Below are 143,233 nucleotides of genomic sequence, written 5' to 3'. Positions count from 1 at the left end.
TTTCAGGTTCAAATAGAAGGATTACTTGTTGCACATGAAGAAAATTCAACACACACAAAAAATTGGCTACTGGGTTCTTTTAATACTTTTACTTATTTGAATCTCAAATCAATGTCATTAAATTAAAATTACTGATTTTCATCAGTTTTTCCTGGTTTTAATTCCTCAAATAAAGGGCATTTGATTTCATTGCTGAGTTACTATGGCACTTGTTATGAGCTTACTTTTGATAGCACATCATTAACTCTCATGAGAAGCAGACATGCAAGTTCAACATCACAGGCAAATCAAGGCACAAGGTATTTCAGCAAAGGTCATTGCTGACTGGTCAAGGGTCCAACATACACATCAGTCAATTACTACGATGGGAGAATTGCCAAACTTACCACGAAGCCCATGACCTTGAAACCAACTCAGATGATAGGGAATGATCTTCATTACATTGGACTTAGTAACCTTGATGATACTATTTAACAACACATGATAACCAATATCGTCTAGAAGGGTGCAATTTAATGCAATCCCACTGTGTGAAAATATTAGCCCATTTTACAAAAGAAGTGTGCCAAACGCACATGTGTTAATTTGAAGATTTTTAAGAATCACATGACCGTGATTCTAGAACACGATGTGTAGGGGGAACAAGATATACAATTGTTCTTCTGCTGATTTTCTCACCAAATATTTAAGCCATAAGTGATAGCATGGTAAACATTACACCAAGAAGACTGTAAAATACCCATCATAATGCTGCCATCATTTAACAAGTATCCACAAGCCCAACTGTAGATCTAGAGGTAAAATTACTGTGAGAAAAGTTGCTACAAGCCACACCAAGGATAACATATTTTGAAGTTACAGGTGCCAGTGGCAGAAGATCCCAAAGTTTATGAACCAGTTTAGATGAAGTGTTCTTGGCAGGCAGAATGGTACAGAGACACAAGGTGGATTGGTGGTGTCCTGGGCATGAGGGAAGGACTGGGGAATGGGGACACACTGAAGACAGGAATGAGGATTGAGACAGTGATGGGAATACTGCAGGTTGACCAGAAAGTGCTTGTCAACAATACCAAAAGCTTTCCAAAAGAGAATACTTCAGGACCCAACAATATCCTCCAATAATTCTAACCAGTAAAATACGCAAATAAGCACATTATCACCCAGCAAGCTGGGTGACACTTGAAATGTCCAATATTGGGTGAAGAGATGTGGGTTATGCATTTAGAATGACATGAAGTGATCATGTATACAATAGCATGAAGTGCATCAGGCATAGGGAAATATATCCATAATGTAGTAATTAGGGTGGATGTTTAATTAGAGATGGGATAGGTAGATTGTGGCCACAGAGCACCTTCCCAGGTCTAGGTATAATAAGTTCAAGCATGTGACAACAAGTGCAGACACTGGCTGACCCTCCTTGGCCACAAACAGGGAGGACAGACATTTGCCAAATATAGATTGCAAGGCAGAATGCCAAGTATGGTTTCCAGATTTATGTCCTTCTTGCCTGAACAAAGCAGTCCTCAATTCTTCCCCTTTTTTTCTAGAGTACCACTGACTCAAGGTTCCTTTTTCCATCAGGATCCGGTGCCCTTAAGGCTTCTGTTGAGAAAGACTCAAATATTGATCTCTGTGTGTGGCAGGTTGCGTTGAGGGTGGTGGATCTCAGACATAAAAGTCTAATCTCTCATCACACTCTTTAGTGGCGATTCCCCAGACTGAATAACTACATCTAACACCAATCTCATGCCAGATCACCATGGTATGTGTCCTGCCTTTTGCTGGAGAGGTTGAGAGTAGAGATCTGTGTGCCTCACTCATTTCAGAAATTTCAAGTGTTAATGACTCAAAACAAGGGGTTCAATATGAAACATTTTCTCTCTCCTCTGTTACACTCTCTCTTGCTCTTTCTCACCAATCAATCTATCTCTTTGAAGGTATGGTCAGGGCAAGCAGAAAAGCAGGAGGATCAGATCATTATAGGCAAAAGAAGGGAGAGTACACCAGCTTTCATTGTTATGCATTTTTGTAGCATCAGTATACGTTGTTTGGAACTCTAAAAAGCAACCAACCATACATAGACACAAGCACGCTCACACGCTCACACACACACACACACACTCCGACATACGCACAGTTCACACACCACTCAACGTTCAGCTTACCTGTCTGCTTCCACTTTATACTCTGGCTGCATTAGGAAAGACAGATGGGTCCTGGCTGCTTCTGGTTTCATGTAGTAAAGTGGGAAAAATGCACCCAGTATCAGGTCACCATCAGTGTCGATACTGGGGTCCATTACCTTATAGCAGCTCTGATGAGGGATGTCTTGTGAACTGTACAAAGGCTTCAGGAGCAAGCAAAGACACATGGCAGGCAACAGCATGTTATGGCAATGCAAAGGGGGGTGCAAGCCACAAGCGCCGGCTGATCCTAGGAGAATTTGCAGCTTTCTCGTACGGTGTGTTGGCTCAGTTTTCTTCAAGTAGTCTAAACCTCCGTGTAGGTCACCACACTTCAGTTATTGCTATATGTCTTCAAGTGATAGATAGTGAATGCAGGTTGGCTGAGCCACACAGGGACAGAAATCCAGAGCGAGACACTTCAGAGGGTCTCCCTTCAGCCTCTTGTCCCTGCTGTCACACTATTCTGGCTTCTATATCTTGGCATTACTTCCCCACGGTCTATTCCAGGAACTCAGGGGATTAACCTACCCTGAGGCTGTGCACCTGCCACTGTCCAGGTGAGGAAAAACATCTCTGAAAAAAACACCTGCTTTGGACCCCTCTTCCTCCCCTCGTGAGCGCTGGGATGGCAACCCTGTAAACTTTTGTACACAAGGACCAGAGGATGTTACGTTCATTTTGAGAAGCTTGGAAATTTTAGAGAATTAGTGTTGCAATTAAACATGCACAGTCAGTTCTATTATTTCACATGGTGTTTATCAAGGTCATGGATTGAAACTATAGGAGCACCCCTCCAATCAATGCAGAGTGATGTAATTTCCACGGTGACTGGATGTAAAATTGTCGCAAGGCCCACTGTCAAAGGGTACTTGAACATGCTTTTCCATAAAAGCCTGGTTGCCACTTTATGAAGGACAATCCTAGCACTTCAGCCGCTTCAGTCCTACAGGCCTGGCTCCACAAGTGCATAGCCACAGGGGTAGTTTTCAACAGTGGAATGAAAATTCAGTTTTATTGGGTCAACAATGCTAGTCTATGCAATAAATTGTTGGAAATTCACCTGTACTGATGAAAGATATCTTACAATATCTGGTAAGGCCAATCTGATAAATAGGTATATATGGAATCCACACAGCTCTACATCTACATGTTATTATTAGCTTAAGGGAAAATTTAAAAAATACATAACATGTGTCTGTTTGCTGTATCTACGCTTGAACTCTTCGATGAGAATGAAATTTGGGGGCTGTGTGTGGTAGCCTAGTGGCTTAAGTCCTTGCTTGCACATGCTGGGATATCAAATGGGCACTGGTTCATGTCCCGGCAGCCCCACTTCTCATCCAGTTCCCTGCTTGTGGCCCAGGAAAGCAGTTGAGTATGACCTAACGTGTTAGCAACCTGCACCTACGTGGGAGACCCAGAAGAAGCTCCTGGCTCTTGGCTTCAGCTCAGCTCAGCTCCAGCTGTTGCAGCCACTTAGGGAGTGAGACAGCAGATGGAAGATCTGCCTCTCTGTCTCTCTTCTTCTCTGTGTATCTGTCTTTCCAATAAAAATAAGTAAATCTTCTTTGAAAAGCCTCTAGTTTTGATACTAAAAGTGTCAGTGTTTAGTCAAACTTCAATTTCTGGTTATAAAGTTATATATGGAGTTGCTACACCTTGTTTTCTGGGCCACATGTGCATTATACAGGACATGCTTGATATTTCATTGCTTAAAGAACTGTTATTTAAGTCTTAAGGAATTTGAAAATTTAACATTTCCAAAATTCATAATTATGTTTTTGGAACCCAAGCCAATTTCAATTTTTTCCTAAGGATTCAGTATTAAGAACATAACATCTATCAAGTATAATTTTGTAAAGAAAATAAATATTAGAGCATGAAGCAAACAGCCTGACTTCCTTCTTCCACATACCCGTTTGCCATTGTCTAGACTTCATATGATTTCTTCAACTAATTTAACTAATATCTACTGTTGTCCTTGATTCCATGAAGAAGCTAAATAAGTGCTTGTGCTAAGACTTAAAACGTGAAGGAGAGGGTTGGTTGTAGGATCTGTGGTCATGAGGGTTGGAAAGTGTATGGAGTTTGTTTACAGGGTGTGGAAATGTGTTCAGTCCACATAGAAGAGATTGTTGTCCAAGCATGTGAGAAAACCGTACCAAATCAGAATGTGTTCCATGGATGTGGCTGCACTGACCTGCCGCTCACTGGGCCAGCTGAAAACAACTCATTGGAAATGTGAGATTTTCACATCAATCTAAACAGCATCCTGTCTCCTTGTGCAACCCTTAAAGCAAAGGTAAAACCAAAACCTTCTATATTAACAGATGATCATACAGTTATGGAACCAGTGTCCCATAGACATGGACAATCCATTCACTGTGATATAAAAAAATGTTCTAGAAGGGCTTGACAGGGAACATTGAATAAGATGCTTTAGGCCAACGTATTGCCCCACAGAGCAACATTTATATGAGGAGGAAGCTGGCTGTGTTGGGAAGACCAATGAGGAGGAAGGAGCTGAGGAAGTAGAGGAGAAATGAGATGAGCAGGATGTAGCTGAGATTTCTGTGGATGGGTGTGTCTCAGTGCTTCGCAAAGACCCACAACACTGTTGCTATAATAAGAGTGAGGGACAATGCTTTACCGGCCAGGGCCATCCCCAGGGCATCGTCAAAGGCCAGGAAGGTCACCAGCTTGTGGAGGCAGCAAGTTCTCTCCCTGTTTGGGTACTTGTTCTCTGCACACTGGATGTACTTCTCTGAGTCTGAGGAAAGTGAGACTCTGGGTTTCCGCTGCAGTAACTCCGAATCTTCCCCTGTTGGGAAAATGTTCACCTCTGCGATGTCCCTTGGTGGACAGACTGTTAGGGTGCTCAATGAGAACACACAAGAGCAAGTTTCAGCATTGCTGACCATGGTAAATTCTCATCTGGTGTTGCAACAGATCCATTCAAGAAACTTATCAAGCCTGTTGCTGTCTGTTGCTCAGTGATATTACTGTTGATGTAGATTTCTCTAACCGTTTTTTCTACCTCCCCAGTGTTTTCCTCTGGAGAAGCCTGCATTGACACGTGGTAACCAAAGCGTCTGTGGTCACTGGGTTTAAATGTTTTTATGTAGAGGAAGAAGAAAAAAAAATGACCGTTCACTTGTCTGACATGTAAACTCCAATCAAGACTCTACATTCGAGCATGGACTCACATTCTCAATGTCCCTACTTGCAGGCTGAGATGATGTCGTTGAGAAGAACTCTAGTTGGATGTTTAACATGTGCTTGTAGTGGTTAGTAATATTTCCATCATCGTAACTGTATTTTGAAAATGTTAATGCTTACCACTCATTTTTTTTTTTACCTGGTACATGGGTTGCTCAACTTTTTGGTTCATGCAACCCATACAAATGGGAAGGTCTCTTCAATAAATGTTGTTGGGACAACTGGTTGATAGCCTGCAGAAACAAGATAGACCCACATCTTTCATCATACACTAAGATCAAATCTAAATGGATAAAAGACCTAAACCTACATCCAGAAACCTTCAAACTATTGGAAGAAAATGTTGGAAATACTCTGCAAGAGCTAGGGGTAGGCCCTGACTTTCTAAATAGAACACGAAAAGCAATAGCAATCAAGACCAAAATAAACAAATGGGACTATATCTAATTAAGAAGCTTCTGCACAGCGAAGGAAACAATCAACAAAGTAAAAAAGCAACCCACAGAATGGGAGAAGTTCGTTGCACATTACATAGGTGATAGGGGCAAATCTTCAGAATATACAGATCTCCAGAGAAACCAAAACACCAAAACAAACAAACCACTCAAAAAATGGGCACGGGAAATGGGCAGACATTTCACCAAGGAACAAACCCAAATGACAAACAAACATATGAATAAATGCTCAAATTTTCTGGCAATAAGCGAAATCCAAATTAAACCATCAATGAGGTGCCACTTAATGCCAGTAAGTGGCAAAATCCACCAACAACACTTGTTGGCGAGGATGTGGAGAAAAGGGAACCCTTCTTCATTGCTGGTGGGGCTGCAAGTTGGTACAGCCTCTATGGAAAACAGTATGGAGAACACTCAAACAACTGAAAATCAACATACCATATGATCCAGCAATAGCGCTCCTAGGAATATATCCAAAACACCTGCTACACAAGAAACCTACATGCACCCCAATGTTCATAGCAGCACAATCAATAATTGCAAAAGCTTGGAAACAACCGAAATGCCCATCAACAGAAGACTGGATAAGAAAGCTATGGCTCATTTACTCCATGGAATACTACTCAGCTATTAAAAAAAAAAAACAAAATGCAGTTCTTTGTGGCCAAATGGGCCCAACTTGAAACCATCATGCCAAGGGAAATGAGTCAATCCCAAAAGGTCAGATACCACATATTTGCCTTAATTTAACATGAAATGCTATCAATCTGAAAAATGGTACCTGTAAAATGTAGGATTATTTCAACCTCTAACAACCTGTAACACATGCAAACAACATATTATGATATAATCAATGAACCATCAATCAATGTGTGGCAGACTGCTCAGGATCTACATCAAAGAACTGTAAAACCTAATATATTTTAAGACCCTCTCGGTAATGGGGAGGGAGAGCAGAGAGATCTTCCATCTCCCTAGAATGTGTGAGGATTTCTCTGCACACCCCTCCCAACAGTGTTCTATGCCTCAATGGGTGTTACATGCTTTGCTAAAGGTATAAACCAGTTAAGACTACCCTAAAATCTGCCAATTTCAGTAAAAATTATGCTTCAACACAATAAACTGCCAAACAGTAAAATGAAAATAGACATGAGATAGCTGAATGGTATCCTATAGCCAATTGAAGATGGATAGAAACCAGTTGTACACAGACTATAATTGAAATGTTAATGAAATAGTCTCAGTATGTGGTTAAGAATTCACATTGTCTAACATATCAGTCACTCAGTACAAGGTTAATTAACCCCATAATGTTGGAAACTGTTGTTGATGTTATGTTGTGGCATTTAATGGGTCGGAATGATATTCTGCCAGCTATGTCTTCAGACCAGAGTTGGTCTCCCCAAGAAACTGTTGAACTGAGCTGGACAATAAGACACTGGACTCTATGCAAGGCACATGCTTGCATTGAAAGAAACAAGACTAGATTTGAAGTGCAATACTGCAGTAAGGTGGAGCAATCCACCATGGGGGGAGGGCACAGGGAGGGGATGGGGGAACATCGGGGCCTAAGAAACGCTGTTATAAAAGGAAAGGCAATAAAAAATATATGTTAAAAGAAGAAAGATATAGATATAGATATAGATATAGATATAGATATAGATATAGATATAGATATAGATATAGATATAGATATAGATATATAGTTTTTTTTTCTTGCTGGGCCTACCAGATCTTATGTTATTACTAGGATGCATGAAATTTCAACAATGTATTGCATGCATTTACAAATTTTTGACCCAATAAAAATGGACTTTCATTACATTTTTCAAATAATGAAATGTATCCCTGTGACTATGCACTTGTGAGACCCACAGAAAAATCAAACTGGCAGGTGCATGCCCGCTGCACTGAAGTGGCTGAAGTGCTAGGATTGCCCTCCATCAGGTGGCAACCAGGCTTGTGTAGAAAAGCTTGCCATGACTCCAGCATTAAAGGCCCTTTTGTAGATAGTTGCTACTCAGTCAATGAGGAGTTTACATCATTCCCCATTGATTGAGAAGATGACCCTACCATTTTCAATATGTGATCTTCTTGATAAAGTGTCACTTGAGTCAATGAACCTGATTGTGTGTGTGAGTGTGCATGAGTATTCCAGCACTAACTCTCTAAAACTTCCAAGCTTCAAAAATGAACATAACACTTTTCTCCCCTGGGAAAAAAACTTCAGAGTTACATTCCAATGAACACTAGAGTAGTTACAAGAGTCCCAAGCAGGTGTTTGTTCAGAGGTGTTTTTGCTCATTGTGGACACTGGCAGGTGCACAGCCTCAGGGCACAGTGATCCCCTGAGTTCTGATCACAAGGACAAGAGGCCATGGCCTCACTGATGCGATAACTTCTGAAGCATCTCCCTTTGGATTTGTGTCCCTGTGTGGCTCCAGTATCTACAAGTAGAAGGCATACAGCAGTACTGGAATGGAAATGGGGTGCCTGCATACTGCTTTAGCCTCCACAGAAACAGCCAAGAATGCACACAAACTCCTGCTCCAATTCTCCTACTATCTGCAGGTGCTTGGGGCTTGAACCTTGTAATGGGTTATTGCAACATGCTATTGCCTGTGATGTTTCTGTGCCTGCTCCTGAATGCTTGGGACAGTTCCCAGGGCAGCCCTCCCCAGTACTGCTATAAGCCACTGGGCCCCAGTATCGATGCTGATGGAGACCTGCTGCTGGGTGCATTTTTCCCTCTTTACTACATGAAACCAGAAGCAGCCAGGATCCGTTTATCATTCCTAAGCCAGCCAAATGATGAAGTAGCAGCAGACAGGTAAGCCCAAGTGTGAGCTGTGTGTGAACTGTGCTTGTGTCTGCTTGTGAGTGTCTGCTTGTGTCTCCCCGTGTTTACTCCTTGTTCAGAGTTTTAAACAATGTATACAGAAGCTGCAGTAAGAAACACCAATGAAGGCTGGTGTGTCCCCCCTCCCTTCCTTTCCATTAAATTCTCTCCCATTCTCACTTTTATTTTGTTTCCTCCTTCACAGCTTCATACACAGATTGATGAGAAAAAGCTAGAATAAGAAAAGAAGGGATTGAGTCCTCATTATCTCCTAAAATTTGTGAAATGAATGAGGCAGACAGAAGTCTAGTCTCAACCTCTCCATCCCAGAGCAAACCACCTGCAGTGGTGATTTGGCATGAGGTCAGTGTAGGTCTAGGCTCTCACTCTGCGGAGTCACGATTTAAAAGTATTGCTGAGAGCTTAGCCTATGGTGTCTCAGATTCACCACCCTCAAAGCAACCTTCCACACACAGAGATCAGTCATTGACTCTCAGTAGAAGCCTTGGGAGCACCTGATTGTGATTCAAACAGGATCCTCAAGTCACTGATACTCTGGGAAGAGGGAGGAGGGAGGACCAATTTTTTCAGAAAATTGCTAGACTTCTGGAAGGCATACTTGGTGTTCTGCCTTCTGTTCCCCAGTTGGCAAACGTCAGTCTGCCCTTTGTGTGGGCCTCGGAGGGTCAGCCAGTGTCTGCATTGGTCGTCACATCCTTGAACTTTCTATGCCTAGACCTGGCAAAGTGCTCTGTGCCACAAACTCCCTACTCCAGCTCTAATTACACTTCCATATGAGGTACTGCATTAGAGCTGCATTTTCCTATACCTGATGCACTTCATGTTATTGTATCGTTGAATACCAAGTGCAATTCTGTATGTCTTACGCCCACATCTTCACCCAACATTGGACACTTCAAGTGTCACTCCAATTGCACAACTCTGTGGAATAGGTTAATGAGTATTTTTATTAGGAGGTTTTCCTGCTTGGAATTTTGAGCACATTGTTGGATACTGACGTGTGCTCTTTCCAACAGCTTTTAGTCCTTGATGACAAAGACTTGCTGTCAGCCTGCAGCTTGCCCATCACAGTCACAATCCCCATTCCTGTTTTCAGGGTGTCCACATTTCTCAGTCCTTCCATCCTGCCGAGGATGCCAAAATCCCTCTTGTGTGTCTTGGATCCTCCTCTGATAAACATTTCATATGGACTGACTCATACAATTTGGGATCTTTTGTGACTGGCACCCATCACTGCACAATAATCTGTTTGTCCATGGTGTGGCTTATAGCATTTGTTTCTCACAATAATTTCACACCTAGATCTATGTTTGGCATCAAAATAATTGTGGACTCTCATCACAGTTGGCAGTGTGATGAAAAGTGTAATGTTTTTCAGCATTCTGGGTATAACGTTAGCCATGTCATCATCTATAACGTTTGCAAGAGAATAAGGGTGGAGCTGTTTATCTCTTGTTCCGCAGAGGCATTGTATTCTAGAATCACTCTTACTTCATTCTATGGTTTTTAAAATCTGAAATTGACACACATGCATTTTGCCACACTTTTATGTGAAATGGGACAATATTTCCACAGAAGACTACTGCATTAAATTGCATGCGAAATTTCATACAAGTAACAGCATAGGTACCTATTGTAAGATAACAAATTTCTCACTCCAACTCGTAACAGTTGAGAGCTATGACTGAACCCCATGCTTCCACTCTAGAAAGACAGAAAAATAATGAAGAGAAATGTTCTGCAAGAGAAAGCAATACTGAAAAGGTAGAATTCAGCAGAACAGAATCAACAGAAGTGAAGCAAATACTGTGAATGTTCTCACAGTGAGAAGTCTTGAGCCAAATGTTAATTTGCCAGGCAAATATGAATTAACCAGCTACTTCCATAGGAGTTGAGATTTCACAGTGGAACATTCAGAAAGGGCTCAAGAAGATGGCTTTCTAGATCTATTCCAGAGGACAAAACTCTCAAATATTGGAATAACCAACAAGCCAGAAGGTATTGAATATATTCCAGAATAACAGAAATGCTTTTTAATTTCTGTGTGTCTAGGTTGGGGCACATTCAGGTTTTCGTAAAGGCTCATGAAGGTGCGTTCTGGATACCTCAGCTGTGGTCCACTCAGCTGCAGAGAGATGCTAAGCAGAGTTCTACAGGAATTTAGAATAGCTCTTGGACACCTCTGCTCATGCACATCCTGGACACACAGAATTAGAAAGCATTGCTGTCAATTGCTGTTCAATGGCATTGCTGTGTGGATGCACTGAACTCCATGGTCTGATCCACTTCTGTGTTTCTGCCCCTCTGCTTAGGTGGCTGTGGAAGAACTACCAATATGTGCTGGCCTTTTACTTTGCCATCCAGGAGATCAACAGGGACCACCACCTGCTCCCAAACAGGTCCTTGGGTTTCCAGTTGTACAGTGCCTTGGCCAGTAACAGCCTCACACTGTTGAATGCCCTGTACTGGCTCACAGGGGACCACAGCTTGACTCCCAACTACAGCTGCCAGACACGGAGTAAGTCAGTTGTTGTCCTTGCTGGAACAAGCCCAGTGTTCTCTGCTGAAATGGGGACCATTTTGGAGCTCTACAAAATCCCACAGGTGAGTGGAATGTGAATCCTGTTGAGTTAAGTTTTCATCTCCTCCCAAATCACTCTGACATGTTTCATGAAATGATAGTGTAGAAGCATCTAGCTTCTATTTGGAATGCTCCTAGGACCCTGACAATCTCCAAGGACCCCAAAGCTCCCGGTAGATCAGATGTTTCTCATGCCCTCTGCCTAACTCTGGTGACCTCATATCCACCCAAACTGATTTAATCACAGATTCAGTTAATTTTACATATTTGATTCAAAATCAGCCATGTGTTTGTGCATGTGTGTGTGTGTGTGTGTATGCCAGTGTGGTTGTGTATACCTTTGAAAGCTGAGAAACGAAAATAAACATTGCAAGTGGTGCAGTCCCTTTCATTGGTTGAGTCATGGAAATTTGCAACACTCCTAGTGTTGTCTGGCTGTAGTGAATGCCGGTCATTCAAAACATTCCAAATATTGGAGAGGAACTCAACTGGATGGGGCATTGGTGCTGCCTCTCATACTCTAAACTTTTCAGAGATTCTAGAAGGTGTCCGATGTAGACCCATGGAGATCTGGATTCCATAACGCACAGAGACAATAGCTAATGATGCCTCTGGGCTAAAAAGCAGTTTGACCTACACTCAGAGTGCTCGGATCGTTGTATCAGTCAAGCAAAGTCAGGGGAAACTGTGGGAGCAGGTCAAATTGGAAGGTTTGACAGATTGACACACTGGGGCTGCTGCTGTAGCAAGGTACAGTGAGCTTATGCATGTGTGGATGGTGTCACACCTGGAAACTGGATCATGTCCGGGGACTCCACTACTGAGCCAGCACCATGCCTGTCACCTGACAATGCAGAAGAGGATGCCTCAATACCTGGACCTCTGAGAACATGAAGGCAATTCTGAAGAGACTCATGGCTTCTGCCTTCATATGGCCTCAGCTCTGGATCTTGTATCCAGACCTCATGCACCATCTGTTCTTACCCTGGACATGATGTACTCACACATTTCCTCTAATGACACAAGTGAGGTTTCCCATGTGAAACATGCCCTTCTCTGTGCCCACAGGATACACCTTGGCCTTCTCAACTGCAGATTTTCCTTTCCCAATAATATTATGTTCTGCTTGCAAGACATGTTTTTCATGTTTCTCCTGACAGGTAATGCTGGTTTTCTTTCAGCTCACTTATGGCCCATTTGATCCCATGCTAAATGATAAGAAGCAGTTCCCCTCCCTCTATCAGATGGCCACCAGCGACAGCTCTCTGGCCCACGCCATGATCTCCCTGCTGCTGCATTTTGGCTGGACATGGGTGGGACTCTTGGTGTCTGATGACATGAAAGGCGAGCAGTTCAATCAGGCCATCCGAGCTGAGATGGTAAAGAGAGGCATCTGCTTGGCCTTTACCTTCAAGCTCCATGAGACAAGGACAATGTATGAAAAAACTGAGACCTATTTCCTTTATTCGGTCAGCATTTCCTCTGCAAATGTGCATATCCTGTACAGTAACATCAGGAGCCTCTTTACCTTGGAACACCTAGGGGTGTACTATCTAACCCTGGGGAAGGTGTGGCTCATGACAGCCAAGTGGGACATTGTTGTGGATGAGACACAGCACATGTTGCACTCTTTCCATGGGGGCTTTTCCTTCTCACCCCACAAGGGCAAAATCCCAGGACTCAACACTTTTCTCAAGACAGTGAACCCCTCCCACTACCCAGAAGACTTCCACTTCAGTGAATTGTGGTTTCATTTTTTTCGTTGCCTACCTGCTGGATCAGGTTGTGGAAACATAGGAGTCTGCCCTCCCAATGTTTCCCTTGAATTCTCCCCAGGACACATTGACATGCTGACCGTGTCTGACTCCAGCTATTTAGTGTACAATGCTGTGTATGCAGTGGCCCACGCCCTGCATCGGGTGTTTCTGGAGAAAGTAGAAATGGGATTCCCGGAAGACGCAGCTCAGCCTCTGATTCTTCCCTGGCAGGTAAGCCCCCTCCACAACAGGACATGCTCTCAGCATCTGACAATAGTAGTGTGTCATCAGGATATTTTCATGTTGACATCAGCATGATAAGTCATGAAAGAAATTGGACTCTTCCTCAGTGTGTGATAATTGCTGTTTATTTGTGGAGAGAATGAGTGCATGCCACACTCAATGTTTATAGGTGGTTTGTTGACATACACTATACATAGCAGAAAATGCGCAACGAGATTATTTTCCTGTTACACTAATAACTAATTCTGAAATTAAAGAAAAGCATCACTAGTACCACTACATTCCTTGCTTTGCCCCATTCAATTTCTTTTGTTTTTTTTTCACATGTGAACGAAGAGAATGTAATGATGATCTTGGTCAGATTCAGGAAAGGAGTGTTTATGACTGCTTTGTACATCGTATGACATCCACGCAGTTTTATTCTCTATCACAAATAAGACAAAATGTGTTTTCTTTTTTGAGGCTGGCTTATTTCACCAAGTATCATCAGCTGCAGTGCATTACATTTTGCCGGAGATGTGAACATTCTGTTCTGTCTGGTGGCTGAGTATTGCTCTGTCATGGCAATTGTTAGTTGTGCCCACCAGCTGAGAAAGAAAATATGACCCTAGTACCAAAAGGCCTCTATTGTACAAAGAGAAGTCTGCTCCTGGTTCTTCCCCTGCTCAGAGATCGAATGAGCAGGAGAGGAAACTGCTGGGAGCAGGAATGGACGAGTTTGATAGTGAGAACCAAGGTTTTATACCCCTTCTTATACCCCTTCTGACATGGGTGCTAATATTAGCCCTGCTTGGATGCTGATAGGGCAAAGAATGTTGGCCTATCCACCATTGGTCTGTACATGGCTTTGGCTGCCTTTGGGGCATGCCAGATCTCTGTCTGAGGGCACGCTGGTGTCCACTTACTTGCTATGACAGTGGTAACCATCATTCTCACTTCTTGGTAATAGGAAAAGGGGCAACAAAGCCAATCTGTCTATTTCCTGCTGGAGAGGGGTGTTGTCCCGAAGTCAGGTCTGGAGGTGTCTCCATGGGTACTGGTGTGTAGGCATGCAGTAACATCTGGTTGGAAGTAACCTGTGAGGCTTTGTGACTTCTTTTTCCTGGATGAACTTCAGGAAGCAAGCAGCAATGATTAGTAAGAGATCTGTAATTATCACTGGAGAGAGTATCAGAATGAGCCATGACATGGGTGGGGAATCACAAAAAGCGAGACCAGAGTTGATTATTGTGTCTGTTACTGTTGATGGTGAGGTGTTTCCACTATGCCCAATTTAATGATGTAGTAGCAACATTTTTGTTAGAGCAATACACAGGTTTCCCCTTTACTTGGGGTTTAGGAGGTCCAGTGCTCGATGGCTTTGTGAGGCTATTCCTGCCAGTGATGTGATCTGTCATATGTAAGGGTCTGTTTAGTTATCAGGAGGTGGAGCAGGATTATTAGTAGAATCAGAGGCAGGGGAGGCATCTTGGCGTTTAAAGGTTAGGGTAGTAGGCGTTATCTCTTGAACCTTCCACTGAGATGAAGTAGTGCCTGGAAAAGGCTTGAGACAGGAGTGATGGTATTAAGAGCAGTAGCCTAGAAGTTTAGCTGAAGTGGGTGTGGTGAGGTCCGGTCCACCACAGCTGAAGTGAGACTGGGTGAAGAGTCTTGAGCAGATCCAAGTCTCCCAGTTGGAAAGGAAGGGCATCTGGATCTATTGATGAGTTTGGGTCTGAATGTTTAAGGCATCAGTTTGCATGCTCTCAGAGAAGCTGTATTATTAGTTCATTGTCTGTCTGGATAACAGTCGAGAGGCCGAACTCTGAAAAAGTGTCAACCAGGGTGAATAAGTGTCTGAGATTTTGTGTGACAAGTGACAGTGCTGCTGAAGTGACATCAGCCAAGGCTATGTTCTGAACAGGGAGACAGAGTCCCCCAGTGTGGATAAGACGTGGCATTCCACCAACGGAGTGGGACATGAGGGGATGACCAGGAAGGAATGGTTGAAGGGCGTTTCCTCAAGGGAGGATGGTAAATGACCCATCTGTAAGTGTTTAGAAGGAGCTCCGTCAATAGCCATAACCAAGATCCGGGAAGGATAGGTGCAGCCAGTGTGGGCAAACAACACAAAATAGGCAGGCCCCGTGTCCACGAGGAGTTTGATGGACTTACTTGTTGTCTGAATGGAGACCCTGGGTTCATCCAGGGTGATGGGGTGTCCATCCTGGGCCCCACTAATCCTCATCCAGTCCCAAGAGTTCAGATGTTGGCAGGACCTGTAGGATGACTTCAGAGGAGTGTGTAGTGATGTGGATGTTCAGCATAGATTTGAGATGAGAGCACAGGCTGATGAGTAACTAACATTGTACATTGGAGAAAACAGTGAGAATAACATGAATAACTTGATTGTTATAGGTAAAGAGATCTTAAACAGCATTCAGACAGGTACGCCTGGAACCATAACATGTATAACTAGCAAGAAACATTTGTTCTTCTTAGGAAGCACATACAGAATTGTACAAAAAGATGTAACTTTAGATCCTTTTTCTTAAAGGAATACGCAGGTTCCTCCCCTGTAACGATGGTACCCTTCAGTAATATACAACATATGGTGTATCTACTCAGGATTTGAGTCCACATTTTAATATTGAGACTTTACTGCTATAGATATGGGAGTACAGCTAACTCGTTCATATGCTGATTTTACTTCTTTTGAATGGGATCATTCCCAGACGTATGAGAGCTATTTTTGCTATAGAACTTGTTCTGGTTTAATGAGGAATTTTTATACTGGCTTCCATAATGTTTGCATCAATTTATAGGACGTCTTTCTCCTACATCCTGACCAGGGTCTGAAGTGCTTCTGGTCATTTCTGTTTCATCCTTGAAAAATACCTATTCATATCCTTAGCCCATTTATAATGGGATAATATGCTTGTTATTATTCAGTCTCTGGAGCTTGTTCTATATTCAGGATATAATTTCATGCTGAACGTATATATTACAAGTATATCTATTCCTTCATTCCATTGTCTCTACTCTTTGTTGAGTGTTGTCTGGTAATTAGCTTGATTTAATTCATGTGCCTGGTTAACCTTTGTCGCCTCTGTGTCTCTGAATTCTTAGCTGAGGCCTGTCTTGCAGTATTTCCCATGTATTTTCTCTAGTAATTTGACGACTTCGGGGTTTATATTTAGTTTTTTCATAATTTTTGACATGATATCTAAATATGGCCCAAGGTAGAGGATGAATTCCACTTTTCTGAGTCAATCTGAAAAATGAAATGTCGCACAGAGCAGATACATATTTTATATAACACATATAATATATATGACTATATGTCTATATATATGTCAATAATATGTGTCTCTATAGATATATAGACATCACAAAATTTATTTCACTATGTAATTTCTGTGTTTACTTTAAATAATAATAAACTTAGAACTGGTAGGAGGTTGCTTCACATTAAAGGAGTAAGTGGATTGACTCACAAGATGACCATAGACAAACCATGAAATATTTATGAAGTTCTTAGCTCAAGTTAATGGTGATGATGTAACCTCACACTTGAACCCATGACAAGGTGACAGCTCAGACCATTAAGCCTGCAGTGAATAGGCACCCTGAGGATAAAGTGGAGGAAAAGGAAGTATTTCCTAAGACACATGTACTTCCCATCTCTTATTCAACTTCTCTACTCTTTCTAATTATGGCTCCCCTGCAGCTTCACCCACTTCTGAGGACAACCCAGTTCACCAACAATGCAGGAATTGATGTTTCTTTCCACAAAGGAAGAACCCACATGGAAGACTATGATATCCAGAACATTGTCAGTTTTCCTGCAGGCCTCCGATTGCTGGTGACCATTGGAAAGTTCTCCTTCAGGAATGGAAGTGACCAAGCCCTGGCCATCAGGGAAGACATGATAGAGTGGCCTGTTGGACTCAAGGAGGTATGGTTCTGGGGAAAATTCTGGACATGCTCGTGAGAAATCAACTGGATTTGGAATCTTTTTGAAACTCATGATTTCAGACATGGGAGCATTAATATATTAAAAACCACATAAAGCAATAGTTCAGCAGTCCAAGGCAAAACATGCATGGCCAGCTGTCCTAACATCCATTCTACCTGGGTCTCCAGTCTTGGGAATATTAAGGCTAAAGGCACTTCTATTCCAATCAGTGAGACATAGGATACACCACACATTACAAACATGCAAGGCAGCACTTCCAAAGAGCTTTCTAATCTCCGAAATTTATATAAATAGGTGAACAGTGAATAGTTAGTCTCAAGGTGTGCTTACCCATCATCAGGGTTTTTTTTTTTTTCTGCCATGTAGCTTCCTCTCCTCAAACAAGCATTGAGCTTCCTCTCAAAATATCGTCTCAAAGTGTGTAGTGATGTGTCAACCCCTGACCAATGCTTCTTTATGCTCCCTCAGACTCCAACATCTGTGTGTAGCCAGAGCTGTGGGCCAGGACTCAGGAAAATGCCAGAGGAAGGAAGGGCTGTCTGCTGCTACACGTGTGTTTCCTGTGCAGAGGGGGAAATTTCCAATCAGACAGGTACACAACATGTATGTTACCTAAAGGAACTCCATTGTCTTTGGAATATTTGCTTGGTTGTTTTCCAAGCACACATTCACAGTCTCTCAACAGGGCTGTTTTATGCTCACTATCACACCTTTGTTATAAATAAGCCGTTGCCTAACAGGGCCCAGCTGTGACATTGGTTCTGTCAGGGAACCAACATCACCACCCCGTGCTGCATGACACAGTCTCAACCCAACATCTTTGACTGAGTCACACTGTGTAAATAAGACGCCTTTGATGCATGTGAGTCAAAGCTGCCTGTAGATTCTTAGAAGGCATGAAATCAAAACTTTTTATTATAGCAATGACAAACATGGGACTGCTCAGATACATTGCTATGGAACTATTTTATAACTTCTTGGTTGCATCCTTGACATTATGCAAAGTTTTAAGGATTCATAACCTATACCACAACCTTGTTCCATAAAGGTAGAGAATAGAATAAGAGAATTTAAAATACAGTGAAATATGAACATGCAGCATTCCCAAACAGATGTGTTTTGGTAGCCTAAGATTTACACAAGCTCAGAGTTTAAAAATTTAGTTATCCAAACCAAATGTATTGAGAAACAAAATAATGTATTGGACCCAGTGAAAAAAACTCCATTGTTTAAACTATAATAGATACATGTATAATGTTCAGAATTTATCCAAAATCAAGTCCCAATGCCAGTCATCCTGGCAGTAAATATTTCCATTTCAATCATTTCAAACAGGGAAAAAAGCAACACTATACAGCTTTCCTTTTCATCTCACAAGCAGCCAAAGTAAAATATAAAATGCCAGTCATTGTGATCTTTGGTATGATACATACTTGCTTATCTGCGCACAGTTTATTGGTAAAGCTGATGTCAGGAGCACCTGCAAAGTCCATCCAAAGGGATGGTCGCTTTAAGAAAAGACAAGTGAGACAGCATTCTGCTGAAACATCGCAAAAAAGTTATATCATCTTTTTAAAAAGACATATATTAAATATATATATTTATATTATAAATATATATTATAAATATATTTTATTTTATAAATATATATTAAAATATATGTTATAAATATATATTTATATTATTTTGTAATAATATATTTAATAATAAATATATTATAAATATATTATATCTAATATATTATAGAATATATAATATATCTATATAATATATTATACATAAACACAGATTATAAATATATATATTTATATACAAACATATAAAAAGATATATATTTATATATATGCTGCAAAAAAGTATGTCATCTTTTAAAAAAGATATATTAAACATATATTTTATATATCTATTTATATTATATTATAAATACATGTTATAAATATATTTTATTTTATAAATAAATATATATCACAAATATATTGTGAATATATATTTATATTATTTTTAATAATATATTTAAGAATAAATATATATTAAAATATATGTCATATATGATATATTATATAATATATATTAGGTAATATATAATATGCATGTTATAAATATATATATTTGTATATAAATATATATATTAAAAAGATATATATATATATATATTTGAAAGGTAGTGTTATAGAGAAAGGTGGAGAGAGAGAGGGTGACAGAGAAAGATCTTCCATCTTCTGCTACAATCTCCAGATGGACAACAAGGCCCATGCTGGAGCTTGCCGAAGCCTTGAAACAAGAACAGCACTGAAACCTTCCAGGTGGCGTAAGGAGCCTGAACACTTGGCACATCTTCTGTTGCTTTTCAAAGGCTCTGAGCAGAGAGCAGGATCAGGAGTGGAACAGCCAGGATTCAAACTGCTTGGATGCTGTCATTGCAGGCAATTCATTATGGACCCAATGCTGGTACCGGAATGCATCATGTCTTCTTGCATGAGTGCCATGTACAAAACTGAATTAGATCTTAGTTGTAAAAGTAGCCCAAGTAATACCACTTTCAATATTTAATTGATACTTCCTTGAAGCAAACACACACTCACCTACTGACCTATCCTTGATGGTGTCTTTCATGCTATAGAAGCCTGAGTGGCGTGTTTCAAGACAGAAAGGTTCCTGATATTTGACATGAACCAGAAAGGTGAACAAACCATGCACCAGATGAAAATGAATGCAAAGCTTTAAAGAAGTATAAATGCACGAATGTTGATGAAAATACCACTAAGCTATATAGTTCAATGTTCCAAATGCAGCTACATTTTGTTTCAATTGTATCATATCAGCATCTAAAAGCAAACATTGACAGGATGAGTCCATGGTAGAATTTAGAGTTCTGATTAGAGTCTGGATATCATAGAGGTGTAAGGTCATTTAATTCTCCCTCTGAGTAAAAAGCTTTGTACCTATGATTGCAGCAGCTTGGGCTACCCATATCAATACAGATCTCTCCAGAAAAGGCATTGTGGACAGTAGGCACAAGCATGAAATCTATGACCATTAAAATATCACCGATTGGGCTCGGCACAATAGTGTGGCAACTAGGGTCTTTGCCTTGCATGCTCTAGGGTCGCATGTCAGTACCAGTTGTTGTCCTGGCCCCCTGCTTCCCATCCAGCTCCCTGCTTGTGTCCTAGGAGGGCAATAGAGGACGGCCCAAAGCCTTGAGAACCTGCACCCATGTGGGAGACCCAGAGGAGGCTACTGGCTCCTGGTTCCTGGCTCCTGGCTTTGGATCAGTGCAGCTCTGGCAGTGATGACCACCTGGGGAGTGAAGCAGCACACAGAAGATTTTCCTCTCTGCCTTACCTCCTCTCTTTATATCTGACAGTCTGATGAAAACAAATCCTTAAAAAATAAAATAAAATAAAATAAAATAAATATCAGTGATTAAAGCCTATGTGTGTATAACACAACTTGCTGAACAGAATGTTTGAATGATTCTCTTCCAACTGCAGGTAAGAAATCTCCCACAGTCAGAAATCAAAAAAGTCGCTTTGTATGATATAATATAATTCCCGACCAATCTGTAAATCAAGAGAAAATACAGAGATGATTGTTCACCCAACAGGGAAAGATTCTGAATTACTGCAAGGGAAATCATGAGTCTCCTTCTCTCCTACAGATGCAGAGCAGTGCATCCAGTGCCCAGAGCAGGAGTACCCAAACACGGAGAGAACTCACTGCCTCCACAAGCTGGTGACTTTCCTGGACTTTCATGATTCCCTGGGGATAGCTCTGGCCTGCATGGCTCTGTCTCTTTCTGTGGTCACAGCTGCAGTCTTGGGGATCTTTGTGAAGCACCAAGACACACCCATCGTCAAGGCCAATAACCACACCCTCAGCTACATGCTGCTCATCTCACTCCTCCTCTGCTTCCTCTGCTCCTTCCTCTTCATTGGCCGTCCCAACACAGCCACCTGCCTCCTAAGACAAATCACATTTGCCCTGGTGTTCACACTGGCTGTTTCTGCCGTGCTGGCCAAAACCATCACTGTGGTTCTGGCCTTCAAGGCCATGAAACCTGGAAGGACCATGAGGCGATTGCTGGTGTCAGGAGCCCCAAACGCTGTCATTCCCATCTGCTTCCTCATCCAACTGACTCTCTGTGGCATCTGGCTGGCAACATCTCCTCCCTTTGTGGACACAGATGCACACTCTGAGCATGGACACATCATCCTCTTGTGCAATGAGGGCTCCATCACTGCCTTCTACTGTGTGCTGGGCTTCCTGGGCTCGTTGGCTCTGGGCACCTTCACTGTGGCTTTCCTTGCCAGGAAGCTGCCTGACACGTTCAATGAAGCCAAGTTCCTGACGTTCAGCATGCTGGTGTTCTGCAGTGTGTGGGTGACCTTCCTGCCTGTGTACCACAGCACCAAGGGGAAGGTCATGGTGGCCGTGGAGGTCTCCTCCATCTTGGCCTCTGGTGCTGGGCTCCTGGGCTGCATCTTTGCCCCCAAATGCTACATTATTCTTATTAAACCTGAGAGGAATTTGTTGAAAAGCTTAAGGAAATCAACATTTTCCAAGGGAGTCTGACAGTTTTCCTAGGAGTTTGGGACCAAAAATGCGACTGAATTGCATTCAGATGTAAAAAATAACAGGAGTGACCTTTGCTTTGAAAACTACTTGTGCAAAGTACAATTAGCCTAGCTAGTACATAGAATGAATGTCTACCTGTACTCTGATCACTGTTTGGGTTTCCTGGTTCCAGCCACATGAAGTAGTTTGACTCCTATTGTTGGTTCTAGTCACAAACCTGAAATAAATACAGAGATGGAGAGATGTGTGATATAGAGTGGGAAGGGTCTCATTTTGTCACGATTCTCTGTGCCTATTCCTCTCAAAATTAGTAATAGGGTTTAGAAACATTTCTAGATTGAGTAAAAACATTCATGGTGTAAATCAAATCTGAAATCATATACCAGATACAATAGCATGTCGCTTTATGTTACATGGCTTTTTCTGCAATGCCAGAGATTGAATTAATTTTGATGATTTACTAATTTGGGGGAAATATTTTATATTTGGTAAGTCATCTGATACTCACTGGCTTTATGGTCTGCACCCCTGGCTTGCTGAGTGTCATTTCTTGACCGACACTGCATTTTAAGGGAGATTTCTTTCCAGGATACAGAATTCGCTTAGTCAGGCAGTGCCACTCTGTAGGAACTCTGGATTGGCCCAAAGCATCTTGATCAATGCTGCCTAGAATACTGTTCTAGACTGGCCCAGCGGTTGCAACCACCAGCTGATCGGGGTGGTGGATTGTGGCGGGCACTGTGCTTACTAGTACATGTAGGAACCTGGTCTGGGAACACCTCAAAGTTTCTTTGGGAACTCCATTAATCATAATCGAGGAATCAGAACATTAACCAAGAAAAGAAGGAAAATGGAACAGATCATTCAACCACCTCAGTTATATGTTGGCAGCGAAATACTGGACAAGGGGAGACGCTATGATGGTCTATATCAGTCAGTGGACTCTGCACCAGCCTCATCATACCTGGATTGTTGCTGATGATATGTTGGAGCTTCTAGTTGATCGGGATGACACTCTGCTGGCTCTGCCTTCGGACCTGAGAGGGCCTCCCTAAGAGGTCATTGAATTTGTACAATGGGATGCTGGACTCTATGTATGGTATACGCTTGCAATGAGGGAATCCCAGCGGAACTTGAGCTGTGGCAATGCAACAGGATGGAGGAATCCACCGGAGGGGGAGGGTTGGTGGTGAAAGGGGGAGAATCCCAGTACCTATGAAATTGTGTCACGTAATACGTTGTAATTAATGGGAAAAAATAATAAAATTTTTTTAAAAAAAGAATACTGTTCTAGAACAATCTGTTTATCATGGTGAATGGATTGTTCATGTCTACAAAGTACTGAATCCATTATTGTATGTTCTTCATTCTGTACAGCTTTTTGGTATTACCTTTCCTTCAATTTTTCCCTTCAATTGCATATGGGCACACCATGTTGTTTTGATTGATATTAAGATCTCACATCCACAATGCACAGTTTTAAGTTGGACCACTGAGTGGCAGGCAAGTACTGCCACTCTCCTGGCACCTGATTTGGTGCAGTTTGCTCACATGTTTGGATAAGAATCTGCCCTGTGCGGACTGAACACAGTTGCATTATTGTGTAAATAAATAACATACACTCTCCAATGCCCTTGACCTCAGCTTATGCAACCAACCCTCTCCTTCACTTTCTAATTCATCGCACTGCCCATTATTTGGTTTCTTCAAGGAACTAAGGACAAGAGTCAGTATCAATTAGATTAATCAAAGTAATCAAATGAAGTCTAGACAACAGGAAGTAGGTATAGGTTTCATTGTTACTATCTATTTTTTTACCCACAAAATAATATTTGGTAGGTCTTACATTCCTAAGTATAGTCAACCATTAGAAAAACAATTGCAGTAGGCAAAGATTTGCAACAATGTAACTATGAATTTTAGAAACGCCACGTCTTCAAGCTTCTGAAGGCTTACAGAAGAGTTGTCTAAACAATGAAATATCACTTACGTCCTGTAGAATGCACATGTGACCCAGAAGACACGGTCTTCATCACATTCTATTGATTACCTGTAATCAGAAAATTGAAGCTTTGCATTTGCTCACACTGATCCTTACAAGGGCAATTGAAAATTACATTGTCATGTAAGTGTCCAGGAAGAAGAGAGCCAACCTACGTGATTTTCTTTTGAAATTTCCTTGAGTTATTAATAGCATGTAGATGTAGAACTGTGTGATTCCATATGTACATGTCTATCAGGATGGGCTTAGCACATACTATAAGGTATCTTTAGTCAAGACAGGTGAATTTTGAGCAGTTTATTGCATGGATTTATAAATCTTGTCCCAATAAAACTGAACTTTCATTTCACTTTAAAAACTCTGAAGACTACCCCTTTGAATAGGCACTTGTGCGACCCACAGAAAAATCCAAGTGGCAAATCCATGCCTGTTGGGCTGAATCGCTAGGATTCTTTTCCATCAAGTGGCAACCAGGCTTGTGTGGAAAAGCTTGCTCAGAGCTCCTGCCACACTAACCTCTGCAGCTGCAGCACACCCGGTTGGTGAGGGAGTATACATCACTCCCCCCCATGGGTTGGATGGGTGCCCTATCATGACTGATACTTGAAGTTCTTGACAAAGCATCACATGAAATATTGAAACTGAGTGTGTGTGTGTGTGTGTGTGTGTGTGTGTGTGTGTGTGTGTTAAATTTCTAAAACTAACTCTTTCTAAAACTTCCAAGCCTTTCAAACGTACATATTATCATCTGGACCCAGTATGCAAATGTTGACAGAGCTACTGTCCCACCTTGTTTGCAGAGCCCAAACAAAGCAGGTGTTTTTAGAGGCGTTTTTGCTCATCATGATCAGTGGCAGGTTCAGGGCCTCAGGTCATGGCGATCCCCTGAGTTGCTGAAGGAAACAGAAAGCAATGTACAGTTATAGAAGCTACAGCTGATCTGATGACAAGGACATCAGGGCAAGGCCTCGGTGCTAGGGGGTCCACTGAATGGATCTACCTCTGGATTTGTGTCCCTGTGTGCCTCAGTAAAATTGCATACACTATCAATTGAAGTCATTCAATAATACTACAAACAGTGATGACCTACATGGAGGTCTAGCCTGCCAGGTGGGAGCTGAGAGGACACATGGAAGGCAACTTGCATTCTCTTAATATCCACAGGGGCTTGTGGCTTGACCCCTGCATTAGGTTGCCATAGCATACTGTTGCCTGCAATGTTGTTCTATCTGCTCCTGAACCCTTTGCGCAGTTCACAGGGCAGCCCTCACCAGAGCTGCTATAAGGCAATGGGCCCCAGTATCGACACCGAGGGTGACCTGGTTCTAGGTGGGTTTTCTCCCTTTACTACATGCAGCCAGAAGCAGCCAGGATAGGTTTATCTTTCCTAACCCAGCCAGAGTTTGAAGTGAAAGCAGGTAAGCCCAAGGTTGAATGGTCTGTGAAGTGTGCTTATGTCTGCATTTATGTATGTGTGTGTGTGTGTGTGTGTGTGTGTGCAAGTGTACGCACTTGTGTCTGCATGTATAATTGCTCTTGAGAATTCTAAACAATATCCAGAGAAGGTGCACAAAGGCACTACAATGAAGGCTGGTGTACACTCCCTTCCTTTGCCTTTAATACTCTTTCCTTCCCACGCTTTTGTTTGCTCCCTCGTGCCTTCAAAGAGAGAGATTGGAGAGCCTAAGTGCAAAAGCCAAAACCTGAGGTTGGGTGAGGAGATAAGAGGTGATATTTTATACCCACTCCCTTGATCTGACTCCTCATCAACTCCTGAATATTCTGAAGTGAGTGGGGCAGTTAGAACTCTAGTCTCAACCTCTGCTGACGAGCACAAGAGAGCATATTACCATCTCCCAGAATGGAAAATGGGCTTGAGGTCAGTATTAGTTCTAGTCATGCAGTCTGAGTGTTCACTGTGACAAGTTGTGAACATACTATACCTAGACCTGGGAAAGAGCTCTGCGGTCACAATCTTCCTACCCCAGCTCTGATTAAACTTCCATCCTTAGTACTACATTATTGATGTATATCCCCGTACCTGGTCCACATCCTGTTATTGTGTCCATTATAATAACACTCAGTGTCATTCTAAATCTATATCCTACACCTCACCCAATATTGGACACTTCAAATGTCATTCAGTTTGCGCAACTCTGTGGAATAAGCTAAGGAGTATTGTTATTTGCATGCTGCTTTATTAGTTGGAATTATCGGGCACATTGTTGGATCCTGAGGTGTGCTTTTCTCAACAGCTTTTAGTACTTGATTTCAAAGACTTGCTGGTCAGCCTGCAGCTAGCCCACCACAGTCACAATCCTCATTCCTGTTTTCAGTGTGTCCTCATTCCTCAGTCTTTCCTTTGTGCCCAGTATACCACCAATCCGCCTGCATGCCTCTGCCTTTTATGAACATTACTCTTGGGTGTTTCCTAACCAGCAGGCCCCGAGACCACCGAGGGGTGAGACGACAGTTTTCTTTTGCAAAGATACAATCAATCAGGTGAGGGATGTTCACTTATCAGAGAGAATTACAGACTTATAAGGAGTGAAAAATAGAAGACATAAGGGTGTTCTGAAGGTGCTCTCACCCAACAACCACATTGTAACTGATAAATAGGCATGCCTATCTCTGTGGGCTCTCCAATCCCAGGTCACATTGCCCATGCAGGCCTGGAAGCTGTGCTTACGGCAACCGGCAGGTAGGTCGGGATTCATGGGTCCGCAAAGCTAGCACCTGAGCTGAAAGCTCTGCTTTGGGGCATATTCAATACACTCTTAGGAGTAACAGCAAAGGTACCTAGTTTGAGAGAACAAAACTTCCACTCAGACATGTAACACTCGAGCATTATTATTAAAGCCCATTCTTTGGCCCAAGCAAGAGGGAAAAATGCAGAGAAATTTCAGAAAAAGAATACAAAATGGAAAAAATAGAATGCATGCAGGGAGAACACAATGAATGAAAACAAATTGGATGCCGTGAATATTCTCACAATGAAAAATACTAATTTGTCAGTCAGTCAAATATAATGTAACTGGTTGCTGACATGGAAGTTGACATTTCTCAGTGAAACCTGTAGACAGGGCTCAGGAACATGATTTTGGTGGATCTATTTGAGAGGACAATACTCTCAAATATTGGAAATGATCGACAAGCCAGAGGTATTGAAAGTATTCCAGAAATCACTGAATACCGAGTTGCTTTCTCCTGTCTGTGTCCCCAGGATCCAGGTTTGCTGGTGTAGGGACATGAGCACTGATTCTGCTGAGTTTGACGATGTTCAAGGTCCACTCTAAAACCCTCCACAGCTCTGGGAATCTTTTCTCAGCAGCTTCATGTGCCACAGACAAGACACCCGGAATGGCACCTGAGCCTGCCTGTTCTGCTTCATGGTATGGCTGTGCTGATGCGCTGAATTCCACGGTCTGATCCTCCTCTGTGTTACTGCCACTCTGCTTAGGTGGCTGTGGAGGAACTACCAATATGTGCTGGCCTTTTATTTTGCCAACCATGAGGTCCAAAAACACCACCACATGCTCCCATATGTGTCCTTGGGTTTCTGGTTGTATAATGCCTTGGCCAGTGACGAATTCACACTTTTGTGCCCTTTACTGGCTGACATGGGGCCATAAGTTGATCCCCAAGTACAGCTGCTAGACACAAAGTCAGCTGTTGTCAATGTTGGAATGAACTCACTGGTTTCTGCTGATGTTGGAAAGGATTTGGGGCTCAACAAAATCCCACAGGTGAGTGGAATGTGAATTCTGGTGAGCAATGTCCCACCTCCTCCCTTGTCACTCTGACGTTTTTTATCCAAACATGTTTCAGAAGCACAGTGCCTTGCCCCACCATGGTTTCAAATAGATCCCAGGTGTTCCCTAGACTGTAAGGAAGGGAATGGGTGGGGTTGTGCTAAGAGCTCCTGCCCAGGTTCCTGCCTAAGGACAGCCTATCCACCACACCTATAGGGAATGTTGAATGCTGGCTATTAACATCTTTTCATTTTCAAGAAGCACCCTGTGATGATGAAACTAAAATTAAAACCACAGCAATCAACTCTTTAGTTCAACAAAGAATACTAAATTAATCACCCTGGCCTTGCTCTGTAAAAATCTCTGAGGTTTCAATTTCTCTGTGTAAAACGAGAAGATAAATTCATGAAATCCTTGGTAAACATATCTTCGTGAGTTCACGTTAATGGAACATCATGGTTATGGAATGAAATTAACACAACATAAATATGATGCAATCTTATTCCTATCATTACAAAATTAACTGAGCTATATATATCAAAGGATGAATGGACAAAGTGAATATGATCACCACATACACAGTAGTTTGCTCTTCAGCCTAAAGAGAGACTGAAAAATCTCATTTCAGTCCCAAAGGAAAGAATAGGTTGTCATTCGTCACACAGTGAAAGAACAGGGAGGACCTTCTGCTACGAAGACAGACAGAGACAATTACTCCATGATGTCATACACATCTGAACACAAACTTAGACTCACAGGAGAAGAGAATGTTACAGTGACCACCTTAGACTAAGGTGGATTGTATATAATGGGGAGATGTTGAGCAAGGCCTATAAAGTTTTAGTTGGACGGGAGGACGAAAGTCCAGCAATTGCTAATGTAACAACATATAACATTACTAATAGAACAGCAATTCCATGTTTTAAAGTGGAAGTGTTGTGTTACAAGGTTGCCTAGATTACACAGAGCTTTCGATAATAGGACAATGTTCTAGAGTGAGGCAGAGTTCTAGAGTGAAGATGGTTCAGAATGTTGGACCCCAAGAAAGTACCTGCCCCTTAGAACTAAAGAAACAGAGCTCAGACGTGGAAGCAAATTTCCCTCCCCCACAGCCAATGTCTGAAAGGGGAATTAGGGCTAACCTGGAGAAGACACACCTGATCTCTATTCAGAACTGCTCCCAGAACCCCCTTGTGCAGAAAATGGATCATCCCTCTTTAAATGAGAGGCACAAGTCACTCATGACTTGATTCAAGAGCAAATCTCAGCCAGGTGGACTCTGGGAAGAAAATGCTCCAAGGTTCACAAGGAACCCAAGATCACAGGAGGATTCGCCCCACCCAGGGTATCCTACTGAGCCTTCTGCTTTCTTCTTTCATCTGACATATGTGCTCTCCAGGGGTGCTTGTGTCTCAGTTTCCTTGGGAGTGGATGAAGGTGGCAGGAATATGTGCAAATGAGAAGATCCAAATGGCAAGCACAGGGTTGAGTGCACTAAGCAAGCTACTGTAGCTTTCCATCAGTGATTGTCATGTGCTCAAGTGGGAGGCATTCTGATCCTCTCCATGGAAACAATGAGGGACTGTTGGATCCAACTAGGAATATTCTATGATACAGCATATAAGATGTCCTGAAGGGCCAGGTGTGGTAGCCTAGTGGCTAAAGTTCTCATCTTGTACCCACTGGGATCCCATATGAATGCTGGTTTTAATCCCAACAGCCCCAGTTGCCATCCAGCTCCCTGCCTGTGGCCTGGGAAAGTAGTCAAGGACAGTCCAACACCTAGGGACCCTGCACCCATGCGTGAGAACCTAAAGAAGCTCCTGGCTCCTGGCTTCAGCTCAGTTCCAGCCATTACACTCACTTGCAGAGTGAATCAGCAGACAGAAAATCGTCCTGCCTATTTCTTCTCTCTGTATGTCTGCCTTTCCAATTTAAAAATATATTTAAAAATTTTTTTAAAAGAAGATGTCCCTGAAGCATGAGCTGTAATGCTGAAATCTATTGTAGGGAGTTTACCAGGGGATAAAATTTGGTTTAGTCCATAGATAGAAGTGTTTCTCTAGATAACTTGCAAGCTGAGAGCCAATTTACACCCATTTGAAATATGCACTATGAGCGAGCCTGTACCAACCCAGCTTGAAATGGTTCATTATGGCTGGAATATTCGACATCCATCAAGACTCAATTGTGTCCCCAAGCAAGTGGGAAGAAGAAAATTTAAAGCCAAATTAGAACATAAAGAAATGCATTGGCTAACGGACATACAAGTGTAGAATAAGTGTCATGTATGATTGAAGTTCCCCTTTACATGAATGAAGACATTCCAACATAGATTGATAGTGAGTATTTATTAAGATGCTTTTAGCCAATCCAGTGTCCCCACAGAGTAACACCACATGACAAAGAGACTCGTGTCACTGGCAAAGAAATCACACACAAATTGCAGAGCAACAAGCCAGGGGTACAAAATATAAAATCTGTGTGACTTGGAAGTCATAAAATATGAACACTTACATTGATTGCACGTGACAACTGAACAAAATGCAATTCAGTCTTCATATTTCATGTTCATTCAGGGCTATAAATGACATGACAATTGTACTCTTTGTGGGCAAATGCAATGTCACTTACAACATGACTTATTTTTACTGAATATAAATGCTTTTTCAAATCATCATCACTTACTCTGAAATGGAGGCAACAGAAAACTATTGACAGAGACAGAGATGTCTCCCATTCTACACCTCATATCTATGCATCCCAATGCCTCATCAGGGCTGTGGCCACAACCAACAAAGAGAAAAACTTGGTATCTTCACCTGGGTGACAAGAACCGGGGCACATGAGGCTTCACCACTTCCTTCCAGGAACCTCAAAGGTCAGAAGTACAGACCAGGAGCCAGACCAAAGATGATGTTATTAACTCAGGATACTCAGCTAAATGCTGTATATACAATCTCTTAAGTAAATGAGTTTACTTATTGATATTTATGGCATGCATGTAAATTCAATAATGATTGTAGGGTCCTATCTCTCACAATATGACAGCAGAACAAGAAAAATATATATATTAGAATCTCCTAGAGCGTGTTTTTTTCTTGAAACCTTCCAAACAATTCCTCTCAGGTCTAAGGAGAATAATGTAGCATTTGGGGACAAAGATGCAGCCCAGGAGACCCACACCAGAGGCCAAGATGGAGAAGACCTCCACGGCCACCATGACCTTCCCCTTGGTGCTCTGGTACACAGGCAGGAAGGTCACCCACACACTGCAGAACACCAGCATGCTGAACGTCAGGAACTTGGCTTCATTGAACGTGTCAGGCAGCTTCCTGGCTAGGAAAGCCACAGTGAAGGTGCCCAGGGCCAATGAGCCCAGGAAGCCCAGCACACAGTAGAAGGCAGTGATGGAGCCCTCGTTGCACAAGAGGATGATGTGTCCATGCTCAGAGTGTGCATCTGTGTCCACAAAGGGAGGAGATGTTGCCAGCCAGATGCCACAGAGAGTCAGTTGGATGAGGAAGCAGATGGGAATGACAGCGTTTGGGGCTCCTGACACCAGCAATCGCCTCATGGTCCTTCCAGGTTTCATGGCCTTGAAGGCAAGGACCACAGTGATGGTTTTGGCCAGCACGGCAGAAACAGCCAGTGTGAACACCAGGGCAAATGTGACTTGTCTTAGGAGGCAGGTGGCTGTGTTGGGACGGCCAATGAAGAGGAAGGAGCAGAGGAAGCAGAGGAGGAGTGAGATGAGCAGCATGTAGCTGAGGGTGTGGTTATTGGCCTTGACGATGGGTGTGTCTTTGTGCTTCACAAAGATCCCCAACACCATAACAGTGAGGAGAGTGAGGGCCAGAGCTGTGCAGGCCAGGGCCATCCCCAGGGAATCATGAAAGTCCAGGAAAGTCACCAGCTTGTGGAGGCAGTGAGTTCTCTCCATGTTTGGGTACTCCTGCTCTGGGCACTGGATGCACTGCTCTGCATCTATAGAAAGAGAGAAATTCAGGGTGTCCATTGTCGAAATTCAGAATCTTTCCCTGTTGTGAAATGGGTCAGTTCTGCAATGCACCTAAAATACAGATCAGTTGTGATGTGTACTGGGGCGCACTAGAGCCTGTTTCTACCTTTCTGACCTGGGCAGAGTGCTCATCTGTTGATGAGAAGAAACATCCAAAGAGATCTTAATAGACATGTGCTAAGGTGGGCTCATTCTGTGACAGGATGAGGATCCCTTGGACATGGATCCTTCCAGCCTTCACCTCATCCACCCCTTTAAGTCTCCCTCATGTCAAGTCCTGTGTCACCATTGCTTATTGCCTAGGAACATCAACGTCATAGCCTTCCCTCCCAGACAGAAGCAGCCCCAAACACGTATGGCAAGCTTACTAAATCCAATGCTCTCAATCTTCATATGGTAAATGACAGAGCATGCGCATCCTCATTTAACATCTTCATTCTCTTGGAAAACTTTTGATCATCTTTCTATGTGATGCTGTGTTTTAGTTTATTGAATAAACGAAATTTGGATTTGAATACAGATGTTGTCATGGTGGGAAATCTGGGTGTCTTGCAAAATTCATCAAGTTACTGATGGAGAAATTCTATTTTTCAAGTTAAGGAATATCATTACTTTAAAGGAATTCTTTATATACTCAAAGTGCCATGAGGTGTGTGATAATTCCCTAAGACATAATTCTGAACCATCCTCGTGTCAATGTGATATTCACACAAGCAGAAACTATTCCGTATGTTTCTGAACCGGGATGTAAAACGTATTGTATTCAAGTTCCCATGTGCTCAAGGAAAAATGGTGATTATGTCACTGACATTTTTTAGTTAGAACGCAATTTATCTACCTACATCATTCAGATGAGGACTCTTTTCTGGCAGGCACTGATACCATTCTGAATGAGTGCTGAGGCTGCCATTACTCTACGGAATGCCAGACAAATACGGAAGTGCCAACAATGAACCTAAAGAGATTGCATGAGCGAATGCATATGTACATTCAAAACTATGGTGCAGCTCACCCCCACACTGCCAGTAAACCTCTTTTGTTGTCTTTTTATGCAGAAAGGATAAGAAAAGTAAAGCTATATCCTTTGGAATTTCTGCATATTTTACCTGTCTGATTGGACATTTGTGTCTCTGGACAGAACACACAGGTGTAGCAGCAGATGGGTGTTCCTTCCTGTGGCAAGATCCTGAACCCTGGACCACAGCTCTGGCTACACACAGACTGAGGAGTCTGAAGGGGAAAGAGAACCAGTGGGCATGATTTGCAGCATTATCAGCCACTCCAAAGCATGTCAGTGTATTCACTCTCACAACATACATTTCACTTTCACTTGAAGGTCACAACTGAATCCTCTCCCCCGAAGCATCCATTGAAGTTATCACATCACGGCCATTGCTGCTTCCTTAATCCTCTCCAAAGTACCACAACAGAACCTAGTGTTCACCTCACAATTTTTTCAAACAGCTCCATTCAGACCCCCTAGGAGGTATCATTCGTCCAAAGAGAACTATACCTCCTTGAAGGCAGCAGGCCATTCTATCAGGTCTTCATGGATGAGCAGCCCCTGCTCATATGAACTGAGGGAGGAAAACTCTCCAATTTTCACCAGCAGGTTCAATCCAGCAGGAAAATTCACAACATTCTGGATATCATAACATGCCACGCCATGTCTTGAGTTAGGCAAGGATACATCATCTCCAGCACTGTTTCTGAACTGGAGTTTCCTCAGAACTGGGTGGAGCTGGAGGACAAGCAGAATTGCAGACAGGGAGAGTATCTGAGTTAGTTGTGGTAGGGCACAGGTGCTTAACAAGAGTTCTTGGTTGTGCTCAGTATCCAGATTCTCTTATGGGATAGGGCATGACTTTTCTCTGAATGCTCAAACATTTCCTGAGTTTAGATGGATTGATCTCTTGTGCCTCACCTGTAAGAAAAAACCCTTTGCACTTTTGCAGGGAAGTGGGTCGAATAGCTCACAGTCCATATCCTATTATTTCAAGAAACTGTATGCAATTCATTTCTATTTTCTCACAAGTGTCTAATTCAACATGGATTATAGGTAAAGTTACTGCTGGCATATTGGGCCAATATTAGCCTGCTGGGAATACAATAGCCCAAAACAGACAAATATCATGTTTCCCTAATTTTTAGAAATTGATTTGCAGTGACTATAAACTATGAAGATGATACTCAAGTAATATATTGATCCACTATGCATACCATGTAAATGAAATGTTATATGTTATGTATAAACTAAAATTGAAACGTCAATGAGGTGGTCACAGAATGTGGTTAAGAACTCGCATTTTTTTTTGTAAGTGATAAGACTGTATTCTTTTTATGGCTAAGTATTATTTTTTTTTAAAGATTTATTCATTTTATTACAGCCAGATATACACAGAGGAGGAGAGACAGAGAGGAAGATCTTCCGTCCGATGATTCACTCCCCAAGTGAGCCGCAACGGACCGATGCGCGCCAATCCGATGCCGGGAACCTGGAACCTCTTCCGGGTCTCCCACGCGGGTGCAGTGTCCCAATGCATTGGGTCGTCCTCAACTGCTTTCCCAGGCCACAAGCAGGGAGCTGGATGGGAAGTGGAGCTGCCGGGATTAGAACCGGCGCCCATATGGGATCCCGGGGCTTTCAAGGCGAGGACTTTAGCCGCTAGGCCACGCCGCCGGGCCCATGGCTAAGTATTATTACATTATGCATGTGTAACTTCATTTTCTTCATACAAATATCCAACATTACATTTATCATGAATAGTGCTGCAACAAACCTGATAGTGCATGTATCTCTTTGGGATACTGATTTTCTTTCCTTTGGATAGGTATACCCATACAAGATTTCAATTTAAAAAAATCTATTGAGGGCCCGGCGCAGTAGTCTAGTGGTTGCATGCACCGGAGTCCCATAGGGTCACCGGTTCCAACCCCAGCAGCCCCACTTCCCATCCAGCTCCCTCCTTGTGGCCTGGGAAAGCAGTCGAGGACGGCCCAAAGCCTTGGGACCCTGCACCCACTTGGAAGACCCAGAAGAGCTCCTGCCTCCTGGCTTCAGATTGGCTCAGCTCCAGCCGTTGTGGCCGCTTGCGGAGTGAATCATTGGACGGAAGATCTTCCCCTCTGTCTCTCCTCCTCTCTGTATATCTGCCTTTTCAATAAAAATAAATAAATCTTTAAAAAAATCTATTGAAGCTTACTTTGTAGCCTAATGTATGATCTCTCTAGAAGAATATGCCACACGAGCTGATTGCTATATTCTATCTAAACTGATGCTTCTATCATTACTTAATGATCTTTTTAAATTCATAATAGTCTTTAATTTAAATTGCTTTATTGGTATTAGTACAGCAACTCCCATTGCTTTCAGTTTCCGTTTCTGTGAAGTGTTTTTTCCACCCCTTTACTTTTAGTCTATGTGTGTCTTTTTTTATTATTATTCATTAATTACATTGTATGAGTTTCTTAGGTACTGGGATTTCCCCTCCCCTCCCCACACCCTCCCCCCATGGTGGATTGCTCCACTTTGTTACATGACCACAATTTAAGTTCAGTTGAGATTCCCTCACTGCAAGCATATACCAAACATAGAGTCCAGCATCTTACTGTCCAGCCTAGTTCAACGGCTTCTGAGGGAGACCCTTCCAATATACCATCAGCAAAAATTTACATCATTATGGAATTAATTGACTTAGCAATGAGTAACCAATATGTTAAAAATAAATGCGGGCTCTTAACCACATTCTGTGACCGCCTCATTGACATTTCAATTTTAGTTTATGCATAACATATAACATAATATTAATAAAATAACATGTTTAACATAACATCATATCCTCTTAAATTAAGGCAAAGATGTGGTATCTAACCTTTTGGGATTGGCTCATTTCCCTTAGCATTATGGTTTCCAGTTTGGCCCATTTGGCCACAAAGGAACTCGCATTTATTTTTAACATATTGGTTACTCATTACTATGTCAATTAATTCCATAATGATGTAAATTCTTGCTGATGGTATGTTGGAGCTTTTAATAATTGAGATGATACTCTGCTGGCTCTGTCTTCAAACCAGAGAGGATCTACCTAAGAAGCTGTTGAACTTGACTGGACAATAAGTTGCTGGACTCTATGCGTGGTATATGCTTGCAGTGAGGGAATCTCAACTGAACTTGAACTGTGGTTATGCAACAAGGTGGAGGAATCCACCATGGGGGGGGGAAGGGGGGGGAGAATCCTAGTACCTATGAAACTGTGTCACATAATACAATGTAATTAATGAATAAATTAAAAATTAATAAAAAATACTTCAAAAAAAAGAAATTGACTTGCAGTGACTATAAACTATGAAGATGATACTCAAGTAATATATTGATCCACTATTCATACCATGTAAATGACATTACCTTACTTCCCCATAATAAGAACATTATCTGCAACCCCATACTTTGTGATATTAATGTAGAAATTTCCAAAAAAATCACATATATGGATATATGGAATATCTATATATGATGTATCAATGACAAAAGTATCAGAATTTTCAATTTTACACAGAATGTGTTTAAGGAAAGGAAAAAGTGTTTGGTCAGCATTTCTCTATATTTTGACTTTCCATAAAAGCAATACATCACTTTTTTATCTTATAAACTTTATCCCATATTGCACTGGGTCTTTGGTAGCATTGCATCCTACACTAAAGCATTTTAAAAAGAATTTCTAATTACAAAAGAAATATTCAAAATCTGTGATGTCTGGTTTCTATAGCAAAGGCAGACAACTACACATGGAAATGTAACTCATGAAATGATCCCATCTTCCTTATACCTAATCATGCTGACCTTGAGGTATAAGAAGTGTTATGTGTTGCCTTCCAAAGAAACACAGGCTAAGTACATCAAGTGGCCAATGCCTGTGCTGCTCTGAGGAAGGGTTACCTGCCAGGGTAGAATCATTGGCTGGGCTGCTTCTCCCAGAGATCCCAACTCCATTTTCTCCATAAGAATCGTGTGAATGACGTGGGCCACTGCATACACTGCACTGTAGACTAAATAGCTGGAGTCAGAGAGGGTCATCAGGTCAATGTGTGCTGGAAGAAACTCCAAGGATGCATTCGGTGAGCAGTTTCCAATGCGTCCACAAAATGACCCTGCTGGGGAGCAGTCCAGATGCAAGAGCCATAATTTACTGAAGTAAAAGTCCTCTGGGAAGAGAGAAGGCTCCACTGTCTTGAGAAAATCTTTGAGGCCAGGGATCTCCTCCCTGTGGGGGGAAAATGAGAAGCCTCCATGCAAAGAGTGCAGCATGTGGTCTGTCTCATACACAACGATGTCCCACTTGGATGCCATCACCCACACCTTCCCCATGGTTAGAAAGAATTCCACTGAAATGTCCACGCTGATGAGGGCCCTTACATCACCATAGAGGATGTGCACATTTGCAGTCGAAGCTTGGATCCTGCTCATGAATGTCAGATCGCTCTCTTGATACAGCCTCTTGGTGACAGGGAGCTTCACTGTCAAGGCCACACAGACTCCTCTCTTCAGCATCTCTGCTTGGATGTCCTGTAGGAACTGCTCTCCTTTTATGTCATCAGACACAAAGAGTGCCACCCATGTCCAGCCAAAATGTAGCAGTAAGGACATCATTGCAATGCCCAGAGAGTGGTCACTGCTGGCCATCTGATAGAGGGATGGGAACTGCTTCTTATCATTTAGCATGGGATCAAAAGGACCAAAGGTCAGCTGAAAGCACAGAAAATCAAGATCAACCTCATCTGAACTGGGTATACAATCCGGATTTGAATGAAAACAATTATCCCAGGGTGGACTTGAGCCATTCAATATTTAATGTAGAGGAAAGTGTACAATAGAAATGAAACATCCTACTGTTCTGATCACAAAGAAGAGCATGGCTGGGTGCCCATTCATTCAGGTCAATAAATACAATTTCCATTCAGAGCTTTAAAGAAGATACATCCATTTCTGTTTCCTCTTTGTGACCTATGCTGAGACCAAGATCATGGTCTTTCCCTTCTAGTGGATTGTCGTTGGTGGAGCAGAGTAATCATTGTTGGAATTGACTGTGAATCAGACAGGAATCTCTACTGTGTTAATCCCTGATGTTTGGAGCTCACTGCTTCCTGCTGGAAATTAATGCTTCCATTCAAATATATTTATTAAACCCTGTCTAGTCAGGGACAGAGCAATTTTGCAATGCAAATTTCCTTCTGATGACAAGGTAACCTATGTCTGACAGACACATGTCTTGATTCTGGCTCATGTTGGGGTCCTTGGTAACATCTTTCTGAGATGCTAGATAGTTCTGGGGAGGCAGTAATGTTGACTTAACTAATTGGGTCATATGTTCACTGGCATGTGTTCCTGGCTCTACACATCTGTCATGCATGTGTGTAAACCAGAAGATGGGTGCTCTTTGTTTGCCTTTCTCCTCAAATAAAGATGGAAGGCAGTACATGTCTGAATGCATGGGTATGTGGCATGGTCTCTGGAAATGCTGAGAAAATCTGCCATTGTACTCAAGAATAATTATCTACTACAATGTAATCTCAACACTCCCATGGGCTTGTAGGTTAACCTGCTGATTTCCATACTAGAATTCCATGTCAGAGAACCCATTCCAATCCAGGGTAATCAGCTTCTGACCCAATTTCCTGCTAATATGTCCTTAAACATAGTCACGTATGACTGAAGAACTAGGACCTTTCTTGCCACATTGGACAACTCAAATGACACATGCCACATGGCTGTGCCTGGATCAGATCTAACCGCTGTGGGACTCTGGGCATTGAACCAGTGGATCAAAGACCTCTATGCATTTTCTTATCATCTCTCCCTTTGGAGTTCCAACTAGACACATAAATGTGTCTTTTAAAATATGACTCCCGGGCCTGGCGGCATGGCCTAGCGGCTAAAGTCCTCGCCTTGAATGCACTGGGATTCCATATGGGCACAGGTTCTAAACCCGGTAGCTCTACTTCCCATTCACCTCCCTGCTTGTGGCCTGGGAAAGCAGTCGAGGACGGCCCAATGCCTTGGGACCCTGCACCTGCGTGGAAGACCCGGTAGAGGTTCCTGGTTCCCGGCTTCGGATCAGTGCAGCACCGGCCGTTGCGCTCCCTTGGGGAGTGAAACATCGATGGAAGATCTTCCTCTCTGTCTCTCCTCCTCTCTGTATATTTGATTTTGTAATAAAATAAATCTTTAAAATATGACTTCCCACCTTCACAACCAATGTTTTCCAAAACACAAGCAGAAGTGGAAGTCTATATCCCCAGCTGTAATGATTTTGGGGTGACACCTAAATAATGTTCTCCTTCAACAGGATACTTCAGCATGCTGGACACATCATTTAGAAACTATCAGGTGTCAACATGAAACAGACGTGGTAACCAGCACGCGGAAGTAGCATAAGGGGAAACTAGGCAGGAAATTAGGCAGAATCTCAATATTCATTTCTCTTTCCCCTGTCTCATTCTGCTTGCACTAGGATTAATCACATGTCCCCCCAAAGGCGTGACTCCTTCCACAACAAGGTCAGATGTGCACACTGGGCCGTCTTCATTCCAAACGGGTTAGAAAGATTCAAACATTTCTCTCCAGATTCAAAACTCACTGACCTGTGGGGTCTTGTAGAGCTCCAGAAGGGTTCCAAATTCAATGGACAATGCTGAAGTGGCTCCAACAATGGTGGCCAGCTGCACGCCTTGTGTTTGGCAGGTGTAGTTAGGTAAATTCCCAGTGTTCCCAGTCAACCAGTACAGGAGGCTCCATAAGGTGAACTGTTCACTGGGAAAGGCATTGTACCACTGGAATCCCAGGGTCAGGTTGGGGAGCAGGTGCGGATCCTTGTTGATCTCCTGGATGGCAAAGTAAAAGGCCAACACATATTGGTAGTTCTTCCACAGCCACCTAAACATGAGCCAACATCAGAGAGAATGATCAAACCATGGAATTCAGAGCAATAGTACAGTCTAGCCCTGAAGCAGCAACAGACAGACGCGGGTGCCATTCCGTGCTGTCCCAGCCCTGGCACAGACAGCGGCTGAGAGGAAGGCTCCCAGAGCTCCAGAGCATGTCAGAGTGACCCTTGGACCCCTCTGAAGCAAGTGGTTCCAGCATTCATGACCCTTCACTAACCCTTCAGATACTAACCTTTCCTACTTGTGTTAAAGCATTGATTGATGTAAAAAACCAATTTCACATTTTCGTAGCTATAATTCTAAGATGATGAACACATTCCTTCCTTTCCTCAATTTGCCCCATTATTTGTTCCTTTTAATGTTTGATATACCCTATTTCCAATTTGCTTTATAACCATGCCGTGTATCCTAAGTGAAAATATGACTTCTTGGAATTTAAGAATGGCTCTCAAACTTGATGTTCCTAAGAGAACAGAAAGTCTGTTTTCCCACTATGGGATTCTTGGCTCTAGATTCCTGAAACATTTCCTGGATTTGTCTAATTTACTATATATGCTCCATCATTTGAATGCTAATGGAGGTCTACATGTTAATAATTTGTACAAACATAATATAGTCATAAAACCAGTCCTTTAGTTGCACAGAAAATTATGGGGCTTCTTTTTTGTTTGTTTTGCTTGAATAAGATTTTTTATGTCTTCTTGTCCACACTTAGAAATTATAGAATCTCTATTTGACAGTGTTTTGCTTTTAGAGAAGTGGCATTCCATGATCCTGTCACACAATATTATACATTTATACATTTGCAATCTGAAATGCCATCATGTCCTCTAGGTAAACGGTGGTATTCTAGACACACTTAAAGCAATTAGCTTTTCACATTCTGTACAGGATTTCCTGAAGAAAAAACTCAATTGGGCCTGGAAATTCTGTCCATCAGTAGCTTCAACTTAATTAATAGAATTATAAATCTAAGTTATTGAAACACTATTTCCTTTTCATCATATGCTCCTATCCATTCTCATTATTTGTTGTGAATTGCACATTTGTTTTTCCCAGGGTTGTTTTTAGTTCTTGCTACCAGCCGGAGGCTCACCGCCTTCACTCTTTCTTCCCTAAAGGCTAAGTTATCAGAGGTTAACTTGTACACCTGCAGAGTCATTCTATGAGTTAACCACCATTTCTTACTCAGGAGCACACATAGATAGGAAGATGTTTGAGAAAAACACACTAAATATTGCTGCAAATTGAACCTAGAGAAAGCACCTAAGTTCTCACTCTGAGTCACTTCACATCAAGTGTCCATCACAGGCAAGAACACAGAGCCATAGGCACATTGGTTGTCCCATGGCAAGGGAAGACAATGAGACACTGAAAAAGAGTGTGGGGACTTGGGGAAGGATGAGGAAAATCTACAGGTTAAACAGCAATGATTTTGGAGGTATTAAAGAATCTTGATTAAAGATTATCTCATTACTCAGTACTTCACCCCACTTACCTCGATCTGAGAGCTATGTGAAACTTATGAAATTAACTCCATCACCACGTTGTTGCAGTCACACAAAGTAAGTATCACATCTAGTGCCCAACATGGATTTAACGAATGTGGCTTATACCCGAGGTCCAGAACTTGGAAGGAGGTACACTCACTGCATTGGAGTCCAACTCCCAGACAATTTACCAATCAGGATCCATATGACCTAGGTGAGATTGAGGCACCTGCCATTCTGGGGTGTGCCAGCATATGAGGGCTATTAGACCTGCAACAAGCTAACACAGCCAGACACATTTATAACTGAGGTACGAAGGCAGAGAGCAAAGTCTTGTCTCTGTATGGCATGGCCAGGAGAATGTCACACAGAGAACATGAGCAAGGTGGGTCCTCACTGATTCCCACATGGCACAGCAAAGAGGAAGACTCAAGCAGACAGTGAGAATGGACAAGAAGAGTGTGAAGCCCCAGGCTAGGAGAGATTTCAGGTTACACAGTGAAAGGCAGCTTCACAGATAACCAACTCCTCCCTCAGGAGACTCATCTCCAGCCACACAATGTATGGCAATATTTTGAGATGAAATGCAGGGACTCCTAAGACTGGCAAGGGCAGGCACACGCCAATTGAACAAACAGCTCATGGCCTCACTGCCTTCTGAGCATCCTGCAATGTGGCCACCGACAAGGATGCAGGCACAGATTGCTGGTCCCAATGCCCTCAGTAGGCATTGACACAGAATCTCAGTTCTACAAGCACAGGCTGCCCAGGTGTGCTACACCCAGGATCAATGCAGCTTCCATGTCGTTTTTAGAAAAGAATCTTCAGGGTCTTAGTAAACCCTCAGGAATATCTTTATTGGTATCGCATCCAGCATTTGAAACTTTCATCATGTAGTTTTTTTTTTTTTTTAGTATTTTACTTTGGGTGGAACCCAGTCTGGGTTGCTGGTAGAATCAGGGAACACACAACTTTACCAGCAGCCACACAGCAGCATTCCTGTCAGCACCAACACCCATCCTGACTCCTTAATTCTGCGCCCATTCCATACATGCTGGCAGCACAGGATGTGTGGTCCCAACACTCTAACTCTGAGATTCCCAGCATTGTGTCTGGGAGAACTAACCAATGCAGCAGACACAGAAATGGTGATGTCACTCTGTTGTCCACACAGGACAGACAGACAAACGCAAAATAAGCAGCAAAGGCATGGAAGGAACAAGCATGGGTAGAACCTGAGCCTTCCTTAGGAAACATTACTGCGACAGTTGCACATTTTTTCAGCACTCTCAGAAAGAATTCAACACCAAGATTGCCACATACACTCACACACAACCACAATGACAAAAAGCATGAACTTACCAAGACCGAGAAGAGTATGAAAGTGTGGACTGGGTACTGTTGCTGTTTCTTCCCGGGTAATAAAGGGGGAAAAAGCCACCCAACATCAGGTCCCCATGTCTGTTCACATTCGAGTCACGGTATGTAAAGCAATCAATAGCTGTCAAGCCCTGGGATACATGTAGCACAGGCAAGAGCAGGAAGAGGATGCTCACAGAACACATCTTGTCAGGATTCCCCTGTGGTGGAGACATAGAAACCGAGTGTGGGTACAGGCATGAGGAATAGGGGGGCTGATTAGAGTGGACACTGCTCTTGGGGCAGAGCCTCGCTGATCTCCACTGTTACAATGTCACCTCTTTGGCCGTGTAATTCAGCATGCACTTGCAGCCCTGAATTTCTCACATGGGAGACTCCAGGGATTGTCCTGCCTTGAAGGTATGCACCTGTCATCATCCGTTCTGGGATTCACACTTCAGAAAAACATGTTGTGGACTCTCCTTGCCTCCTGCTCTCTTTGATTGCACCATGGCCCATTAGGGCCCTGGAAGCCACCTCAGGCTTGGACAGCAGCTCTGTGAACTTGTGTGCACAGGGACCATGGGAGGTGTGGGCAGTGGACTGCTGAGTGGGTTTGGCAATTTTGAAAAGAGTTGATGCTGGAATGGACAGAGCAGCCAAATGCATCATTGCATATGGAGTGAGGGATTGATGACAATCACTGTTTCCTCTCTGTGTGCCCCAGCCTGTCCTTGTGACTTGGACTGACATCTTTCACTTGTCTGCAGTGCCTGCTGGGGAAATGGTCTTTAGAGTCATAGATTATGAGGCATGTGCAGAGAAGTTTACATTTCATGCTTCTTCATCTATAGAAGTTGAAGGAGACAGATGGTAGCATTCACCTGTGGTCATATGGACTCACCAGGGCCTGCTTCATGGGTGAAGGGCAGGCTATGGGGTGGTGAAATAGTCATGGATGTACATAGCAGTGATGTTTGCACAAATGCATAAATATCCAATATCGTGTGAATATACAAGATGAAAGGGTGTAATTCCATGGGGAATTGCTTAGAAATAGAATGCTGAGTGTTACAGAAGGATGGCTTTGGAGTTCTTGTATTTCTCTCTAAAAGAAGGAAATCGTTAAGCTGGTTGTAATAGGCCAATATCCTGATCCTGATAATGGCTTACTTGACTAGGCTTCAATGCCCATTGCCATGTATGAGAGCTGAATGGAATGTGGGACAGAGCGGACCAGTCTGCTATACATACTGGCAAGCATGGGAACCAGGGCAAGGGGGAAGCCTGGTGGGGCTATTGCGGGTCACTCCGACTAGTTGCAGTTCCCACTGGTTTTGAGTGACCGTCAAATGTGTGGTGGGAAGAAGCAGGCTAGACTGCAATACTCATGAGTTCATGTGGAAGATAAAGCTGGAAATCGAACTGACCCAGCAGTTGCAATTACCAGCATGTGCATAAGCTGATTGGGTGACAGATGGTGCCAGACCCTGTACCGGCATGCACACAGATGAATCGGGTCTGGGATCACCTCAGATGAAGTTTCCTTGGGGATTCATCCAACTCAGTTGCTGATATCAGAACCCCAACCATAAAGAGAAGTGCAGGTTCCATGGTCTGACCATAGAGTGCAGGTGTCAAAAGCTGAGCCTCCTCACAAGCTCAGATGGAGTAGTGGACAGCATATCCAGGTGCACATGGAGGATATGGCAGTCCATTCAAACCTGCAGAGGACACCTGGTACCACAACTGAGGATGGAGGACATACCATGTGTTGGCAGTGAAAATCTGGGCAAATGGAGACTCTAAGGTGGATTTTAGCAGCCAGCGGATTCTGGAGAGATTTCATTGTGCTTGGAATGCCAGGATTGGCAGCAATTCAGAACTGTTGAACTATCAGAATCACTTCAACAGTGCTCTCAGAGCATGCCCCATGTCAGGGGCTCTAGGATGGGTGGGAGGCTGGGTGGGGCTTCTCCTTTTGCCTACCTCCATACCCCAGATACAGAAAAAGAAGAATGTGGAATTAATGATCTTACCCACTTTCTTGTAGCCCTTGACCATTTGTGCCCTAATCAACTATGTAAAGATTATCAAAACAACATAGCAAATAAAAGAAATTCCCGGCTCCTGGCTTCCTCATATCCTAGGTAGAGCCACTGGGGTCATTTTGGGAACACAGCAACAGATGCTTAACTCTGCCTTACAAACAATATGTAAATAAATGTTGAAGAAAACTCTAGCGAATCAGCAGATGGAAGATCCTCTCCAGATGGAAGATCCTCTCCAGCACCCCCCTCCAACTTAACTGTACTTTTCAAATAAATAAATAAGTACGTACATCATTGTTGAAGAATAATCTGGCCCGTCATCCCAAGAAATCTACTTATATGAAAATGTAGACTTGGACTCTCTCTTAGCTACCAGCAGGGAGAGAAGCTCCAAGCTAACACTCTCTGAAGAAAACTGTGGATGAAGTCAAAGTGACATGAAGGGAAAGGGACATGGGTGGATGTTCTTGCTATCCTTGTGGGTTCTCTACTCACCAGAGAGGGCTGAGGTGGAGAAGAGTTGGCCTCAAGTCCTCCTGTACCGTTGGCCTTGCTCCCTCAGTGTGGAGATGCTCACAGCCTGTGGCTCCATGGGAAATGCAGGGACTTCCCTTCTGGCTTCTCTACACAGGAAGACAGTGGATAGTCACATCAAGGGATGGTCCTCATCATCTCTCCAGTGGATAAAGTGCAGGCTGACAGAAATTTATATGGAAATATAATTGTATGTATGTATGGGATAGGAAGTTTATTCACGCTGATGCTTTTACATGTGTCACACGATGGAGACATTACTTGGCAACTCCACAGTGGGCTTTGTGGCTCTGGAGGTTAACTTGATGTGGCTATCCCTCTGTTTAGTCTGGGAAAATGGTAGAAGGTAGGGGTAGTTATTCCATGGGGCTTGGTTTAACCTCTAGCCACTGGAACAAGAAGGATCTGTTTAATAACTTCTATTCTATGTGGTGTTGTGAGGGACTAGCAGTCACTGGGTTATCTATTTTGCATGCACTGAGTAGGCCACGGGGTATGAGATCGCCATTCTCTGCTGTTGAGAGGCAGTTATAAAGGTCCCTTAGGGGTGTGCCCACCATTTCTAATTGTAGACATGACTTGGATGCTGGTTTAAATTCTCGCCAACCCTGTTTTGTCTGGATGGAACTTTTGCTTGCTCTGATCCACTGGTTTTTGGTCTCTGATTTTGAAGAGGCTTGGTAGTCCCATGATAAGACTTCTGTCAACTCTACTACTGGTACAGATAACACTCTGCTAGGATGACTCACATTGTAAGAAGGGCTCATCTTGTAGGAAGGACTCATTTTCTCTTGAATTTCCTTCTCTCTATTTTGAGAGGAACAGTTTGATGTATTTTTGAGAGCATTTTACCCAGCAATTGCAACCACCAGCTGATTGGGGAAATGGACTGGACCGGGCCCTGTGCTTGCTAGTACATACAAGAATCTGGTCTGGGAACACCTCAGACAAAGTTTCTTTGGGGATCCCCCCCAATCGAGCTTCCAGACTCAGATCCCAAACCACCAAAAGGCAGAGGACAGAACAAGTCAATCAACTGCCTCAGCTATATGTTGGCAATGAAAATATTGGGCAAAAGAGACTCTGTGGTGGACTACGTCAATCAGTGGATTCTCCAACGACCTCATCATGCTTGGAGTGGTGAGAGTGGCAGCAATTCACAACTGTTGAACTCTCAAAACCACTTGAGCAAGTCCCTAGGAACATGGCCCACATCTGGGACCTGGGGTGGGTGGGAGACTGGGTGGGGCTTCTCCCTTAAAATCCCCTTTTACATCAGATATATTAAGGAAGCAATACGGAACTAATTGTCTTCCCATCTTCTGGTAGTGCTTAAATCTTTTTACCCTAATTATGTCAAGATTGTAAAAAAAAAAATAGTCTTTAAAAAAAAGAGCATTTTACTTAGAAAAGGCCTAGATGTACCCACCCTCACCTAGACATAAATGTTTTAATTCCACACAAGGTTATGTTAAACAGTAAATATTCATTTATATTTATTTGTTTTATGTTTTTTCATTGCCTGAACTCCACACAATATCATTTTCCTTTAGCGTGACAAACTCTAATGGTTTCTCCCGTGTTGTTATAATGCTCGGTGTGTCAAGTCTGGTTTTTGAAAGTCCTGCTGAAAAATATGTTTGTCTTCATTTTTGTAGGATATTTTTCAGAATTTTTAAAAATTGAGATAGTCATGGCATCTCCCTGATACCTTCCAATACTACTCATTGACATAGGTTCCTTTCAAAGTTATGAAGTTTGTTGATTCTTTTTTATTAAATTTATTCATTAATTACATTGTGTTATAATTTCGTAGGAGCTGGGATTCTCCCCACACCTCCCCACACCCTCCCCCCATGGTGGGTTCCTCCACCTTGTTGCTTAACCATAGTTCAAGTTCAGTTGAGATTCTAGTTTGTTGATTCTTAAAGAAGAAATTTCTTTTTCTTTAAAAGATTGCTGGTTCTTTACAATGCATACTTTGAGGGTTTTTACATTCTTTTTATCTTTGCTTTTATGTATTTACTTTTTAGTCTTATTCTTGATGATGTTAAAATAGTTGATTAGGATAAGAGGGGTTGAGGATTAGGGGAAAGCACGTAAGATCATTATTTCTGAATCATCCTTTTCGTCTTCCTGTATCTGGGGGGAATAGGAGAGATAAGGGGAGAAGCCACACCCAGCCTCCCAACCACCTCTGTACCCAAGTATGGAGAATGGTCACCTGACATTATCTCAAGGTTCCCAATGAGGAGCATGCTCTGAGGGTTCTGTTCAAGTGGTTTTGGTAGTTCTGACATGCTGTTAATCTCGTAGATCCAAGGATGAGGGAATCCTTCTAAGGCCCATTGGCTGACATAGTCTTCCTCAGAGTCTCCACTCATCCAGAAATTTGCTGTCAAGCTTTGCTGGTAGTGAACCAATTTGTTCTGCCCTTTTTCCTCTGCGATGGTACCTGATGTGCTCCACAGGGTCCCATGGACTTACTCTGGTTCATGCCATGCTTCCATCAATGGATACAGTCAATTAATCCAGTCTGGCTCTCCCACTAACCCAGGTCACATGCAGGCCAAGAGGAGTAGCAGCCTTGCCCAGCCTGGTCTGCCCCAGGGGCAGATCTCACAGTCACCCGCAGGAGCAGTGGCCCAAATCAGGGAAGTCCCCAGAGCTCCCCTACAAGGCTCAACCACGCTCTCCCCAGAGACTCACATGTACTGGTGGATACTGCAGCCCAGTCTGGTATGGCCCCTCTCAGCTCAGAATATGCCGCGGGTGCTTTATCCTAACCTAGCCTGGTCTGTCCCCAGTTCCAGCTCCTGCTGGTGGGTGCTGCTGCCCAAAATGGCCTTTCCTGCACCTCATACTTCTTCTCAGATCTGCCAGTAGGTGTTATAAATAGACCCAGCCTGGCATGCCCACATGTATGCTGGTATGTACTGTAACCAGGCCTGGTCTGTACTACTTGTCTTCATTCTTCTACTCATTTTCAGGGACTGTATCCTGACAAAGGAGTTCCCCCAAGCTCATCTATCAGCTCTCCTCCCACTGACAGATATTAAGCACAATATTGGGTCCTCAGCCCAGGCTTAGTCCACTTCTTGGCGAGAACAATGGCCCCACCCAACCAGCCCACAACCATTTTGGTTCTTACTGTAGGGTGTTTCATCCCAGGGACACCTGGTCTACACCCCTGACTCAGTTGTGCGGTTCAGTGGGAACCAAGACCTAGCCCAACCCATCCTACACCCAACCAGCATGGGTCTCACAAGCACCAGTGGGTTCTACAATCCAGCCCATTCTGAAGCTCCTCACACCCAGTGCACACCTATACCAAGGGACACTGTGACCATGTCCAACCCAGATCGCTGCCCCATTCTGCCCATCATGCTCACCAGTGGCAACTACAACCCAGCCGGGGAATCGCCTTAGATCCCAAACCAGGCCTATTCCCAGCACATAGTTGAAGGACTAATCTAGATCCTTATGCCTGCAAGTCTGGACACACCTTCACCATGTCTTTCTTAGGACCCAGCTGCTCCCTTTACCATAAAAAAATTAAAGTATGAAGAACAATAAGAGAACTAATTAGGGAAAGAAGATTTGAATATCAAATGTTCTCCTTCCTGCCCCCAAGGAATTAAAAACAGCCCCACTTCGTTCAGGTAAGATTAACTAATGCTGGTATAGCATAGTAACATATATTAGTATGGTAACCATGACAGCATAAAGTTCAACAGAACTCTTCTGCTAGGTTGCCTGGTCGAAGCATTCCTCCTCTGGATCCAAAGATTTAGGCTTACCTGCTACACTTTTCCTCCTAGAGTCTTATTTAACATCCTGCGTGAGGAACACTGGTACTAGTAGCAAACCTTTTAGGCTTCAAACGGAAACATCAACACACTGGAGAGGATCCTAGGACAGCCAATGAGCTGACAAGAATTCCTCAGAAGGTATATGGAACTTTTCACCCAGGTCATTGATAAGAATAGATTTTAAGACTTAAAAAAGGGTACCTACTACTGGTTAGATTCAGTTTGTTGACAAATGGTCCATCTTCTCTACCCTGCCAAGTCTAGGAAGGTTAATTCTTTGTCCATGGATGTTGGTTTGGGTTCTAACTATGGGGAAGCCCAAGCACTGACTTCATCAAGATGGAGTGTGCAGTTTGCCTTCACTATATCTTGAAGAATCTGGCACTGGCTGCCACATGACCTCCCAATAAATTCCTGGAATGACACCCTGTCATTTCCAGATTTGGGCAATTGTTCCCTAAACTAATTCCTTCAGAGTCCAGATATCAACAAGCTACCGTGTACTTCACTACATTTCGGGACTTGCCTATATCCTGTCCACAACTCTATAACTCCTTAATGAAAACTCTACCTGAATTGTCCTACTCAGAGGGTAGGGTCAGACTTAGAGGGACTCTGGTCTGCCAACTCATCAAAACTTAAGTCGCTACAATCATCCACAAGACCCAGCATGATTAGGAGCCATCATATCTCTGAATATAACATGTCCTACCCCTCCTCAGCTGGTCTACTCTAGTCACAGTTGCTGGTTTTGGCCCTCTGCATGCTAAGACTGGTTTTAGTACATAAATTCTCATGGTACACTGTACCACTCATTCAGGTCTCTGATCAAATGGGCTTAACCTGAGATATTTTTCCCTTTCCTGTTCTATTTGAAATTGTTTCCAATCCCCCTTAATTATCTCCAAATATTTTCAAGTTTTACAGAATATGTATGTTAAAAAATCTTTAATATCTGTCTCACCTTAATTAGGATGAAGTGTTTTCATGATAGGTCTTTGCTTGACATGCAGAAATGCATTGAACGCTCCCATTAGTCAAATATGGTTTCAAATCTGGATTATATCAGTTATAAGCCAGTGAAGAGTACACCATAACCTCTTTCTCATGCATAAAATGGGGATAATGAATGTACATATTATTATATATAATAGATGATCATAAAATAGTGTAATTATTAATAACAATAGTACAACAATGTATAGCCAATAATCCTCATGAGGAATTAGAAGAATGCTTGTTTTATGGGAAGTGCTATATAAATGTTTCACTATGTCTTATTAATGTATTATAATATTTTTCTACGTAAAACATGGTCCCTTTACGAAGAACAAATTACATGAAGATATCTAATCCTGTCTGTGGTTATAGCACATGAAGTATGTAAATTAAAAACAACAGAATTAAAGAAAGAACGTTAATGTATAACCATAGTGGAAAACTTCACAGCCTCCATTACTGAACAAAGAAAAAAAATCAAATACACAAACTATATTTGAAAACGCAATTAGGCTGTGTTCCTGTGTCCAAGTAGCAGAGAATATGCATTCTTTTCAAAGAAACATGAAACATGGATAAAATGAATAGGTTTATCGGTTACTCCATTTAGCTGAAAGTTACTGAAACATAAACTCAAAAGTGAACCGCACATTACTTGGGGTTGAACTAAGTTAATGCATTGTTCTTTTTTTTTTAAAAAAAGATTTATTCATTTTTATTACAGCCAGATATACACAGAGGAGGAGAGACGGAGAGGAAGATCTTCCGTCGGATGATTCACTCCCCAAGTGAGCCGCAACGGGCCGATGCACGCCGATCCGAAGCCGGCAACCTGGAACCTCTTCCAGGTCTCCCACGCGGGTGCAGTGTCCCAATGCATTGGGCCGTCCTCAACTGCTTTCCCAGGCCACAAGCAGGGAGCTGGATGGGAAGTGGAGCTGCCAGGATTAGAACCGGCGCCCGCATGGGATCCCGGGGCGTTCAAGGCAAGGACTTTGGCCACTAGGCCACGCCGCCGGGCCCAATGCATTGTTCTTAATCGCAGAAGCAACCTGGAGCTGCTAGTTAACGAGAAGCTTCTGAGAAATGCAAACCATTGATGTTCTTCTTCTGTTTACTGGATTGTGGCTTTTGTCACCATGGTTAAAAAAAAAAAATGGCTCTTCGGATTCCAGACTATGAGGCCACATGCAAAACAATGAGAAATAGAGAATAAGTCTTGTGTCCACTCATTCCCACCACTGACTGACCTACTCCTTAGGAATAGCACCATGCAACAACACCTGGGTTAGTTTCAGGAAAACCCCGGAAAAGTTATTTTCAACACTGTTCATGAACAACTGGAATAACATCTTTCTTTTTTCTGTCTTTCTTTAAATAAATAAGCAAGGAGAAATGATTGCTAATAAACAGACTCACAGTATTGCCATGTTAGAACAGGAAGAGGAATAGTTGATGGATGTCATGTTCTTCCCTATACTCAAGACCCAAGAAACACAATTGAAATGAACTCAGGTTCCCAAAATATCATTCTGGATTTGGGGACTGCTAAGTCTTCAAGTTCTTGAAGACTTAAATAATAGTGGTTTCAACAAAGAAAAATCAGTTATGTCCTGTGTAATGTACATGTGACCCACCAGACAACCTTAAAGACTCTCTATACATAACTTATAAGCAGATATCAAACTGGAGCAAGCATGGATCCTTGGGATATCAAATGAAAAGTAAAACCTCATCCAGGAAGCCAAGAGAGAGACAGAAAACAAACCTATGTTATGTCCTTCTATGAGTTAATGGAGCTAATTAATAATAACATGTCAATGTAGAACTGAGTGGATTACATATACACATGTTTAGCAAGTTAGGCTTCGAAGGTATTATAAGATATCTTTTATCAGGACAGGTGAATTATGAATAATTTATTGCATGGAGTTGCAAATTGTGGACCCAATACGACTGAACTTTCATTTCACTATTCGAACTTTGAAAGTAAGCCCTGTGATTAGGCACTGGGGGACACACACAACAATCCAAGGGGTGAGTAAATGCCTTGGAGGCTGAGGCAGTTGAAGTGCTAAGATGCTTCTCCACTAGTTGGAAGGCTGACCTTAGGAGAAAGTTTGCCCAAAAATTCCAGCAAAAAGTCCTCTTTGAGACAGTTCCCACAGAGCCACTTCCCTTTGATTGAGTAGATGACCCTACCATTTTCAATATGTGACCTTCTTCATAAAGTGTTACATGAAATATGAACATGACTGTGTGTGTGTGATTACTCCAACACTAACTCTCTAAAACTTCCAAGCTTCTCAAAATGAACATCACATTTTTGTCCCCTGGGTAAAAAACTTCAGAGTTGATACTCCTGTGTGCTCTAGAGGAGTTTGGAGGGTCCAAAGCAGGTGTTTGTGCAGAGGTGTTTTTGCTCATTGTGGACACTGGCAGGTGCACAGCCTCAGGGCACAGTGATCCCCTGAGTTCTGATCACAAGGACAAGAGGCCATGGCCTCACTGATGAGATAAACTCTGAAGCATCTCCCTTTGGACTTGTGTCCCTGTGTGGCTCCACAGACGTGCAAATACTATCTCAAAGAAGAAGCCATACAGCAGTACTGGAGATGGAAATGGGGGTACCCTGCATGCTGCTTTAGCCTCCACAGAAACAGCAGAGAAGGCACACACACTCCTGCTCCAATTCTCCTACTATCTGCAGGTGCTTGAGTCTTGAACCCTGTAATGGGTTGCTATACCATGCCATTGCCTGTGATGTTTCTGTGCCTGCTCTTGAATGCCTGGGACAGTTCCCATGGCAGCCGTCCCCAGTACTGCTATAAGCCACTGGGCCCCAGTATCGATGCTGATGGAGACCTGCTGCTGGGTGCATTTTTCCCCCTTTACTACATGAAACCAGAAGCAGCCAGGATCCAGTTATCATTCCTAAGCCAGCCAAATGATAAAGTAGCAGCAGACAGGTAAGCTGAAGAATGGGCTGTGTGTGAACTGTGCTTATGTCTGCGTGTGAGTGTCTGCTTGTGTCTGCCTGTGTTTACTCTTTGTTGAGGATGCTAAATTGTGTAAACAGAAGCTGCAGCAAGACACACTGATGAAGGCTGGTGTGCCCTCCCTCCCTTTGCCTTTAATACTCTTCTCACTTTTCTGTTTGCTCTCCCCATGCCTTCAATCACAGATTAAAGAAAAAAGTCAAGACTAAGAAATGGAGGGTGAAAGAGAAGAGAGGAAATATTTCATATCCACTCCATTGATCTGAGTCCTCATTATCTCCTGTAATTTCTGAAATGAATGAAGCAGACAGAACTCTAGTCTCAACCTCTCCATCCCAGAGCAGCTAACCACATGCAATGGTATTTGGCATGAGGTCAGCGTAGGTCTAGGCTCCCAATCTGTGGAATCACTTTTTACATGTGTTGCTGACAGCTTAGCCTATTGTGTCTGAGATCCACCACCCTCAATGCAACCTTCCACACACAGAGATCGGTCATTGACTCTTTCTCAGTAAAAGCCTTGGGAGCACCTGATTGTGATTCAAACAGGATCCTCAAGTCACTGATACTCTGGGAAGAGGGAGGAGGGAGGACCAGCTTTCTCAGAAAATCATTACAGACTTCTGGAAGGTATACTTGGTGATCTGCCTTCTTTTCCGCAGTTGGCAAATGTCAGTCCGCCTTTGTGTGGGCCTCGGAGGGTCAGCCAGTGTCTGCATTGGTCATCACATCCTTGAACTTTCTATGCCTAGACCTGGCAAAGTGCTCTGTGCCACGAAATTCCTCCTCCAGCTCTAATTACACTTCCATATGAGCTACTACATTAGAGCTGCGTATTCCTATTCCTGATGCACTTCGTGTTACCGTGTCCATAAACACCCAGTGCAATTTTGTTTGTCTTACGCTCACATCTTCATGCAATGTTAGACATTTCAAGTTTCACTCAGTTTGCACACCTCTGTGCATTACATTAATGCTATTTTTTATTTGTATGATTTACTGGTTGGAATTATGGGGCACATTGTTGGATCCTGAGGTGTGCTCTTTTCAACAGCTTTTAGTCCTTGATGACAAAGACTTGCTGTCAGCCTGCAGCTTGTCCATCCCTGTCACAATCCCCATTCCTGTTTTCAGGGTGTCCCCATTCCTCAGTCCTTCCAGCCTACCCGGGATACGGCCAATACACCTTGTGTGTCTTGGATCCTCCTCTGATAAACATTTCATATGGACTGACTCATACAATTTGGGATCTTTTGTGACTGGCACCCATCACTGCACGATATGTCTGTGTTTGTCCAAGCTGTGGCTTGTAATGTTGGTTTCTCGTGGTAAATTCATATCTAGATCTATATTTGGCATCAAACTAGTTGTGGTGGTTTATTAGACATGACACTGTTATGAAAAGTTGTGTTTTTCAGTATTCTGGATAGAATGTTAACCACGTCAGCATCTGTATGACTTCAATGTTTGCAAGAAAATATTCTGTGGAGCACTTTATGTTTTGTTACACAGAGGCATTATATTCTAGAATCAATCTCACTTCATCATCCGGTTTTCCAAATTTTGCTATTGACATATGCATTTGGCCACAGTGTTTGTGAAATGGACAATATTTCCACAGAAGAGTACTGCTTTAAACTACATGAAGATTTTCATACAAGCAAAAGAAAACGTGGCTATTGTGAGAGAACAAAACTCCCACTCCAACTCATAGCAATAAAGAACTACTACTAAACATGATTCTTCCACACAAGCCAAACAAAATAAGAAAGAGAAATGTTCTGGAAAACAATGCAAAACCAAATAATTAGAATTCAGTGCAGGAAAGAATGAATGAATGAAAGTGAAGCAAATGCTATGAGTGTTCTCACAGTCAGAAGTCAAGAGCCAAATATTAATTTGTCAGACAAATATAAATTCCACAGTTGCTTTCACAGGAGTCGAGATTTGGCAGTGGAACTTTCAGACAGGGCTCAGGAAGGTGGCTTTTTGGGATCTATTACGGAAGAAAATACTCCCAAATATTGGAATAACCTACAACGCAGAAGGTATTGAACGTATTCCAGAAATCAGGTGTAACGGAAATACACTCTACACTCTGTGTGTCCAGGTTGGGCACATTGAGGTTTTCCTAGAAGGCTCATGGAGGTGCATGAGCAGAGGTGTCCCAGAGCCATTCTGAAATCCCATAGAGCTCTGCTGAGCTCCTCTCTGAAGCTCCATGGGCCACAGCTGAGCTACTCCAGAATGGAGCCTGATTCTGCCCTTTGTTGCTCAATAGCATGGCTGTGTGGATGCATGGAATTTCATGGTCTGATCCTCCTCTGTGTTACTGCCCCTCTGCTTAGGTGGCTGTGGAGGAACTACCAATATGTGCTGGCCTTTTACTTTGCCATCCAGGAGATCAACAGGGACCACCACCTGCTCCCAAACAAGTCCTTGGGTTTCCAGTTGTACAATGCCTTGGCCAGTAACAGCTTCACACTGTTGAATGCCCTGTACTGGCTGGCAGGGGACCATAGCTTGACTCCCAACTACAGCTGCCGGACACGGAGTAAGTCAGTTGTTGTCCTTGCTGGAACAAGCCCAGTGTTCTCTGCTGAAATGGGGACCATTTTGGAGCTCTACAAAATCCCACAGGTGAGTGGAATGTGAATCCTGTTAAGTTTTCATCTCCTCCCAAGTCACTCTGACATGTTTCACGAAATAAAAATATAGAAGCAACTAGCTTCCATTTGCAACTCTCCTTGGACCATGACAGTTTCAAAGGACCCCACAGCGCCAGTTAAATCAGATGTCCCTCATGCCCTCTGCCTAACTCTACCAACCTCATAACCACCCAGGCAGATTTCATCACGGACTCATAGTTAAGTTTACAAGTTTGACCCTAAGTGAACCCTGTGTTTGTGCGTGTGTGTGTGTGTGCATGTGCGTTTGTGTATGTCTTTGAAAGCTAAGAAACAAAATTAAAGATTACAAGCAATGCTTTCACTTTCATTGGTTGAGTCATGAAAATTTGCAACCGTGCTGGTGTTGTCTGTATAGAGTCAATTCCAGGAACTTGGCATTCATTCCAAACAGTGGAGAGGAACTCAATTTCACAGGCCATCGGTGTAGACTCTCACTCTAAGTATTTCAGAGAATCTAGAAGTCGCCCGATGCAGACCCATGGAGATCTGGATTCCATAACGCACAGAGACAATAGCTAATGATGCCTTTGGGCTGAAAGGCACTTTGACCTACACTCAGAGTGCTCAGATCATTGTGTCATTCAAGCAAAGTCAGGTGAAGCTGTGGGAGCAGGTGAAATGGAAAGGTTTAACAGATTGACACACTGGGGCTGCTGCTGTAGCAAGGTACAGTGAGCTTATGCATGTGTGGATGGTGTCACACCTGGAAACTGGATCATGTCCGGGGGCTCCACTACAGATCCAGCTCCAAACTTGTCACCTGGCAATGCAGGAGAGGATGCCCCAAATACCTGGAGCTCTGAGAACATGAAGGATATTCGGAAGAGGCTCCTGGCTTCTGCCTTCATATGGCCTCAGCTCTGGATCTTGTATCCAAACCTCATGCCTCATCTGTTCTTACCCTGGACATGATGTACTCACACATTTCCTCTAATGACACAAATGAGGTTTCCCATGTGAAACATGCCCTTCTCTGTACCCACAGGATGCACCTTGGCCTTCTCAACTGGAGATTTTCCTTTCCCAATAATATTATGTTCTGCTTGCAAGACATATTTTTTTCATGTTTCTCATGACAGGTAATGCTGGTTTCCTTTCAGCTCACTTATGGTCCTTTTGATTCTATGCTGAATGATAAGAAGCAGTTCCCCTCCCTCTATCAGATGGCCACCAGTGACAGCTCTCTGGTCCACGCCATGATCTCCCTGCTGCTGCATTTTGGCTGGACATGGGTGGGACTCTTGGTGTCTGATGACGTGAAAGGAGAGAAGTTCAATCAGGCCATCCGAGCTGAGATGGTAAAGAGTGGCATCTGCTTGGCCTTTACCTTCAAACTCCCTGAGACAAGGACAATGTATGAAAAAACTGAGACCTATTTCCTTTATACGCTCAGCATTTCCTCTGCAAATGTGTATATCCTGTACAGTAACATCAGGAGCGTCTTTACCAATGAACACCTAGGGGTGCACTATCTAACCCTGGGGAAGGTGTGGCTCATGACAGCCAAGTGGGACATTGTTGTGGATGAGACACAGCACATGTTGCACTCTTTCCATGGAGGCTTTTCCTTCTCACCCCACAAGGGCAAAATTTCAGGACTCAACACTTTTCTCAAGACAGTGAGCCCCTCACACTACCCAGAAGACTTCTACTTCAGTGGACTGTGGTTTCATTTATTTAACTGCCTACCTGCTGGATCAGGTTGTGGAAACATAGGAGTCTGCCCTCCCAATATTTCCCTTGAATTCTCCGCAGGACACATTGACATGCTGACCGTGTCTGACTCCAGCTATTTAGTGTACAATGCTGTGTATGCAGTGGCCCACGCCCTGCATCGGGTGTTTCTGGAGAAAGTAGAAATGGGATTCCCGGAAGACACAGCTCAGCCTCTGATTCTTCCGTGGCAGGTAAGCCCCCTCCACAACAGGACATGCTCTCAGCATCAGATGGCAAGTGTATTACTTGAGAATATTTTCATGCTGACGTTAGCATGAGCAGGCATGTAGAATGTGGAGTCTTCCTCAGTGTGCGACAGTTGTCCATGTGTGGAGGATTAGATGTCTGTCACAAGAATTTATTCAATGGTTTGTTGTCATACACTGTACACATCCCAAAAATGCTCAAGGCTCAACGTCTCAATGAGCTTGTTGTCCAGGTCACTCATAGTTAATGCCCAAATTACGGGAAAGGCCTCACTAGTACCCCTATATTCCTCACTATTCCCCCCCCCCCTTATTTTTTGACATGTTGAAGTTGCAGTGATCAACTTTGCAAGATTCAGGAAAACAAAGTTTACACCTGCTTAATCAATGAGCTGACATCCACACAGCTTTATCCTCCCATCTCAACAAGCAGAATGTATGATTGTTCCTCTCGTAGTCTGGCTTATTTCACTCAGCATCACAACCTCCAGCTCATTCTATTTTGTTTCAGATTTGAGCATTTTCATCTGTTTGGTGGCTGAGTAAAGTTCCATCATGATAATACACCACCTTTTGTTTATTCACTCATTGTTTGATGAGTGAATATTGGCTGAGTCCATATTCTAGTACAGTACTAGAATGCTGTAGACATGACTGGGCTTTATTTATTTACTTATATAATTTTTGGAAACCCTTCTAAATAGGGTCAGACAAAACCTCACTGTTTGATGTGTTTCTGCTCATTTTTATTTCATTCTAGAAAAATATCTATTCACATCCTTAGCCCACACGTTATTGGAATCATTTGCTTGTTGTTGGTGAGTTTCTGGAGCTTGTTGTATATTCGGGATATAAATTCTAATTGAACATATACAAAGAATTCTACCTTTCCATTCATGAAATTGTCTCTTCACTCTGTTGAGTATTGTCACACACATTACTAGTTTGATGAAATGCATGTTCTACCTTTGTCTGTATTGCTTTTGTGTCTGGGGTATTACCAAAGTGGCCTCAGCTGAGTCCAGTGTTGCAGCATTTCAAGTGTTTTTCTCTAGTAATTTGATGGTTTCAAGGTTTTGCTTTAGTATTTTCATAAATGCTGGCATGACACTTCAAACAGACCTAAGGTAGTAGCATAATTTCAAACTTTGATATATAGAAATACAATTTTCCCAGCTTAGCTTTTTTTTTTTAACTACATGTATTTCATTTTAGGACACACTTTCATAGGCTCTGGGACTCCCCCAAACACTCCCCCCACATTGAAATTATCCTCCACATTCTTGGAGTACTACAGATCATAGCCTGTCATGATTCCTTCATTGTGGGCATCGACCATGCAGAGTCCAGCATCTTATTGTCTAGATAAACTCAACAGTTTCAATGGGAAACCATCACTTGACTAAAACTAGGACAGCTTAGCTTTTGAAAGAGACTCAATCTATTGCTAAATATGAGATCTCTGAGCATTTGGACACACAATGAACTTCTTCTGAGATATAGATAGATAGATAGATAGATAGATAGATAGATAGATAGATAGATTCCTCCAGATTTTAACACTGGCTTATGATAACCTATTATTCATGTGAAAGAATTGAATTAATATTATCTTCAAGCATACACAGGAAAGTTTACTAATCAAACAAGTTGAGTCAATCACACAAATGGAATATCTCACAAAAGGCATATTCACCATGTTATCACAGGTATATATATACACATACGTACACATATGTGTGTTTAATATGTATATATATGAATGTGAGTGTACATATACATGTGTATATATATACCCACATTTATATCACATACATAGAAGTATGAATAAATTTAAATGAGAAATTTTGCTGTGTATTGTTTCCAAGCCTACTTGCAATAACAGCTCACAGGCACTTTGGACATGCTGGCCTCACAAGCATAGCAGTAAGTTAATTGATTATGAAGGTGACCATACATAAGCTAATGCAACATTAATGAGGTTGAGTTCACATCAGTGGAGACATATTGACAGCAGCATCCTCTGACTTGAACCCATGGCAGAATGACTGCTCAGACCACTGAGCCTGCAGCCATTATCATCTCAGGGCATAAAGTGAAGGAAAAGGAAGAATTCCCTAGGACATATGTACCGCCCATCTCTAATTTGATTGCTTTCTTGTTTCTAACTATGCTGCCCATCCAGCTACATCCACTTCTGAGGACAACACAGTTCACCAACAATGCTGGGGATCATGTGTCCCTCCACAAAGCAACACCCCATCAGGCACACTACGATATTCACAACATTGTCAACTTTCCTGTGGGCCTACGAGAGATGGTTAACATTGGAAAGTTTTCCTCTGGGAGTGGACGTGACCAAGGCCTAGTCATCAGGGAAGACATGATAGAATGGCCTGTTGCATTCAAGGAGGTATGGTTCTGGGGAAAATTCTGGAGTGCAAAAAGGCTCTGGGTGGATGTGGATCTCCTTGGATCTCACAACTTCAGATGTGGAGCACTGATACATTAAAAAGTCACAGGGAACCAAATTCCACGAGTCCAAGGAAATGCTTCCTACCAGCTTTCCTTACATCCATTCTCCCTCGGTCTCTTAACAACCATTGAGAACAGGCAGTCCTGGGATTATAGGGCTACAGGGACATCTGTCTTCTAGGCAGTTTACAAGAGACATATATTACACTATGCATAGTCATAAACAACAAGTCACTACTTCTAAAGTACTACCTAAGTCTCATGAGCTTTTATTCCTTGTCTGGGGGAAAAGCTACAGTTGCTTGCCAAGAACAAAAGGAAGCAAGGGGGCGTGTGCTGAGAGTACTCTGGCAGTGCCTGTAACAGAGGCAATGTTCCAAGGGCCACTCATGTGCCTGCCTTCAAGTGCTTGTCTCCAAGCACTCCCAAAGACCAAAGACACTCGTCCCAAGCTTCAGAGCCCAGTGACCAGTTCTCAGCACACACTCCTCCAAGCTCCTCATGGCTACAACCAGACCTGTAAGATTTCAGTTGAAGTAGTTCAACAGAAAGACAGAATTGCCAAAGGCATGTGTCTGGAGAAGAATGACATGAATGTGATCAGGTGTCCTGACACTCTCTGGTAATGAGTTGGAAATCTTGAATGAACATCAAGAAACACTAAAGTCTAGGTCTATATGCTGTTAACAGCACCGAGACTGCAGAAGGCATAGTGACGCAGGCCAGTTTGGTGATGGTGAAGAGGGGGAAACATTGGCATCTTCTCAAAGTGTGGAGTGATGTGTCAACCCCTGATCAATGCTTCTTTATGCTCCCTCAGACTCCAACATCTGTGTGTAGCCAGAGCTGTGGGCCAGGATTCAGGAAAATGCCAGAGGAAGGATTGGTTGTTTGCTGCTACACTTGTGTTTCCTGTGCAGAGGACGAAATTTCCAATCAGACAGGTATAAAACACGTAACTGACCTATGAGAACTCCATTGTCTTAGGAATATTTGTGGTGGCATCACAGTGCACTGTTGTTCTCCAGGCACAAAATAATGAGTTCTATTTTCACGACTCACGCAGTTAAAAAAAAACTACAAAGTGTGATCTATGGAACAATATAAACCTGTGTGTACCTGGTGTTTCAGCAAGACTGATGACACAAGTACCTGTAAATCCCACCAAATTGGATAAGCACTTTAAGAAAGGACATGTAACACAGCTCTATTCTGAATCATTGCAGTTATATGACCTCTTCAAAAATATTTATTTCTTTATTTGAACACATGGTAACAGTGAAGTGGAGAAACAGAGGTAGACAGAGAGAGAGGTTCAATCATCTGATTCGCTCTTCGCGTGGCGAAAAACCCAAGCAGGAGATGACCTAAGCCTGCAATCAGGAGCTTTACTGGGGTTTTGTTCATGGTGGTGGATTCCTGGATGATGGTTTCATCTTCTGACACTCAGCAAGGCAGTGAGCAGAGAGCTACATCAGAAGTGCAGCAGCCAGGACTCCAACTGCTAGGTTGCTGTCATCACAGGTACTGGTTAAAGACATAACACTACTACTGAGGCTTGTATTCCTGTATGAGCTCCATGTACAAACACTAACATCATTGATGCAAGTGTTACCCAAGTAACAACGCTCTTGGCAAATCACTGATATTTCATTGAAAGAGACAAACCCACCTACCAACATGGCCCTGATGGAGTCTTTCATGTAATAGAAGCCTGAGTGATGTGTTTCATGAAATATTATTTTATCTGAACTCAGAGTGCTCCTGACACATGATGTGAACCTAAACTGGGAATAACCCATGCCTCCATGTGAACATGAAGGGAAAGCTATAAAAATTACAAAATGCATTAATGATGATGAATTTATCACTACCCATATTAATCTTGTGTTGATAATATAGTTGCACCCATATCATTTCAGCATAGAAATAGGAGAATTGACAGGATGAGTCCACAGTTGAATATAGAGTCCTGTTTAGAGTGTGGATATCATAGAAGTGAGAGATCATTTAATTCTCCATCTAAGTAAAAAGCTTTAAAGCCATGACCAGAGAAGCATGGGTTAACCCAAGTCAATGCAGGCTTCTGTAGAGGAAGACAGTGTGGACAGTAAGCACAAAGGTTAGAAAAATTTGCATCCATTAGAATATCTGTGAACAACAGCGTCAGTCCGTAGACACAAAGTGTGAAACAGTTTGCTCGAATGGACATTTTCCAAGTGCCAACAAAAATTCACCACGGGTCAGAAATGCAGAAAGTTGCTCTTGTGTGAGATAATAGAACAACCTAGCTATCTGTACACAAAGGATCACTGTAGACTGAACATTTTCCCAACAGGGAAAGATTCAGATTTAATGCAAGGGAAATCATGAGTTTTTTCTGTCCTACAGATGCAGAGCAGTGCATCCAGTGCCCAGAGCATGAGTACCCAAACACGGAGAGAACTCACTGCCTCCCCAAGCTGGTGACTTTCCTGGCATTTGAGGATTCCCTGGGGATGGCCCTGGCCTGCACAGCTCTGGCCCTCACTCTCCTCACTGTTATGGTGTTGGGGATCTTTGTGAAGCACCAAGACACACCCATCGTCAAGGCCAATAACCACACCCTCAGCTACATGCTGCTCATCTCACTCCTCCTCTGCTTCCTCTGCTCCTTCCTCTTCATTGGCCATCCAAACACAGCCACCTGCCTCCTAAGACAAATCACATTTGCCCTCGTGTTCACACTGGCTGTTTCTGCTGTGCTGGCCAAAACCATCACTGTGGTTCTAGCCTTCAAGGCCATGAAACCTGGAAGGACCATGAGGCGATTGCTGGTGTCAGGAGCCCCAAACGCTGTCATTCCCATCTGCTTCCTCATCCAACTGACTCTCTGTGGCATCTGGCTGGCAACATCTCCTCCCTTTGTGGACACAGATGCACACTCTGAGCATGGACACATCATCCTCTTGTGCAACGAGGGCTCTATCACTGCCTTCTACTGTGTGCTGGGCTCTCTGGGGTCGTTGGCCCTGGGCACCTTCACTGTGGCTTTCCTAGCCAGGAACCTGCCTGACACGTTCAATGAAGCCAAGTTCCTGACGTTCAGCATGCTGGTGTTCTGCAGTGTGTGGGTGACCTTCCTGCCTGTGTACCACAGCACCAAGGGGAAGGTCATGGTGGCCGTGGAGGTCTTCTCCATCTTGGCCTCTGGTATGGGTCTCCTGGGCTGCATCTTTGTCCCCAAATGCTACATCATTCTCATAAAGCCTGAAAAGAATTCTTTGAAAAGCTTAAAGAAAAAAGTAGGTCCTAAGCGTGTCTAGATATTTTTTCAAAACATTTATTGTCATTCTTGCAATGTTTGGAAACCAAATATTACACTTCACTGCATTCAGGTGTATAAAATACCATGTCCTTCTTCCTATATATTATTTGTGGGTAGTAAAGTTAGCCTAGCAGAGTACATGGGATCCATGTTTGGTCCTGGCTCAAACCAGTATTTCTGAGTGCCACTGGGACATCCTGGTTCCAGCCACCTATCCTGGTTTGACTCCTATTGTTGGCTTTAGACACAGCCCTGACACAGGCATTGGAATGGAGAGATGCAATGAATAAAATGGGATATGTCTCTGTTTTGTCACTTACATTCTATGTCTCTCTCCCCCAGAGTTAATGCACAGCCTGAGAAACTCTTAACTGATTAAAAGCAATCATGGTGTAATCCAAACCTCAGATCATCATGAAGATACAATAGCCATGTCCCTTTATTTTAGCATGAATGTTCTGGCAATGGTAGAGTCTGAATGTTCCTCTTTTCCTGTATCCTATGAGATAATATTAGTGTGTATATAATGCTAAGACATCTGAATCATTCAGGCTTTACGTTCCAACACCCGACCCCTAATTGAATACTTTTCATTTCTTAGCTGACACAATCATTTAAGTGAGATTTCTCTCCCAGGTTGGGTTCAGGGGTCACTTGGTCATGCAACATTCTTCTGTGGTCCTTTTCAAGTTCTTCCAGAACATTCTCTGTGTCATAGTGAATGCAGTGTCCATGTCTAGAGGACACTGGTTGCAACATTCCATGTTCCTCAGCAATATACATGGTTTTACCTTTGCTTGAAGGTTTCTTTCTTGAATTGCACATGGGGACACTGGGCTGTATTGGTTGATGTGAAAATGTCACAGCCACGAAGAGCTGTTTTCAGCTGGAACAGTGAGTGCTAGGACAGTACATCCACATCCATGGTGCCCTTCCTGATTTGGTACAGTTTGCTCACATGCTTGGACAACAATATCCTCTCTGTGGACAGAACACATTTCCATCACCCCATAAATACATGCTGTACACTATCCAATCATGACCTTAGATCATGTAAGCAAACTTGACCTTCACTTTCCAAGTCATATGTCAAGCTTCTTTATGAAAGCAAGGGCAAGAGCTATTTTTACTTATAAAACAATACTTGGTAGATATTTTATTCTTACTTATATGCAGTTCTTAGAAAAGCAATTGGGTATGCAAAGGTTTCAGAAGTGTGATTATGTAATCTGGAAAAGCTGAATCTTTCAGTACCTGAGGACTTACATTATAGCTGTCTCATCAATGAAATGCAAGTATGTCCTGGATAACGCACAGAGGATCAACAGACAAAATTTAGAACAGCGTATGAATAAGTTTTCAAAGAGACTGGGCACAACAGTGTAGTGGTTAAAGTCCTCGCCTTGCACCTGCTGGGATCTCTTATGGTCACTAGTTCTAATCCCAGTGGCCCTGTTTCCATCCAGCTCCCGGCTTGTGGCCTGGGAAAACAGTTCAGGATGACCGAAAGCCTTGGGACACTGCATCACGTGGGAGACCTGAAAGAGCTCCTGGCTCCAGGGTTCAGATTGGCTCAGCTCCAGCCGTTGTGCTCACTTGGGGAGTGAACCATCGGATGGAAGCTCTTCTCCGTCTCTCCTCCTCTCTGTATGTCTGCCTTTCCAATACGAAGAAATAAATCTTGAAAAAAAAAAATAACTTTTAAAGGGAAATTTGAAAATTTGCTTTTGCCCCAAACAAGGTCATAGGGTAAGAAAAAAAAAGAACAACATCACTTTCTTACACAAAAGTCCAAGACAAAGACGGAAAACAAACTCATGTCACGTCATTTTCATTTTTCCTTGAGCTATCAATCACATGTCACTGTACAGCTATGTTTATGTATCGTTTTTCTTGCTGGGCCTACAGATAGTATGTTATCTTTAACCAGGATTCTGGAAAGTTGAGCAACGTATTGTATGCATTTGCAAATTTTGACCCAATCAAACTGGATTTTCATTTCACTTTTTCAACACTGAAATGTATCCCTGTGGCTATGCACTTGTGAGACCTACAGAAAAATCAAACTGACAGGTGCATGCCCACTGGACAGAAGTGGCTGAAGTGCTAGGATTGTCCTCCATCAGGTGGCAACCAGGCTTGTGTAGAAAAACTTGCCAAGACTCCAGCAAAAAGCCCTCTTGCAGATACTTCCCACTCAGTCGCTGAGGAGTTTACATCACTCCCCATTGATTGAGAAGATGACCCTATCATTTTCAATATGTGACCTTCTTCATAAAGTGTCACTTGAGCTAAATGACCCGATTGTGTGTGTGTGTGTGTGTGTGTGTGTGTGTGTGTGCACGTGTGTTAATTCCAACACAAACTCTCTAAAACTTCCAAGCTTCTCAAAATGAACATCACATTTTTGTCCCCTGGGTAAAAAACTTCAGAGTTGATACTCCTGTGTGCTCTAGAGGAGTTTGAAGGGTCCAAAGCAGGTGTTTGTTCTGAGGTGTTTTTGCTCATCATGGACACTGGCAGGTGCACAGCCTCAGGGCACAGTGATCCCCTGAGTTCTGATCACAGGACAAGAGGCCATGGCCTCACTGATGGGATAACTTCTGAAACATCTCCCTTTGGATTTGTGTCCCTGTGTGGCTCCACAGACTTGCACACAGTATCTACAAGTAGAAGGCATACAGCAGTACTGGAATGGAAATGGGGTGCCCTGCATACTGCTTTAGCCTCCACAGAAACAGCCGAGAAGACACACAAACTCCTGCTCCAATTCTCCTACTATCTGAAGGTGCTTGAGTCTTGAACCCTGTAATGGATTGCTATACCATGCCACTGCCTGTGATGTTTCTGTGCCTGCTCCTGAATGCTTGGGACAGTTCCCAGGGCAGCCCTCCCAAGTACTGCTATAAGCCACTGGGCCCCAGTATTGATGCTGATGGAGACCTGCTGCTGGGTGCATTTTTCCCCCTTTACTACGTGAAACCAGAAGCAGCCAGGATCCGTTTATCATTCCTAACCCAGCCAAATGATAAAGTAGCAGCAGACAGGTAAGCCCAAGAATGAGCTGTGTGTGAACTGTGCTTATGTCTGCGTGTGAGTGTCTGCTTGTGTCTCCCTGTGTTTACTCTTTGTTGAGGATGCTAAATTGTGTATACAGAAGCTGCAGCAAGACACGCTGATGAAGGCTGGTGTGCCCTCCCTCCCTTTGCCTTTAATATTCTTCCATTCTCACTTTTTGTTTGCTCTCCCCATGACTTCAATCACAGTTTAAAAATGGCAAGAGTAAGAAATGGAGGGTGAAAGAGAAGAGAGGAAATATTTCATATCCACTCCATTGATCTGAGTCCTCATTATCTCCTGAAATTTCTGAAATGAATGAGGCAGACAGAACTCTAGTCTCAACCTCTCCATCCCAGAGCAGCAAACCACATGCAATGGTATTTGGCATGAGGTCAGCGTAGGTCTAGGCTCCCAGTCTGTGAAATCACTTTTTAAAAGTGTACCTGACAGCTTAGCCTTTTGTGTCTGAGATCCACCACCTTCAATGCAACCTTCCACACACAGAGATCAGTCATTGACTCTTTCTCAGTAGAAGCCTTGGGAGGACCTGATTGTGATTCAAACAGGATCCTCAAGTCACTGATACTCTGGAAAGAGGGAGGAGGGAGGACCAGCTTTCTCAGAAAATCATTACAGACTTCTGGAAGGCATACTTGGTGATCGCACGTCCGTTGACCGGCTGGCAAATGTCAGTCCGCCTTTGTGTGGGCCTCGGAGGGTCAGCCAGTGTCTGCATTGGTCATCACATCCTTGAACTTTCTATGCCTAGACCTGGCAAAGTGCTCTGTGCCACGAAATTCCTACTCCAGCTCTAATTACACTTCCATATGAGCTACTACATTAGAGCTGCGTATTCCTATGTCTGATACATTTCACGTGTCCCTAAACACCCAGTGCAATTCTGTTTGTCTTCTGCCAACCACTTCACCCAATATAGGGCATTCAAGTGTCTCTCAGTTTGCACACCTCTATAGAATATGCTAAATAGTATTTTTATCAGCATGTTTTCCTGCTTGGAATTATGGGGCACATTGTTGGATCCTGAGGTGTGCTCTTTCAACAGCTTTTAGTCCTTGATGACAAGGACTTGTTGTCAGCCTGAAGCTTGCCCATCACAGTCACAATCCCCATTCCTGTTTTCAGGGTGTCCCCATTCCTCAGTCCTTCCAGCCTACCCGGGATACCACCTTACACCTTGTGTGTCTTGGATCCTCCTCTGATAAACATTTCATATGAACTGATGCATACAATTTGGGATCTTTTGTGACTGGCACCCATCACTGCATGATATGTCTGTGCTTTGTCCAAACTCTGCCTTGTAGCATTGGTTTCTTATGGTCATGGTAATTTCATATCTAGACCTATATTTGACATCAAAATAATTGTGGACATTTATTACACATGACAGTGTGATGAAAAGTGTATGTTTTTCAGTATTCTGGATATAATGTTAACCATGTCAGCCTCTGTGACTTCAATGTTTGCAAGAAAATATTCTGTGGAACCTTTTATGCCCTGTTCCACTGAGGCATTGTATTCTAGAATCAATCTCACTTCATCATCCAGCTTTTCAATTTTTGAAAATGACACAAATGCATTTTGCCACACTGTTTGTGAAATGGACAATATTTCCACAGAAGAGTACTGCATTAAATTGCACCCTTCCAGAATATTTCATGATCATGTGTTGTTGAGAAATAATAATCAAGATGACAAATCTAATCAAATTTAGATGATTTTTTATTGTGTGAATCTGTTGCAAGGTCATGATTGTCATGAAACAGTGTGGAAACTAGTCCATTTTAGTAATCTACAGATGTTTATATTAGACACTGGACTGATCACCAAAGACTACTGAGAAAGTGCCTTGGACTTAGAGTGGACTGTGGGTATGGAATTGGTATGTCAGCTTATCATGGTTGTGAATTCTGTGCTATCAATATTAAACTGATATCAAACACTGTCACTCAGTGATGAAATCAAATTCCCTTCAGAGAAAAAATACTACCAAGAAGGCAAAATGGGTGAAAATATGAACGTTCTAATATAATGCCATTGAATTATCATTGAGATAAGAATGACTAAGTATAAAAAACTAGGTATTATACTTATGTGTTGAAATTATCTCAAGGATAACAAACAACCCACTATTTTTATTTCAAAAATTTTTTGTGAAAGTGCTTATGCAAATGCAATAAAATTGAACACTTGGGGCAAAACAATGTATGTAAGAATTCCTCACACACAAACTGCGTGAAATTTGAGAGAAACCCTAAAATCACAAGAATGTCATTGGCAAGTTAAATCGACCATTTTATGAAATGTGCATAAATGGAAATGACAGGTCACAAACTGTATTAAAATGTACAGTTCAATTGGACCCAACCAACAAGTGATTGTGTCAATAAATTTAATGAAAATAATTTATCAACATGTCTGAATTTGATGGATATTCAGATTACAGGCAAAATGTAGAAACAAGTGAAATTTTGTAAAATTAAGAGCAAAGTTGCCTATTGCGAGAGAACAGAACTTCCACTCCAATTCCAAAAACATTTGAGAGCTATGACTAAACCCCATCATCGTTCCACTCAACTAAGATACAAAAAACAGAGAAATGTTCTGGAAAACAATGCAAAACCAAATAATTAGAATTCAGTGCAGGAAAGAATGAATGAATGAAAGTGAAGCAAATTCTATGAATGTTCTCACAGTGAGAAGTCATGAGTCAAATATTAATTTGTCAGACAAATATAAATTCCACAGTTGCGTCGACAAGAGTTGAGATTTGACAGTGAAACTTTCAGACAGGGCTCAGGATGACGGCTTGGTTGGATATATTCAAAAGGATAATACTCTCAAATGTTGGAGTAACCAACAAGCCAGAGGGGATTGAAAGCATTTCAGAAATCAAGTGTAACAGAGATGCTTTCTACTCTCTGTGTGCTCAGGTTGGGCACATTGAGGTTTTCCTAGAAGGCTCATGGAGGTGCATGAGCAGAGGTGTCCAAGAGCCATTGTGAAATCCCATAGAGCTCTGCTGAGCTCCACTCTGAAGCTCCATGGGCCACAGCTGAGCTACTCCAGAATGGAGCCTGAGTCTTCCCTTTGTTGCTCAATAGCATGGCTGTGTGGATGCACTGAATTCCCTGTTCTGATCCACTTCTGTGTTTCTGCCCCTCTGCTTAGGTGGCTGTGGAAGAACTACCAATATGTGCTGGCCTTTTACTTTGCCATCCAGGAGATCAATAAGGACCACCACCTGCTCCCAAACAAGTCCTTGGGTTTCCAGTTGTACAACGCCTTGGCCAGTAAGGGCTTCACACTGTTGAATGCCATGTACTGGCTGGCAGGGGACCATAGCTTGACTCCCAACTACAGCTGCCAGACACGGAGTAAGTCAGTGGTTGCCCTTGCTGGAACAAACCCAGTGTTCTCTGCTGAAATGGGGATCATTTTGGAGCTCTACAAAATCCCACAGGTGAGTGGGATGTGAATCCTGTTGAGTAAAGTTTTCATCTCCTCCCAAGTCACCCTGACATGTTTCATGAAATGATAATGCAGAAGCAACTAGCTTCCATTTGCAACTCTCCTTGGACCATGACACTTTCAAAGGACCTCACAGTGTCAGTTAAATAAGATGTCCCTCATGTCCTCAACCTAACTCCGCCCTGCTCATATTCACCCAAGCTGATCTTAACTCAGATTCATTGTAAATTTTACACGCTTGATTCAAAGTGAACTGTGTGTTGGTGCCTCTGTGTGTATGTATGCGTGTTTGTATACCTTTGAAAGCTGAGAAACAAACATAAATATTGCAACCAGATGGTGCTTCAAATACCTGGGCCCCTGCAACCATGCAGGATATTTTGGAGAGGCTCATGGCTTCTGCCTTCATATGGCCTCAGCTCTGGATCTTGCATCCAAACCTCATGCACCATCTGTTCTTACCCTGGACAGGATGTACTCACACATTTCCTCTAATGACACAAATGAGGTTTCCCATGTGAAACATGCCCTTCTCTGTGCCCACAGGATGCACCTTGGCCTTCTCAACTGCAGATTTTCCTTACCCAATAATATTATGTTATGTTTCTGAGACATGTTTTTCACATGTTTCTCATGACAGGTAATGCTGGTTTTCTTTCAGCTCACTTATGGTCCTTTTGATCCCATGCTAAATGATAAGAAGCAGTTCCCCTCCCTCTATCAGATGGCCACCAGCGACAGCTCTCTGGTCCACGCCATGATCTCCCTGCTGCTGCATTTTGGCTGGACATGGGTGGGACTCTTGGTGTCTGATGACCTGAAAGGAGAACAGTTCAATCAGGACATCCGAGCTGAGATGGTCAAGAGTGGAGTCTGCTTGGCCTTTACCTTCAAGCTCCATGAGCCCAGGACTGTGTATGAAACCATTAGCATCGCTTCCTTATATGGTGTCAGCATTTCCTCTGCAAATGTGCACATCCTGTACAGCAACATCAGGAGCGTCTTTACCAATGAACACCTAGGGGTGCACTATCTAACCCTGGGGAAGGTGTGGCTCATGACAGCCAAGTGGGACATTGTTGTGGATGAGACACATCACATGTTGCACTCTTTCCATGGGGGCTTTTCCTTCTCACCCCACAAGGGCAAAATCCCAGGACTCAACACTTTTCTCAAGACAGTGAACCCCTCACGCTACCCAGAAGACTTCCACTTCAGTAAATTGTGGTTTCATTTTTTTAACTGCCTACCTGCTGGATCAGGTTGTGGAAACATAGGAGTCTGCCTTCCCAATGTTTCCCTTGAAAATTTCCCAGGACACATTGACATGCTGACCGTGTCTGACTCCAGCTATTTAGTGTACAATGCTGTGTATGCAGTGGCCCACGCCCTGCATCGGGTGTTTCTGGAGAAAGTAGAAATGGGATTCCCAGAAGACGCAGCTCAGCCTCTGATTCTTCCCTGGCAGGTAAGCCCCCTCCACAACAGGACATGCTCTCAGCATCTGACAACAGTAGTGTGTCATCAGGATATTTTCATATTGACATCAGCATGATAAGTCATGAAAGAAATTTTAATCTTTCTCAGCATGCTGTATTTCATGGGAAGATTCAGGGATGAAATGTTTATAACTGTTTATAAATCATCTGACCGTCACAGAGGTTTTATCTTCTATTACGAACGTGATAAATTATGACTGTTTTCCTTTGAGAGTCTGGTGCATTTCACTAAGTTTCTTAATCTCCAGCTCATTATATTTTGTTTCAAAGGTGAAGATTTAATTCTGTCTGGTGGCTGAGTAATATCCCAACATGATAATACACCACCTTTTATTTATCTACTCATGTCTGGATGGACCATACATATTCAGTCCATAGTTCAATATTAATGGGACTGCTCTAGACATGTATATATGACCAGGGTTTTTCAATTTTTTTATTTTTTCCAGCTAGTTTTGTAGATACGGTGAGGCCAAACCTCACTGTGCTGATGTATTTCTGGTCATTTTTGTTACATCCATGAAAATGCCCATTCATATCCTTAGCCCTCATATTAACGGGATCATCTTCTTCCTATGATTGAGTTTCTGTAGCTTGTGGTATATTCGGCATGTTATTTCTGGTTCAACACATATGAAGAAGTCTACCTTTCCATTCATGGAGTTGTCGCTACGCTCTGTAGAGTACAGACACACAAGTTACTTAGCTGGATGAAACTCGTGTGTATGGTTTTGTTTATTCCTTCTGTGCCTGAGGTATTACCAAAGAGATCTTGGCTATGGTTAATCCTAACGCATTTCAAAGAATTCTCTCTAGTAATTGGATGGCTTCAGATGTAATATTTAGTTTTTCCATAAATCTTGATATGATATCTAGATGTGGTCTGAAATAGAAGCCTAAATTCCAACATGCATGTAGAAATGTAATTTTCACAGCTTACTTTTTTATCCAGGTGGGTTTGTAAGAGACCATTTGCTAAATATGAGATTTCTGAGCATTTGTAAATGCAATACACCTCTCAGGGTATGAAATGCATTTTAATGCTACCTTATGACATCCTATTACCACGTGAGAGAATTGAACTAATACGATCTTCATGCCCTGTATGAATCAAATCAATTCAGTCATTTACACAAATGGAAAGTCTGACAAAGGCATGCTCACATATTTTCAGCGAACTATCTCTGTGATTTGCTTTACTGTGTAATTTCTAAGCCTACTTGCAATTTGAGCTCACATACAATTTGAGATATGCTGCCTGCACATGGAAAGGAGTAAGTTAATTGATTATGAAGGTGACCATACATAAGCTAATGGAACATTTATGAAGTTGAGTTCACATCAGTGAAGACATCATGACGGCAACTTCCTCTGACTTGAACCCATGGCAGAATGACTTCTCAGACCACTGAGCCTGCAGCAATTACCATCTCAGCGCTTAAATTGAAGGAAAAGGAAGAATTTCCTAGGACATATGTACCGCCCATCTCTAATTTGATTGCTTTCTTGTTTCTAACTATGCTGCCCATCCAGCTACATCCACTTCTGAGGACAACACAGTTCACCAACAATGCTGGGGATCATGTGTCCCTCCACAAAGCAACACCTCATCAGGCACACTATGATATTCAGAACATTGTCAACTTTCCTGCGGGCCTCCAAATAATGGTTAACATTGGGAAGTTTTCCTCTGGGAGTGGACGTGACCAAGGCCTAGTCATCAGGGAAGACATGATAGAATGGCCTGTTGCATTCAAGGAGGTATGGTTCTGGGGAAAAATTCTGGACATGCTCAAAAGGCTCTGGGTGGATGTGGATCTCCTTGGATCTCACAACTTCAGATGTGGAGCACTGATACATTAAAAAGTTACAGGGAACCAAATTTCATGAGTGCAAGGAAATGCTTCCTGCCAGCTTTCCTTACATCCATTCTCCCTCGGTCTCTTAACAGCCATTGAGAACAGGCAATCCTGGGATTATAGGGCTATAGGGACATCTGTCTTCTAGGCAATTTACACAGTTTACACAGAGACATATTTTACACTATGCATAGTTATAAACAACAAGTCACTACTTCTAAAGTACTATCTAAGTCTCATGAGCTTTTATTCCTTGTCTGGGGGAAAAGCTACAGTTGCTTGCCAAGAACAAAAGCAAGCAAGGTGGCGTGTGCTGAGAGTACTCTGGCAGTGCCTGTAACAGAGCCAATGTTCCCAGGGCCACTCATGTGCCTGCCTTCAGGAGCTTGTCTCCAAGCACTCCCAAAGACCTAAGGCACTCCTCCCAAGCTTCAGAATCCAGTGACCAGTTCTCAGCACACACTCCTCCAAGCTCCCCATGGCTACAACCAGACCTGTAAGATTTCAGTTGAAGTAGTTCAACAGAAAGACAAAATTGCCAAAGGCATGTGTCTGGAGATAAATGAAATGAATGTGATCAGGTGTCCTGACACTCTCTGGTAATGAGTTGGAAATCTTGAATGAACATCAAGAAACACAAAAATTCTAGGTCTATATGCTTTTAACAAGATCAAGACTGCAGAAGGCATAGTGACTCAGGCCAGTCTTGTGATGGTGATGAGGGAATCATTGGCATCTTCTCAAAGTGTGGAGTGATGTGTCAACCCCTGACCAGTGCTTCTTTATGCTCCCTCAGACTCCAACATCTGTGTGTAGCCAGAGCTGTGGGCCAGGACTCAGGAAAATGCCAGAGGAAGGAAGAGCAGTCTGCTGCTACACGTGTGTTTCCTGTGCAGAGGGGGAAATTTCCAATCAGACAGGTATAAAACACGTAACTGACCTATGAGAACTCCATTGTCTTAGGAATATTTGTGGTGGCATCACAGTGCACTGTTGCTCTCCAGGCACACATTCACTCACTCTCTCAATAGAGGTGCTTTAGTGACTATTGCCACCTCATTGTATATGACCTACTACCTGACAGTGCTCACCTGACATGTTGACTCTGTTAGGGAGCCTCCATTACCATCCACTGCTGCATGACACAGTCTCAACCAAGTCCTTTGAGTAAATCGTACTGCGGTCTAAACAAGAAGCAACAGGTGTGTGTTTGTCAAGACTGTGCGTGGATTCCTAGAAGGCATGAGATCAATACTTTTATATACACTATTGACAAACACGGAGCTACTGCACATACAGTTAGGCAGCTATTGTATTACTTCCTGGTTACATCCTTGACATTGTGCGCATGCAAAGTACTCAGAGCCTACACCCAACATTGTCCTTTAGAGGTAGAAAACAGAACAAGAAAAAATAAATACAGTGAAAAATGAATGTGCAACATGCCAATATGTGTGCATTTTGGTCGTCCCAAGATTCTGCAAAAGCTCAAGAATTTGGGAATTAGCTATCCATATCAAATGCATTGAAAAACACGAATGTGCACTAAGACTCATTGAGAAAGACATTTATGGCCTAAAATATCATAGATAAATGCATCAGTAGATAAATTATCAGATTTCATCCAATGTCCCAATGCCAATCATCCCAGCAGTCAAAATATGTAAAACAGAAACAAGACCACAAAGTAATGTCACCCAAGTAACAACTCTCTCAACATTTCATTGATTTTTCATTGAAGCAGAGACACACCCACCTACTAATCTGTCCTTGATAGTGTCATTCCTGTTATAGAAGCCTTAGTGATCTGTTTCAAGACATAATATGCAGTCCCACACTCTGGGTATTCCTCATACATGATGTGAAACAAAAAGCTGAATAAACCATGCTTCCATGTAAGCATGAAAGGAAAGCTTTAACAATTATGAAATGCAATAATTATGATGAAAATATCACTAACCAAATAATCTTATTAATTGCAAAAACATGGAAACAACCAAAATGCCCATCAACAGAGGATTGGATAAGAAATCTATGGTTCATCTACTCCATGGAATACTACTCAGCTATTAAAAAAAACAAAATGCAGTTCTTTGTGGCCAAATGGGCCAAACTGGAAACCATAATGCTAAGGGAAATGAACCAATCCCAAAAGGTTAGATACCACATATTTGCCTTAATTTAAGATGATATGATATTAGCATAACATGTTATGTTATGGATGTTATGTCGTATGTCATATATAAACTAAAATTGAACTGTGAATGGGGGGTCACAGAAAGTTGTTAAGAAATTGCATTTATTTTTAACATGTTGACTGCTCAATACCATGTCAATTAATTCCATAACGATGTTAATTGTTGCAGATGGTATATTAGTGCTTTTATTTGACCGGGATGATACTCTGCTGTCTCTGCCCTCAGACCAAAGAGGGTCTACCCAATAAGTAGTTGGACTTGACTGGACTATAAGATGTTGGACTCTATGCTTGGCATATACTTGCAAAGAGGGAATTTCAACTGAACTTGAACTATGGTTATGCAACAAGGTGGAGGAACCCACCATGGGGGGAGGGTGGGGGGAGAATCCCAGATTCTATGTAATTACAACACAATATAATTAATGAATAAATTTATTTAAAAAAATAGAGCTACACTTTATTTCAACCATTTCATCCCAGCCTCTGAATGAAACAATTGACAGATGAGTCCGTGGTTAGATTTAGAGTCCTGTTTAGAGTGTAGATAGCATAGAAATAAGAGATCATTTAATTCTCCATCTAAGTGAAATGTTTAAACCGATGACCAAGGAACAGTTTGAATGGTTTTTTTTTCACCTGCAGATGAGAATTCTCCGGAGGTCAGAAATGCAGAAATTTGCTCTTGTGTGACACAATGGAACACCCTAGCAATCTGTACACAAAGGGTGACTGTAGAGTGAACATTTTCCCAACAGAGACACATTCAGAGTTAATGCAAGGCAATCATGTGTCTCTTTCTTCCCTACAGATGCAGAGCAGTGCATCCAGTGCCCAGAGCAGGAGTACCCAAACACGGAGAGAACTCACTGCCTCCCCAAGCAAGTGACATTCCTGGACTTTCATGATTCCCTGGGGATGGCTCTGGTATGCATGGCTCTATCCCTGTCTGTGGTCACAGCTGCCGTCTTGGGGGTCTTTGTGAAGCACCACGACACTCCCATTGTCAAGGCCAATAACCACACCCTCAGCTACATGCTGCTCATCTCACTCCTCCTCTGCTTCCTCTGCTCCTTCCTCTTCATTGGCCGTCCCAACACAGCCACCTGCCTCCTAAGACAAATCACATTTGCCCTCGTGTTCACACTGGCTGTTTCTGCCGTGCTGGCCAAAACCATCACTGTGGTTCTGGCCTTCAAGGCCATGAAGCCTGGAAGGACCATGAGGCGATTGCTGGTGTCAGGAGCCCCAAACGCTGTCATTCCCATCTGCTTCCTCATCCAACTGACTCTCTGTGGCATCTGGCTGGCAACATCTCCTCCCTTTGTGGACACAGATGCACACTCTGAGCATGGACACATCATCCTCTTGTGCAACGAGGGCTCCATCACTGCCTTCTACTGTGTGCTGGGCTTCCTGGGCTCGTTGGCCCTGGGCACCTTCACTGTGGCTTTCCTTGCCAGGAAGCTGCCTGACACATTCAATGAAGCCAAGTTCCTGACGTTCAGCATGCTGGTGTTCTGCAGTGTGTGGGTGACCTTCCTGCCTGTGTACCACAGCACCAAGGGGAAGGTCATGGTGGCCGTGGAGGTCTTCTCCATCTTGGCCTCTGGTATGGGTCTTCTGGGCTGCATCTTTGCCCCCAAGTGCTACATTATTCTCATAAAGCCTGAGAAGAATTCTTTGAAAAGCTTCAGGAAAAAAAGTAGGACCTAAGCATGTTTAGATATTTTTTCAAAGTTTTACTATCATTTTTTAAGAGATTGCTACTCTAAATTATAGTTAATTGCATTCATGTGTATGGTATCATAGGAATGTCTTTGTTTTTGAGTACTACTTGTAGGTTGTAACGTTAGCCTACCTGAATACATAGGTCCATGTCTAGTCCAGGCTCAGATCTGTTCTTGTGATCTCTCTGGGACATCCTGGTTCCAGCCACCCAGCCCGGTGTGACTCCTATTGTTGGCTTTAGACACAGCCCTAACACAGGCATTGGAATGAAGAGTTGTGATGCATAAAATGGGAACCGTTTTATCACTAACCTTCTCTCTCTCTCTCTCTCTCTCTCTCTCTCTCTCTCTCTCTCTCACTCCAGAGTTAATGATAGAGTTTTAAAATCTAGTTTGAGTGAAAACAGTCATGGCATAATGCAGATCTCATATCAGCATGAAAATACAATTGCCATGTCCCTTTGTTTCAGCATGCCTCTTCTGGCAATATCAGTCTGAATTTTCTTTCTCTTTCATGTATCCTATTGTAGATAATGTTAGTGTTTATATGATGCTAAGACATCTTGCTGGGATCCGTGCAGTAGGTGTGGATGACATGAAGGTGTGAAGAGAGCAGCTCCCCTGTTTGGCAGAGCCCAGTGGAGCTTCCAGCTGTTTGGAAGGGCATGGCGGATTTCTCTCTGACCACCTTGATGTGGTCTCACCAACTCTTTGCATGGACACTCAACCATCCCCGTAAGAATTCTGTAATCTATTGAGGCATTGTTGTTTGTCCCTGTGAGATGATATTCGCAAGCAACGTGAACTTGAGAGTTAGTGTTATTGATGATGTCTTGGTGAGTGGGTCTTTAACTGCACACAGGAGTACAATTAAGCCTATGCCATTTCTGGACACTTAATTGCCCACTGCCCTGAAATCTGGCCCAGACATATAACATGCCTTCTGGGAAATGGCTTGATAAGAATTTTACAAACGAATTGAAGTGATGGGAGTGTGAGCAGAAACTGCTACGGCAAAAAGTATAGTTACAACTGTCTTAAAGTTTAGTCTGTCCTTGCAACTCTTTAGAGCATGAAAAATGTAGTTGTTTTAGCTCTTTTAATAATTTTTTTAACTAGAGGAATATCGGGTGATTTTATTAACATCATAGAGATATGCTTTTGATCATTATTTGATTGTTTATGAGGTTTTAGAGCCTACAGTTGTAGGGGGATTTAATATTTGAATCTTTTGTCTTGAATCTTTATGTTTTCTTCCTCTTTTGATGAATTTCTCCCATTCAGTGACAGATAAGTTGTGAAAATAAAATGTAGTAGGAATGTTTTACTGATTCGTGGACAACCATCTGTACCTTGGCCTTGGAGGTCTGGCTGTCACCTAATGGCTACTTCTGAAGAATGAATAATGGCTTGCTTTAAAGCATCTGATTATTACAGTAGTACAGATCATATCCAGTCATGATTCCTTCAATTCGGGTATGGACCATGCGAAGAGTCCAGCATCTTATTGTCCAGATAAATCCAACAGTTTCATTGGGAACCCATCCTTGGTCTGAAATTAGAGCTGGTAGAATATTATCTCCTCCAATGAGATGTCACTACACATTTTCAACAACAGGAAGAAACATCGAAATTAACCACATCATGAAGTAAATTAACATGGTATTGAGTGACCTGCATGTTAGAAAATGCAAGTTCTTAACCACATCCTGTAACTACTTCCTTGACATCTCAATTTTAATATATACACAACCAACTGATATAAACATTTTTTTCCTCCCAAGCTTACATGTTTTTGAGTTTTACCTAAATCAGAGTGGCACATGAACAGTGGAAGCATCAACATTAACATCCATCATATATATAACAGCTGAATGCAATCTGAACATCAAAGTTTCTATACTGTCACATCTTGTTTAGCATTAACAGTCATAAATTGATAATGTTTGAGGGGAAGAAAATTAAGCCACAATTTAAAATTTGCAGTATATAGTGATTAAGCATAGTTTTACAGAATTTTGCATTTTAACAATTGAAGAATAGAAATGTTTTAGGCAGGTGAGCAGGGAAATCCCCAAGAACCCAGTGAGTGAGGAAGAATTTAACTCTACATCCTACCTAGTAAAGTCCTGGAAGAACGATTAGAGAGCCTGACCAGTAAGTACAGGCTGTGTAATTACAGGCTAATTGGCCTTTTCCCTGACTGTTCCAGACTTTCTGTGTCTATATCTATATCTCTCTCTGTCTATCTGAAAAGCCAGATGGGAAGCCTTATCAGTAAGTTACAAGCTGAGTGATTATCAACTAGCTGAGCTCTGTTAGTCTCTGTCTATCTGAACTAATTTTGGGGCTCACAAGCAACCCTGATGGTCAGTGTAAGAGAGGTCTGAGAGCCAAGGCTAGAACTATATAAGGACCAGAGAAAGCTCCTCACCTGCATCCAAAAGGAAATTTACAACCCTTTTATCTCTGAGTACCACTCAGGGCACCTGGCTGTAGTTCCATGTCACCAGACCCTATGAGAGGGTTTGGGGCTGCTACAATCCCGTATGGGAAATCCAATAGGAAATGAGTGACCTCAGAGTTCTCAGGCTCCAAGGGCATTGATATTTCCTGTGATCTCCTAGGCAGTCGGAATATGGTTCTCGACATTGATATTGACAATCCTTGACAAAAACTTGCTTAAAAATAAAAAAAAGAAATTGATTATAGTAACTTCCAGAATTATCTTTAAGAGCACCTGGTTGACCATGAAGGAAAAATTAATTGAACATCTGTGCATGCTGGCTTAGTTCTGAAGTTAAAGGTAGTAAAATCAAACATTTGTGCAGAGGTTTGTGATGTGTCTAATAAAAGGACACCGTCTTGTTGAGCTGTTCCAAGAGGACAACAAGTGACATTGTCCGTGTCTTTTCTTATTGCAGACTCCACATGCCATCCTCGAGCTCCGAACTCAGCTGGAGCTGGACTCCAGCAACACCTGAGTCATACAGGATTTACGTTCCAACATTCCACCCCCTGTTGAGTGTTTTTTTATTTCTTAGTTGACACAAACATTTAAGTGAGATTTCTTTCTCAGGTTGGGTTCAGGGGTCACTTGGTCATGCAGTGTTCTTCTGTGCTCCTTTTCAAGTTCTTCCAGAACATTCTCTTTGTCATAGTGAATGCATTGTCCATGACTACAGGACACTGATTGCAACATTCCATGTTCCTCAGCAATCTACACGGTTTTACCTTTGCTTGAAATTTTCTTTCTTGAATTGCACATGGGGACACTGGGCTGTATTGGTTGAAGTGAAAATCTCACAGCCACGAAGAGCTGCTTTCAGTTGGAACAGTGAGTGGTAGCAAAGTACCACCACATCCAAGGTGCACCTCCTGACTTGGTACAGTTTGCACACACGTTTATATAAGAATTACCTCTTTGAGGTGTGTCGACGGAACACATTTCTATCACCCCATAAGTAAACTCCATATACTTACAGACCAGCATGACCTCAGAGCATGCAAGCAAACTTGTCCTTCACTTTCTAAATCATACTGCAAGCACATAGTTAGCTTCTTCATGAAAGCAAGTGTAAGAGTTAAATTAGTTGACAGAATCATATAAAGTCTAGACAATAGCAAAGAAGTATATGTTGGAGGTAACTCTGAAAATGTGCTTCATCTTTCAATATCTATTTTTACTTACAAAATAATATTTTGGAGATATTTCCTCAAGGGAGAATAACAAATGACCCATGCGTAAGGGCTTAGAAGGAGCTCTGTCAAGATCTCGGGAGGATAGGTGCAGCCAGTGTGGGCAGATAACTCAGAATAGGCAACACCCGTGTCCAACAGGAGTTCGATGGACTTACTTGCAGTCTCAATGGAGAACCTGAGCTCTTTTAAACTGATGGGGTGTCCATCCTTGGGGCCCGCTAATCCTCACCCAAGTCTGAGGGTTCTGGTTTTGGCAGGATTGGTAGGATTACTTCGGGTGAGCATGTAGTGACATGAAATAAGAGTACAGGCTGATGAGTAACTTACATTGTACATTTGAGAAAACAATGAGAATAACAAAAATTGCAGGCCCCAGTCTCCCAAGGATTAACTCCACAGCTTAGCTTGTTTCTCAGAGCATAACAGGATTGGCAATTTTGGCCTGATACATCTAGACACTGGCTTAACCACAAGTTCCTGCTTCCTGTTTGTCAAGTTATCTGCCAAGGGATTGGATAAATACTGGGAGGAACTCAAGGGATTTAGGGTGGCCACTAGAGGATTGGATAAACACTGGGAGGAACTCAAGGGATTTAGGGTGGCCACTACTGGGAGGAACTCGAAGGATTTAGGGTGGCCATTTGAGGACTGGATAAACCCTGGGAGGAGCTAGGCAGAGTATAAAAGAAAGCCTGGAGTTGCAATAAAAATCAATCTATCATTGATCGGCATTCTGTGTACTGCGTGTTGTGTTGGCTCTCTGCGTATTGTCATTTTTGTAACCCTAGTCCCTCCACTCAGCTCGGGGTACGTGGCGACACGGGCATTGCCAACAACGAATAACTTGATTGTTACAGGTAAAGAGATTTTAAACAGCATTCAAACAGGTACGCCTGGAACCGTAACGTGTATAACTGGGAAGAAGCATTTGTTCATCTTAGGAAGCACATAGAGGATTGTACAAAAACGTAACTTTACATTCTTCTTCTTAAAGGAATATGCAGTTTCCCTCCCTGTAACCTTGGTACCCATCAGTAATATACCACATTTGGTGTATCCACTCAGGATTTGAGTCCACATTTTAATATTGAGACTTTACTGCTGTAGATATGGGAGTACAGGTAACTCATTCATGTGCTGGTGTTGCTTCTTTTGAATGGGAACATTCCCAGAAGTATGAGAGCTACGTTTTGGTATAGAACCTGTTCTGGTTTAGTGAGGAATCCCCATACTGTCTTCCATAATGTTTGCATCAGTTTATAGGACGTCTTTCTCCCACATCCTGACCAGGGTCTGAAGTACTTCTGGTCATTTCTGTTTCATTCTTGAAAAATAACTATTCATACCCTTAGCCCATTTTTAAATGGGATTGTTTGCTTGTTGTTATTCAGTCTCTGGAGCTTGTTGTATATTCAGGATGTAATTTCATGCTCAACATATATATTACAAGTATATCTCTCCCTTCATTAAATTGTATCTTTTTCCTGAGTTTTGCCTGGTTGTATTTCACTGTGTAATTCCTGTGTTTATTTTCAATAATAATTGACTTACAATTGGTGAGTAGGTTGCTTCATATTTAATGGAGTATGTGGATTGACTCACAGGAAAAACTTAATGAACATTTTGAAGTTCTTAGGTCAGGTTAGTGGTGATGATGTATCCCCACACTTGAACCCGTGACATGGTGACTGTTCAGACCATTAAGCCTGCAGTGAATAGGCACCCTGAGGATAAACTGGAAGAAAAGGATGGATTTCCTAAAACACGTGTACCTCCCATCTCTTATTCAACTTCTCCACTCTTTCTATTTACAACCCCCCTGCAGCTTCACCCACTTCTGAGGACAACCCAGTTGTGTGATTTGAGATCCAAACCAGAAAGGGCCGTCTCTCTCTGTCCCCGTCTCTGTGTTTGTCTTTTTTTTTTTCTCACATCAATATTCAAAGTGTAGCTAGCAAACATTCAAAGACTGAATTAACATCTTCCCTTGGGAATCTATTGCCTACTATGTGCCAAGCACCATTCGGGGAGCTGGGAAGTAACAGTGGCTGCAAAGATGGAAACCCTGGCCCAGCTGGCACTGTGGGCAGTAGGCCGTGACAAGTGGACAGTCCTGGCTGTTTCGAGGGGCATGCAGCCTAGAGAAAGTGGAGCACTCCAGGGACAATGACAGCATTGAGGGGACAGGGGTTCTGTTGAAGCCAGGTGACCATGACGGGCCTCCAGGAAGCGAACACAGGGATGAAGGACTCCTGACTTGTGGAATCATCTAGACTTGGAGGACGACATGTGGGCTCCAAGCAGCCTGGTGAAGAGCGGTGGGGTCCTGCTGACGCGGAGGCTGTCCCTGGATTTTCTGGGGAAGAAAAGACAGCTCTATCACAGGATTTGTGTGTATGTGGGAGGCTCAGGAGAGATCCAAAGAGCAGCCGCTGGGGTGCATTGTACAGATGGCTGCTCTGAGGTTATCCCATCTTCCTAGCACACACTAGGGCCCCTGTCCCGGGTCTTCCTAGCACAATGAGTGAGGCCCATATTTGCGGGTCATTCACTCCTCTGGACTCTCTGGGAGCTACACAACCCTCCCCATCCCAGGGTGGCGGTGGGGCTCTATCCTGCTGGGGCAAGCCTGCCTCGCTGTAGTTGTCTGGCAAAGTCTGTGAGCTGTGGTGGCCCTTGGGCACCCCTGAAGGCTCATTCTCATTTTGGAGATAGACACGGACCCCTTCAGCCTCCCCTACCCCCAGCAACTCACATCAGCTGCAGGTTCAGAATGTCTGGATCAGAAACTTGCACATTTACCATGACCCTGACACCCAACCCCCCTCTGTCACCCAGACAGCAGGTCTGCTGCCTAACTTGCCTGGTCTAACAGTCTGTTCCACACTGACCGTTTGACCCCCAACGAGTTTCTATGATCACTTAGATGTGGCCGGACATCCTGACTCAGCCGTGCTGGCTCCCAGTTCCTGCCTCAGGTTCTCTGACTTGGCTGCTTTCTCTGGCCCCAGCTACAGCCAGTCGGGGTCACCTCCCTATTGCCCTTCCCCTGTTCTGCATTCAGGAATCCCTTTTCCACTCTCTTCCTGATACGTCTTCCCGTTTGACATCTGTCTTGAGAAAGTGCAGGTGCTTGCTATTGGCCCATTGTGACCTGTTGTCAAGTTCATTCTTCACCAAAGTCATCCGTCTGCTTGTAACAGAGCTTGGCTAACGGGAGACACTCAGCTAACCTGTCTGGTGTCAGAATACCTTGGTGATGGGTTAGGGAACAAAGGTTAGTGGCAGGGACTCATGTGGTCTGTTAGAAGGCCTCAAGCTCAGATCTGTTCTTTTGCAGACAATAAGCCATAGCAGGTGAGTGTTTCCCCTTATAGGCTGCACCGCTCTCAGGTCACAGTGTCCACTCCAGCCGTTCTTGGTTTGCATGGGACGTGCCTTAAGTCACCTGTGGGCTGGAATTGCCAATGGTCAATTGGTTAGACAGTCTCTGCATAGAAGGTTACTGAGAGCACACTGCGGAGCAAGGCACAGCATGGATTTGAGAGCCTCACCAGGTCTGGGTTCAAATCTTAGCTCTGTTGGACTCCAGCTGCTTGTGGCAGGAAAATAGCTTGACCTCTCTGACTCATCCAGGCATCATTGGAAGAAGGACCAGCACAAGCAGCTTGTAGCGTTTGTCTCTGAGCCCCCACCAACTCAATACCCTCCGTCCATTCTCTTTGGATGAGCTGGCAGAAAAACAGGCTCACCACGCTGCACTGGGGGGCCAGCGGGGCATCACGCATGGCCACGCACAATCTGTTGAGTGATCGGATCTCCAGTCCTGTTCATGTTGGTGGGGCCAGATCACATGACTTCACAAACCTTGCCTGGCCCAGCAGCTGGACGTTCTCAAAGTTGGCTGTCCCAACGGTAAGCCTGGTTGATGCACTCCAACCCTTACCTGATGTGTCCCTGTTGGGTCAGGAGTCAGATCCCAACTCCAGCATCTGCAGGCTGCACGGTCGTTGGCTGGGAGCCTCTGTTTTCTGAGCTGCTAACTAACAAATCAAGTCAGTATCAGCAGGTTTGGATTATGCATGTCTCAAGTTCAGTGATTTTAGAATGTTGCCTGGTGTCACAGTAGAGCCACCTGCAGATGCTGGGAAAAAGCTAAGATAGAACAAAGAAATCCTTGCAATTGGTATTAAAATAATAATAAAAAACTTAAGAGTTTAAAATTTTCGCAGTAGTATTTCATCATTTTTGAGATAATGGACTTTTAATTGGCATGATGATCAAAGGGAAAAATAATTTTTTTTTTTTAACTAACAGGTCTTTACTGAACATTGGACTTGACAGAAAACTTTGTGGTCTCTGGGTACCAGCTGAGCTGCAGCTGTTTCTCCTTGTGCCTCCCCGTCCCCATAGGAGGAGCTGCAGAAATCACAGTGCCTGAGTGGCCCTGCTACCTCCTGGCCACCTCCAGGGACTGCCCAGCTGAGAACAGAGAACCAACACTGCGTGCTGACAGCGCCTCCCTGTGGTCACACACGGGTTCGATGAAGCTGTGACTAGTCCAGCTTCACTGCCTATTTTGGGCTTTATCTCCTACCCAAAGGAGAGATGATGAGATCCCCAATTTGGTGGTATTTCATGAGCAAAGGATGCTCGGAGGGCGTTGGATTTAAGTCCCATATCTCTCTGCTATAGTGCTGTACACTCAAAAACGTTTGCTTCATCACTGTCCTCCATTCATACCATTCAACCATTCCCATAAATGGATTGGTGCTGTGGGCTAACAGGTTAATCCTCTGCCTGCCATGCTGGGATCAAACATGGGCTCCAGTTCATGTTCTGGCTGCTCCACTTCCCAGCTAGCTCTCTGCTGGCAGCCTGGGAATACAGTCGAGGATGGCCTAAAGCCTTGGGACCTGGCACCCTGATGGGAGACCCAGAGGAAGACCCTGGCTTTGGATCGGCTCAGCTCTGGCTGCCGTGGCCACTTGGGGAGTGAACCAGCAGTTGCAAGACCTTCTCTGTCTCTGTAACATCTGCCTTCAAATAAAAAGAAATCTTCAAAAAAATGTCTGTATGTATAAATATTGAATGGAGACCATGTTCTTCCAGCGTGTAAAACATGCTGTCCTAACTATTCAGGTGCAGGAACACAAGGATGGCCACTGGACACATTCTGCAGTTTCTGGGCTTGGTTTTCACCCGGTGTCCCTCATGGCCACTGTTGGAATCTTGCCTGCCTGCTGCTGGGCTTGCCTCACTTTCTGATCACCCAGAAGCATGTCAAGCTTTTCAACTTTCTCTGTTCCCCAAAACAGACTTCCTTGCCATGGTGGGTGTCTCAGAACCCTGCCATGTTTGGTTCTAGCAATCTCCTTATTTCTTCTGCCCTGAAGACGCCTGAAACTGTAGAAGGCCTGGACACAGTGAGCTTTACTCATGCTTTGCATGCAAACACTGATGTCTCTAGCAAAATGGATGGTGCTTCTTTTGACAAAACCCACCTTGCACTCTAGAGAAAGACCACTTCGTCGTGTTTCAAGGATTCAGTGAGCAGTCTCCTCTGGGCCCCTGCTTGCTACCTGATGGGCCTGGGTCACTGCCTATTTGCCCAGGACCTGAGGTACAACTTTTATTCCTACAGGTGCACCATGACCTCTGACATGACCAGAAGGTCAAGGGAAATAGACCTGCCTTATAGCCAATGAAAGTGTGTTTGGTGAGTGGGTGGGGGTGCCCAAAGATGCCCTTCTGTCTTCCCTTAATCTTTAAAATTTGTAACTTGCGCATAGCAAAGTGGACTTTCCTTACCAGCCTGTCTCTGGTGGTTCTTATGGTCTTAGAACACTGTTGTCTCACCCTCGGTGACCTCAGTGCCTGCTGGCAGGTTTAAACCCTGAGAGGATTCAGACCTCAGGCCTGAAACCATTGATGTAGCACAGAAAAACATAGGGAAACACCAGAAGACATCGGCAAAGACTTCTTGGAGAAAAACCTAGAAGCACAGGCAATAAAAGCAAAAAGAGACAAATTGGACTGCATCAAGCTGAGAAACTTCTGCACGGCCCTGGGCATGCTCAACCCACTGGCAGAATGACATACAAAAAATGGTGGAAACTCCTCATCCCTAAAGGGTTAACATCCAGGCTCTCTACGGTGCTCCACACACTCAACCTATCCAGGCGCGAAACTGGCAAGGACACCAGTGGACATTTTTCCAAGGATGAAATACAAAATGGCCAACAGACACGGGGAAAGGAAAAGTGCTTAGGACCCCTCAGCATGAGGGAAATGCCAGCAAAAACTACACTAGGGTGTTATCTCACCCCAGTTAGAGAGGATATCATCCCCAAATCCAAGTATAACAAATGCTGGTGAGGAAATTATCCCAAGAGACCATTAACAGGGATGGCAACTGGTGTAATCCCAGTGCAAGACAATATGGAAACTCCTTAGAAAACTACCAGTGGCTCTTCCACAGGACCAGGCCATTACAATTCTTGGAAACATGCCCGAAGGAGATGGATCTGCCATAGGAAAGAATCACCTGGGCTCCCACGATCCCGGCAGCTCGAACGACAATAGCTAGACGTCCGGCACCAGATGACTGACATACACGCACATCAACAAAACGGATGCATCTAGAAAACCTTGCAAACAGGGCAAAAACAGACTCGAAAGACAAAATGTCACTTTTTCTCTGATGGGTGGTAGTTAACGTGCAGAGTAGGGGAAAAATATTTTCAATGCTTTTGACTGCAATTGACATTTTTGGATCTAATGATTGTTTATACTCCTTAATTGTATTCCTGAACAGTGGACTCTCTACATTTTACCTGGTGGAGGTCACCTACTGGAGCACAATGCTTTTGAGTATAAAGTCAATTTAACATGTAGCACGAAAATTAAGAAATGGGGAGAGGGGGCCTGGCGCGATAGCGTAGCGGCTGAAGTCCTTGTCTTGAATGCACTGGGATACGAAATGGGTGCCGGTTCTAATCCTGGCGGTCCTGTTTCCCTTACATCTCCCTGTTTGTGACCTGGGAAAACAGTGGATGACAGCCCAAGGCCTTGGGACCCTGCACCCACATGGGAGAACTGAAAGAGGCTCCTGGCTCCTGGCTTTAGAATGGCTCAGCTCCAGTGGGTAACAGGTGCACATATACATCACATGCGTGTACTGCCTGTGGACCAGAGGGGCCAGGCTAATACTCCTCCAACTGAATGCGTACAGACACTGTGGAGGAATGTGGAGCCTTCCTGGCCTGGGCTCCTCCACGTGCGTCATCCTGTCCAGGTGGAAAACATGTTTTCCAATCAACATCAGAAGCTCCCAGTGCCATCACATTGTCCAACTGCGTGGACAGCAATACCCCAGGGAGGAGTGCCCCTGAGATGTGGGCCCGTGACCTTGTCAAGGAACCACTACAGTAATCCAGTGGCCATGAAAGGGGTCAGGTAAGAGCTTTTTTTTTTCCTTTATTTATTTATTGATTATTTTTACTTCATTAATTACATTGTATTATGTGACACAGTTACATAGATACTTGGGTTCTCCCCACCCCTCCCCAAACCCTCCCACCATGGTGGATTCCTCCACCTTGTTGCATAACCACAGCTCAAGTTCAGTTGAGATTCCCCCATTGCAAGCATATACCAAACATAGAGTCCAGCATCTTATTGTCCAGTCAAGTTCAACGGCTTCTTAGGTATACCCTCTCTGGTCTGAAGACAGAGCCAGCAGAGTATCATCCCGATCAATTAAAAGCTCCAACATACCATCAGCAAAAATTTACATCATTATGGAAATTAATTGACATAGTAATGAGTAACCAGTATGTTAAAAGTAAATGTGAGTTCTTAACCACCTTCTATGACCACCTCATTGACATTTCAATTTTAGTGTATACACAACATATAACATACGTAACATAACATGTTATACATAACATCATATCATCTTAAATTAAGGCAAACATGTGATATTTAACCATTTGGGATTGGCTCATTTCCCTTAGCATTATGGTTTCCAGTTTGGCCCATTTGGCCACAAAGAACTGCATTTTGTTTTTTTTAATAGCTGAGTAGTATTCCATGGAGTAGATGAACCATAGCTTTCTTATCCAATCCTCTGCTGATGGGCATTTTGGTTGTTTCCATGTTTTCGCAATTACTGATTGTGCTGCTATGAACATAGGAGTGCATGTTGGTTTCTCATAAAACAAGTGCTCTGGATATATTCCTAGGAGTGCTATTGCTGGATCATACGGTATGTTGATTTTGAGTTGTTTGAATGTTCTCCATACTGATTTCCGTAGAGGCTGTACCAGCCTGCAGCCCCACCAGCAGTGGAGTAGGGTTCCCTTTTCCCCGCAACCTCGCCAACAAGTGTTATTGGTGCTTTTACTCATGTGGGCCAGTCTTACTGGCATTAGGTGGTACCTCATTGATGTTCTAATTTGCATTTCCCTTATTGCCAGGGAACTTGAGCATTTTTTCATATGTTTGCTTGCCATTTGGGATTGTTCCTTTGTGAAATGTCTGCCCATTTCCCATGCCCATTTCTTGAGCGGCTTGTTTGTTTTGGTGTTTTGGCTGTTTTATAGTTCTTTGTATATTCTGGAGATTAGCCCTCTATCGCCTACGTAGTGCGCAAAGATCTTCTCCCATTCTGTGGGTTGCTTTTTTACTTTATTGATTGTTTCCTTTGCTGTACAGAAGCTTCTTAGTTTGATGAGGTCCCATTTGTTTATTCTGGTCTTGATTTCTATTGCTTTTGGAATCCTTTTTAGGAAGTAGGGACCTACCCCTAGATCTTGCAGAGTATTTCCAACATTTTCTTCCAAAAGTTTGAAGGTTTCTGGATGTAGGTTTAGATCTTTTATCCATTTAGATCTAATCTTGGTGTATGGTGAGAGATGTGGGTCTATCTTTTTGTTTCTGCAGGCTATCAACCAGTTGTCCCAACAGCATTTTTTGAACAGACCTTCACATTTGCCAGGATTATCGTTTGTCCTTTTGTCAAAGATTATTTGGCTGTATCTCTGTGGGTTCCCATCTGGTGTTTCTATTCTGCTCCATTGATCTTCCTCTCTATCTTTGTGCCAGTACCAGGCTGTTTTGATAATCACTGCCCTATAGTATGTCCAGAGGTCTGGAACTGTGATTCCCCCTGCTAACTTCATGTTGTTCAGCATGGTTCTAGCTATTCGTGGTTTTTTGTGTTTCCAGATGAACCTTTGGATCATTGTTTCCAGTTCCATGAAGAATGTTTTGGGCAATTTGATTGGGATTGCGTTGAATGTATATATTGCCTTTGGCAATATAGACATTTTAATGATATTCATTTTACCTATCCAGGAGCATGGGATGTTACTCCATCTTTTGTGGTCTTGTTAAATTTCTTTTTTAAGTGGTTTGTAGTTTTCCTCAAATAGGTCTCCTACATTTTTGGTTAGGTTAATTCCCAGATACTTCATACTTTTCTCTGGTTTTTTGAATGGTATTTTGCTGGTTAGATCTTTTTCCAACTTGGGGCTATTTGCATACACTATGGCTGTTGATTTTTGTTCATTAATTTTGTACCCTGCCACTCTACCAAACTCTCGTATAAGTTCCAGGAGTCTCTGTGTTGAGCCTCTTGGATCTTCTATATAAAGAATCATGTCATCTGCATATAGTGAAAGCTTGACTTCTTCATTGAACTGCTTTTCAAAAGAGGGACAGACATCACCCCAGTCACCCCAGTCTATAACATCAGGAAGCAGGTTTACAATCCTAAAATCTGAGAGAGCCCTTGGAGATGCTCTTACCACGAGTATTCCTGAATCTTCTCAGAGAGTTCTCCTCTGGCTTTAGGAGAATGATACAGCATTTGGGGACAAAGATGCAGCCCAGGAGACCCATACCAGAGGCCAAGATGGAGAAGACCTCCACGGCCACCATGACCTTCCCCTTGGTGCTCTGGTACACAGGCAGGAAGGTCACCCACACACTGCAGAACACCAGCATGCTGAACGTCAGGAACTTGGCTTCATTGAACGTGTCAGGCAGCTTCCTGGCAAGGAAAGCCACAGTGAAGGTGCCCAGGGCCAACGAGCCCAGGAAGCCCAGCACACAGTAGAAGGCAGTGATGGAGCCCTCGTTGCACAAGAGGATGATGTGTCCATGCTCAGAGTGTGCATCTGTGTCCACAAAGGGAGGAGAGACTCCCAGCCAGATGCCACAGAGAGTCAGTTGGATGAGGACGCAGATGGGAATGACAGCGTTTGGGGCTCCTGACACCAGCAATCGCCTCATGGTCCTTCCAGGTTTCATGGCCTTGAAGGCCAGGACCACAGTGATGGTTTTGGCCAGCACGGCAGAAACAGCCAGTGTGAACACGAGGGCAAATGTGACTTGTCTTAGGAGGCAGGTGGCTGTGTTGGGACGGCCAATGAAGAGGAAGGAGCAGAGGAAGCAGAGGAGGAGTGAGATGAGCAGCATGTAGCTGAGGTTGTGGTTATTGGCTTTGACAATGGGTGTGTCTTGGTGCTTCACAAAGACCCCAAGGGTAGCAGCTGTGAGGACGGAGAGGGACAGAGCCATGCAGGCCAGGGCCATCCCCAGGAGATCGTTGAAAGCCAGGAAGGTCACTTTCTTGTCCAGGCATCGGTCATGCTCTGCATTGGCATACTGGTTATCAGGACATGTCACACACTGGTCCATATCTGGTGAGAAAAGAGAGATGCCTTCAGCCCACATTCAGTTGGTTGTCTCTGATTCACAGGCCCCTCTCTGTGGCCACTTGGGTGACTTGGCCTTAACTGTTGTTAGAGAGAGGACATTCCATGAAAGGATTAGGAAGAAGTGGCAATTAGTAATGCCCTCTTCCCCATTATTTGGGAGTCAGTCATTCCTTCACCCTACTTGGTAGATTCTGTGCTGACGAGAACACTCTGTATTCTCAGACTTCCATGAAGTCTACTGGTTGAGTTCTTGCTGGTTTAAAAAGTTAAAACTTTTTCGTCACTAAACTTGTAAATTCATTGTTCAGGTTTTCTTCAGCCTTGAAAGGGAAGACCTTGGAGGTACAAGTTTCCACGGTCCTATGTATACCATACATTCATATCGCATCCTCATGTTTGGCATGAGCAGGCAGCATCCTCCTGCCTTATTTTAACAGTATGAAATACTTCTCTCCCTTCCCTCACATCCTACTCAACCAACCACCCACGGCCCTCACACTAATGTGATGGGCTAGGGAATGGTGGAGTTTCAGTGTCAGTTGGTGAAAGCGCCTGACCATATTTAGTAGCAAGTATGGGAAGAGATGTACTAGAAGCCTGTGTGGGGAGTAAGGGTGGGAAGCAGTGTAGAGGTAAAATCCCAGTTCTGTATTGCTGATAATGTGGATTGTATCCACTTTCTGCAAATACATACATCTTTAAAAGCAGAGCATCTCCCAAGGGATGACCTGGGTTACAACATGCAAGGGACCAACCCTGAATGGAAACCACTGTGAGGCAACTGGTCTACCTTCCAGAAAACCATAAGGGGGTCAAGCCAGCCCCTTTTAACATGCTTCCTCTACAGGACACACTGGAACTTGTACTGAAATCACATTCCACCTGTGAATCTCCTGGAAGCCTATTGTTGTTTTCCACATTACGTGGTCTCAGCCTTGGGGATGTATTGCCACTCCCCTGATTTCAGTCTCCAGCCCCCTCCTGGCTGTGTTTCACTTCATCAAGTTACCAAGTGGCACAAGACTTCCAACATGGAATCAATGTGATCTTGGGGCATTACATCTCTCAAGGCTATCCTGGTACCCTTGACATTTTGCTTTCCAATGCCTCAGAACTGGTAGTAGAAATGACCCTTTTTTAATCATTCCATCTTGTATGCAGTCACTACTGAATGCAATCACTAACTCGTAGAACTAGCCTGAGTGATGCCATCTCAATGCAATAGCGTTTCAAAATGATAACACTCTACCAGCTTCCTTTCCAGTGATCCCATTTTGTTCTGTTTGTTTGCTTTTGTCTTGAACAATTCCTCCTGTGGATAGTCTAGTCACAGACGTAACACGCATCATTCTAACAACAATGTGGTTTCTAACTATTGCCATAGCCGTCCCTGCTTTCATTGATACTGTGCAAATGAACTTTAGTTTGAATTGAAAACTGCGCCTTCTCCTGTAAAGTTCATGAGATGCTGCTGTTGCTATTTGGTCATCATTCACAGAGAAGTGCTGATTTTATGAAGTCATTTTCCCTGTAGTTACATTATTATTAGCATGACTAAGTCAGGGATAACCAGGCTGAATTCTAGGATGTGCACCGATGCTTTTGCTTATTTGGGGATATTTCTGGAATAGCACCTTACAAAGTTCCTACTGCTGAAGTGACCAGGCAGCATTCAATCACACCAGGTTAATGGTTCTCAACCCATTTTTTTCTGTTTTTGAGTGGTCTTGAAAGAATGAGTAATTTTTTTCCCTTGTGAAAGTTAAAAGTCACCTCTACACTGCTGACCAAGCACAAATATTAGAATCGAGTTTCTAAACTGACTGTGAGGCTCTCTGACTTGTTCAATGCTTTCTGGATATATCTCATAGTATTTCTCCACAGGAAGTTTAAATTTCAAGGAGATTCTACAACACATTGAATAAATCTATCACTGTAATTCAACATTGACATTTCATAATCTTTACAGAGATCCTGGAAGTGTTGGTCTGCATGAATGGACTCTGTCTCTCTGTCTGTCTCTCTCTCTCTCTCTCTCACACACACACACACACACACACACACACACACACACACACAGTTGGTTCCTTATCCCTTCCCCCTGAACCATCATCCTGGTGCTTCATAATATTGCTCATTTTGTAGAAGAATCCACCTGACACTGTTGATTAGACTCTGTCCAAGGTTTCTTCACTTTCTCTCACGTTCACATCCTATCTCGAGGGTCTTTGTTGAGTGTGCTCTCACTGATCTACTTTGCTAGGTATACTTAGTGCTTGGATGCTCTGTCTGCCCCTTCCATATGTGATGTTCTGTTCCTGTTTCATGTCATGCTTTACCCTCCATATCACTCGCATCAGCCTTCCGGTGTCATTCAATCTCTTCTGCATGTTCTTGGTAACACAAGAACACTGCAGCAGGCAGAGCTCCTTCATCTTTCTCTCGTGGTATCTCAAGTCTTCGTATTTCTTTGGGGCAAATGCAAGAACAGCAGACAGGTGCAGAATTTCTTCATGAAAAATACATGAGCTTACCGGTCGCATTGGCAATCCCATTGTCTGGACAGCGGGTGCAGTCAAAACAGCAGGTGGGCTCTCCCTCCCGGGTGGTCCTGCTGAACCCAGGGCCACAGCTGGGGCTGCACACCGAGCGTGGGGTCTGTGGAGAATGATGCATCTGTTGGTCACAGGTGGAGCTGGTCATGGAAACACTCCCAGGAGAGCGATTTAGAGTTTGAGAATCCTTCAAGTTTCAATTGTGAATATTTGATTTCTAAGACACTGAGTGTATGGCATGTTGTATATGCCAGGAGGCAAGGAAATAGATTTACACCCTGCATGGAAAAGTTGTGTACACTTTCCATCCTTCAGAGGATGAGAACATGAGAACATGCTGAAGTGGAAGAGGGGTGGTTTAAGGCCCCTCTGAGATTTCTGAGGTCAGGGGGCACAGATTAGCATGCTGAGGGTTTCAGAGTTTGCAGATGGAACTGCATGATGAACTCACCTGTGTGAGCCCTGTGGCCCACTCTATCAACTCCTCAGAGAGAGACACGTGTTGGCCTGCTGGATCGTAGGGGGAGAAGTGTCCCACTTTCACCTTATGGCCACGACCTTTAGGGAAATTCTGGAAGTTGAGGATGTCATAGGCTGCAGCCAACTCTTTTTTCTTGTCCAAATTGACAGGGTCGCCAGCAGGATTGGTGAATTGGAGGCTCTTGAGAATGGAGTGCGTTTCCTGAAAGAAGCACATCATCCTGTGAGAACACTGACCACGTGTGTGAAGACACAGACTCTGTCTGTGAGCACCGCCTCCCAATGAACTGCGTCACTCAAAGGAAAGAACACATGCTCTGACTGCTGGATCAGAACTGAGTGGACGGGAAGCTCGACTCTTTGTAACCACAGCCCTGGTACTAGCCTTGCACCTACTCTCTGGTCCATGGCACATGGCTGGGGATGGAAACCTCTGCCCATCTGTCCCTGTATCTCCCAGACACTGCACACCTGCAGGATGTCTTGTGAGAATGGAACCAGAGAGCCCTCTGCATGGGCACATACCCACATGAAGCATCCCATGGGGAAATACATCAGCTGGAGCACCTGTCAGGCCAGGAAGACAGCTTACCTGCCAGCGGGGAATCGTCCCCTTCCCACCAGTCCCTGGTGGCTGTGCTTCTGACTTGTGCTGAAGTATCTTGTGCAAAGAGTGGGCCACAGCATGTACCGCATTATATATGTAGTAGCTCCCATCACTCATTGTCATGTCAAAAAGGTTCCAGGGCAGCCGTTCCAGAGAGGCATCTGGGGGACAGCCCTGAAGTGTCCTGCAGTCAGCTTGGGAAATGGAGCAATTGAAGGCCAGAGACCAGAACAGGGCAAGGAAAATGTTTTCTGGGTACTTGGCAGGGGTTGCTGTTTGTAAGAAGGTTTGGAAACTTGAGATCTCGCTGTGGTGGTGAGAGAAGATGAGGGTCCCATGGAAGGTGTTCATCAGTGAGTGTTGTACAGTGTTGGTAAATTCCAAGTGGGAAGTCGTGACCCAGACTTTCCCCGTGATCTGAGAGTATCCCAGGTAAAAGTTCAGGCTCCTAAATGATGTCGAGTCACCGAATAGAACAACCACATTAGCTGCTGATGCCATGATGCGAAATACAGGTGCAAAATCTAATGCAGATTGATAATTCTGCTCCACTGGGATCAGTTCCACAAAGGCTAGGCAGAGGCCATGCTCCTGCATCTGTCCTCTCAGATCAGACATAAACGACATACCTTCCTGGTGCTCTGAGATGGCCAAGCCCACCCACGTCCAGCCAAAGTGCAGCATCAGGGAGACCATAGCGAGGGCCAGAGAAGTTTCCTTTGGGACCATCTGGTAGACGGAGGGAAACTGGCTGCCGTCGCTCAGAAGAGGGTCGAAAAGGCCAACTGTGAGCTGAGGAGGAAAATGAAACAATACATGAGTGACGGCACTGCTGTAAAACACCACCTCCCATAATGTAGTGGGCATTATGGTACATGGAGTGCCTGAAAGATGAGAATATTTCAGTTTCCATTCCTCTCTCTGACTGAGACCTTTCTGGGTTATCAGTCCTCAGAAACATATGTCCAGAGAAACCCCCCAGCTCCTTCTCACTTGGGCTCTGTGCTGCCTGAGCGGATCCCGGGGATCCTGCACACTCCTGCTAGGGCACACTGGTCGGGGTGTATATCCTTTTCCCTATACCCTGTAGGTCTGAGAAGTGTGTCCCAAGGGAATGGGTTTTATTCTCCCCCTTTCCCAGGCACCCTCACCTGTGGGATCCTGTACAGTTCCAGCAGCGTTCCCATTTGCACTGAAACTCCAGTCTCAGATATGACCGCCACAGCCTCGGCCCCTCTTCTGCACGTGTAGTTAGGGATGCCTCTGTCCAGCCCTGTCAGCCACCTGAGTGGATTCTTCAGTATCCTCATATCATTGTGCATGGCATTGTAGAGATCAAATCCTAGAGTGAGGTTGGGCAGGAGGTGGGGATTCCTGTTGATCTCCTCGACAGCAAACACCAGAGCCAACATGTGCTGGATACTCTTGGATGGAATCCTGCACACAGGGATTGTGGATATATGTACAATTATAGCTTTCTGAATAATGGGTGAAGACAATAGTTGGATCAGTGCTGTCCATGGTCCTGCAAAAGTCTTCAAGCGGGAGGAGGAGGCATGGCAGAGAGCATACCTCTGGGAAGCTCGGATCCAGCACAGCAGCGCCCAGGACCAGGCTCAGATTCTGTTCCAAAGTGAACCTGCTCAAGAGGACGCAGAGGACAGTGCAAATGGCCGTGTCCCTGCCACCCATGTGGGAGAGCTGACTTGTGTCCTGGCTCATGGCTTTTCCCTGGCACAGCCCCCACATCTGCAGGAGTGTGGAAGGTGAGCCAGCTTTCTGGCTGGTGAGAGAGCTTTCTGGTCTCTTGCTCTGTCTCACTTTCACACAAAGAAGGCATGTGGCACTCTGTGCTATCAAGGACAACTGCTAGGAATTCCTACAGAATGTTGCTGACACAGCTACACAAATGAGCTTAGTTTTCCATGAGCAAATGGGCCTAATGGGTAACATACCAGGATAGTGCAGTAATACAGTTTACATCACACTGTATCAAAACGGTTCAACAGCAATGGTGACAACAGATCCAATGCACCTGTGTCTAGAAACATTCAGAACAGAAATCAGTCAGCAGTAGCTCCACACAGACACACTGTGCTACAGCATCAGGCCATGGAGCAGGTTGTACACACATGGTTTGTACATCTGGCCCAAGACTGCTCCCTCGGCCAACTTCCTAAGCACCTGCCTGCACACAGCTGAGACCTATGCAAGGCCTCCCATCCTCAGCCTCCCCATCTCTGCAATGGTCAGGAAGAAGCAATGTCAGGGTCAGAGCACAGTCCAGCACCAGATGCAGTTTCTGCTGCTTCTGTTGTCTCCTGGGAAATCTCACCATACCCTGCTAGACAGAAGCTCTGAACGCTTGCAACAGAAGCAAGGGTTTAGGAGGGCTGGGCAGGGTGCTCTGAAAATGCCCAGCCAGCCAGGCCAGTGGGCTCTGCAAGCAGCAAGGGAGGCATGAAGCCATGTGAGAGGCATGTGTGAGAGGTGCTAACCCAACAGGCTCCCCAGGAAGAACGAGCCCTTGGGGCCTCCCACCTGTTCACTTCGCACAGCAGCATGTCAGAATGCAAATGCCCCCTCGGCTGCCAGTCCTGACATGTGGAGAAACAGTAGATCCCCTGAGACAGAGGGTGAAGTTGAACACACTGCACTTCCATTCCAATGCTGTTTTCCCTGCCGCACCCGGGACCTCATCGGGACTAACACATCTGCAAACAGGCAATTTGTGGGGAATAGCTCTCTGGAGGGTGACTCTGTGCAGGGCATTTTGGGAGATTGTTTTCTTTGGCTTTATGATAAATGTATAGCTCTATGTATTGGCCCTCGGTCTACTTCTCACACAATAATGGAAAATTGGGCATTTCTCCTTGAAACTAAATGCCTGTAAGTTTGTATTGAGTATAGCAACAGCCCAAATAGAAAACAGGAACCCAAGAGATCCCACAGGGCTGGATACAGAGAAAACTCACTTATCTTGGCTGCAGGAAAATGCCATATACACCCAGGGAGTTCCGAGTGCAGATCACCCATGACAGACCCCAAGCTGCAGTGGCCACTGGGTAAGGATGGAGAAGCAGTGAACAATACTGACCCTGACTGCCAGCCAACAGGGACGCCTTCTCCCCAGAGCAAGATGAGAGGAGGTTCAGTGTCCTGGTGCCTGAGATGACAGTGTAACGGGGCATTCTGCTGTCCACCCTGAGTGTACACGGCCTGGGGATGGGATTTCAGGAGGTGTGGCAGTGCTCGGCACCCACTCTCCTTCATGAAGCTAGGCGCCCCTGACCTCTGTAGGATTGCAAGCATCCTGGGGCCAGAAACAAATCAGATGCTATCTCAGACTCTGGGAACTCTCCTCTTGGGGAACTTCTGCCCAGGCTCTGGTGAGTAAAATGTGAGGAGCATGGCCAGGGATATGGGCCCATGCCTGTCTGACTCAGTGCCCCTGAGTAGGTTGGGGTCTCCATGGCTCTGAGTCCACCTGTGGCAATGAACCCACTGCTTTCCTGGGCTAAGTGAGGACAGAGGTTGCAAGCACACCAGCCAGCCATGACATCCCTGCCCTCCACACGTGCTCCCAGCCAACACCCAAACAAATAACTGTCATTCCCTGGTCAAGGAAACCCACAGAGGCTACCCCAGTGTGCAGTGCTGAACAGAAAATTGGGACAGCCTTGTGGAGGAGCTGAGTGACTAACAGCATGTGAGTGCCAGTGTCGCACCAGGAGAGCCCTAGGCTGAGGACTGTGGAGCTCACAGGACAGGAAGTGCGAGCATCACTACTGTTCCTCCTGAAGCACACAGAACATCTTTCTCCACTCCTCAGAGACAAGGACCATGAGTGCTGCTTCCATCAGACCCCAACTGAGGTCCCCATGATTTGGGGCAAGAGGTCAGTGATACCCCATGCAGGGACGTGGACTGCATTCACATCACAGCTTTCAAGGGACATGACAGGTAACCAGCAGGACTTTCAAGATCAAAGATATAACCAAAGGATGCCTACCTTCTGAATAGGGGAGTCTCTTCAGAATCGATTGCACTCGTGAAGATGTAATATAAACAGATGGGGAAGAAGGCAGCGAGCATCACATCTCCATCCTTGGAAACACCGTGGTCCACTCGTGAAAAGCATTTGGAGAGATTCACCTGGCACTCAAGGCAGGGAAGCTGCAAGATGAGAAGGAGAAACATCAGAAGAAGCATCTGGGATTTTGTGCAAAATGCTAAGGAGCAGGGGCAGGAAACAGGCATGGTGAGGCAGGCGCACATGTATAACGTGTGTGTGCTGACTGTGGACTGGAGGAGCCAGTCTAATACTCCTCCAGCTGAATACTTACAGACTCCCTGGAGGAATGAAGAGCCCTCCTGGCCCTGAGGCCATGCTGGGGCAGGATCCTATGCAGGTGAAAAACACAAGATGGAAAACATGTTTGCTCATCATCCTCACCCGCCCCAGGTGCCGTCACGTTGTTCAACTTCGTGAACAGCAAACTCCCAGGCAGAGTGCCCCTGAGATGTGCACCAGAGACCTTGTCAAGGAACCATTTTGATTATCCAGGAAGTTATGAAAGGGGTTGGGTGACGTCATACAGTAGCATCCTAACTTGAACTGCCCCATCCCCCACAAAAATAAGTCCAGAAGAAGAGGAAGCAGCTACACACTTTTTCCTGGTGTCCACTCTGATCTCACACCAACCCTGGGTGTGGAAATACACACACATAGATCCCTTTCCCACTTAGTATGGAAGCACAAATCACTTTTGTTTAAGGTTTGTGTATGACCCTTGGTAAGCAGATTTACAAAGAGAAGGAGAGAAAGAGAAATGGATGGTCCTGCTGCTGGTTCACTCCTGAATGGTAAATGTCTTTTTTGATTCAAATATTAAAACAAGAAGTGACAGATTAAAAACAATCTTGGCACATTTCCCATAAATACATAAATCTTAAACCAAAGCTTGTGACTGTGGTGTGAGAGCAAGCAGGGTCTTTAAAACGCACAACATTGTCTTCACACGTGACTGAATTCATTGCAGACTCACTCATTACCTGGGTTTTACTCCTGCACAATTACATCACACTAAGTTTATATTTTCTTTCCATCAGGCTATTAAATACACTTCTCCTTCATTTATCCTTGTGATAAGCATGATGAAGTCAAGGAGAAACATGTAGACCAGACTGGATCAGACCTAAACACCCTGTGTGTAAAGTGACATGAAAGACAAGCGAAAATTCAGAGAATGGGAGATGCCCACAAAGCATCCCAGTGAATGCCTGGCATCAAAATACGCTTAGAAGAAGAAGCAACAACAAACAATACAGAGAAGATCAATGACAATGAAAATTGGATATTTCTGTAGAGAGAGATGTGTGGCCAAAAATCATCATAAAACCTACTAACCATCAGTAACAGCAGACGTAGCCATCCAAACCACATTGAAATTCCACCTCACATATACTAGGTCAGACACCGTGATATGACACATGGAAAGCCAAAGCTGCACAAGCGACTGGGGCCACACAGGGAAATTCAGAGCCCACATGACTGAGGGTGGAAAGACATAGTATGCATAATGCTGAAAACAATCAGATCCTCCTTAAAGAAATAGACGTATAAGTCACCTGTGACCTAATCATTCCACACTTAGGACTATATCCAAGAGAACTGACAATAGCCATCGAAGCCACTGTTGACACACCAGTGTTCCCAGCAGCCTATATGAAATAGATTCGCAAACAAACCCCTTGTCTACTTGTGGCGAAACAAGACTCAATGAGTCGATGCAACAAAGTGGCTATTTTCTCATGAGAAGTGTGAGGTGTGAGGGATGCTTGGTAACATGTGGATGACACCAGAAAACAGAATGCTCAAGGAAAGAAGGCCAAGCCCCTGGGTCACGCAGCACTGGGTCTCACTGATTAGAAATACTCGGCACGGTCATAATCAAAGAGAGCAGATCGGTGGCTGTGTGACTGTAAGCCCAGCAATGGACAGTGACAACTTAAGGGACAACAAAATGTTCTCCCATCTAGATAGTGATGACGGAGTACGCAACACAGCACGTGTTGCCAACAGCTTGATTTCTTCAGGTGAAAATGACCAAATGTTGGTTCTATCATTTCCACCTGAAGAGGAAGATGTGTGTCCTAATGGTACTGTGGGCCGAGTAAAGGCCAGAGCCAAAGTCATTACAAACAATGAATGGACAAAAGAGTATATGTTTTCTTAGGACTATTTACACAGATAGGGGTACTTGGGTGGTTCCTCCATCTTTGGGGGGGGCATTATGGAGCCAACTCTGCTCCCCCAAACCCACCATTCATCTAACTGAATCACCTCCAATCAAACTCAGTCACTAGCTAAAGCCAGCTACTGCTGTGGCCCTCCACCCCCCCCCCACCCAGCTCCTCAGACTTGCACCTCTGGGGTCGGTTGTGTATCCTCCGTGGAGCCATGTCCCCTGCTAGCAAGTCCTATGGCCCCAAGGTAGGTCTAGGCGTGTGGTAGTCACTCCTCTAGGGACCCCAAGCAGTGAGCTGACCGGGGTAACCGTTCATGGCGGCTGCCTAACCTGATTTGCCTATTTCTACCCTGTATATTTTAAAGGATAATGAAGGAATTTCTTCCTATTAATATATTTTTTAGAAAGGCAGATTTACAGAGAAAAGGAGAGACACAGAGAGAACCTTCACCCTCCAGTTCACTCCCCAAGTGGCCAGAATGGTTGGTGGGCAGGAATGCCACAGAGCATGGTCAGCTAGGCACGTCAGTGTGAGCCACATTCCTTACAGCAATAACAACTTGAACACTTTGATGAGGAGGAAACTGGGATTGAATTTCTATTAGATCCTTCGCGGCATATCCTCTTCAGTCTCTATATGAATATTTCATCATCATCATTTGTATTTTTGCTGTGGTTGGAGAATGGGGGATGCTGGAGAAGAGGGTGATTTCTAGTAACATGGTATGCGGAGAACTCTTCCCAAATGTTCTTCAGCACATTGGTCAGCACTGGAGGTGTGGCTGGGGAGACCAGAGCTGCACACTGCTTGGGGACAGAAGATGGGATGGGCTCTCAAGGGCTTGGGGCAGGAGACAGGTGTTTCCTGAGGGCTCCTCAGAGAGCAGGGCAATGCCATGGTTGCATTAAGCTGGCACTTTGGACACTTCTCAAGGACCAGTGAGATTTGTTATTTGGGTGTTGGCTATAAAATTAACAATGTTTGTGTAATTACATTGCGAGCCTGGGGCCACTGGCTGCACCTGAGAGGGGCGGAAGTGTGTGTCCACAGAGGTGTTTCCAAGTGGCTTGTTTGGTCTTTGTGGTTGATGTCCCAGTTGCCACCGCCTGTCCCCTCCCCTGTGTGCCTGGGTGGCATCTCGGTCATCCTCACGAGACCCAGCATGCCACCACGTTGGCAGAAAAAATGCCTCAGAAACACATTAACCACCCCAAAGCTCAAGGATATTGACTTTTAAAATCCCGCTCTCTTCCTACAAGCGCCAATAGTATCGTGTACAGAATAAGCTTTCTCTGCCTCCTCCTCCTTCTTCTTTGGAAAGGAATTTGGAGGAGAGGCTATGGAATTTGTTCCACATGTAAAATATGGACCAATGAGCTGTTTACAGTAAAATTCTGAATAAATTATCTGAGACTATGCTGCCTTCTTGCATGGTCGTGTAGATGGAATGGGAGTGGATGTAATGCCTTGAGCATGAGCTGTGTTGAGTCTCAGGGAGAAGTGGGGTGCCTGTGTTTGGAAGAGGGGGGATCTGCACAGTCTTGAGCCCATGAAGTTGTAGAGAGACTAGGGGAAGGGTAGGAGAAATGCTTCCACTAAAATGGGAAAACACTACAGGCACATCACACACACACACACACACACACACACACACATGTTACACTAACCAGGATAAATAAATCTTTCATTTCCACTTTCCCTGCAAACTCTTTGTAAAAGATGTAGTTTTATTTGTAATAAAGATCTACAGAGAGAAGGGGAGACAGAGAAGGATCTTCTGTCTACTGGTACACACCCCAAGGGGTGGTAATGACCGCAGCTGAGTTGATGCATGTCTTTCACAAGGGTGCAGAGTTCCATTCTCCTCTGCTTTCCCAGGCCACAAGCAGGGAGCTGGCTGGGAACGTGAAGCAGCCAGGACACGAACTGCTGTCCATAAGTGATGCTGGCTCCTGCAGGCAGAGGCTAGCCTGTCCCATGGTGTATCCCACCTCTTTTACTACCACCATATTGGTGATCAAATTCCCACCACATGAGCTCTTGTGAGGGATAAGCTCTGTCCAGGCCAATGGGCAATGCTATGGACAATGACAATAAAGCTACTTGTAGGCAATAAATGTGTTCTGTCCCTCCCCCATCCACCCAGGGGAAATAATAGATAAATGGTAAGTTCCTTAGGACAAAATGGTGAGTTTCTTTTCATGCTTGAGATATGGTTCTGTGCATAGTAGGTACTCAGCAAATGTTCCTAAAGCATTGGTTCCTCAACAGTTAAATTACTGAGTACCTGCTCCAAGATAAACACTCCATCAGATCCTTTGGATGGAAAGGTAACTCAAAACATGTAAATGGATTACTGCAGTACTGTGAGATAAGTACAATTAAGAAGCCAGCTATAAAGTATAGGGGTAAATAGAGAAGTGATTATGTCTTGAAAAAAGTTGGGAAGTCTTGTCTTCTAGAGATCATTTTTAAGCTGATCGTTGGAAGAATTAGGGACTTGCCAGATGGAAAAGTCCAGGCAGAATGTAACACAAAGTGAAAAGGCCAAAATCTAGGAATGACAGAGTGTGTTCCTAGTTTGTTTGTTTGATTGTACTGCCTTTGTTTCAGGAAGAATTTAAGGTCATTTATGTTCCAGTCTTTTCATACTGGAGTGGTTAGAGATGAGACTCAAAGATGGCAGGAAGTATATTATCAAGAGTTTTGTAATTGATGCTTGAATATGAATTTTATATAATGGAAAACGAACCCAAGAGGACTGATAATCAGATTTGTTGTGAATTTTCTGTATATTGAATGAATGAAGACAGAAATTGAAGATTAATATGTACATTTACAGGATTTCATTTTTGTAAAAGGCAAAAGTGCATTTATGTGTGTTTATATATACTTGTATATACAAAGCAAAATGTTTCAAAGGATATACTTTAACTTGTTCACAGTGATAACCTCTGGGGAATGGATTAGAGGGAAGGGGATTTATGTGGCTGTATACTGGGTGGGATATTGTGCTTTTATTTCTGTATTTGAATTTTTAATAAATATGTATTATTTTTAAAAAAAGCTATGTGTAGGTTTCACAAATATTTGCGTGCCTTCCCTCACCCCAGTTAAATTCCATTTTGCCTTGAGCCTACTGAAGTAGCTTCCTAGTCAAGGTGGGATAAAGTTGTGAGAATGTGAGCAGGCCAGCAGGTGTGGGCTGTGTGGCAGCCCCTGGGAACCTGCCTTAAGCAACCTTCCTGAATGTGCTAAGATCATCCCCATCCCCAGGGGAATCCCGGAAGCTTCCACACTGCCTCACACTGGTCACCCCTCTACCCATACCTTTGTTGTTTTACTGTTTTACTGTTTGAGAATTCAAGAAGCTTTGAAAGGTAGCAGGTGCAGGCCTTCTGTTTTCCTTCCAGAATGTTGGGAATGAATCCAGTGCCTCACCGCTGACGGGGGTGTTCCCTCCCACCAGAGATGTGGAGCCTCGGCTATGGGACCCCCCACTTCAGCTTCAACAGACAGAACATTCCTGACTCAGCATCTCGGAATCAGGGACTCTGGGCAGGTGCTCCAGTGCCACCCTCCGGTTCCAGGCTTGGCTTTTTCTAGGAAATCTGCAAAGACCTTGAGGTTCAGAATAACCTCTCACCCTCTTTTAGACTTCCAAGTGATCTTCAAGTATCTGTTCCTCAGATGTGGGGGAACTGGAGCATTGACACATTGCTGCTAAGACTGTAACATAGTGCAAGCGCTATGGGAAAGCATTGGGTGTCATGTTGAAAGATAAAGGAAGAATTGGCACATAGCCCAGCCCTTCCACTCCCAGGTGGTCAGTCAGAAGAGGTGATAATACACCCCGCAACAGATCATTGGACTCCAATGTTCATGGAGAGCTGTGCATAGCAGGCAAAGGGAAGACAGCCCTAAGATGGAGTGGAGGGGAGTTAGATGAATACAACATGGTATAGTGCTGAGCGGAAAACTGGAAAGTGACTGGGGGCTTCTCTGTGAGTGAACGTGTCAACAGTGCTGAGCGTGAGATCCAGGTTTGCATCTGTGAGTCCATGTGATGGGTAAATGCATCTAAACAAGGAGATGCTGGTGCTGTGGCCTACATGTCCACCTGACTGCTTCCTGGGTCATGGGTGGGGTAGCAGGGTGATAAACGTTCCCCAAGACAGATAGAGCTGATGATTGTACTGTCTCTTGAAAGTCCTGTGTGCCATGGGAAAGTCAGAGATGTCCAGGAATTGATTTCTCTTTGAGAGAGCAAGAGAGAACTTTGAAATTCTAATAGATTCTAGTAGGTTCACATGAAAAAATGCCCTGAAGAGTCTGCACATTTCTTGGTTGAAGCCAGGATTCTGGAGCCCCATCTGGACCTCCCATCTGGAGGGCGCAGAGACCCAAGGTCATGAGCCATCACCTGTGACTGTTAGCATGAAGCTCGGTTGGAAAAATAACAGGCAAGAAGATAAGGCATCACACTGGTTTCTGGCATGCAAGCGTCCAGGGCCAGGCTTGCCTGCTGTGGTGAGGTTTTGGCTCCCTGTTACTTCATCTAGAAAATGGCTAGTATTTATTAGTGGACTTTGATGTGGGTGAGAAAGAAAACATTCTCTCTAGGGTATAATAGAGGAAAGAAAACTAGATGCCACGATAGGAAAGGCAGTAAGCTGCCAGATGTGATATGATGTTAGATAGAATTCTCTGTGTGTGCATACAAAGCTTGCATCTATGATTTTTAAAAAAGAATTGCCAAAGAGTTGCACAATGATTTGATACGTGGTTAGGGTACAATAAAGTATGCTCCAGAAAATATTTTCCTGGACCAGTTCAGTCTGGTAATAAGCAAACATGCCAAGTAATGCATGTCAGGAATGAAATGACAGACTTCATCAGAGTTGAGGGAAAGCCAACTGAAGCATGCGAATAATCCTTGGGAGCTTCAAATGTAGGCAGTGTTAGGGAAAATGTAGAAATGAGTTGGATGCATTTGGATGCGCACAGCTTCCAATGCAAGACTGCTCCCGTATCTGGGCTTCCAGACGGGCTGCAAATCATTGCTCCAGTGGCTGCCTCTTCAGAGCAGGTGACTGTCAGCGTCATGATGGGCTCAGGGAATATCAAAGAGTGGCGGTCCAGTCAGGGCGACAAAGGATTGCTAGACAACATGACAGTCGGCCTGTTTCTCTTAGAATCTCTTGTAGTTTTTAAAACTTGCAAAGAATTCCTTTCAGGCCTTAGGAGAATGACGTAGCACTTGGGGACAAAGATGCAGCCCAGGAGCCCAGCACCAGAGGCCAAGATGGAGAAGACCTCCACGGCCACCATGACCTTCCCCTTGGTGCTCTGGTACACAGGCAGGAAGGTCACCCACACACTGCAGAACACCAGCATGCTGAACGTCAGGAACTTGGCTTCATTGAACGTGTCAGGCAGCTTCCTGGCAAGGAAAGCCACAGTGAAGGTGCCCAGGGCCAACGAGCCCAGGAAGCCCAGCACACAGTAGAAGGCAGTGATGGAGCCCTCGTTGCACAAGAGGATGATGTGTCCATGCTCAGAGAGTGCATCTGTGTCCACAAAGGGAGGAGAGACTCCCAGCCAGATGCCACAGAGAGTCAGTTGAATGAGGAAGCAGATGGGAATGACAGCGTTTGGGGCTCCTGACACCAGCAATCGCCTCATGGTCCTTCCAGGTTTCATGGCCTTGAAGGCCAGAACCACAGTGATGGTTTTGGCCAGCACGGCAGAAACAGCCAGTGTGAACACGAGGGCAAATGTGACTTGTCTTAGGAGGCAGGTGGCTGTGTTGGGACGGCCAATGAAGAGGAAGGAGCAGAGGAAGCAGAGGAGGAGTGAGATGAGCAGCATGTAGCTGAGGGTACGGTTATTGGCCTTGACGATGGGTGTGTCTTGGTGCTTTACAAAGACTGCAAGGATGGCAGCTGTGACCACAGACAAGGACAGAGCTGTGCAGACCAGGACCATTCCCAGGGGGTCTTTGAAAGCCAGGAAGGTCACTTGCTTGTCCAGGCATTGGTTATGCTCTGCATTGGCATACTGGTGATCAGGACATGTCACACACTCTTCCGTATCTGGTGAAAAAGTTGCAACACTATTATCCCACAGCCCCTTCCTTGAGCCTATTCTGATCAATTGTCCCTAATTGTTGGAGCTTGGGCATTCCAATGAATATAAGGAACGAGTAATAATGAATGCTAACTCTACTCATGGTTAGGCCAAAAGCTATTCCTTCTCCCCTTAGGTAACCTGCATGCTGATGCAAACAATTTTTATTTTAATTATGACGTGGAGGTTACTGTCTGTGTCTGTTCATACTTATTTAAATAAAAGTTCATTACACTTGTTGGTTTCTAACCCTGGAAATTCATTGCTCATGGCTTCTTCAGTTTGGGAAGCGAGTATCTGGTGCCTGCACGTGTCACATTCTTACACATGGTACATTCTTGCTGCACCTCCCATGAGACATGAGCATGCTGCTCCCTCCAGCCTTATTTTAATGCTGCATTACCCTCCCTGCTCTCATAGCCTAGCCAACCAGGGCAGGCAAGCTAATACCATGGGCTGCTGGAGAGCCGGGGTTCAGCTTCTGCTTGTCCACCTCGGTGCACAGAAAGCACCAGATCAGCTGTTGTAAGAGCTTTGGGTCGGGGAGAGCAATACACTAGTAGGATGCATACTGAATGTGAATAGTTGGGAACAATCAGCACCCAGGTCTACTTCCTGATAGTGTGAAGGGTGTTTGCTTTCAGTAAATACAGAACTATTTCAAATGGAGCATCTTGTAAAGTGATGACCTGTGTTGACATTCTAGGGGCCAGCACTAATGGGAAACCACCAGGAGTTAAGAAATTGGTCAACTTCTAGACAAACCTAAGCATGTCAGGCTCACCCCCATGAAAATCCCTCCCTCACAGAACACCCTAGAATGTCTCCTGTAAACACAGTGCCCATGTCAGTCACCTGGCAGCCTATTGCCGTGTTTCCATCTTTGTGTGTTCTCAGCCTTGGATATGCATTGTCACTCCCTGGATCTAAGTCTCCATCCTCCTGTCTGTGTAAAGCTACATCACCTTACCAAGTTTACAAATCTTTCAACATGGAACCAATTTGATTTTGGGGACATTCCATACTTCCAGGGCTAGACATGTCCCCCTTCGAAGCTTAGCTTTCCAGTGCCTCAGAACTGGTAGGTAGAAATGAACTTTTTATCCTTTAATCTTAGATTCAGGTGCTACTGAACACAATTACTAATATACGGATTTGCCTAAACAACACCATCTGAATGTCATTTCACAGAATACTTACTTTGGCAGCTTCCTTTCTTTCCAAAGAATAGCCATTCTTCTTTTTTGGGCTATTTTGTTCAAGGGCAGCCTTCTGTGTGATTGCAATTCACAGTGGCAAGAAGTGCCTTTCTTACACCATTTTGCTTCTAGCTCCAGGCACAGACTGCAGTGACATTCTGCAAATGACCTTCTTTATTTTATGAAACTGTCCCTTCTCTTGTGAAATTCATGAGAAGTTTCTGTAACTGTTTTTTCATCAATCCCAGATTAGTGTTGACTTGATCAAATCCTTTTCCCTGCACGTGTGCTATTCGCACAATTAAGTCAGGGACCAACATGCTGAATTTGGGGATGTGTACTGATTTGGGCACAATGCAACATTCTTACGAAACATAGCTCAAGGCAGTTTTGTTGTTTATTTTGGAGATGTGTGTATTTATTTTCCGGAACAGTGTCTTACAAACACCATTTTGTTGAAGTGACCTATTGTGATTCGATTATTCTAGACAAACGCTTCTCAATGAACAAATCAATTTTTTCCCGTTCCCTATTGGAATTGAGAGAATGAACATTCTTTCCCTTGTGAAAATTAAAAGTCACCTGCAAACTGCTGACCACAGCACAAATATCACAATGGGTTTCTTTAGGAACTGTGAGGGTACCTACATTTTAAATGCTTTCTTGATGTATTTCATAATTTTCCCCACAGGAATGGTTGGATTTCATCTGTGTTTTATAACATATTGTGAGAAGCTATCAACATGACACAATATTAATATTTTTGGTATCTTTACAGAAATCCCTGCAGTATTGGTCCACATGAATGGACCCCAAGAACATGCATACACACAGAAATGAACATGTAAGATGCACACTCACACACACACACACACACACACACACACGCACACAGAGTCAGTAATCTTATTCTTTATCCTGACGAAACTTCACAGTGGTTCCTAATTTTGCTTGATTTGTAAAAGAATCAAACTGCCACATCATGATGCTAGGTTTTCTTTGCTTTCTTTCACATTCACATCCCATCTCCGAGGTCTTTGTTGGGAGTGCTACCACCGATCTAATCTACTAGGTGTGCTTAGATGGTCTTTCTGTCTCCCTCCCTACGTGAGGTTCTGTTCATGGTTTACAGCACGTCTCACCCTCATGTCACCTGCATCAGCCTTCTGTGTCTCTCAATGTCTCCTGCGTGTTCTTGAAAACACAGGAGGCCCAGGGCTGCAGAGAGAGCTCCTCGATTAGGGGGATGATTCCTGATGAGGAAAAGTAATTCCTATTGAAAGTAAGAAGACGTCTCTCCAAAGCCCTGTCCTACTTGTTGGCGTTGCTGTGTGGAAATGGAAGAATGGCAAAGACAGATGCAGACTCTCTTCGTGAGGTGGTCTCGTGCTTACCGGTCTCGTTGGCAATCTTGTTGTCTGGACAGGGGATACAATCAAAGCAGCACACAGGCTCCCCTTCGCGGGCAGTCTTCCTGAACCCAGGGCCACAGCTGGCGCTGCACACTGAGTGCGGGGTCTGGGGAAAGACAAGCGTCTGTTGATCATGGGCGGGGCTGGTCAGAGAAACAATCCTGTGTGAGTGCTTTAGAGTTTGGGAAACCTGCATAGTTCAATTGTGGATATCTGATTTCTCATACACTGAGTGCGTGCCCTGTGGTGTGTACGCTGGGAAATAGATTGAAAACAAACAGGGGAGCATTTGTGTTTACTTTCCGTCCGAGCAAGCACAAGAACAGGATAGAATACACAAGTGACAGCGAGTGGTTTGAGAGCCCTGAGGACGTTTTTTTGGGGGGGGCCATGGGGCACGGTCACATTCCAACTGTGATGGAAGATGGTGATGAACTCACCTGTGTGATCCCCGTGGCCCACTCTATCAACTCCTCAGATACAGACAGTTGTTGGCCTGGTGGATTGTAGGGGGAGAAATGTCCCACTTTCACCTTATGGCCAAGTCCTTCAGGAAAATTCCAGAAGTTGAAAATGTCATAGGCTGCAGCAGGCTTTCTTTTCTGGTCCAAGTTCACAGGGTCGCCAGCAGGATTGGTAAATTGGAGGCTCTTGAGAAAGTAGTGAAGCTCCTGAACAAAAATGCATCATCTTATCAGAAAGGGCCACGTGTGAAGCCACGGGACTCACCCAGGACAAAGCCTCTGTGGCCATGGCCTCCCCACGGAACTGAACTCTAGCAAGGACCACAATAGAGAACTTTATCTAATCATGTCAGCAATCAAAAGGAAAAACAACCCAAGACAGGATCCATCCAACACCAGCAGGCAGGAAGATTTTGACACATCTCTTCCCTGAAGTCTAAGTTATCTCTCTTGGCCTATTTGCACAATGTTACCTGCATGTAGCAATTGTCAAGAGAATGAAGAGACCCACATCCCCACGTGGGGAGCTAATGAGAGAGCTTTCATGCCCAATGGGCACTGGGGTCCTCAGCACCCTTGGAGGTGAAGAGGGCTCAATCCCTGAAAGCTAAATGTGAACACTTTGTTCTGAAGTCTGGGTACCTGATACATCAACACTGAGGGGGCTGGAAGCTGAGCTCTTTGGGACAACAGCCCTGGTCCTGACACAAAGCCTTCTACCTGGTCAACGGCAAGTATCTGGAGATAGAAACCTCTGTCAAGCTGTCCCTGTATCTCCCAAACACTGCATGCCTGCAGGATTACTCATGTATGGGAGCAAGGGGCCTCTGTGAAGGGATTCTCCACAAGCAGGACCCTCCTGGGAAATGCATCCGCTGCAGGAACCTGACCTACCTGCCAGCGGGATGTCACTGTCTTCCCCCCAGGCCTCCTTGGCTGCACTTCCGAATCACGCTGATGCATCTTGTGCAGGGAATGTGCTATGGCATGTACCGTGTTGTAGATGTGGTAACTCCCATCACTCATCGTCATGTCAAATTCCTCCCAGGGCAGCCAATCCAGGGAAGCATTTGGGGGACAGCCCTGCAGCGTCCTGCAGTCAGCATTGGAAATGGGGCAGTGAAAGGCCAGAGACCAGAACAGGGCAAGGTAAACGTTCTCTGGGTACTTGGCAGGCGTTGCTGTTTGCAAAAAGTGTTGGAATCCCGGAATCTCGCTGCGGTGGTTAGAGAAGATGAGGGCACCGTGCAAGGAATGCAACAGGAAATGTTGCTGATTTGTGGCAAACTCCAGGCGGGAGGTGGTGACCCAGACCTTCCATGTTAGCAGAGATCTCATCAGCAGGAAGATTAGCTTAATAAGTGCTTCCGTGTCACCAAACAGAACAACCACATTGGCTGAGGATGTCAGGATGCGGGCTGGCTGTTCTAAATCTTCCGAGGGAACAATGCTGTTGACTGGGATCAGTTCCACAAAGGCCAGGCAGAGGCCATGCTCCTGCATCTCTGAACTCAAATCGGACAGAAACGCATCACCCTTCTGGAGATCCGGAATTGCCAGCCCCACCCACGTCCAGCCAAAGTGCAGCATCAGGGAGACCATGGCGAGGGCCAGAGAAGTGTCCTTTGGGGCCATCTGATAGACGGAGGGGAACTGGCTGCTGTCACTCAGAAGAGGGTCCAAAGGACCCAGTGTGAGCTGGGGAGGGGAAATTGCACAACATGTGAGTGATGGCACGGCTGTAAGACATCACATTGATGTGGCAGGTGTTATGGTGGCTGGGTTGGGCTGAAAGATGAGAATATTTCAGTTACCATCCTCTCTCTCTCTGATTGAGACCGTTCTGGGTTATCAGCTATCAGAAGCATATGTCCAGAGAAGCCCCCTAGCTCCTTCTCAATTGGGCTCTGTGCTGCCTGAGAGGATCCCGGGCACCCTGCACACTCCTGCTCAGAGCACCCATTGTGCCCAGGGTGTGTACCCCATCTCATGACACCCTGTGGGTCTAGGAAAAGCATCCCAAGGGAATGGGAGGGTTTATTCTCTCCCCGTCCCAGACACCCTTACCTGTGGGATTCTGTACAGTTCCAGCAGCGTCCCCATCTGGGCGGAAATGCTTGTCTCTGATATGACCGCCACAGCCTTGCCCCCTCTCTTGCATGTGTAGTTAGGAATTCCTCTGTCCAGCCCTGTCAGCCACCTGAGTGGATTCTCCAGTGTCTTCCTGTTGCTGTGCATGATATTGTAGAAATCAAATCCTAGCGTGATGTTGGGCAGGAGATGGGGGTTCCTGTTGATCTCCTCGACAGCAAACACCAGAGCCAACAAGTGCTGGAAGTTCTTGAACTGAATCCTGCATGTAGGGAAGAGGGATCCTTAGGGGAAGATTCCACCCTCATGGCCATCTGACACTTACCTAGACATCTTCGTGGCCACTCCTGGACCTTTAGGTAGAACACACCCACCATGATTGCCATCAAGGGCACACTCCCATGACTTTGGAACTCCGGGGCTATCCCAGCCATGTTGCTCACACTACTACTCTCTGTGGGAGATGAGCTGATGTCATGTGAAGTGGTTGGACTGGCTGGAGCTCATTCTTGTGGGTCTCCCAGGAGTGGGCTTACTCTCCACCAGAGAATACGGGTGGAAGGGCACTGGCTGCACCCCTCAAGATGAATGCACAGCATGAGGACTGAGCTGTGTGGGACACAGCCGTGCTGCGGTGTGCCTCTGTTCAGTCCTTGCACCCCTCACAGTTCCGCAAAGCGCTGTGGCCTGACCGTGCTGTCTAGTGTGTGATGGTATGGCCCTGCGAGTTCAAATAGTTCAAATAGCATGATCTTCACTCAGAATACTCATCTGATCATCTCTGTCCCTATTCGGAATGAGCTGCCTTCCAATGTTCTCAGGTTTGATATCTAATGCCAATTACAGGACAGGCTTGGACATTCCCCCCCCTGCCAAGGATTCCTCTGGTGAAGGGCGGTGAATGCCTAGAAAGGCCAATCACATTGGGGACAGTTTGTGTAGGGGTGCACTGATTTACAGACCAAACTGCTTCCTCGCAGGGGCAGGAGACTTCACACTGGATCACATGGCTTACACCTGGGCATGCATGGGGCTGGCACCACCGTGTATTAGGGTAAACCTGTGTGTGCCATGTAGGAATCCTATATGGATGCTGGTTTGTGTCCTGGCTGCTACATTTCTAATCCTGCTCCCTGCTTACACCCTGGAAAGCAGCAGAGGATGGCTGTTATTCTTGGCGTTCTGTACCCATATGTGAAACGCAGAAAAAAGTTACAGCTTTCAGCTTGGGGTGAGCTTAGCTCAGGGCATTATGGCCATTTGGGGAGTGACTCTTCAATCCTGCAGATGTAAGATTCTCTCTCTCTCTCTCTATCTTCTCCTTATTAACTTTGCCTTTCAAAGAAAAAAAGTGAGAACTCTGAGAAAAAAAGGAAAAGGAGTAAGCTTGTGTATGGATGCCCTTCCCCTCCATGTGGAAGTCTTGACCCTTTGGCTCAACGCAGAGCCACAGCACCTGAAAGCAGAGAGCTCAAGCTGGCCCCCCTAATACCTCCATCTTCCACAATGAACTGTGAAAGCAAAGTTTTGGGAAACAAGGTAGGAAAGAAATGTATAGAAACAGAACTCTGCCATGACCTGAGGATCTTACGTCCATATACCCTGGACAAACCCGGCAAACGAGAAGCTACCATAAGGCCACAGATGAAAGTTTAACACAAGACAAAGATGATCAGGCAGCCACCGGACAAACTGTGCTGGCAAAACAGAGAGAAAATCAAACACATGTCCGTCCAATGGTGAGGACTGAATGAATATCTGCCTTTCTCAGTTCCGCAGGTTTGTACAATTGTGACTTTTAAGAAACCTGGTAAAAAAGCAACTGGTGGTGACTGGAGCGCCACCCAGTGGTCATCTAGGGAAGTTATCAGACACAGCAGGGAGCAGGACTCTCAGCAGCATGGACACAGCACTGCAGAGCTTTTGGGTCTCTGTGCTGTCCAGGACAACTGCCACAAACTTCCTTCACGGTGCGGCTGGCCCAGCGATGGAAATGAAGTTAGCTGCCGATGATCAAATTGATAGAACCAAATGGCTAACATACTAGGATAGTGCAGTTGACACAGCTCACATCACTTTGTATCTAAAGGTTTTAACGGCAACAGTGATGACAGAACCAGTCCGCCTGTATCCGGAAGCAAGCAGCATCTCCACACGTCTTCATACTGCTGCGCAATGGCATCAGAGCATAGAGCAGGCTGTACATACGTGCTCTGCACATGGACCTAACTGTGCTCACGGAGCCAGCTTGCTAGACACCTGCCTGCCCACACACATTTGGGACCTAGGGAAGGCCCCTGTTCCTCAGCCTCCCTATCTCTAGAACATACCAGAAGAAGCAATGTCAGGGTCACGGCACAGTCTCACACCAGCCAAAATTATCGCTGTTTCTATTGTCTCATGGGAAATCTTACCTTCCCTTGCTGGGCAGAGGCCCCTGATGCTGATGACAGAAGGGAGGGTCTCATAATGGCTGGGCAAGGGGGCTCTGCAAATGCCCAGTGGTGGTTGAGTGGGCTCTGCAAACTGCTTTGTAGGCAGTAACCTAGCAGGCTTCCCAATAAGAAAGAGCCCTTGTGTCCCGCCACCAGTGCACTTGGCACAGTAGAATATCAGAATCCAAATCCCCCCTCAGCGTGCAGTGCCCATGTGCAGAACAACAGACACATTAGGCAGAGGGTGAAGGTGGATTTGCATTGCCTGAACATACTGTGGTCCCACTCCAACGCTGGGTTCCCCTATAGCACCTTGGGACTAATTGGGACTAACACATCTGGGGACAGGCAACTCAGAGAAAATCGCTCACTCAAGGCTGCTTCTGTGCCGTAGGTTGTGGGAGGTTGTTCTGTTTTGCTTTGTCCTAAGTCTGTTGCTGTGTGTATTGGCCCTGGGTCTATTTCTTGCACACTAAAGGGGAATAGACTTTCACCTTGAAACTAAATGCCTATGAGTTTTTAATAAATATGGCAACAGTCCAAATAAAAAGCAGAAAATTGAGAGCTCCCACAGGGCTGGAAATGGAGACCTCTCACTTACTTTTGCTACAGGAAGATGCCATAAAACCTAGGGAGGCCTCAGTGCAGATCTCACACAACAGACGCTGGGCTGCCATAGGCACTGGGTAAGACCATCAACACTGGGTAGCACTGGCCGTGACTGTTGGCCACCAGCGACATGCCTTCTTCCCAGAACAAGATGAGAGGAGTTTCAGTGGCCCATTACCAAAGGTCATCCTGTATCAGGGAGAATTCTGCTGTCCACATTGAGTGCACACAGCCTTGAGATGAGTTTCCAGGATGGGTGGCAGTGCTGGACACCCACTACAATACATGAAGGCAGGCCCCAGCATTCCTTCCTCAACTCTATACAGCTCAGGCCTCGGCTGGCAAGGAGGTTATACACCTGACCTCTGTAGGGAGGGTGAGGCTCCTGAGGCTGGAACTGCATCACTTGTTCCCTGAGACTGTGGAAACACTCCTCCTGGGGAACTTCTGCCCAGGCTGTGGTGCTGTGAAGGGATGTGGCCAGGAGTCTGGACCCTTGCCTATCTGACTTGGTGCCCGTGAGTGGGTTGGGTTCTCTGTGGTTCTGCGTTCACTTATAACACTGAACACACTGTTTCCCTGAGCAAAGAGAAGGGCAGAGGCTGTGAGAACACCAGCCAATGTTAGCATCTTCACCTTCTGTACCTGACACCCCCAAGAGCTCTGCTGGACTCCTGTTCCCAGCCACCGCACGGGCAGACAGCCCTTGATGCTGGTCAGCATGGGAACACACAGGGACTCCCCTATTCCACAGAGGCACTTTTCCCAGAACAAAGCATCCTGTGGAGTCACCAATGAGTGATTCCCTCAGACGCACAAAGCCATCACAGAGACACAAGAACCATGGCGATGAAGTGTGGGACTCTCCAAAGTGACCATCCTGTGCTCAAAGTGCCCTACATGCTGCAACATTGATTTAGACGCGGACAAGAAACGCAGCAATGGGCCAAAGTCCTTGAGAGTAGGAAGTGGTACTACTAGCCCTAAAAGATGTGGCTCTGAGATTATCCTAATGGGGCATACGTGAAGAAAGAGCTACCATCATTTGATATGGAAGGAAAGTGTGCTAAAGAGGGGAGCCGACTAAACAATCTCCCTTTTAAAGTGTCCTTATATATTTCTTTCTAGAAAGTATGATGAGGGCCACACACTGAATTCAGACAATCAGTGCCCACATGGGCCACCACTGCCAATTAAAATGCTGAGGCATTTACATCAATAAAAACACATTCATCTAACATAGAAGGAAATTCTTTCTTGCCGTGTATGTGTGTGTGTGTGGCTTTGTGTGCACGGATGTTTCTGAAGAAACAAGGTGTTTGAAGGGAGATGCCAGTGTGTCCTGCTGAGCAGCATAGTGGGGCAGCCCATGTGGAGGAGCTGGGTGACTAAGAGCATGCCAGTGCAAGGCTTGGAGAGCCCAGGGCTGAAGACCATGAATCGCGGAGGACAGCAAGCAGAGCCAGCTGTGCTGTTCCTCCCGAACCACAGAGAACTTCTTCCCCCACTCCTCGGAGACACGGACCAAGAGGCACTATGTTCATCAGACTCCAACCGAGGCCCCCAGGGCTCAGGGCAGGAGGCTGGGGATAGCTCGTGCAGGGACACAGACTTCTTGCCACTTACATTCACCTTGCCACTGCAGGGACCTGACAGGCAACCACTGGGACCTCTGAGAAGAAAAGGATTCAAGCAAAGGGCGCCTACCTTGTGAGCGTGGGCTGCCCTCCTGGATGGTAGGTGTCCATTTTGATGGTGTATAGATAGATGGGGAAGAAGGCAGTGAGCAGCACGTCTCCATCTTTAGAATTGCCGTGGTTCTCAAGGTGGAAGCACTTGACGCCATGAGGCTGGCAGACAAGGCAGGGCAGCTGCAGGGTCAGAAGGAGAAATGTCAGAGAAAGCATCAGGGATTTTGTGTAAGATCCTAGGAGGCAGTGGCAGGGAACAGGTATGGTCAGGCAGGTGCACGCATGCATCTTGTGTGTGTGCGCGTACGCGCTGCCTACGGACTGGAGGGGCCACTTTAACACTCCTGCAGCTGCAGTTGAATCCTTTCAGGTTCCCTAGAGGAATGGGGAGCCCTCCTGACCCTGGGGCCCTGCTGGTGTGGGATCCCGTCCAGGTGAAAAACACAAGATGGAAAATATGTTTGCTCAGCATCCTCGTCAGCCCCAGGTGCCGTCATGGCATCCAACTCCATGAACAGCAATACTCCGGGGAGGAGTGCCCGTGAGATGTGGGCCAGAGAGATTGTCAGGGAACCACTTTGATGATCCAAGTGGTCATGAAAGCCGTTGGATGACATCATGCAGGAACATTCTAGCTTGAAAACCCCCAAAGTCCAGAAGAAGAGGAAGCAGCTGTACAGCTTGCCCTGCTGTCTGCTCTGATCTCACGCCAATGCTGGGTGAGGAAATATCCACAAGAACATCCCTTTCCCAATTACTGTGGAGCCATACGTCACTTGTTTAAAGACCTGTTTATTATTACTGGAAAGGGGATTTGCGTAGAGACGAGATCAAAACAAACAGATCCTCCTGGTGCTGATTCCCTCCTCAAGAAACCAAAAGGAACAGAAACGTCAAAGTGATTTGGAGACATGAAGGCATCTGAGAGAATTCTAGAGTGCTGGCCCATGCTTTTTAAAAATCCAAATCCTAGAATAGAAAGGCTCATATTTTTAAGGAAAAAACTTCTGTGCATCTTATTAAATCCAACTATCCAATAAAAACGATTGAATCTTTTTAGGAAAAGTCCAACTTTTTCTACCTTAAAACACTGGCCCCATGCCCCTGTGGAGCATCCCCATTAAATCATCCAAGGAAGGCAAAAAGAAGATGTTCCAGAACAAACTGGAAGGCAAGTGTTTGTTACCACTCATCTGGCATTAGAGATCATAGGCTGTACAAAGACACTCATGTGCCTGGAAAGCAGCCGAGGACGGACCAAGTGCTTGGGCACCTGCACCCGCATGGATCCTCCTTAAGGAAGTAGACACATAAATCACCTATGACCTAACCATTCCACTTTCAGGAGTATATCCAAGGGAACTGATAAAACCTATTCAAACCAATATATAACACCAGGCTGTGCGACTGGCAGGAAATATTCAGCACGGTGAACATTGTAGAAACAGAAATGGAAAGCAGATTGGTGGCTGTGTGACTGAACAGCACAGAAATGGACAGTGAGAGCCTAAGGGATGATAGAGTCATTCACAACCACGAATAGTCGATGGTTTTGCAACGCGTGGTGTGTTGCCAATGACTTGATTTCTTCAGGTTAAAATGATCAAATGTTGGTTCTATCAATCTCACCCGAAGATGTAAAATAGGTTTTTGGAACTTATGGACAATATATGATGTATGTGTAAGATAACTGTGTAGGACAAGCCATGCATTCAGCAAAACAAAAATGTTTCTAAAAAGATCATTTTAATATGAAGGCTAATGGAGAAATAGCAGGACAATGGGAAAATGTGGGTGATCCTCTAAGGAGACCGGGACCCAAGGTGTGATGACCATGCCAAGAAAGACAGGGAAACAGGAAGTGTAAGGTGAGTGGAACAATGCATATTTTATTGAACTCCACGGCGTGTATATATATATATGTACCAGGCAGGTTACCTAGGCAACCACGGAAAGCCCTTCTAGAGATAGGCAACAAGGAAATGAGTTACAATCACCGTAACAGCAAAGGAGTAAACTTGTTTCTCAGGAACGGAGTCTAAAATTCAAACCTATTCACTGAGGAAGGGGATATGATCGGCTACAAGCCACTAATGAGAACGGAGGCACAGGGAGGCACTGCTCATTCCCAGCCATGCTTGGCCAGAGAGGAAGCCACAGTCCCACGCAGGAAGCCGGCTTCCTGCTAGCATCCTCAGTAAGCTGAGAGTGTATGAGTTCTGGGGTCCTAGGGCATCTGATGGAAGGGTTCAGAGGCGCACTCCACATGAAAGCTTACCTATTATGCTAAAATAAGAATAATGAGAGTCTTTCAGTTAGGAGTAAGAAAAACAGACAAAAATGAAAAGTTTGAGAGCTGGCTTAGTCCGAACTGGGGTAGGTACCACCACTGAACACCCAGCAGGGGAGAGTGGCATGCTGAGCTGCTTTTAAAAGGAGGCAGATGCGATCACCAATACACTGTCAGCTGGATCTATCACATCAGAAGATGAAGTCGGAGTTGTGTCAGATTAAGTTCACATTCTTAAAAATGTGAGAGAGCCTTAGGAGATATTCCTAACACGAGTATTCCTGAATGCTTTCAGAGAACTCTTCTCAGGCAGTAGGAGAATGATGTAGCATTTGGGGACAAAGATGCAGCTCAGGAGACCCACACCAGAGGCCAAGATGGAGAAGACCTCCACGGCCACCATGACCTTCCCCTTGGTGCTCTGGTACACAGGCAGGAAGGTCACCCACACACTGCAGAACACCAGCATGCTGAACGTCAGGAACTTGGCTTCATTGAACGTGTCAGGCAGCTTCCTGGCAAGCAAAGCCACAGTGAAGGTGCCCAGGGCCAACGAGCCCAGGAAGCCCAGCACACAGTAGAAGGCAGTGATGGAGCCCTCGTTGCACAAGAGGATGATGTGTCCATGCTCAGAGTGTGCATCTGTGTCCACAAAGGGAGGAGATGTTGCCAGCCAGATGCCACAGAGAGTCAGTTGGATGAGGAAGCAGATGGGAATGACAGCGTTTGGGGCTCCTGACACCAGCAATCGCCTCATGGTCCTTCCAGGTTTCATGGCCTTGAAGGCCAGAACCACAGTGATGGTTTTGGCCAGCACGGCAGAAACAGCCAGTGTGAACACCAGGGCAAATGTGATTTGTCTTAGGAGGCAGGTGGCTGTGTTGGGACGGCCAATGAAGAGGAAGGAGCAGAGGAAGCAGAGGAGGAGTGAGATGAGCAGCATGTAGCTGAGGGTACGGTTATTGGCCTTGACAATGGGTGTGTGTTGGTGCTTTACAAAGATCCCCAAGGATGGCAGCTGTGAGGATAGAGACAGAGCTGTGCAGGCTTTACAAGTCAGCAGTAATAAAGTAAAATGATGTAAGAACGGCAAAGGTCAAGAAAAGACAAGAGACAGAACAAGTCCATCAACCACCTCCGCTATATGTTGGCAGTGACACACTGGGCAAATGGAGACTCTGTGATGGACTGTGTCAATCAGTGGACTCTTCAATGACCTCATCGTGCTGGGAGTGGCGAGATTGGCAGCGATTCATAACTGGTAAACTATCAAAATCACTAGAGCAAGAATCTCGGAGCATGCCCCACATCCGGGACCTGGAGTGGGTGGGGAGCTGGGTGGGACTTCTCCCTCAATACCTCCTTTACCTCAGATACATGAAGGAAACTATGGAAATAATAGTCTTACCCACTTTCCTATAGCCCTTGAACCTTTTTACCCTAAATAACTATGTAAGGATTGTCAAAAATATAATATAAAAATGAAGAAAAACAGAAAAAAATATATAGAATTAAATTTAAAAAAAAAGAATGGCAAAGGACCTAAATGCATATTTTTAAATAGAGCATATATATATATACACTCCATATATAATATAGATATAAAGTATATAATATTATATATAAAATACCTATGATATATTGTGTATGTTTAAAATATATAATATAGATATATAAAACTATAATGCAGATCTTAAGATGCAGTATATGGGGGCTCAGCAGCGTGGCCTGGTGGCTAAGGTCCTTGCCTTGATCCCATATGGCCGCTGGTTCTAATCCCGGCAGCTCCACTTCCTCTCTATCTCTCCTCCTCTCAGTATATCTGAATTTCCAGTAAAAAATAAATAAATCTTAAAAAAATAAAATAGAAGAGAGGTAACGGCAGGTGGTTAGGATTCAGGCAAGAACGTTGTCTTGGTTTTCACATGGTCCATCCAGGAATGAGGAGCGTTGTCTTCCCCGGATGCTCAGAGGCAGATGTACAGCTGGCCAAATTGACAAGTGGAGAAGGGAGGGTAGGCAGGGGGACACTCCCATCTTCTCAGGAGACCCCACAGACACAGGGGCGGTAGCATACACTGAGAAACTGCCTTCTTTGGGGGTGCAGAACACTTTTCAGTCTCGCATACACATGACAGGAAGTGATGCCCCTGTGTGGCTTGCTGAGTGCAGCCTCGGCTCTTCCTACACCTGCCATGGCCCTCGGCATCGTCTCCTTGACCCAGTGACCTCCGGCTCCTTCTGGATGGATGTTTACAGAGCCGGTGTTTCCGGGAGTGGCAGGGCGGTGGGGAGCAGAGATTCCCCAAAGCTTTGCTGGACATGATGAAACTATCCATCCCAGAGGATGTACGCAAAACATGTTTTTGAAAAACATGTTTTTCAAAAGTAGTTTGTAGGGTTGCAGGTGCAGAGGCCCCGGGGCACAGAGCTCCTCAAATCCCACCAAGGACTGTGGAGGAACGGTCAAAAAGACAGAGAGACAGAATTACTGAGGAACAAGGAGACTGTGGGTTAGGGGTCAGCGCAAGGAGGCTGCCTTGCTTTGGGCTATCACAGGACACCTGACCCGGGCCCTCCCAGGGCACGCCCTTGCCAGCATCCTCTGGGTTCTACACAGAGCTCGGAGCTCCCGGCTGAGGGCTCACCCGCAGAACCACGCCAACCCCATCCTGCCCTAGGCTCAGCCTGGAGGCGGGCCTTGGTCTCCATGGTGGCTCAGCCTTCCATGTTGCTTAGGCTAACTTGTCTCCTCCTGGTCTCACCATCTCTCCAGTTCTGGTCGCCGGAAGTACAGTGGTGTCTGAGACAGCTCGGGCCGACCGTCTACAGGCACGGAGACTTCGTACTCTCGGGGTTTTTCCCTCTCTACTACAGGCAGCAGGAGCCAGAACCAACCTACCTGCATTTTCTGAACAGGCCGGGAAGCACTGTGGTAGCTGCCAGGTAGGTTCCAAGTTGGAAACTTGGTGAAGTGAGGGAGGCTAAGATGGTGTCGAGCAAGGTTTAACGCCCAGTGAGAACTGTAAGAACCTTCTACAAATTTCCAGTTCCTTATTCCTTTGACACCATTGCTTGATTTAAAAAAAAAAAAAAATCAGGCAAGACACCATTTCCTGTCTGTTTCATTCTCTTGAGTCGTCAGGATCAGGCACTTCTCCGGCCCAAGAACTGTCTGGTTCCACTCTGTGCAGTAGGGGGCCAGGTCATCAGGTGTTGGCTGAGTGCTAGAATTCTCTAGATCTTGCTGTGAGGTGTGTACGCTGCATGTGGACACAGACCGTCCGACACATTCTGCAAATGGACTGTGTTTCAGAGCCATTTCGTGTGAACCCGATTTACTCTAAGTGACAAACACGGGTTACTGCCATGTCCTCCAAACCTGCTATGTGTCACATCTAATACCTACACATAGTTTGCTTCACTTCTTGATCAGTATTGCAGGGCTGGGCTGGGCATGCGGCCTCCACATTGAGGTGCCAGTCCAGCATCTTCTCGCAGGTGGAGGACAAGGGGGTTGCAGCAGTAACAGCTCCAAGGACCTTTCTGCCACCCTTGTGGGAGCTTCTGCTGAGGCCCCAGCTCCTAGCTGCCAACCTGGGGCAAAACCCCAGCCCCTGGGAGCCTGGGAAGAACAAGTATGTGGGATACGTACGTGTTGGGTCTGCAGACACACGTATGCATTAAGCCCTGGGGACTGGTTAGCTAGCGCTCGCTGCAAAACCTACGGATTTCCATCCAATCAGCATCCCACCCCTTGGTTCCTCCCAGCACTCGCCTACAGCGCCGCTCCATGGATCTGCCCAGCCTGGACAGTTTTCTCGGGAGGTTCTCTGTGTGATCTTACTGACTGGCTTATTTCACAATGCCCTGTGTTGCTTTGCTTACCCATGTTGTGCCAGGCACCCATATCGACAATACTTTCCTGGCAATATGTATTAATACATGTTATATTTATCATATATATATGTTTGATTATTATAATCATATATTAGATTTCTTTTTATTGGAAAGGCAGTTACACAGCTAAGGAGACACAGAGAGAAAGGCCCTCCATCCACTGGTTCACTCCCCAAGTGGCAATAATGGCCGGGGCCGAGCTGATCTGAAGCCAGGAGCCAGGAGTCTCCTCTGGGCATCCCATGATACCTTTGGGCTGTCCTCCGCTACTTTGCCAGGCCACAGGCAAGGAGCCAGTTAAGAAGTAGAGCAGTCAGGAAAAGAACCAGCGCCCATATGGGATCCCAGCGCTTGCAAGGTAAGGATTTAGCCACTAAGCTACTGCGCTGGGCCCCTCAATATATTTTTCAAATACTATATATTTTTGACTTTTCATCTCACATCATCTTCTTTAAAATTATCTTTTAGTATTGTTTTATGATGCAGTTCCATAGGCTCTGGGATTTCTCACCGCCTCCCCCAAGTTCCCCGCCCCACCCCCATTGGTTTTCCCCTCTAGTGTTAGAATGGGTGATCCTTCATGGACAGTCGTAGGTCCATCAGGCAATTATTGAACTGTTTCCTGCCACCGAGGGCATGGACAGGGTCAGAGAGTCCAGCATCCTGTTGTCAGGAGGTTTTGAGCAGTTTCACTGGGAGTCCATGGTTGGCCTGGATACACAGAGACACGCTGCGCATTTTAAATTCTGAACCACTTTTCCAAACGTTGAATATTAAACTATGAAACATTCGGAAAAGGGTAGAATAGCTCTAAGAGGTAAAAGAGAATTCATCATGAGAAAAATAGTCATTCAAGCTTACAATGCAAACAGCACCACCCTGTTAACCACTGAGAAACAAGGGGATGAAGGAATTCCTTAGAAAGAACATTTAAGCAAGCTGAGTTCATGTAAGCAAACTGTGAAAATCAAACGGGATGCTGGATCCCAATACTCATATTTCAAAAAAGGTACAATGGAGGAAAAAGTATTTGCAGAAGAGTGGACACATTAGATCAGAAAATTACAGAAAAGGCTTGAGGGTTGTAGGGGGGTGTGCCTGGAATATAAGGTGGTTTCAGAGCTAAAGGCTCCCACAGCTCTGAAAACCTGCAACTCAGGGGCCACTGAAACAAAGCTACGTGTGTCTCGCCTTCTGCCCCCAAGCTGGCGTGGGACCCAGGCTGGGACACCTTCAGACGTTTCTAAAGCCTCGATGCAAGAGTGTGCCCCACCATCCTTAGCTGGCCCATGACAGCCCACTGAGGCACCTGCCAGGTAGATGATCTCAGGACCTCAGCCTGCCCAGGCGGTAGCTAAATGCCACATGTCCCCTGCCTTGTCAACCCTGTGGTGTGCAAATGTCTTAGCCCTCAGGACCTCATGCCCAGCACCTGCATGAGCTAGGTGTTAGATCCGCCAACCACCTAAAAAACAAAATACCAGCCAAGTGCAAATAGGACTTTATTATGCCAAGAGAAGTCTGTTCCTGGGCCTGGAGGAATGAACAGGATAGGAGAGGACCCCAAGCGGGAAAGACAGGCTGGGCAGAGGAGACAAAGGTTTTATACCCCCTCGGACATGGGTGCTGGCATCAGCCCTGCCTGGGTCCTGAAAGGCCAGGGAATGTTGGCCTTTGACCATCATTGGTCCGCATGTGGCCTTGGCTGCCTTTGGGGAGTGCCAGATCTCTGGTTGAGATCACTGTGGTGTCCACCGACTTTCTGTAACCATGGTAACTGTCACTGGGGATGCCAGCACGGGCTGGCAGCTCAAGTCTGCTGGTGGTGTTTCAGGGGAGAGCCAGGGTGCAATACTGAATTCCATGGTCTGACCCTTCTCCCCGATGCCGCCCCTCTTGTTCAGGTGGCTGTGGAAGAACTACCAATATGTGCTGGCCTTCTACTTTGCCATCCAGGAGATCAATAAGGACCCCCACCTGCTCCCCAACCTGACCCTGGGCTTCCAGTTGTACAACACCATTGCCAGCAACCAGTTCACCTTGTGGGGAGCCCTGCATGGCCTGAGTGGAACAATGCCCATATGCCCCAACTACAGCTGCCAGACACAGCACAGCCCAGTCACAGTCATTGCGGGGACCACGTCAGCATTTTCTGAGGAAACACAGACCCTTCTGGAGCTCTACAGAACCCCACAGGTGAGTGGGCTGTGTAGACTGAGAGCCTCAACCCAGAGTCAGGGTGTCCACACACACACACACACACACACACACACCTGCTGGATTACCAGCTGCTGACTGCCCACAGCACTGTGGCTTGTAGCCTATGCCCACAGCTCAGGGAACTGCCCTGTCCTTATGCCAAGGGCATAAGACCATCTCAGGAGGCAACCAGAGGCCATCAACTGTCAGAGACCTGGACAGCAACTTCATCAGATGGTCCCTCGGGGTCAACATGGACAGCCATGACAACTCCGCAGAGCTCCAAGGAGCACAGCGTGGAGACCACACTCTGCTCCCATCCACCCAGGCTGACGTCATGACAGCTCTGCGGGGAGCGTTCCCCTCACAACTGCTTGTCTCAAAGGTTCCTAAAGAGAGGACCCATCCACGCAGGTATTCCTGCCAAACATTAGACAGGCTCAGCCTCAGAGACCTCTCTGCTGTGGGGACATCGCCTTGTATGAAACCCAAGAGGCTGAGTTGACCTCACATGGCCAAGATAAGACAGGGTGCGAATGGGGAGGGAGGGGAAATCGGTAATTCCAAGGGCCAGGAGAGTAAGAAGGTGAACACTGGTCTCTGTTTTAGATCTTGTACATCAGGTGTCTGGCACATCCTGGCATCAGGCCACAGCTCCAAGGGTGACAGCCTCCTGAGTGTCTGTTCCAACTCTGGTGAGGGACTCAATGTCCCTTCTTAGTGTGGCCAAGCTGGGATGCAGGGGTCAGGAGGAGGGGGCTGGGCAGTCTTTCCAGCTCTCCTGCTCCGCTCCAAACTTTGTTCCATTCAGGGGCATCCTCGGACGGAACCCTCTGACTCCCCTTCCCCAAGGGACAGTCCCAAATCTCGCTCACTGACTGCCTTCCTTTTTTTCCTCAGCTCACCTATGGCCCTTCGGATCCCATGCTGAGCGACAGGCACCGCTTCCCCTCCCTGTACCAGATGGCCACCCGTGATGACGCTCTGGCCCAGGGCATCCTCACCCTGCTGCTGCGCTTTGGCTGGACGTGGGTGGCATTGTTTGTGTCCGACGACATGAGAGGAGAGTGGTTCCTACAGGAGCTCAGTGGGGAGATGATCCGGAGGGGCGTCTGTGTGGCCTTGACCGTAAAGCTGCCCACCACGAAAACGATGTATGCCGCTTCTGACATCGCTTTCATGAACAGGATCCCAACTTCGAATGCAAGCGTGCACATCCTGTACGGGGACGTAAGGGCCCTTGTGCATATAGACATTTCTGGGGAATTCTTTCTCACCCTCGGGAAGGTGTGGGTGATGGTGTGCAAGCGAGACCTCGTGGTGTACGAGACAACCCACCTGCTGCACTCTTTCCACGGGGGCTTCTCCTTTTCCCACCACCACGAGGAGATCCCCGGCCTCCAGGCCTTCCTGGGCACAGTAAACCCCTCCCACTACCCAGAAGACTTCTATTTCAGCACACTCTGGCTTCAAACATTCCACTGCTCGCTGGCGGGGTCGCTGTGTGGAGAAATTGGGGTCTGCCCGCCCAACGCTTCCCTTGAGTTCCTGCCAGCAGACATGGACATGAGGACCTTGTCGGATGCCAGCTACTCCATCTACAACGCTGTGCATGCGGTGGCCCTCGCCCTCCACGGGCTGCTCCTGAGGAACGTAGAAATGGCATCTTCAACAGCTACAGACTGGCCTGTGCTGCTTCCCTGGCAGGTAACCCCTTCTTGCACACAGCCTATGCACCAAGCACCCAGTGGGAGACACAGAGGGGTTTTACAGCCTCACACCATGGTGACCCCTTTCTTATCTCAAGATCAGCAAGATCAAGGAAATGAAAGGTGGTTTTCAAGTACTTCTCATTGTCACTGTCACCCCTGCTTGGGGAACTCTGTGACTGGGGTACCCCTTTTCTAACTCTTTCATTAGAAACTGCATCCCAGAACATCCTTCCCATGGGAGACACTCCTATTGTACACATATCCAAAACATAGCTCATGACACAAGGCAGGGATGACAAACTGGTCAAGTCTGTACTTTCCGCTGAAATGTTTTGATATCACCATCTTCAAGACCCTGACTCTGTATGCTCAATGTCTCTCACGGTTCGCTTTCTGAGCAGCTCCAAGGGGACTCCTTTAGTGAGAGCTGCAGCCTCCATCCCAACACTCTAGACAACACCCTGCATGCTTGTTAATAAACCTGGTTCTTTCTCCAGAGAGGGCGTCAGAAGAGCTCCTCTCCCTTAAGGGTGTGTGACAAAACCCAGCCTCTGCGAGAAAGGAATCCTGGGTGTCGGGAGGGAGGAGAGTGGATTCCATATAGACTTTCACATGGCCATTGAATGTCCTCCTTACCCTTCGATTGTGTCTTCCTTCTAGCTCCATCCGTTTCTGAGGAAACTCCAGTTTGTGAACAGCGCTGGGAGCCACATCTCCCTGGATGAAACCAGAAACCCCACAGTCCGATACGACATGCACAATATTGTGAGCTTCCCAACTGGTCTTGGATTGCTGGTGAAGGTTGGAGAGTTTTCCTCCATGAATTCAGAGGAGCCAGTCCTGCTCATCCATGAGGAGTGGATAGAATGGCCAGTTGCATTCATCGAGGTACGTTTCCATGTCCAGAGTGGGACAGAGCCATGAACACACTCCTGAAATCATATGTAGTGAAAACCCTTTAGTTTAGTACTAAATCCACTTTGGCTGTGTGGATTTTCTGCTGTGTGGAATCTCCACCCTGAGCCATGCTTGGAGTCTCAGTTAAGCACTGATGTAGAAGACAGGGAAGTGGTTTATGAACTGACATGACATCACGTCTTTAGGCACACTGTGTCCACTCTGCCACACAAGGGCATCCCATTCAGTTTCCAACCTTTGATCAACGAGGCTTCTCTAAGCAATGACCATGATCTATATGGTCTTTTCAAACAGGGAATGTCCTAGGCCATTTAGACAACAGGTGTGTTTGCCGTCCCACAGTGCTCCTATATGGAGAGGAGGGCTCTACTCTGCCTCAGGAGCCCAGAGGTGGATGGAACCCAATCCCCGGGTCACTAAACACTCTCTCACTCAGTCCTGCTCTGTGGGTTTTGTCCAGTCACATTCAGTAGTATCTGAACTCATCACTACCTCAGGTTATTTTGCGCTAATCTTAAAATCTTGTTCACCAACCAGAGGGAGACCATGATGAACAGATGAAAGCGCTCCAACTGTTCACTGGAAAAATACAAGCATGACTTTTTCATACTAGACACTTTCCTGGAATGTTTCCAAGTATGCCTCATCTACTCACGCACACACTCTCTCAGAATCTTTGCAGTACAGAAACCTATGTTGAAATGATTTTGAAGGGGAGAGAAAAGCCAAGAGGGTTGCTATTACTTCTTAATGAAATAAAGGTGTTCAGATACCTTGTTTAAAGACAAGTAAGAAGTTGAAAATCAAAGAGGAAGTTAGATGACATTAGATTTGTAGACATCACTGTGGAGGGAGATGGGGGAGATGGAGGGAGTTTGAGGGATGACCTGTGTTTGAAGGTCCATGTCTTTCGTGCTGAGGAGCTAAACCCAGCAGCCTATCAAAGTGGCTACTAACCTGCGACATACGACCAAGACTTCCTTATTTCTTTGCAGGCTCCCCAGTCTGTGTGCAGCCAGAGCTGCTCTCCAGGATTCATGAAAATTCTACAGGAAGGAAAACCTGTCTGCTGCTTTATGTGTGTCTCGTGCCAGGACAGAAGCATCTCCAATCAGACAGGTAGAAAATGTGTCACTTCCCTACACTAACCTCACCCCTTTAATTTCAATAGGAAGGAGACCAAGCATACTGGGAATTGGGTTCATAACACTACAGTTTCCAAAGCACAGACTCATGCATGCTTTTGCTACATCCATCCCATAATCGTCACTCTGGGGAGAATCATCCCATGAGCTGAACTGAACTGTGGCACTGATTCTAAGAGAGACTTAATAGATCTCTCTCTTTAGCCACCACTTTTGAGTTAAATCAGCCTCAATCAGATCTCCTGGGGAGATCTGGCTATAGTCTACCAAGAAACAGAAGATGTCGTCATGCTGACCATACTCAAGGGATAAATAAAATAGCTAGTACAAGTAAACATTCTAGAAACATTTGATCACTTCCTATATCACACCTTTAACAAACAGTACGAGGCACAAAGTACTTAGAGTTAACATCAGGCCCCTATGCTTTGGAACCGCATCCTCTAGGAAAGACAAGGAACAAGTTAGAAAATGAACACATCCTAAAAGCAACAACAACAACAACAAACTTTTCTGGAAATACTTACTACACTAGGTACACACTCAAGGAATTGTATGTCAAAGCACATATCTTACAACCAAAAAGTGTAAACGAATCAATTTCAAATATTTGGGGCTTTCAAATTGTCAAGAATATTGTCAAGATCTGAATGGCATCCTTAAGCCTTTGCCATTTCAATCATTTTAGCAAACAGGAATCACAGAGCTGGTTACTTGGCAGTGCAGTGCTTCCGACATGAATAACAGAACAAAGCTAACTCTCCCCTCTTTCTGGAAAAACATCGACCGATACATAAGGATGTCAACAAGAGAGAGAAATTCAGGAACATAGAACTCGAGATCGATAATTCAAAATCCGTGTGCCTGTGTGCACCTGGCATGTCTCTGGGACAGAAGCCAGGAAAAGAACGGATGACTTAAAGCTGAGAACACGGCACTTTCAGAAAAGCTATGTAGACATGAGAGAAAGATCCACCCTAGATTATTTGAGAATCTGGTAGCACTCTGAGTATCCCCTGAAAAACTTGAGTAAAATCCTTAGAGGAAAAAAATCAGCTAACCAGCACCTGTTTCCATAAACAGAATTCAGACATAGGCCCGTGGTCCCTATCTGCTGACTCACTATGACACCAGAGGTGAGCTCTTAAAGCCAGCACGGCAGTGGGTACCAAGCTGATAGAAATTATGACATTCTCCCAATATATTATAAAATATCTATGAACAAACCATTTTGGGGACATCGTGAATGGAAACTGTGAAAATGCAATCTGCCCTTCAATCATTTGATTGAAATACTCAACCTTCTAGAAATGAACAGTGGGTACTTGTTCTTTTATTCTTCAAAAGTAACATTTATGTAAGAAAGGAGACAAGAACCTACTAACATCGAAAATATGTAGAATGAGGAATGATGTGTCCTACCAGATATCAAATGAAACACAAAAGAACACAGTTCCTATTAGGAAATTGATAAGCCAAGTGGTCCTGGGAGAATGACCAAGTCCCATTTCCTCCTTCACATGTTAAAAAAAAAAAAAAGACTTCAAAGGCCACTGCCCCAAGCCAGTCCTCCAGCTGTAATACTATAGGCTCCTCCAGAGGCAAACATCTGGGACAGCTGAAAACAGAATAGGCAGCATTCACATCTGTGTTGACAGGATGAGCTAACTCAAGGCCTCACCCCCAAGGCTAAGCATCCCCTCTGAACTGGTTGGCTCCTGGCAGCAGCAGGCTTACTCCCTGGGCCAGAAATGTACCCTCAAGTAGTCCTGCAATCCACCAGACACAACTTGTACCTGCCAAGAAAATCATTGTTTTCCGTGGGAAACATGAAAACCTTGTAACACAGAAACTCTGAATTGTTCCTCAGATGCAGAGCAGTGCATCCAGTGCCCAGAGCATGAGTACCCCAACAGGGAGAGAACTCGCTGCCTCCCCAAGCTGGTGACATTCCTGGCCTTAGAGGATTCCCTGGGGATGGCCCTGGTCTGCATGGTTCTGTCCCTGGCCCTCATCACAGCCGTGGTCTTGGGGATCTTTGTGAAGCACCAAGACACACCCATCGTCAAGGCCAACAACCACACCCTCAGCTACATGCTGCTCATCTCACTCCTCCTCTGCTTCCTCTGCTCCTTCCTCTTCATTGGCCGTCCCAACACAGCCACCTGCCTCCTAAGACAAATCACATTTGCCCTGGTGTTCACACTGGCTGTTTCTGCCGTGCTGGCCAAAACCATCACTGTGGTCCTGGCCTTCAAGGCCATGAAACCTGGAAGGACCATGAGGCGATTGCTGGTGTCAGGAGCCCCAAACGCTGTCATTCCCATCTGCTTCCTCATCCAACTGACTCTCTGTGGCATCTGGCTGGCAACATCTCCTCCCTTTGTGGACACAGATGCACACTCTGAGCATGGACACATCATCCTCTTGTGCAACGAGGGCTCCATCACTGCCTTCTACTGTGTGCTGGGCTTCCTGGGCTCGTTGGCCCTGGGCACCTTCACGGTGGCTTTCCTTGCCAGGAAGCTGCCTGACACGTTCAATGAAGCCAAGTTCCTGACGTTCAGCATGCTGGTGTTCTGCAGTGTGTGGGTGACCTTCCTGCCTGTGTACCAGAGCACCAAGGGGAAGGTCATGGTGGCCGTGGAGGTCTTCTCCATCTTGGCCTCTGGTGCTGGGCTCCTGGGCTGCATCTTTGTCCCCAAGTGCTACATTATTCTCATAAAGCCTGAGAAGAATTCTTTGAGAAGCTTCAGGAAAAAAAGTAGGACCTAAGCATGTCTAGATATTTTTTCAAAGTTTTACTATCATTTTTTAAGAGATTGCTACTCTAAATTATAGTTAATTTCATTCATGTGTATGGTATCCTAGGAATGTCTTTGTTTTTGAGTACTACTTGTAGGTTGTAACGTTAGCCTACCTGAATACATAGGTCCATGTCTAGTCCAGGCTCAGATCTGTTCTTGTGATCTCTCTGGGACATCCTGGTTCCAGCCACCCAGCCCGGTGTGACTCCTATTGTTGGCTTTAGACACACCCCTGACACAGGCATTGGAATGAAGAGTTGTGATGCATAAAATGGGAACCGTTTTATCACTAACCTTCTCTCTCTCTCTCTCTCTCTCTCTCTCTCTCTCTCTCTCTCTCCAGAGTTAATGATAGAGTTTTAAAATCTAGTTTGAGTGAAAACAGTCATGGCATAATGCAGATCTCATATCAGCATGAAAATACAATTGCCATGTCCCTTTGTTTTAGCAAGCCTCTTCTGGCAATATCAGTCTGAATTTTCTTTCTCTTTCATGTATCCTATTGTAGATAATGTTAGTGTTTATATGATGCTAAGACATCTTGCTGGGATCCGTGCAGTAGGTGTGGATGACATGAAGGTGTGAAGAGAGCAGCTCCCCTGTTTGGCAGAGCCCAGTGGAGCTTCCAGCTGTTTGGAAGGGCATGGCGGATTTCTCTCTGACCACCCTGATGTGGTCTCACCAACTCTTTGCATGGACACTCAACCATCCCCGTAAGAATTCTGTAATCTATTGAGGCATTGTTGTTTGTCCCTGTGAGATGATATTTGCAAGCAACGTGAGCTTGAGAGTTGGTGTTATTGATGATGTCTTGGTGAGTGGGCCTTTAACTGCACACAGGAGTACAATTAAGCCTATGCCATTTCTGGACACCTAATTGCCCACTGCCCTGAATGGCTTGATAAGAATTTTACAAACGAATTGAAGTGATGGGAGTGTGAGCAGAAACTGCTATGGCAAAAAGTATAGTTACAACTGTCTTAAAGTTTAGTCTGTCCTTGCAACTCTTTAGAGCATGGAAAACGTAGTTGTTTTAGCTCTTTTAATATTTTTTTAACTAGAGGAAGTATCGGGTAATTTTATTAACATCATAGAGATACGCTTTTGATCATTATTTGATTGTTTATGAGGTTTTAGAGCCTGCAGTTGTAGGGGGATTTAATATTTGAATCTTTTGTCTTGAATCTGTATGTTTTCTTCCTCTTTTGGTGAATTTCTCCCATTCAGTGACAGATAAGTTGTGAAAATAAAATGTAGTAGGAATGTTTTACTGATTCGTGGGCAACCATCTGTACCTTGGCCTTGGAGATCTGGCTGTCACCTATTGGCTACCTCTGAAGAATGAGTAATGGCTTGCTTTAAAGAAACTGATTATTACAGTAGTACAGATCATATCCAGTCATGATTCCTTCAATTCGGGTATGGACCATGCGAAGAGTCCAGCATCTTATTGTCCAGATAAATCCAACAGTTTCATTGGGAACCCATCCTTGGTCTGAAATTAGAGCTGGTAGAATATTATCTCCTCCAATGAGATGTCACTACACATTTTCAACAACAGGAAGAAACATCAAAATTAACCACATCATGAAGTAAATTAACATGGTATTGAGTGACCTGCATGTTAGAAAATGCAAGTTCTTAACCACATCCTGTAACTACTTCCTTGACATCTCAATTTTAATATATACACAACCAACTGATATAAACATTTTTTTCCTCCCAAGCTTACATGTTTTTGAGTTTTACCTAAATCAGAGTGACACATGAACAGTGGAAGCATCAGCATTAACATCCATCATATATATAACAGCTGAATGCAATCTGAACATCAAAGTTTCTATACTGTCACATCTTGTTTAGCATTAACAATCATAAATTGATAACGTTTAGGGGGAAGAAAATTAAGCCACAATTTAAAATTTGCAGTATATAGTGATTAAGCATAGTTTTACAGAATTTTGCATTTTAACAATTGAAGAATAGAAATGTTTTAGGCAGGTGAGCAGGAAAATCCCCAACAACCCAGTGAGTGAGGAAGAATTTAACTCTATATCCTACCTAGTAAAGTCCTAGAAGAGCGATTAGGGAGCCTGACCAGTAAGTACAGGCTGTGTAATCACAGGCTAATTGGCCTTTTCCCTGACTGTTCCAGACTTTCTGTGTCTATATCTATATCTCTCTCTGTCTATCTGAAAAGCCAGATGGGAAGCCTTATCAGTAAGTTACAAGCTGAGTGATTATCAACTAGCTGAGCTCTGTTAGTCTCTGTCTATCTCAACTAATTTTGGGGCTCACAAGCAACCCTGATGGTCAGTGTAAGAGAGGTCTGAGAGCCAAGGCTAGAACTATATAAGGACCAGAGAAAGCTCCTCACCTGCATCCAAAAGGAAATTTACAACCCTTTTATCTCTGAGTACCACTCAGGGCACCTGGCTGTAGTTCCATGTCACCAGACCCTATGAGAGGGTTTGGGGCTGCTACAATCCCGTATGGGAAATCCAATAGGAAATGAGTGACCTCAGAGTTCTCAGGCTCCAAGGGCATTGATATTTCCTGTGATCTCCTAGGCAGTCGGAATATGGTTCTCGACATTGATATTGACAATCCTTGACAAAAACTTGCTTAAAAATAAAAAAAAGAAATTGATTATAGTAACTTCCAGAATTATCTTTAAGAGCACCTGGTTGACCATGAAGGAAAAATTAATTGAACATCTGTGCATGCTGGCTTAGTTCTGAAGTTAAAGGTAGTAAAATCAAACATTTGTGCAGAGGTTTGTGATGTGTCTAATAAAAGGACACCGTCTTGTTGAGCTGTTCCAAGAGGACAACAAGTGACATTGTCCGTGTCTTTTCTTATTGCAGACTCCACATGCCATCCTCGAGCTCCGAACTCAGCTGGAGCTGGACTCCAGCAACACCTGAGTCATACAGGATTTACGTTCCAACATTCCACCCCCTGTTGAGTGTTTTTTTATTTCTTAGTTGACACAAACATTTAAGTGAGATTTCTTTCTCAGGTTGGGTTCAGGGGTCACTTGGTCATGCAGTGTTCTTCTGTGCTCCTTTTCAAGTTCTTCCAGAACATTCTCTTTGTCATAGTGAATGCATTGTCCATGACTACAGGACACTGATTGCAACATTCCATGTTCCTCAGCAATCTACACGGTTTTACCTTTGCTTGAAATTTTCTTTCTTGAATTGCACATGGGGACACTGGGCTGTATTGGTTGAAGTGAAAATCTCACAGCCACGAAGAGCTGCTTTCAGTTGGAACAGTGAGTGGTAGCAAAGTACCACCACATCCAAGGTGCACCTCCTGACTTGGTACAGTTTGCACACACGTTTATATAAGAATTACCTCTTTGAGGTGTGTCGACGGAACACATTTCTATCACCCCATAAGTAAACTCCATATACTTACAGACCAGCATGACCTCAGAGCATGCAAGCAAACTTGTCCTTCACTTTCTAAATCATACTGCAAGCACATAGTTAGCTTCTTCATGAAAGCAAGTGTAAGAGTTAAATTAGTTGACAGAATCATATAAAGTCTAGACAATAGCAAAGAAGTATATGTTGGAGGTAACTCTGAAAATGTGCTTCATCTTTCAATATCTATTTTTACTTACAAAATAATATTTTGGAGATATTTCCTCAAGGGAGAATAACAAATGACCCATGCGTAAGGGCTTAGAAGGAGCTCTGTCAAGATCTCGGGAGGATAGGTGCAGCCAGTGTGGGCAGATAACTCAGAATAGGCAACACCCGTGTCCAACAGGAGTTCGATGGACTTACTTGCAGTCTCAATGGAGAACCTGAGCTCTTTTAAACTGATGGGGTGTCCATCCTTGGGGCCCGCTAATCCTCACCCAAGTCTGAGGGTTCTGGTTTTGGCAGGATTGGTAGGATTACTTCGGGTGAGCATGTAGTGACATGAAATAAGAGTACAGGCTGATGAGTAACTTACATTGTACATTTGAGAAAACAATGAGAATAACAAAAATTGCAGGCCCCAGTCTCCCAAGGATTAACTCCACAGCTTAGCTTGTTTCTCAGAGCATAACAGGATTGGCAATTTTGGCCTGATACATCTAGACACTGGCTTAACCACAAGTTCCTGCTTCCTGTTTGTCAAGTTATCTGCCAAGGGATTGGATAAATACTGGGAGGAACTCAAGGGATTTAGGGTGGCCACTAGAGGATTGGATAAACACTGGGAGGAACTCAAGGGATTTAGGGTGGCCACTACTGGGAGGAACTCGAAGGATTTAGGGTGGCCATTTGAGGACTGGATAAACCCTGGGAGGAGCTAGGCAGAGTATAAAAGAAAGCCTGGAGTTGCAATAAAAATCAATCTATCATTGATCGGCATTCTGTGTACTGCGTGTTGTGTTGGCTCTCTGCGTATTGTCATTTTTGTAACCCTAGTCCCTCCACTCAGCTCGGGGTACGTGGCGACACGGGCATTGCCAACAACGAATAACTTGATTGTTACAGGTAAAGAGATTTTAAACAGCATTCAAACAGGTACGCCTGGAACCGTAACGTGTATAACTGGGAAGAAGCATTTGTTCATCTTAGGAAGCACATAGAGGATTGTACAAAAACGTAACTTTACATTCTTCTTCTTAAAGGAATATGCAGTTTCCCTCCCTGTAACCTTGGTACCCATCAGTAATATACCACATTTGGTGTATCCACTCAGGATTTGAGTCCACATTTTAATATTGAGACTTTACTGCTGTAGATATGGGAGTACAGGTAACTCATTCATGTGCTGGTGTTGCTTCTTTTGAATGGGAACATTCCCAGAAGTATGAGAGCTACGTTTTGGTATAGAACCTGTTCTGGTTTAGTGAGGAATCCCCATACTGTCTTCCATAATGTTTGCATCAGTTTATAGGACGTCTTTCTCCCACATCCTGACCAGGGTCTGAAGTACTTCTGGTCATTTCTGTTTCATTCTTGAAAAATAACTATTCATACCCTTAGCCCATTTTTAAATGGGATTGTTTGCTTGTTGTTATTCAGTCTCTGGAGCTTGTTGTATATTCAGGATGTAATTTCATGCTCAACATATATATTACAAGTATATCTCTCCCTTCATTAAATTGTATCTTTTTCCTGAGTTTTGCCTGGTTGTATTTCACTGTGTAATTCCTGTGTTTATTTTCAATAATAATTGACTTACAATTGGTGAGTAGGTTGCTTCATATTTAATGGAGTATGTGGATTGACTCACAGGAAAAACTTAATGAACATTTTGAAGTTCTTAGGTCAGGTTAGTGGTGATGATGTATCCCCACACTTGAACCCGTGACATGGTGACTGTTCAGACCATTAAGCCTGCAGTGAATAGGCACCCTGAGGATAAACTGGAAGAAAAGGATGGATTTCCTAAAACACGTGTACCTCCCATCTCTTATTCAACTTCTCCACTCTTTCTATTTACAACCCCCCTGCAGCTTCACCCACTTCTGAGGACAACCCAGTTGTGTGATTTGAGATCCAAACCAGAAAGGGCCGTCTCTCTCTGTCCCCGTCTCTGTGTTTGTCTTTTTTTTTTTCTCACATCAATATTCAAAGTGTAGCTAGCAAACATTCAAAGACTGAATTAACATCTTCCCTTGGGAATCTATTGCCTACTATGTGCCAAGCACCATTCGGGGAGCTGGGAAGTAACAGTGGCTGCAAAGATGGAAACCCTGGCCCAGCTGGCACTGTGGGCAGTAGGCCGTGACAAGTGGACAGTCCTGGCTGTTTCGAGGGGCATGCAGCCTAGAGAAAGTGGAGCACTCCAGGGACAATGACAGCATTGAGGGGACAGGGGTTCTGTTGAAGCCAGGTGACCATGACGGGCCTCCAGGAAGCGAACACAGGGATGAAGGACTCCTGACTTGTGGAATCATCTAGACTTGGAGGACGACATGTGGGCTCCAAGCAGCCTGGTGAAGAGCGGTGGGGTCCTGCTGACGCGGAGGCTGTCCCTGGATTTTCTGGGGAAGAAAAGACAGCTCTATCACAGGATTTGTGTGTATGTGGGAGGCTCAGGAGAGATCCAAAGAGCAGCCGCTGGGGTGCATTGTACAGATGGCTGCTCTGAGGTTATCCCATCTTCCTAGCACACACTAGGGCCCCTGTCCCGGGTCTTCCTAGCACAATGAGTGAGGCCCATATTTGCGGGTCATTCACTCCTCTGGACTCTCTGGGAGCTACACAACCCTCCCCATCCCAGGGTGGCGGTGGGGCTCTATCCTGCTGGGGCAAGCCTGCCTCGCTGTAGTTGTCTGGCAAAGTCTGTGAGCTGTGGTGGCCCTTGGGCACCCCTGAAGGCTCATTCTCATTTTGGAGATAGACACGGACCCCTTCAGCCTCCCCTACCCCCAGCAACTCACATCAGCTGCAGGTTCAGAATGTCTGGATCAGAAACTTGCACATTTACCATGACCCTGACACCCAACCCCCCTCTGTCACCCAGACAGCAGGTCTGCTGCCTAACTTGCCTGGTCTAACAGTCTGTTCCACACTGACCGTTTGACCCCCAACGAGTTTCTATGATCACTTAGATGTGGCCGGACATCCTGACTCAGCCGTGCTGGCTCCCAGTTCCTGCCTCAGGTTCTCTGACTTGGCTGCTTTCTCTGGCCCCAGCTACAGCCAGTCGGGGTCACCTCCCTATTGCCCTTCCCCTGTTCTGCATTCAGGAATCCCTTTTCCACTCTCTTCCTGATACGTCTTCCCGTTTGACATCTGTCTTGAGAAAGTGCAGGTGCTTGCTATTGGCCCATTGTGACCTGTTGTCAAGTTCATTCTTCACCAAAGTCATCCGTCTGCTTGTAACAGAGCTTGGCTAACGGGAGACACTCAGCTAACCTGTCTGGTGTCAGAATACCTTGGTGATGGGTTAGGGAACAAAGGTTAGTGGCAGGGACTCATGTGGTCTGTTAGAAGGCCTCAAGCTCAGATCTGTTCTTTTGCAGACAATAAGCCATAGCAGGTGAGTGTTTCCCCTTATAGGCTGCACCGCTCTCAGGTCACAGTGTCCACTCCAGCCGTTCTTGGTTTGCATGGGACGTGCCTTAAGTCACCTGTGGGCTGGAATTGCCAATGGTCAATTGGTTAGACAGTCTCTGCATAGAAGGTTACTGAGAGCACACTGCGGAGCAAGGCACAGCATGGATTTGAGAGCCTCACCAGGTCTGGGTTCAAATCTTAGCTCTGTTGGACTCCAGCTGCTTGTGGCAGGAAAATAGCTTGACCTCTCTGACTCATCCAGGCATCATTGGAAGAAGGACCAGCACAAGCAGCTTGTAGCGTTTGTCTCTGAGCCCCCACCAACTCAATACCCTCCGTCCATTCTCTTTGGATGAGCTGGCAGAAAAACAGGCTCACCACGCTGCACTGGGGGGCCAGCGGGGCATCACGCATGGCCACGCACAATCTGTTGAGTGATCGGATCTCCAGTCCTGTTCATGTTGGTGGGGCCAGATCACATGACTTCACAAACCTTGCCTGGCCCAGCAGCTGGACGTTCTCAAAGTTGGCTGTCCCAACGGTAAGCCTGGTTGATGCACTCCAACCCTTACCTGATGTGTCCCTGTTGGGTCAGGAGTCAGATCCCAACTCCAGCATCTGCAGGCTGCACGGTCGTTGGCTGGGAGCCTCTGTTTTCTGAGCTGCTAACTAACAAATCAAGTCAGTATCAGCAGGTTTGGATTATGCATGTCTCAAGTTCAGTGATTTTAGAATGTTGCCTGGTGTCACAGTAGAGCCACCTGCAGATGCTGGGAAAAAGCTAAGATAGAACAAAGAAATCCTTGCAATTGGTATTAAAATAATAATAAAAAACTTAAGAGTTTAAAATTTTCGCAGTAGTATTTCATCATTTTTGAGATAATGGACTTTTAATTGGCATGATGATCAAAGGGAAAAATAATTTTTTTTTTTTAACTAACAGGTCTTTACTGAACATTGGACTTGACAGAAAACTTTGTGGTCTCTGGGTACCAGCTGAGCTGCAGCTGTTTCTCCTTGTGCCTCCCCGTCCCCATAGGAGGAGCTGCAGAAATCACAGTGCCTGAGTGGCCCTGCTACCTCCTGGCCACCTCCAGGGACTGCCCAGCTGAGAACAGAGAACCAACACTGCGTGCTGACAGCGCCTCCCTGTGGTCACACACGGGTTCGATGAAGCTGTGACTAGTCCAGCTTCACTGCCTATTTTGGGCTTTATCTCCTACCCAAAGGAGAGATGATGAGATCCCCAATTTGGTGGTATTTCATGAGCAAAGGATGCTCGGAGGGCGTTGGATTTAAGTCCCATATCTCTCTGCTATAGTGCTGTACACTCAAAAACTTTTGCTTCATCACTGTCCTCCATTGATACCGTTCAACCATTCCCATAAATGGATTGGTGCTATGGGCTAACAGGTTATCCTCTGCCTGCCATGCTGGGATCAAACATGGGCTCCAGTTCATGTTCTGGCTGCTCCACTTCCCAGCTAGCTCTCTGCTGGCAGCCTGGGAATACAGTCAAGGATAGCCTAAAGCCTTGGGACCCTGCACACCGATGGGAGACCCAGAGGAAGAACCTGGCTTAAGATTGGCTCAGCTCTGGCTGTCGTGGCCACTTGGGGAGTGAACCAGGAGATGGAAGACCTTCTCTGTCTTTGTAAAATCTGCCTTCAAATAAAAAGAAATCTTCGAAAAAATGTCTGTATGTATAAATATTGAATGGAGACCATGTTCTTCCAGTGCGTAAAACATGCTGTCCTAACTGTTCAGGTGCAGGAAGCCCTGAAGGGACACTAGGATGGCCACTGGGCACATTCTGCAGTTTCTGGGCCTGGTTTTCACCCACTGTCCCTCATGGCCACTGTTGGAATCTTGCCTGCCTGCAGCTGAGCTTGCCTCACTTTCTGATCACCCAGAAGCATGTCAAGCTTTTCAACTTTCTCTGTTCCCCAAAACAGACTTGCTTGCCATGGAGGGTATCTCAGAACCCTGCCCTGTTTGGTTGTAGCAATCTCCTTATTTCTTCTGCCCTGAAGACGCCTGAAAACTATAGAAGGCCTGGACACAGTGAGCTTTACTCATGCTTTGCATGCAAACACTGATGTCTCTAGCAAAATGGATGATGCTTCTTTTGACAAAACCCACCTTGCACCCTAGAGAAAGACCACTTCGTCGTGTTTCAAGGATTCTGTGAGCAGTCACCTCTGGGCCCCTGCTTGCTACCTGATGGGCCTGGTTCACTGCCTACTTGCCCAGGACCTGAGGTACAACTTTTATTCCTACAGGTGCACCATGACCTCTGACATGACCAGAAGGTCAAGGGAAATAGACCTGCCTTATAGCAAATTATACTGTGTTTGGTGGGTGTGGGGGGTGCCCAAAGATGCCCTTCTGCCTTCCCTTAATCTTTAAAATTTGTAACTTGCGCATAGCAAAGTGGACATTCCTTACCAGCCTGTCTCTGGTGGTTCTTATGGTCTTAGAACACTGTTGTCTCACCCTCGGTGACCCTGGTGCCTGCTGGCAAGTTTAAACCTTGAGAGGATTCAGACCTGAGGCCTGAAACCATTGATGTAGCACAGAAAAATATAGGGGAAACACCAGAAGACATTGGCAAAGACTTCTTGGAGAAAAACCTAGAAGCACAGGCAATAAAAGCAAAAAGAGAAATTGGACTGCATCAAGCTGAGAAACTTCTGCAAGGCCCCGGGCATGCTCAACCCACTGGCAGAATGACACACAAAAAAATGGTGGAAACGCCTCATCGCTAAAGGGTTAACATCCAGGCTCTCTGCGGTGCTCCACACACTCAACCTATCCAGGCGCGAAACTGGCAAGGACACCAGTGGACTTTTTTCCAAGGATGAAATACAAAATGGCCAACAGACACGGGGAAAGGAAAAGTGCTTAGGACCCCTCAGCATGAGGGAAATGCCAGCAAAAACCACACTAGGGTGTTATCTCACCGCAGTTAGAGAGGATATCATCCCCAAATCCAAGTATAACAAATGCTGGCGAGGAAATTACCCCAAGAGACCATTAACACGGATGGCAACTGGTGTAATCCCAGTGCAAGACAATATGGAAACTCCTTAGAAAACTACCAGTGGCTCTTCCACAGGACCAGGCCATTACAATTCTTGGAAACATGCCCGAAGGAGATGGATCTGCCATAGGAAAGAATCACCTGGGCTCCCACGATCCCGGCAGCTCGAACGACAATAGCTAGACGTCCGGCACCAGATGACTGACATACACGCACATCAACAAAACGGATGCATCTAGAAAACCTTGCAAACAGGGCAAAAACAGACTCGAAAGACAAAATGTCACTTTTTCTCTGATGGGTGGTAGTTAACGTGCAGAGTAGGGGAAAAATATTTTCAATGCATTTGACTGCAATTGACATTTTTGGATCTAATGATTGTTTATACTCCTTAATTGTATTCCTGAACAGTGGTCTCTCTACATTTTACCTGGTGGAGGTCACTTACTGGAGCACAATGCCTTTGAGTATAAAGTCAATTTAACATGTAGCACGAAAATTAAGAAATGGGGAGAGGGGGCCTGGCGCGATAGCGTAGCGGCTGAAGTCCTTGTCTTGAATGCACTGGGATACGAAATGGGTGCCAGTTCTAATCCTGGCAGTCCTGTTTCCCTTACATCTCCCTGTTTGTGACCTGGGAAAACAGTGGATGACAGCCCAAGGCCTTGGGACCCTGCACCTACATGGGAGAACTGAAAGAGGCTCCTGGCTCCTGGCTTTAGAATGGCTCAGCTCCAGTGGGTAACAGGTGCACATATACATCACATGCGTGTACTGCCTGTGGACCAGAGGGGCCAGGCTAATACTCCTCCAACTGAA

General features: G+C 44.7%; 9 protein-coding genes across 9 annotated transcripts in view; 4 read left to right on the top strand and 5 right to left on the bottom strand.

The window, feature by feature from the left end:
* LOC118760801 (vomeronasal type-2 receptor 26-like) overlaps nt 1-2,302 on the bottom strand; it is an 11,015-nt gene extending 8,713 nt beyond the window's left edge. The window contains exon 1 of the mRNA XM_058657677.1: nt 2,169-2,302. Coding sequence (XP_058513660.1) covers nt 2,169-2,302 — 134 coding nt within the window. The remainder of the gene's footprint in view (nt 1-2,168) is intronic.
* A 6,170-nt stretch (nt 2,303-8,472) lies between these two features.
* Nucleotides 8,473-21,837, top strand: LOC101523962 (vomeronasal type-2 receptor 116-like). Its single transcript, XM_058657676.1, has 6 exons — nt 8,473-8,693; nt 11,036-11,327; nt 12,486-13,292; nt 17,014-17,241; nt 17,731-17,854; nt 20,924-21,837. The coding sequence occupies exons 1-6, from the start codon at nt 8,473-8,475 to the stop codon at nt 21,835-21,837; spliced, it is 2,586 nt and encodes an 861-aa protein (XP_058513659.1).
* An 8,671-nt stretch (nt 21,838-30,508) lies between these two features.
* On the bottom strand, nt 30,509-39,627 carry LOC101523717 (vomeronasal type-2 receptor 116-like). Its single transcript, XM_004596024.3, has 5 exons — nt 39,254-39,627; nt 36,552-37,358; nt 33,129-33,356; nt 32,722-32,845; nt 30,509-31,581 (listed from the first exon to the last, which is right to left on the bottom strand). The coding sequence occupies exons 1-5, from the start codon at nt 39,551-39,553 to the stop codon at nt 30,668-30,670; spliced, it is 2,373 nt and encodes a 790-aa protein (XP_004596081.3). The 5' UTR covers nt 39,554-39,627; the 3' UTR covers nt 30,509-30,667.
* A 15,471-nt stretch (nt 39,628-55,098) lies between these two features.
* Nucleotides 55,099-63,192, top strand: LOC101523468 (vomeronasal type-2 receptor 116-like). Its single transcript, XM_058657675.1, has 5 exons — nt 55,099-55,440; nt 56,591-57,397; nt 59,598-59,825; nt 60,708-60,831; nt 62,279-63,192. Exons 1-5 carry the CDS (start codon nt 55,099-55,101, stop codon nt 63,190-63,192), a joined length of 2,415 nt encoding a protein of 804 aa, XP_058513658.1.
* A 2,828-nt stretch (nt 63,193-66,020) lies between these two features.
* On the top strand, nt 66,021-77,014 carry LOC101523231 (vomeronasal type-2 receptor 116-like). Its single transcript, XM_058657674.1, has 6 exons — nt 66,021-66,241; nt 69,444-69,735; nt 70,405-71,211; nt 72,776-73,003; nt 73,898-74,021; nt 76,110-77,014. The coding sequence occupies exons 1-6, from the start codon at nt 66,021-66,023 to the stop codon at nt 77,012-77,014; spliced, it is 2,577 nt and encodes an 858-aa protein (XP_058513657.1).
* Nucleotides 77,015-90,507: 13,493 nt separating this feature from the next.
* On the bottom strand, nt 90,508-106,457 carry LOC131478422 (vomeronasal type-2 receptor 116-like). Its single transcript, XM_058657673.1, has 7 exons — nt 106,446-106,457; nt 99,112-99,275; nt 96,251-96,536; nt 95,085-95,891; nt 94,464-94,694; nt 93,992-94,115; nt 90,508-91,439 (listed from the first exon to the last, which is right to left on the bottom strand). Exons 1-7 carry the CDS (start codon nt 106,455-106,457, stop codon nt 90,508-90,510), a joined length of 2,556 nt encoding a protein of 851 aa, XP_058513656.1.
* A 36-nt stretch (nt 106,458-106,493) lies between these two features.
* Nucleotides 106,494-118,666, bottom strand: LOC131478421 (vomeronasal type-2 receptor 116-like). Its single transcript, XM_058657672.1, has 7 exons — nt 118,655-118,666; nt 117,398-117,561; nt 112,623-112,908; nt 111,450-112,253; nt 110,532-110,759; nt 110,074-110,197; nt 106,494-107,446 (listed from the first exon to the last, which is right to left on the bottom strand). The coding sequence occupies exons 1-7, from the start codon at nt 118,664-118,666 to the stop codon at nt 106,494-106,496; spliced, it is 2,571 nt and encodes an 856-aa protein (XP_058513655.1).
* Nucleotides 118,667-119,924: 1,258 nt separating this feature from the next.
* LOC131478420 (vomeronasal type-2 receptor 116-like) lies at nt 119,925-122,579 on the bottom strand. Its single transcript, XM_058657670.1, has 2 exons — nt 122,574-122,579; nt 119,925-120,689 (listed from the first exon to the last, which is right to left on the bottom strand). The coding sequence occupies exons 1-2, from the start codon at nt 122,577-122,579 to the stop codon at nt 119,925-119,927; spliced, it is 771 nt and encodes a 256-aa protein (XP_058513653.1).
* Nucleotides 122,580-125,341: 2,762 nt separating this feature from the next.
* LOC101522751 (vomeronasal type-2 receptor 26-like) lies at nt 125,342-132,320 on the top strand. Its single transcript, XM_012929972.2, has 6 exons — nt 125,342-125,385; nt 125,476-125,767; nt 126,671-127,477; nt 128,143-128,370; nt 129,396-129,519; nt 131,416-132,320. The coding sequence occupies exons 1-6, from the start codon at nt 125,342-125,344 to the stop codon at nt 132,318-132,320; spliced, it is 2,400 nt and encodes a 799-aa protein (XP_012785426.2).
* The last annotated feature ends 10,913 nt before the right edge of the window (nt 132,321-143,233 follow it).

This window comes from Ochotona princeps, chromosome 33, assembly GCF_030435755.1.
Source record: "Ochotona princeps isolate mOchPri1 chromosome 33, mOchPri1.hap1, whole genome shotgun sequence".
In the NCBI taxonomy this organism is placed as follows: Eukaryota; Metazoa; Chordata; class Mammalia; order Lagomorpha; family Ochotonidae; genus Ochotona; species Ochotona princeps.
Note: the sequence above shows the minus strand (reverse complement) of the source record. Positions and strands in the feature narration are given on the sequence as shown.

What these genes read in the sequence shown, in the direction of transcription:
- LOC101523962 (XM_058657676.1), top strand. Translation starts at nt 8,473, where the DNA reads ATGCTATTGCCTGTGATGTTTCTGTGCCTGCTCCTGAATGCTTGGGAC. An exon ending in GATGAAGTAGCAGCAGACAG is followed by an intron (nt 8,694 to 11,035) that starts GTAAGCCCAAGT and finishes CCCTCTGCTTAG; the next exon opens with GTGGCTGTGGAAGAACTACC. An exon ending in GGCCTGTTGGACTCAAGGAG is followed by an intron (nt 17,242 to 17,730) that starts GTATGGTTCTGG and finishes ATGCTCCCTCAG; the next exon opens with ACTCCAACATCTGTGTGTAG.
- LOC101523717 (XM_004596024.3), bottom strand. Translation starts at nt 39,553, where the DNA reads ATGTTTAGGTGGCTGTGGAAGAACTACCAATATGTGTTGGCCTTTTAC. An exon ending in AGCTCTACAAGACCCCACAG is followed by an intron (nt 37,359 to 39,253) that starts GTCAGTGAGTTT and finishes CTGTGCTTTCAG; the next exon opens with CTGACCTTTGGTCCTTTTGA. An exon ending in CAATGATTCTACCCTGGCAG is followed by an intron (nt 33,357 to 36,551) that starts GTAACCCTTCCT and finishes CTTGTCCTCCAG; the next exon opens with CTCCACCCAGTTCTGAGGAA.
- LOC101523468 (XM_058657675.1), top strand. Translation starts at nt 55,099, where the DNA reads ATGGAATTTCATGGTCTGATCCTCCTCTGTGTTACTGCCCCTCTGCTT. An exon ending in AGCTCTACAAAATCCCACAG is followed by an intron (nt 55,441 to 56,590) that starts GTGAGTGGAATG and finishes GTTTCCTTTCAG; the next exon opens with CTCACTTATGGTCCTTTTGA. An exon ending in CGAAATTTCCAATCAGACAG is followed by an intron (nt 60,832 to 62,278) that starts GTATAAAACACG and finishes TCTGTCCTACAG; the next exon opens with ATGCAGAGCAGTGCATCCAG.
- LOC101523231 (XM_058657674.1), top strand. Translation starts at nt 66,021, where the DNA reads ATGCCACTGCCTGTGATGTTTCTGTGCCTGCTCCTGAATGCTTGGGAC. An exon ending in AGCTCTACAAAATCCCACAG is followed by an intron (nt 69,736 to 70,404) that starts GTGAGTGGGATG and finishes GTTTTCTTTCAG; the next exon opens with CTCACTTATGGTCCTTTTGA. An exon ending in GGAAATTTCCAATCAGACAG is followed by an intron (nt 74,022 to 76,109) that starts GTATAAAACACG and finishes TCTTCCCTACAG; the next exon opens with ATGCAGAGCAGTGCATCCAG.
- LOC131478422 (XM_058657673.1), bottom strand. An exon ending in GAGACTCCCCTATTCAGAAG is followed by an intron (nt 96,537 to 99,111) that starts GTAGGCATCCTT and finishes CCCTGTGTGCAG; the next exon opens with GATTCCATCCAAGAGTATCC. An exon ending in TGGGATTGCCAATGCGACCG is followed by an intron (nt 91,440 to 93,991) that starts GTAAGCTCATGT and finishes TTTTCTCACCAG; the next exon opens with ATATGGACCAGTGTGTGACA.
- LOC131478421 (XM_058657672.1), bottom strand. An exon ending in CAGTGACATCCCGCTGGCAG is followed by an intron (nt 110,760 to 111,449) that starts GTAGGTCAGGTT and finishes TTTGTTCAGGAG; the next exon opens with CTTCACTACTTTCTCAAGAG. An exon ending in GGGCCACGGGGATCACACAG is followed by an intron (nt 110,198 to 110,531) that starts GTGAGTTCATCA and finishes GTCTTTCCCCAG; the next exon opens with ACCCCGCACTCAGTGTGCAG.
- LOC101522751 (XM_012929972.2), top strand. Translation starts at nt 125,342, where the DNA reads ATGGTAACTGTCACTGGGGATGCCAGCACGGGCTGGCAGCTCAA. An exon ending in AGCTCTACAGAACCCCACAG is followed by an intron (nt 125,768 to 126,670) that starts GTGAGTGGGCTG and finishes TTTTTTCCTCAG; the next exon opens with CTCACCTATGGCCCTTCGGA. An exon ending in GGCCAGTTGCATTCATCGAG is followed by an intron (nt 128,371 to 129,395) that starts GTACGTTTCCAT and finishes ATTTCTTTGCAG; the next exon opens with GCTCCCCAGTCTGTGTGCAG.